Source organism: Pimephales promelas, chromosome 8 (assembly GCF_988280905.1).
Source record: "Pimephales promelas chromosome 8, fPimPro1.hap1.1, whole genome shotgun sequence".
NCBI lineage: Eukaryota > Metazoa > Chordata > Actinopteri > Cypriniformes > Leuciscidae > Pimephales > Pimephales promelas.
The window spans coordinates 26530231-26674409 of NC_142776.1; the positions used below are offsets into that span (position 1 = coordinate 26530231).

Below are 144179 nucleotides of genomic sequence, written 5' to 3' on the forward strand. Positions count from 1 at the left end.
TACATACAGGAGAACAAAGTAACATTTTACAGTACGGGTGGAATATTATGTATTATTCATGCTAATTAACTGTGCACCAGAAGGTTTCATTTTCGATCAACGCGCCAGCAGCTGAGCACTTGCCTAATGTTACGTAACGCAAGCCCCATTCCCCCAAACCGCCCAGACACCACCCCTCATTCACGCAATATATACAGGAGCGTAACAACTGTAATTACTATCCAAACTATACAAATAAACCAACAGACTCTTCAAGTTTTTCAAGAATGTTACGAAACCGTAGCATGGCGGCCTGTCCACAGCCAGCTAGAATCTTTCCGTCTCAACCACAGCCAGTTGCTTCTCAGATAAGTTCTTTACTGTGCCATGCAACTCTTGGCCACTGAATCCGACGTATCTGAGGAACCGGGTTGTACAACACTATCTCACGACCAATTCGTACGAATTCGACGCATGATTAAAAAGTTTCCAATTCGTACTAATTCGTACAACCTCACTCGTACTAATTTGTACGATTTACCCACGTGATGATTACGTTTTAGGGGCGAGGTAAGGGGTAGGTCATTCGTACGAATTCATACGAATTGGCCAATTCGTAAAGTATGTACGATTTAGCAAAATCGTATTAATTTGTACGAGTGAGGTCGTATGAATTGTTACGAATTAGCCACGTTTTAATCATTCGTCTAATTCGTACGACTTGGTCGTGAGATTGGGTTGGGTAGAGTGTGCCACAAATCCTCGACAACCCAGCTTCACTGGATAAACCTGCTCTCCATCCTCGCTGTTCTGCTTCAGTGGCCAGATGAGCATACCGCAGTTTCTTCCTCTCATTTGTCTCATCTAGAGCATTAAACAATCAGTTAAACAATGCGTGCTGATCCAGACCACAAAACAATATCTGGTTGTAGGTTAGTGGAACGATGGTTTCGGGAAACACAGACTTGTTGAACTATGATAATAACTACGTAACTTGCAACCATAGTTGGATAACGATGCTTTCAGGAAATGCACCCCAGTGCTGAAGCACAAAACAATGTTCTTCTTCAAAATTCATGCAGCTTTGTTTTTTAACCGCTAAAGGTTGCATAGTGTACCTTTAAGTGTTAAAAGACTGCATCTAGCATGAAAGGTATTGCAACAGTCCAAACTTAAGTGGACAATGTTCTACGCTTTCTGAAGGACGTCTTTAGGATTGGACATATTTTTGAGACTATGACCTACAATATATTCTGGGTTCTCATACCATTATAATTGATGTTTTGTCAGTGGCTGATTGCCGGGATTTAGTAGGCATCAGACGTTTATTACAGATTGTCACAAGCCTTCAGTTTACTTATGGACTGGTATCCGCATGGCAAAATCAGTAGGTCACAGGAATCTCAGTATATATAAGGGCAAAGGAGTTTGCCAGCCACTGGCTTATTAATGAGAATACTTTCCACTCCTCCACTAGATTTAGTCTTCTCTCAGAGGAAATAACTCATGTGGCTAGGGATTTTTTTCAGTGATTTATATACTGGTGAGAGCCAATTAGCAGAAAACAAAGCATTGCATTATGGTCTACATGACAAAAGGAGGGCAAAGGTGTTCGGCGGCCAGCTTGACTGTTAGTGTAACTGATGGTTCCATCGATCAAGAGTGGATCTTTATGTTTGACTGATTCATTCTGTCATGGTAACTGCCACCAGCTCTGAGGCAGGAACTGGGTCATGAGAACTCTTTAATAGGCAAAGCTGCGGTGGGTCTCATTTAAATTTGCCTTGGGCAGGAACTAATTGAGCATGTTTTTTTTTTTCTTTTTTTTTTCTTACGCATTTCCATTTAAATCTCATCCTTAAATGAGAAAATTTTAACAAATCCACAAACAATGATTAACTCGCAGCGATACTAATGCAACTCATACCCACAACAACCAAAACAAACCCTGGCTTTTGTGTTTCTGCATTAATCAGTTAGATTGAGCGTCCACCATCATTAGACATCAGTGCCATGATGCTGATTATTTTGATTTCACGGTAATTACAAATGTCTGGGGAGGACTGATCACTTGTGAAACTATTTCACCCCCCATCCTATTATCAACATGTTCCAAACCCATATGAATTTTTACATGGAACATTAAAAACTACATTTTAAAGAACATTTTAACATTAGGGTTTTTTTATTTGTTCATTTATTTTATTAGTTTTGTAAACTGTGTCAACCAATTTATCGAAAAAGAAATTGCATATGTCAGAAATTGGACATAGCTTTAAAAGCGGACCTTCGTTCAAAGAAAGAAAGCAAGTTATATTGGCTTGAATCACCACTAGAGTGCATAAATGGAAGGACTTGACCCTTTTTAAAGGGGGGGGGGGGGGGTTGACGTTTTTTTTTCTTTGCATGATTGTGTTTATGGGGTGCAATATAACATGTATTCGTGGTTTTTCTTTTTTAAAAAGTCTTATTTTTCATAAACTTCACCTTTATTGTCAGTCACGCTCTCCTCTGACCTCGAACGAGCAGTCGACTTCCTGATTCTATGAAACCACTCCCTCAGAAACAGGCAGTGGGCTCAGATTGGTTAGTTTGGACCGGTGTGTTGTGATTGGCTAAACTGTTTGCTCGTCGTCCGGATAGTTAACGCCTGTGGTGAGGGGGGCATGTTTCACCGAAGTCTGTGGGACTGTGGGTGCGGAGACGGAGCCAAGCGGTGAATAAGTGGGTCAAGTTCAAATGACAAACACCTGTCTGTGATTTCAGTGGTTGGCGTGAGGAGAGCGCATATAAGCGGGCCGTGCGGACAACAGTTTGAGAGACAGGCAGCTCGTGCACGTATCCTATGGAGTCCTGTTACCGAACGTGTAACATTTGAAAGCTGTATGCAGCGGGAAGAGTTTTCACTGCAACCGTGTTCGGCAAAGCTGTGTTCAGTGGGAAGAGTATTATCACCTATTATTTATTTTTGCCTTTGATATTCTGAGGTAACTTTATTTGAGCACGACCTCGCGCTGTGAAAAGAGTTGTGTAAATAAAAGTGCACGAGTCCCAGTATTCGCCGACCCTGTGTCTCATTTCATCACATAACGAACTTGTTCTTACATCACAAAGTGATGATGAAGTATATATACAGGAAAAATGCATTTATAAAATCAGTACATGTCCAATTTAGCCTACTTACAGGTTGTGACCCAATAACTGCTGGTTTTAAAGTTGGAACTGCTTCATGTTTTAGTAACAGTTTCTTGTTGAATCCGGTGTTGAATTCGTGGAGATTCTGAATGCTGTCTTCCGTAAAATGCGCAGCACAGAGATTACGATCGTCATTTTCAGGAACATAATCAAACATAAATTGTATCCATTGTTGACGAAGTACAGCGTCCGTGCGAAGCCCAAACACAGAAGACCTGACAGCTGCGTGAACGGCGTGAACACAACACACTCGACAAGCTGGAGCTGCAGAAATACGTGCATGCCCTTTTTTGTATTTTCCGAAGTGAGGGTTGATGCAAATCTATGGGTTAGTGACGTCCAAAACCCAGCTGTAGTCCCAATCGAGTCGTTTTTGTAGGCATTCAACATCCTGATTTTTAAAAGACGATATCTCTGCTTAAATTGAACTTACAGCGCTGCAACTTTGCAGATACTGTTCATGCACCATCAACAACATTACACACTATTTAAAATGAAAAAAGTGAAATCGCATTCAACCCCCCCTTTAAACAAATTATTCCTTTAATCAGTCTTAATGTGGATTCCTTTTTATAATTTGTCCTTTGGTGCATATTTAAGGGTCTTTGCTATGCCGCTGACATGGAGATTTGTCTGTTTGGGAGCAATTAATGCTAAAGTGTTGTTTGCAGTTTTCCCCCACTTGCTTGTGTATGATTGCAGAAAGGTCAGCAGAGCCATTTTATGAGCTTGTTTTTCCATTACTCATTTGAATGCTGCAGTTTGACACTGCATGTCCCTCAGAGCCCCTGGGAGCTCCATATACACAGATGGAGGCTTTTGGCGAGACACGATTCTAAGAACATGTGTTGCTGGTAAAAGTGAATTGCTGGCACTTGTAAGTGACTTTTGATTATTTTTCAGTGGATGCAATCATGCGTCATCTGTCTTGAGCAATTTGATCAGATTGTTAAAGATGTTTACGGTTCCATTTCCAAATAGATATGGAAATGGTTTTGAGGAACAATACAAGGCTTGGGAATCTGTTTTTACGCACTCAATGTGAAATTGTAACACAGTCTCATCCCAAGACGTCAAATAACTGATGTCTTGGGACGTCTTTTGACCATACGTCAACATCCGCTGTTTTAGGGTACCCTTTAACGTCAGTTAGATGACAATCCTGGGACGCCATACAACTGACGCTTTACCTTTAACGTCAGTTAGGTGACGGGGTAGGTTTAGGTCTGGGGTAGAGTTAGGATTCGATAATGTCATCTAACCGTCATTAAAGGGTACCCTAAAACGGCGGTTCACGAATTCACACTTACATATAATTTTGAGTGAGTAAGATTCAATGCGTATTTGGCGTGCTGTCCGGAGGGAGGGCTCCGAGCTCGGAATTCTGCCCGAACCCAGAGTACTCCCCCCGTATACAAGTGATTTTTAGAAAGAGGAGTGTGGAGAACTAGGAGTGTGGAGAAGGGGTGGAGGAGGGATGCTGCAAACAGTCAATGGATCGAGGTAAGACTGCTGAGTCTATTTGTACCCTCTTATCATTGACTGCTGATTGCTGATTGCTGTTCACCCGTGTCAATTATCTGAACGTGCTCCTCCCGAACTTAGTTAATAAAACTTCATGTGTTGATGTATGGTCAAAAGACGTCCCAAGACGTCAGTTATATGACGTCTTGAGATGAGACTGTGCTGGAAATTGGAAAAACGGTCGGATGCAGACCCATTACTGTGGTTAGTCTACTGCAAGGGTCTCATTGACTTGTTTTCTAGGGCATTTGAATGAAGGTATGTGTTGATTTTTCCTCATTATCACTTTATCAGTGTAATTTACACATTAACAGCACAACATCTGGAGACAAGCATGCAGTATCAGTTCACATCTAGAATGTTAAGCATTTGTTTTAAATAACTGAATTGTCACATATATGTACAACTGATTATTCTATCATAATTTGTTCCCTTTCAAGGGAACTTCGAGCTGTGTCAAACGCTGTGAGAACGCCCCTGCGTTGTGCGTCATGAAGCACGTATGGAATCAGCCCAATGGAGAGATGGAACGTAATAGTCGGGTGACGTCATCGACCAAGAAACTATAAAGCACCCAAAAAACACAAGCGCATCAGCTTCTACCAACCTGACTTCATCCCGGAGCGCAGACGGTCCCAGCGAGTACTTTCCCGAGGGACAATCGCACCCTCTGAGGAGGGTCTCAGAGCGGTCAAACCAGTTGTTCCCTGCCCGTGCACCGTTACAGGTCACTGTGTTTGCTGCTTAAGTTACACCAGAGGCCAGTCTCGAAAGACTGGTACCCTTAGTAGAATTTCTGACAGAGTGGAAAAGCCTTCCAAAAATATCTCATTGGGTCCTGCAGACAGTAAAAAGAGTTATGCTATCCAATTCAGGTGTCATCCACAAAAATTCAGAGGGGCTCTGCCCATATCAGAAACACTTCCTACAGAACTGAGAGATCATCATGTGTTAGTTCAGTCAGACAACACGTCGGTAATCTCTTATATAAATCATCAGGGGGGCCTGTGGTCATGCCGGCTTTACAAGTCGGCCCATCAGATCCTCCTGTGGTCCCAAGGGAAGTTACTATCACTGAGAGCAATGTATCTTCCTGGGTATTTGAATGTGGTAGCAAACTCCCTGTCGAGGCAGGGGCCAAGGCCGGGGGAATAGAGACTCCACCCCAAGGTTGCGTTTCGGTCATGCCAAGGTAGACCTATTCGCTTCCAAGGAGACTAAGGATTGTCACCTCTGGGTCTCCATCAGTCATCCAGCCCCCCTGGGGTTGAACGCTATGGTGCAGCAGTGGCCGAGGTCACATCTGTATGCCTTTCCCCCGATTGCTCTGTTACCAGGAGTTCTGGAGAGGGTTCGCCGGGACGGAGTCAGCCTACAACTAGTAGCCCCGTTCTGAGTATGGTTGGCGAACCTGATTTCTTTCCTGGACGTTTCTCCTTTGGAGCTCCCGGTCATGAGGGATCTACTCTCTCAGGCAGATGACACGATATTTCACCCTCATCCAGAATTGTGGAAACTGTGGGCTTGGCTTCTGAGGGGGCCCAGCTCATAGATTCCGGTCTCTCAACAAGGTTGTTGAGACCATTTTTCACTCCAGAGCTCCATCCACGAGGAAGCTTTAATTCTGGAATTCTTGCGTTTCTCCACAGGGTTATCCCCCTCTTTCTTTCTTTCTTTTCATGAAAATGCATTTTTTATACCAATCACATACAATTCATTTGAAATTTCCTTTACATTTCCATGATCAGAAAGGAGCAGATGGAAGAATAATATTCTTATATTTATCTGCCCTCTCCACACTAAAGGTGTATATGGAGGCACTGGCTGCTTACCACTTCCCTTTCAGAGGAGTTTCTCTTGGGAGACACACGCTTATAACTCGTTTCCTTGCAGCAGTTTGTACGAGGGTGCCGACCTGGGATCTGACCGTTGTATTAGAAGGTCTTTCCCTAGCTCCTTTCGAACCTATCGATGAAGTTCCTGAGAAGTTTCTCCCTTTCTTCATTCTTGCTATCTCACAGTATTTATTTTTATTTTTATTTTTTATTAATAAGCAGTTATTATGTTAGTCAGTTGTTAGTTCACAGTACATTAACACATTTTAAAAGATACAACTTAATAAATGCTGATTAATAAATGCTGTAGAACTAACGTTTACCTTGATAAGTATAGTTTTGAAGGTGCATATTTTTATTAAGAAAAGTTTGAGTAAGAAAAATAGTCAACTGAACATTTTCTTTAAAGTGGTAAACGATTTTCAAAACCATATGAACAGCCTGGTCTCATTGTTAATACGTAGCTATTTTACGTTTTTGCAAAGATAGAAAACGTACTTTTTAGTACGTTTGGATAGATGCTGAAACGTATAATATAGACGTATCTGCAACATTTAAACGTAACATTATTACGTTTTTACAGCTACAAAACGTAAACTATTTACGTATATTCTATATCATAAAGATATCTGGATAATTTCCCTTTTTACTATTTTATAGATAAATGTAAGATCCCGTAACCCTAATCCCAAACCTAAACATACCCATTTTATACTTAATATAAAAAAGGATAAAACGTAACGGACAGGTGTTGGGAAAGGGCAGTTTTATTAACAATATAGCATTAAAATATATTTTGAGCCACCTACTCCTACCCCTAAACCTACCATAACAATTCCTTAAAACTACGTAAAAAACTACAATTATGAAGAAAAACATAACTAACAGACAAGTATAATCACAATAATTTATTAATTGCGAAAATGTCAAAACCGATACCAAAAGCCGTTCACATGATGAAGCGTTGCAGTCGCAGTCTTCTCTCTGGCAGTATTGTAATAGTTTTGTATGAAGTACAGAGCAGAAATTAAATTACTAATGAAAATGTTAATCCGGCTTCGGTTGGTTCGCGCTTCTCCATTTCAAAATTCAAATGAACTAAACTAACCAACCGTCTACAGTCCTTCATGTCGCAAACTGTGACGGAGCAGGGAAGAGCCAATGAACGTTTGATATCGCTGCCGTAAAAGATGACGTATGGGCGCAATATTTGAATTTGAATTCATCACCAGCGCGGGGTTTGACATGTAACGTTACGGTCGCTGCTGAGAATGGAGATCACGACTGGATAAGAGGCTGAAATCGCTGAATTAGGAGTTGTTTCTTGCAAACAACTATGGATTCTAAAGATTTGGATTACATCAAACTAATAAAATTGATGTCTTTTGTGAATTTTTGTTGTGTTTTATAGGAGAAAACGCTTTATGTGTCTCAAGGTAAATAAACTATTACAAAATGGTTGAACGAGTAATGTTAAAGCATGTATTTTTTAAGGTTTTATAGTGTATTGTTTAACACCATGCAGGCGAAACGAGCAAAATGTTAATATTTATGAGTATTATATCAATAATGCGACTGAAAACTTCATTAATAAGACAGTGGGATGCAATAGTCAAAACATAATGCTACGATATTAATATGCATAAATTGTGATACGTACAATGTGTACGTCGGTGGATTTGTTCATACGTAAATAAATTACGTTTTTGTGCTGTCAATACGTAAATATTTTACGTTTTAGTGCTGTAAATACGTCAGTATTATACGTTTCTGCGCATATAAAACGTAATTATATATACGTATGATAGAACGACACTTTACGTACACATACATACGTATTCTCATGAGATCACGTTGATATGAAACCAACATGAACACATTTAAGATATAACCACCACTTGTCTACTTCCATATATTTTTTTTGTGGTTAGTGCATTCAAATCATTGGTTGTTTGTTTCCCCTCTAAATAGTAGGTTAGAAAAAATGATTTTAGTGTAATAGTGCCCCTCGTGACCTCAGATATACACACATCCATCATTCAACAGCCATGATGAATGCCATCCACAGTTGCATGGCTTGAGAGATGCCCTTAGGCGATTGAGGGCAGTGGAAAGTGAACACAAGGACCATGAAAACAGCTCTTCTTCTCATATCAGTTTGCTTATGAAAGCACTCAGTATATATATATATATATATATATATATATATATATATATATATATATATATATATATATACTGTATAACACCTGCTTATTTTGAGTGATTCTGTTGTATGCAGGGTTTTAAGGTAACAAGTCTGTAAAAAGTAAAAGGAAAAAAAAGCTATTAAACAGGTCTATACATTTTTGTGATACAGTGGGGATAGAGTTCATATCCTTCTCTATAATTTCTCTATGTTCAGTGTTATACTTAACATTATTTTAATTATGACATTTTTGGTAATAGTAAATAAGAAAATAACCAAAGTAATATAATCTCCCAAAAGGTTAAAACAAAATCTACATTCAAATAATATAAAGAAAATAAACTTAAATAAATAATGCAATTTATGATTGAATAATAAATAAATAAATAAATTGTATTGAAAAAGCCTATTTCGCCTGCACAACTACAAGTTCAGCTGATTTATCGGGAGCATATTCAGAGGGAAGTGTCAGTCAGACACCATATGGCTATACTCCTTGACTTTAATTATGATAAACTGTTGGCTAAACAATGTGCTAAACCATGTGTGTTCCATTAGGACCAGGATGTAAACACTCTAGTGTGGAGGGAAAAACAGGACGCATCAGTGATTATCCTCTCAGCCAGAGTCATCACAGACCATCAGGAGGCCAGCTCATTCGCTCTGTCCAAAGCCAACATTATAAAGCCTGTTCAGAACTGCTTCTGCATTATTAAGATTGACATATTTCTAGGTAATGTGAGGATTTCTTAACCTTTTTTTTTTTTTTTTTTGCTGGAGATATTCAGTATTTTGTGATGATAAACTGGAATGTAAATATCCATATTAAACTGGACTTACTGAACTGGTACAATCTCTTCTACAATTGGCTCAATATCATGAGAATATTATGAAAATTAAATCTTGACAAAAATAGAATTTTCTGTGAAAAACTATGTGTATATATATATATGTAAGTGTTGTATATGTATTGAAATTATTCATTCTATTAAAAATACACAACACAACCAAAAAACAAAACCATGCATTTGGCTGAAGAACATTGCTTTGGTTGTCCTTCGACCCTGATGGACTGTGAATGGTTATCCTGGTGTTCATAAAACATTCACTTCTCGGCTTAAGATACATAACCAGTTTTATTTAAAGGATCTCAATCTGATCTGAAGATGTTACTGTAGCTCTACCCAATAATAGACGTGGTGCGTCCTTGAAAATAAATAACAGCTCTGCACTAGCTACAGCAACCCATAATAAAATGACCATTCACAATGAATAATGCTTTACAATGAACTCTGTTAAATATCTACATATGGTGATCTATCTGTTCAATAAAATACCATACTCACCTGTTAAGTATTAAAAACAGCATCTCCACATCGCTTTTACTACATTTGAAATCCCTCAGTTCTCGCCATCTCTGAAAAGCCAAGCCAATGTTGATGACAAGACACGCATGGACAAGTGACATATGTACGCAATTTCCCACGAAAACCATACTGACATGTCTAAAATATAAACAATAGACTTTTCATTGTGAATCTCGGTAATAGGGAGGTTAAGTGTGACTTTTGACTTCTTCAAGTCATGATATAAAGGTCCCCTATGGAAGTACCTTAGGGATATAGAAATAAATGTATCCTAAGACACAAGTGAGATCACATTTTGTATCTTATATAGACATTTTTTATATACATTTTTTTTTTAATGGCCGCCGACCATACTTGACATGCGTGACAGAATCTTTGCTTCTGTTATAGCTGTGACAAATTTGGTATCAATGTTTACATTTTGTGGTCAAGGAGTCCAATAAAATTGACTAAAAGACAATAATGTTGTCCTTACCATGACAATTGGAGATGATGTATGCAATTTTTTTTTTATTAAAAAATGTATGCCTGTTACGTCCTTAAAACGGCTCAGGCCAGGGGATGAAAGGACACAACATAAAGTTTTTTTTTTTTCTTTTAAATAATATGTCCCAGAGTTAGTTTTTTCTATTTAATGAGAAAATCATACGAATCTCAAAGTGTTAACCTGTTACCTCTGACCTTCAACAGCTGTCCCAGCTTCTGGTGCACATGGGATGTGTTGTTGCTGGAACTAATTTGCTACAGGCTACTTCTGACTGTCTCCTGAACGAAAAGATAAGTAAAGTCATTCTGATGACACAATTTTTATGTGAAATGTGCATATTTACCCGCAATTGTCATGGATTGGGGAAAATGGTATTTTTGTAGACTTGAAACCAATTTTATTCGATTCCTTGACCCCAAAATGTACACTTTGACACCAAATGTGTCATTATAGCGAGAACAGAAGCAAAGATATGGGCTCTAGTGTACTTGCGGAAAAGCATGTTTATTCCTGATACAAAGTGTGATCACACTTGTGTCTTTGGATAAATTTAGTTGTATGACCCTAAGGTACTTCCATACCAAAGGTGACCTTTACATCATGACTTGAAGTCAAAGGCCTATTTTTTGGGTTTAACCACCCTACTATAAGGCAAAACACATTTTGGAAGAAGAAGGTTTGTTGATAAATTCATTTATTATTAAAATGTTGTTTATTTTTGAACAAAATAAAGTTAAATAATCACCAAGAAATCAAAATAGTATTTTATTCAAGAAAACACATAAAACACTACTGTGGAAGAAAACTTTCTCTTTTTGGCTCTCAGTCACAATACAATATCAGGAACAGTAAGTTTCTTTTACAGTAAGTAAAAAAATACTTAAAATCAGCATGAAATGGAAGTTACGATAGTCTGTTATTCTGACGCATATCAAAGTGAAACGGTTTCTTAAACAAGAAAAAATGTAGGATGGAACTTGATTTTGTTCAGTGTAAATTGATTAGATCATTGGATGTGGTTTGCGATTGCTGTGATCATATTAGAGTGAGAGGTTGCCCCGCACTCGCGAAGAGAAACACATCAATGGAGAAAAGGAGTAGGGGAATAAGGGAGGGAAATTACTTTGATTACTTTGACAAGGGCACATGAAACAAAGCTGATAAATCATTATAATAAATACTAAAAAAGTCATAAAAAAAAAATAATTCTCAATTCAGTTCTCTCTGCCTGCTGAACTTTTCTGAGCACAACTTTAGTAAGTTTCTGCCTTTGACTTTTTTTTTTTCTCTGACAATTACGCTTTCACTCCAGACAGACAAAAGGTTAGTTGTGACTTCCTTCATGATGGTCACCACTACAGCAATTAGCTGGTGTTCCAGCAGTGGGGCCAGGTTTGCCAGAGCCTGTGAAAATGCCATCTGTCATTGGGACACACTTCATGAAATGCTCTCCTCTGCCTCAGTGTGACTATTTCCTTCAGGGAGTCACAAAGATCGTTCAAGTCGAATGCTGCTCTGAGAAAACAATAAATTGTTTGCTGTGAAAAATAATTTGGCAGTGGCTGTGGGTGCCATGTGCTCTGAAGTGTGGCAGTACGTTTTCTCTCACAGCTACCCTGAATAGCACACTGAATTAGAGCAGTCGTGTGAGTTTGGGTCACTTTGTGTTATGTACAGTATTTTTAGCTCATCAGTACGGTTGCCGAAAGAGCTCAAAGCGCTGCAACTGAGGAAAACACATGCAAATAGAAAATACAGTTATCTATGTGTGTCTCAACTTTACAATTTGCCATCTCATCTTTGGACCCTGCATTACCTAACATTTCTTATGAACCTTATTTAATTAACCATAACTAAATATTTTTTGATCACCTGTTTCCACCTGTGTGTCATTACCCTTGTTAACTCTGCCTATTTTATCCTTGTCTATTCAATCACTCATTGCAAAGTCTTGTATGTTGTTACACTGTCTTTTTGAGTTCTATTTTGGTTTACAGTTTCATGGTTTGTACATTTTGCTTTTATTTTTTATTTATTTTATTTTTTTCTGGATGGGCCTGTTTCCTGGATTACACAGTGTGCTTGAGTTATTTGGCCTGGTGTTTATTTTGGAGGTTATGACTGTGTTTATACCTTTTGTATGAATTACAATTCTGGATTACCCTAAGCTACTGCACTTGGATTCTCAAAATTTGTTTATCCGAGCCATATCCAAACTTTAAATCTTAAAAATGTAGTAGTAAATGTTGAGATTAACATTAAGTTTAATACATTCTGTTAAATTATTGTCCATTCTTAGGTCAAGTTATATGCAAAGGGAGTTAACTGTTAACAAATGAAAGCTTATTGCATAGTGTAACTAATATTTTAAATTCCTGACATCTCTAATTCAAATTCATGCTGCATTTTGAAAATTAAAATTCAGCATATTTATTAAAATATCGAATTTAATCATAAAATATTGAATTTAATCATATTTGTTGCTGTAATGCATTAATGATATTTTAAGCAATATATATAATTCAACAATGTTTGCTGATGTTAACATTTTATATTGGTTACCTAAACTGTTACCATGACTACAAAGTAAGTAAACATAAGTTGTCTAAGCATATTTTGAAGAATTTCTGAAGTACGGCACACACTCGCAGAAAACTGAAGCACCACAGTACAGTGTCAAATAACTTTGATGTTTACCTCAGCAGCACACAGAGACTATTCAAGCTGTCAATCCAGCAATGTTCACTGTGTGTGTCCATGAGCACTGCCACGATTGACTGCTTTAAGCCAATGTGAGTATGTGTCTGTCAATGCATGTTATATAATTAGTGGCATCTCCTGAACCTCACAGCCTGCTCTTAACAAGGTCAGATGGTCTGAGTCAGTGCTGTCAACTCTCCCTCAGTCAGACCAGATGGTGTCTTCAGCATGTGATACTCTCCACTGGTCCCTCACACAAGGTGAGAATACCAACAATGACACTGTGACCCCAATGATATTGGGTTCCGGCACTGCTATTTGTCCACTATACAGAAACACTGGGGTGCCCACAATGGGAGTGGAATAAAAGTCAAGCATAACTAATTGGACGGGCAATTTATGAACCCATTCTTAATTGCCACTTTAATGGTGGAATAAATGGGTCTGTTAACATACACATGAGAACAAAATGACTCAGAAGTGTAGCAATGTTTCTTCCAAAAAGCTTGGACACATGAAGGCTAATTGCTTTTGTATGATGGACTGTTGCAAAAATGATTTTAGTGGAATACAGATAAATCCTCCATTTTGTCTTAAGTGCTTTTCAGCAGTGGAATGTAAATCTCTCTAGTTGTTTATGTTCTTTAATCTACTGTAACAATCTAATGCCAAGATTAAAGATTCACTAAACATCCAAGGATGTCTAAATTGTAACTGACAATTTTCATATCACAGTTATGTGTAACAAGATGTGCGTATGATAATCTTGATAATGGAGTTTGGCATAATATTTTAGTATTTAGTGTATATAATGCATTCAAATTATATATAGCTTTCTCTGACTTTGAAAGTGAAAAGAGTAAAGGTTATATATAACATACTAAAACAAAATCATCAAGAATATTTATTTTGATCCTCATACACAATTGTGAATCATACATAAAAGTGTATGCATATTACCCAGAAAAAGTGAAGGCTGTAGCATTCGCTTATTTTACCATAGTCTTTTTTGTTTTCTTCCACTTCTAATTTTAAATGATACAAAAACAAATGTTTCACTTAAGACATAATTTCTTAAGACTTTTATAAGAATCCGGAAAAGGACACCTTTTATAAATTAACACTTTTTTATACCTCATGTACAATTTATTCAGTTTGACATATTTGTGCATCATCTTATAATTAAAGATACTCTATGTAACTTTTGGTTATATAGTGGTAAAAAACAAAAAAACAACCTTCATGAATTTTGTAGAAGAACATTGTTTTGGTTGTGCTTTCAAACAGCATGTGGATACATTTGGAAAGTAGATTGCTACTTAAAGCATTAAAACATATAATTTGATAAATTATTTGTTGGTTGACAATTTGTCTACATTCTCTCTCTCTCTCTCTCTCTCTCTCTCTCTCTCTCTCTCTCTCTCTCTCTCTCTCTCTATATATATATATATATATATACATTCTGTTTTCTCTAAAAAAAAATATATAGCACAATTCAAAAGCACAACTCACTTCTGCCTATAAATTTCTCTACATTTAATAAGTTCTTGTTGTGTTGATGTTGTTATTCTACATTCTGTCTCGGAGTGTGTTTAACCTGCCACCAATTGTGACATCTAGAAGAGATGCATCCCCTAGCTTGAGTAAAAGACTTCAAAGCAAGCATGAAGACACCATTATGTGAGGTGGCATCCCTGCACCTGCCCCGGTGGAATATGTGATATTCTATCCCATCTACCCTGACTCACACAAACATACACAACACACATGAAGAATGAGTGTGAAGCATCACTGTTTGTTCAGGTAGTAACAAGCAGCAAAACAGCCACAATTTCACTGTGTTTATCTGTATATGAAAGGTAGAAATTTTAGATGGGTATTTACAGCTAGTGGGATATGTGTCTACATCCTTTTGTGTGACAGGCAGCCACTGTAAGCACTGTCATAATAGTTACATATGTATACTTGCCTTAACTTTACCACAACAATTAGTATAATAACCAGACAATATACAAATTACACAAATATTAAGATTTTATGACTATCATAATGTAGAAAAAAAAGGAAAAATATTTGTTGCCGAATGCTGAACACATTTATAATTGATTATTAATTCAGTGCATTTAGAGGTCTATGTTTGGATGAATATTTTGGTGGGGCTATGCCTGCCCCCACTTGCCCATACAGACGAGCCGTGGCTGCCTGCATTTGACCTCTGCTGTGCTTTCTCTGCTTTTTGCACTCATACTCAAACTGAAGATCTCAAGATCTTCCAATCATGAAAAAATAGATGAATTTACCTGATCAACTCTCTTTTGATCTGGCAAATAATAACCAGCAGTCACTTTACATAGTGGTCATTGCTGACCTCAGACTGTCTGAGGAGTTATGAGTCTTTCAAAGAGTCTTTGAAATGTCTATAATTTCAGGCAAATTATCAGTCTCTTTACATTAGGTTATCCTTTGTAAAGTATGACCAAAAGGGTAGAATGGTTAATTAAGCGGAAGGGTTTAACATTTGTAAATGAACAATGCTTTATATTTGACATTGTCCAAATCTAATTGGTTTGGACAAAGACAAAAAGAAGCTGTTAACATATGTAGATACAAGCGTCTCTATTTCGGTCATTATAATTTGCCGATAATAGCTAGACCTTTGGTTGGGCTCTGAAAAGAGAGATACACCGGCTTTCTGGAATTTTGATTCTGAGGGGAAAAATACTGTGCATATGTGCATGGGATAGTGTTTGTGTGTGTCTGTGTGAGTGGTTATAAAAGACCAGTGCAGAGAAAGATAGAAAAGAGAGAGTCTGCCTGCCTGTAAAGTGAGATAAACCGACAGGAGGTGACAAATTCATAACAGCTTTGTGCAACCACAATTCTGAGGGATTCGGATGTTGGCCTCAAATAAGGTGTGACATGTGTGACAGGGATTTCATCTTCTTGAACTTGCCATGCTGCAGCAAAAGAGACTGCTTCTGATAAGACGCTTCCTGGAAAGTCACAACATAAAGGGATGTGTTGTCATCTGTTTGCTGAAACACCCTCAGAAGGGAATTTGGGGAAGGCATTTAAGTTGATTTAAAACAATTACACAGCTTAAAGGGGTGATTAGTGGTTTCATAAACAGACTTATCCACGCTGGCTCCATCTTGTACATGCTAACAAAATCAAATGGATTTTCTTTTTACTGGCAATTAAACATGAAATTAAATTCCTCTTTTGGGGCATGTGAACTTCTCTAGATGTTTAAGAATCAATTCAATCAAAGGGGATTATTAACAGAAATGCACTGCACAAACTACTTTGTGTCTGTGTTGCTTTAGTGTTAGATTCATTAAAGATATTTGTTGGCATAAAATTACGGTATCAGAGCAATTGTGCAAACAAAAGGTGTGCTAAACACAATGCGAATGGCACAATTCTGATCTTATGCATTGGATCTGAGTGCAAGGCTGTGGAGGATACGGTTTTAAACCTTTTGCCAAGAACCCCAAAATATTGTTTGTAAAAATATTCTACAAAATGACATGCACACTTAAAAACGTGGATTAAATTTAATTCACATTTATTTGTATAGCGCTTTTCACAATACATATGGTTTCAAAGCAGCTTAACAGAAAACGCAGGTCTAGATTACAATTTAGAGTGATCTATTATCAGAAGTGTCTGTGTCCAAGTAATGGATTTCATACATTTACATAATGAAGCAGTTATCTAACAATGTATTAATTTAAAGGGATACTTTATTTTAAATGGGTCATTTAGGTAGAACAAATGTGAAATTATTTTTGAATTTGGACCTTTCTAGACTGAGAAAAGCCAGAAAATGTACGTTTGGCTTATGTGGATGAAAGGATGGATGGATGATGAATGCGTCACTATACAAAGTCATATGCGCCGAGTGCAAGATAGGACACAATGTGTCTAAAATGTAAGTTACTGAATATTAACTTGTTCATTTACAAATAGCACTCTTGCTTGTGTGATAGCATATTGCTGAACTATAGTGTTATAAATATAAAAAAAAACAGGAACTCATAATTGGGGCATTTTTTTCCCTATACCTTCATTTTACTGAGTATTTTTGTTAATTTTGGAGGCATTTTTGCCACAAACCCCTGTTGATTTTAGTGTGTGGTGTGTGGCAATCAAGATCCAAGAGGAATGAAATGATAGACTATCACGTTTTGAGAAAGTAAACTATATAAGCTTGAAACAGTTAAACAGGCATCCGGAATCTCTTGGATCTTGATTGCCAATCTGTTCCGGATGCCTCCTGGACGCCTTCCCGGGGAGGTGTTCCGGGCACGTCCCACTGGGCGGAGACCCCGGGGGAAGACCTAGAGAGACTATGTCTCGTGGCTGGCCTGGAAATGCCTCGGTGTCGCCCCGGAAGAGCTGGAGGAAGTGTCTAGTGAGAAGTAAATCTGGGCATCTCTGCTTAGACTGCGGAAGAAAATGGATGGATGGACAGTTAAATAAGAGAAAAGGTTTGTAGCCCACTTACAATTTAGAGTTAAATTCATTATGGAAGGTTTACTGATTTAAAATGTATTGACTTCTTTAAAAAAAATTGTGTTGTGGTTAATAAAAATTGTGTAGCTGTGAAAAAAGGCTGTGCTGCAGCACCTTTTGTATACCATCTTCTTTCTACAGGCGGTAATAATGTTAAATGTGACATGAATTAAAAGCGGTTTTGTGAATAAGGCACAGTCACAATGAGATCAGATAGGACGCATGTTTGCACTGAATAACAATTATAAATAGCTTAAATGAAATATTTGGGGCATAATTAAACTCGAGTGTGGCAATCCGATTTCTAGTGGCTGGTGAATAAAACTGTGAAAAAAAGTGTATACCATACTAAAATTTGCGTAGTGAAATAAAATTTTCTGTAACAACATGACTTTTACCAAATTTTGTTTTCTTTATAAAATCAGAACCTGTGTTTCAAAACAACTCTCTTTGTAGTCAGACCCAATGCATACTAAAAAGGTCATTACTTGGTGTGCTCTCTCTCTCTCATAATTAGTGAATTAGAGATTTTCAATCTGGCACAGCAGGCAACTCCTGGCTGATAAGTATGACAACCACTTTTGTGAGGCTGTTCTAAGCAAAAGATATATATATATATAGAGAGAGAGAGAGAGAGAGAGAGAGAGAGAGAGAGAGAGAGAGAGAGAGAGAGAGAGAGAGAGAGAGAGAGAGAGAGAGAGAGAGAGAGAGAGAGGCTAATCAATTCTCAATTTATGCCATAAAGAACATTGTTCCCAAATTTGCTTCAAATCACTGTTCCTCTCAAGTCTGTGATTGTCACATTTTCCAGAGTTTCTGATTGCGTTCTGAACTGGACTGAACTCAATATTTAATTTTATAAGCAGCTTCAATCTCCCTACACTGAAGCACCCTCACAACTTCAGTGTATTCATGCATAACTAATATTTATCAAAAGTTATTTATCAAGGTAATCCCTGTCTTTTATTTCCTCACATACATACAGAGTGAGATGAAAGCACACTGTCAATGTCAAAGCCACTTAAAGGGTTAGTTCGCCCAAAAATGAAAATTAAGTCATTAATTACTCACCCCCATGCTGTACCAAAGCCATAAGACCTTCGTTCATCTTCGGAACACAAATGAAGATATTTTTGATTAAATTTGAGAGGTGGATCACTGCTACATACTGTAGGCTGCCCGAGGGATCGAAACTTGACGGCCCAGAAAGTCAATAAAGAAAATGTTTAAGGATCCCATGTAATTACAGTGGCTCAAGTATAAGTTTATCAAGCGACAAGAATACTTTCTGTGCGAAAAAACAAACAAAAATAATGACTTTATTCGACTATTCCTTTTCTTCCATGTTTGCCTGAGATGAGAGTTCAAGAGATTTCCACGACGCATTTTACTTAATTTTCATTTTTGGGTGAACTAACCCTTTAAAAGGATACTCCACCGTTATTCTCTTAACTAAGACGAGTTGATACATACCTCTCTCGTCTCAGTGCGTGCACTCAATCGCTCTGGTGCACGAGATACTTTGATAGTATTAGTATTTGATAGTAGAGAAGTGACCATACACCTCCATGTTTTCCCTATTTAAAAACAGTTACACGAGTTTTATACTCAGTTTTGTTTGTTTGTAAGTTTTGTTTGTGTGTTTTTTTACTTAATAAATATTTATAGTTTATATAAATATATTATATAATATAAATATATTATATAGTTTATATAAATATATATAAACTAATAATATAATGTTAACCAATAAACTGTGTAAACATCGAAATGAAACTAGAATATGAATACACTGGGCTAAAAATCCAAAAAGCAGAAGACCACTGAATACCACTGATTCACACATACGTATGATCAAGAAATGAGAACAGGCTAGCTGAACATGTTTTTGAAATCTACAGTAGAGTTTATTAATCCATATGTCATGCTGTATTCAACAACCAGCGAAGAGAACTTCGAAGAGAAGTCATCGTCTGTTCCGACACACATTTTGACTTTGATTATTAGGCACCTCTAAAGGTTGAGCCTTGGAATGGAACTGTCATGGAAAATTTGAGACCAACTGTGATTATTGTTTTGCTGTTGTGGGCAAGATGATGCTTGCTGATCCGTCTGTCATAATGCAAAATATTTTCTCTTCTGTCCCCTTATTATTTCTATCCAAAAAGAAGAAAAGCGATGTTTTTCATCCTGAGGCTATTCATTTGGGAATCCAGGTTACATTATATTTCTTTTTCTTTTTTTCTGAATGAAAAGAGAGCTGCTTGACAGTCTAATGTCTATAGTTGGGATTTGTTGCTAAGTCAAAATGATTTGGCTGCAAATGACAAGAGAGTCAACTTTTAACTATATTGTACGCTTAACAGTCAACATGAAACAACATTCAAAACCAAGGATATCTATATACCTGTTCTATTTCATTCCCATTCATTCTCAATGAGCTCTTCAAAAAATCATATAATTATGATTGTCTGCTCTTTTATTCAAATAGATGAACGACGCTCTGCAAACGTCATCTCCTTCAGCTCTCTGATTGGTTTTAGGTCTATCCCAGGGATATTTGAGCTATGCGGAGCTATGTCCGTTGGTGACGCCCCTTTGGAAATGATTTGTCTATGAAGCTTTGCCAGACCATAACTCAGTTACAAAATGAGAATGGTCTGGTTTTAACCAGGCTAACGTTAGCCAACTATGGTCTCAAGTTCCGTCGTTATCAGCATAGTTCAACGAGTCGGTGTTTCCCGAAACCATCGTTCCAACTAACATTCGCAAACAGCATCGCAAAGTTGTGTGGTTGTAATGACAGCTCTCGACCTGTGGTTAGAAGCATCATTTCTATATTGCATCACATGTGGACATAATAAATCCTTATCTTGAGCAAAATAAGCAAGCTGACATTCAGTACAACCGGTGCCTTTTATTTAGAATACATACACATTTAATTTACATCTTTTAGTTTGTCAAAAGATTTAAAATACTTATTTTGAAGAGTGCGCATGTGCGAATGTGCTCTACTATGTAAGGCCCCGTTTACACGTAGGGAAAACACAGATATTTTCCTGCGGTTTGGCCTCTCGTTTACACGAAATCCCCGTTTTTATCACAGAAAACTATTATTTTTAAAAACTCCGGCCAAATTTAAGTGAAGATTTATGAAAATGCCGGTTATGTGTTGTCGTGTGTCGCGTTTTAGGTTCTCTCTTGTCGATTCTGATTGGCTTGCATGGCTTTATCCTTAACCCCCTACACTGCCGCCAATAGGTTTGGCATATTATGATGACGCTCGACGGCGTATTTATGCGGGTTTGTGAACGATGTTATTCGTTTTGCTAAATACCCGGCTTTGTGTAAACGTGGCCTCAGAACGAGCCAAATATTGAGTCTAGTAATAAAGCAAAATAACTGAGAACGATTTGAAATAGTCCTCAGATGACGTCTGTAATTTATATTAACAAATCTAGCATTAATTGGATCCCAAACAGTTTAATTAAAAGTAGTTATTACTCCACCACATGCGAAACCAACATGATTGAACGATACTTTGCGACAATGGGTTTCGGGAAACAGTGGAGACTACACTCTAAAAAATGCTGGGTTGTTTTAACCCAACTTTGGGTCAAATATGGACTAACCCAGCCGTTGGGTTAAATTTTTACATTACATTTTTAACCCAACATTTCGGGGTTGTCCATATTTGACCCAAAATTGGGTTAAAACAACCCAGCATTTTTTAGAGTGTAGCTAGTTGATTTTTTCAACGATACATCGCACTATGGTAGTGAAGGAGCGAGTTACATCGTTGTACGGGAAACGCACCCCTGTTCGCCACAATCTAATCTCCAAGTCAGTTTAGCAAAAACTCTGCAATGAAGCAAGATGGAAAGCAATCTACTGACATTGACTATATTGCTTTGTTGTTGATTGGCAGGACAAACTGGTCAATATGGATGCACATCCCTCAGTAAATAATAACCATTAAGTATCAATTATTGCTTTTATCATTTAAACACAGTGAGACGCAATGGCAAGCCATTTTAGCTTTTATTAATTCACTCAATAGGCCTAATTACATTTGTACTGTTTAAAATGTGAATTATTGATACTAATCAGGATTTACATTTTCTTTAGTACTAACTAAACGAGGGAGGATTGTGGGAGAACTGGGGTGTCAGGTGTGACTGTGTGGCAGTGGCAAATGGTTTACATGGCTCATGGATCAGGTAGGAGGGCCACTTAACAGATTTTCGCTCAGGGCCCCACGGAGGTCAAATTACGCGCATTCGATCCATACACAATAAGTGCCGGATTGTGTATTAAATAGGGTTTATTTTGATTTCATGTTGACTAAAACTACAACATCAGTTATGATTCAATTTCTACATCTTCAACTATTGCTACTAAAATAAATACTACGAAATAGCAATGTGTCTTTAACCTGCGATATGTTGGTTAACCTCTGTAATGGACATGCTCCTGCTGAATTTTAATGAGATATGTAAATGATAAATGAAAGCTTTTCGTTTTGAGACTGTGAAAAAGGCTCTTGAAACATTGTTCCATTAGCCAGGACTGCCATTATTTAACAATTTATCAAAATGATTGAGCAGTAATTTAACACTGCTGTCTTGTGAGACTTGACCTCTTGATGATATAAGATATTCAGGCAGGGTATCTGCAAAGTGCCACCACTCACAATTACATAGAAGTAACATCAATGCATGTGGTTTGCAGGTTTGAAATTTCAGTTTGGTTGTGTGCTCAATACATATCGAACTGAAAGTTCTTTGATAAAAGCCAAGTGCATTTAGACTCATTGAGAGCCCATATCTGATATTGCTAATCAAATGCAATTACTCTTCATTGTAGGGATGCATCACAACCATAATTTGTTCCAAAGCCTAAAGCACCATTACACACTAGGGTGTCTGCGGGTCTTCAAAGGGTGTTCAGGTGCTCTATTTATGTATTAGAGCGTGCAGTGAATGAGCAAGGCCAAGAACATTACCCTTGCTTTGTTTTGTGACACCCACCTCATCAAGATAACACACTTGGGTGTGTTTCATGCAGTGATAATCTTCATTTTAATTCCCATGACATGTCTCAAGGAGCATGTAGTAGAAGCTGCAAAAAAAAAAAAATATTTGGAGCAAGCATTGAAAATTAGGATAGTTTGCCTCAAAATGTAATATGTAAAGGCACAATGTGATTGCATCTGGTAGATATTAGCATATTTCCTGATGGTTTTCATACTGGATGGATGCTGCTCATGCATGTAATTGTAATAGCATGTGGCACTGATCTCAGTTCTTGACTGTGGTGCTTATTATGACAAATAATAATAATTAAAAAATATATGTATCTTACACACTGATCACCACAGCATGCAAATAAAGTATAATAACTTTTGTATTGTATATTTTTAAAACATATATATCATGGCAATATCCTAATGTTATTTAACATTTCAGCAGTCTGCAGGGAACACACCTTCTAAGTCACCATGGTACATGCATTATCATTTTGCGCATGCATGAATGAGTTCAGGGCTAATGGCGTTTTTTGTAATGTAATGCAAATGAATCTACTCATCTGCAAAATCAGATGGGGATTAAGAAAATTCTGAAATAAATATTTTCCTTTACGAAAGATTAATCACTCACATATTCGTTTTGCACAAAAGCCTACAGACGAAGGCTCTGTGGTATGGGTGCAAGGGAGCAATCGGGGCTGGTAAACATGGCAGGTCGACTGGCGAGATAATGGAAAGGTACGGGCAAAGATGACAGAAGGAAAATTTCTCTTCCGTCATTTGAGAAGGGCTAGATCAAAGCTCCATTAATCAGAGAGCGGCTGTGGGTGCAGGTGATAGAACGAATGTAGTAGAAAAGAGGTTTGCTTTGGGGGCAGAAAACACTGCTGGAGGGAATGGATGGGGTGAGGTGGAGGGCATGGAGTTGGAAGGATCATGGGAAAGGTAGGGAAGGGGAGATCAGGAAGGACTGAGCTCTTGGGAAATGTAATGATGAAAAGAGCTGGATAAAGGTGAAAGATCACAGTGGAGACTGGAGGTTGAGAGGTAGACCTTGCTTACATGTGTTTCCTGAGAGTATTGCGGATCATTACAGGGTCATGGAATGGTAGAGCAGGTGCGGAAAGAGTACGCTAGCCATTCCTTTTCACCTAACAGATTTAGATGTTGATGTCAGAAGAGCATATTGTAAATGATGGAAGGGATATACATACTATCTATCTATCTATCGATGACTAACTAAACTCATGTTAATGTCACAAGCTGGTTGCAGCAGAGATGAAACATGATCTAAGTGCACAAGTTGTATTCAAAAACAAAATAAAAAAAGAATTTTGGGAACAGAACAACCAACTTAACAAAACATAAAACTGCCAAAAAACTGATAGAAACACAAATAGAGGAACTGATGATACTAATTAATTAGACACACCTGAACTCGAGGCTATGTTTACACGGAAACGATCTGAAGAGAAAATGTAAAAGTGGCGTTGCGTTATCACTTTTTATTCTGCGTTTAGACTAGCATTATGGGTGGGAAATCCACATGCAAATGGTGATGCAAAATTATGTGAAATTCAATGTAGTATGCGCTCCAGGCGGCTAGGTGGCAATGTGAAGCAGTGCCACACAACAACACCAAGTTCGCACGCCTGAATACTAGAGGCTGACATTTTTTTCAGGAATCCCGCGGGTCACAGCTAGGAAACAAAATCACTATCACGTGAAAGAAAAAAAAAAAAAGTCAGCGGGAGTGGGCGGGACTGAGAGGTTTAAAAATCCACTCCCTTGTCACCCTCTACTGCGTACAACCTTCCGTCTAGCAGACTTTTGCGTTTTTACCCTTTAGACAGGAACGTGACGGTGGAGCGTTTTTAAAGGGGTGGTTGATTGCGATTTCACTTTTTTTAAATAGTGTGTAATGTTGCTGTTGATGAATGAACAGTATCTGCAAAGTTGAAGCGTGGAAAGTTCCATGTAAGCAGAGATATCTTTTAAAAATCAGGAAGTTTAATGCCTACAAAACTGACTCGATTGGGACTACAACGGGTTTTTAGATGTCACTAACCCATTTATTTGCATCAACTCTCTCTAGAATATGCAAATAAAGAGCATGGCCATATTTCTGCGCCTCGTCGAAACTGTGTTATGTTCACCAGCTGTCAGGTCTTCTGTGTTCGGGCTTCCCACGGACGTCGTAGTTCGTCAAAAATAGATTAAATTTATGTTTGATTATGTTCCTGAAATTGACATAGATCTCTGTGCTGCGCATTTTAAGAAAAACAGCTTCCAAAATCTCCACGAATTTAATGCCAGATTCAACAAGAAACTGTTACTGAAAAATAAAGCAGTTCAAACTTTAAAACCAGAGCCAGCAGTTGTTGGGCCACAACCTGTTAGTAGGTTAAGACTTAATCATTTTAAATGTATTTGCATATAATTTCAGATGTAATGTTTTAGTTTTATCAAATTCCAGCACTGGCTTTATAGCCACTAGGCTACTATGCTATTTTGTGTTCGACAACAAATGCGTACAAACAGTTTGGACCTCAATTTTGTATAAAAGTGCATTTTTTCATGTATATACTGTATACTTTATGGTGTTATTTTTCGATTTGATCAAGAACGTAAACCAGTGCGCTGTTTGTGTATATAGTAGCCAGTTCGTGTGATGCTATTTTGTGTAAGACAAATGTTTATAAAGTAAAAAAAAAAATATAGGCAAATTACCATTCAGAAACATTTGTAAGAGCCGTGTGTGGTGAGGTTCTGCTTGCCTCTCTTCATCGCCGCTTTCTGGGTCTGATTCTATCTCATACTGATACTGCAGTATCGACACCATTATTTACATTTGACATGAACAACACAGATACAGACAGGCAGGGGATTGAGAAATACTAAACTAAACACACTGACATAAAAACTTTGACACGGAAATACAAACATGTACCACAACCAACCCGATCTCACGGGAATTCGTACAAATTTTACGAGGTGGCTAATTTGTAACAATTCATACGACCTCAGTCGTACAAATTAGTACGATTTTTGCTAAATCGTACATATTTTACGAATTGGCCAATTCGTATGAATTCGTACGAATGACCTACCCCTGACCCCGCCCCTAAACATAACCGTCACGTGGGTTTAGACAAATCGTATGAATTCGCACGAGTGAGGTCGTACGAATTAGTACGAATTAGCCACTTTTTAATCACTCGTACGAATTCGTACGAATTGGTCGTGAGATAGGGTAGACCACAACACACAACACGAGACAGTTACCTAATGGTACCTTATTGTTAAGTGTTGCCAAGTTATTGATTTATGTTTAATCACTGCATAACAGAGTCTGTGAAAGGGTCGATTCATTTGTGCCTTTATTTGGTGCAATATTCTGTCTGAAATGTGTCTCTTGAATCTGAATGTTTTATAAGGTTTGGGTTGCATCTCAAATGTTAGCAACAGTTAATACAATTGTTTTCCTTCAAAAAAATATTTTTATCAAGTTTACACAACAAGAAAATGTGCAATAGATGACGCTCTTAACTAAAAAGAATGCTATTTTGGACATTACTTTATCTCTGACCCAAGTCTCCACCTTTTCTTCTTGGTTTGATGAAACAATTCCCCAAAGCAGAAGATTGCCAGACTAATGTTTGCCTGAAGATCACACCCTCTCGCTTCAAAAGGTGCATTTTGTATGTAGACAAATTTCAGATGATTTCCCCAGACAGAACAGCTGAACACTCTAGACTGAGTAAAATGACAGGCGAGAAGGGGCTTTTGTGTCCCCTCTGGATAGCTTAAAAGCGTAATAATGATAAAAGCTAATTTTGCCCAGAGCAGACTTCACTTGGACAAACAGGTGCAATAAATTAGCAAATATTTTAAAAAAAGTCACAGTTGTCGAAAATCTCCAATAAATCTAAGAACTTGGGAGTTGCAACATCCTACAAGGACCCCTGAAAAAATAATTGATGAGATTCTCTGTTTGCCCTATAATAACAATTGCAAATGCCAAGCAAGAAAAATCATAAGCAACATTTAGCCTGTATAGGGATTTTTTAAGTTGAGGGTGACATTGTGAAAACTTATATTTTCTTTATTTTAATGTTTTCTGTTTGCTTTAAATTTAATTTGAACAACATCAAAAATCACAGACTTGGAGCTCCCGGGACTGCAATTAAGTATGGGAATCCTAGATGTAACAATTCCTCCTGATGGTTTTGGTTTGTTAACAGTTCCATTAAAGATTGTTCATTCTTTTGAGGAAGAAATATTTCATGAGGGAAATGTGATTCTTATTGCATTCCTATTGCATTTACTTACTCTAATTGTATTTACTACAGAGATCATTCATTAATTTGCCAGAGATTGATCCGTTGGTTCGTCCGTTACACTGTATAAAATTAAATTGTAAAAAAAAGGTCAAATGACTGGCAAACAAAAATGTAAAAATAAAGTAAAATATCCTAATTTAAATTAAGTGCAAAAAACAATTTTTTTCTTAAACGTTTTACAGAAAAACACTGTTATTTTACAGCTATTATCTGGATCATTACGATCAAACACCCTAACTATAAAAACGATCCAATAAAAAACAGTCAATGACCATCAGCAATGGCTGCTATACAAAAAACACAAAATGAATGTAAAATATCCCAAATGCAAAAGCAGAAATCTTCATTGAGCTTTTTAACAGAAACACAGTTATTTCACATAGGCCTATTTCCTGATTTTAAACGTCGCCATCTACCGACGTTTAAGGGGGCCCTAAAAAGGCGAATATTGACGTATGGTCAAAAGACGTCCCAAAACGTCAGTTATATGACGTCTTGGGATGAGACCGGGTTGAAATGTGATGATAACTTTTATATACATACAATTTTTGCCTGGAATAACAGAATAGTTACCTGTTAGTTTTAAAATAATTACATGATAAATAATTTGCTTGTAAGTCTGCTTGTTACCCCTTTATTACCAAAAACGTAACATATTGTTCCCTTATACCTACACGGAGGTACGCTATAATTATAGAAACGTACCGTAATCTCAGTGTATTTACACAGTTGTTTGCGGGTTGTAAAATAAAGTGTTACCAATATATTTTTAAAATGTTTAAAAAAAAATGTACGTTTTGAACATTCAGAAATAACGTTTTTCATAAGTTAATGGGAACGTTAGAAAAATCTTGTGTGTTTGTTAACTGGGTAGGATTTGTTAGTTTCTGCATCAGACTATCATTTGAACTGTAAATTTAGCAGCATGGCACCTCTAAATAGTAGAACAGAAAACTGTGTCATAATAGTCTATTGTTGAGTACTAGATGTCATAAATGCCATTTTTACTCAAAACATTCTCTATAGTCAATCATTTCTCCTACTTGTAATACAGTTCACACAACAGTGAATGATTATTGGTAAACAGCATTCATAACGAAAAGGATTTTATTGATGAGGTGTGTTACAGTTACGTCATTCGGATAGATTTCAGACTTCAGAGGAGTAATATGTGGAGTCAGAGGGAATTGGAGAAGTCAGAGGTTGGACACTTTTGGAACAGTCCCTCGAAAACTTAGGTCAGCAGGGATTAATTAGCTTTCTGAGACCCACACAGCAGATGTCAAGGTAATCTTGGGTTGCAGACTGCAGAGGTCAATGCAATATCTCAACTCTGGAGATGAAAAGTGATCTCCCAGAATCCACTGGGTGGACAGACGAGGCTTCATCAGTCACAAACACGTCTACATCACTCAATGCAAATGCAGACATACCACTCTGCAATGGCCTCATTACTCAGTTCATGGTACATATTGAGGTCACTTACTGTGGATGGTGTGATTCAAAAATGTCTAAAAATGCCAAAAAGACAAATGTCTTACTAATATACTACAGTGTAAGGAAATTCAAAGATGTCCAAACAACCAAAGTCGATTGCCATGTCTTCTTTAGAGCTGGTCTTTTATTCATCATCTCATATAAAATAAATAAATGTAATATATCGGAAGCTCAACACAGAATTCAATACATATTATACAGAGCCACAATCTCTGTTCTTTTTCAGTTTGTTGGAAAATCCATTGTACCCTTTTCTCGTCTTGACCCTCTCAAGTATATGTGCAGCTCTGCAGTGGTGTGCAACTAATGAGTCCAAAAATGCAGTCAGACACTCTCTCACCACTGGAGGCTTGGATTGACCACCCTCAGCATTCTCTCAACTATGGGTTTAGTGCAATCTTGATGGGACAAATGTTTTTATTTATTTATTTATTTTGAATTCTGAATTACACCAAAACCTAAGTGATGGGGCAGTGGCGTCAATTCACCAACAGCAAGGTATGGCAGACTCCCATGACATCATCCAATCTTACTCCCTCAGCAAAACATTTCCACTTTTAATACTTAAGACAACTTTTTTCCAGCGTTCTGAATCTGCTCGTTCTGAAAACAATCCAGATGAAGTCTTTGACAAAAGTCTTTAAAAAAAAAATGCTGGTAACTTAAATGAATAAATAAATTAAAAAAAAAATATTCTGGCAGGGAAAGAGTTACACCTCAAATGGATTGTTTTTTTAAACAGTAATCCTTATGATTGGCTACAATATTCAATGCTACAAAATCACATTGTAAAAGACACGACACAAATATAACAACCAGGGGTGCGTTTCCCGAAAGCATCGTTAGCCAACTATGGTCGCAAGTTGGTCGCAATTTCCATTGAACTCCATTCTCTACTCTGGGGTGCGTTTCCCGAAAGCATCGCAACTTGCAACTATGGTCGCAAGTTCCATCGTTATCTGCATAGTTTAACGAGTCTGTGTTTCCCGAAACCATCGTTCCAACGAACATTCGCAAACAACATATCAAAGTTGGGTGGTTTGAACGACAGCTCTCAACCTGTGGTTAGAGGCATCGTTTCTATATTGCATAACATTTGGAGGTAATAAATCCTTATCTTGAGCAAAATAAGCAAGCTGACATTCAGTACAACCGGTGCCATTTATTCAGTATACATACAAACGTAATTTACGTCTTTTTTGTTTTTCAAAAGATTTGAAGTAACGTGTTTGAAGAGTGCGCATGTGCGGACGTCCTCTACTATGTAAGAACGAGCCAAATATTGAGTCTGGTAATAAAGCAAAACAACTGAGAACAATTAGAAATAGTCCTCAGATGACATGTCTCTAATTTATATAAAACAAATCTAGCGTTAACTGGATCTCAAACAGTTTCATTAAAAGTAGTAATTACTCCACCACGTGCAAAACCAACGTGGTTGAACGATACTTTGCGACACTGGGTTTCGGGAAACAGTCACGACTAACTAGTTGATTTTTCCAAAGATGCATCGTACTATGGTAGTGAAGCACCGAACTACGTCGTTGTATGGGAAACACACCACTGTACTTTGAACGACGGAACTTGCGACCATAGTTGGCTAACGATGCTTTCGGGAAACACACCCGGCACCCGGATGGCTTATTTAACAATACAAGTTATATGTCACACATAGTTATACAACTAAGTAAATCCTGCGATAACAATATATTGCCCGGCAGCCAAGATGGCAGTAGCCATACCCAACATAATCCCCTGTGATAAGGATTATAGCATAGCTTGCATGTACTTGATAAAACAGGAGAAACGAAAATGTTTTCAAAAGCAGTGCACTGCTGTGCTAAAAGGAAGTCATGTGAATGAATTAATTAATTAATGTATTGCTTCTTTTAATGGGATGTTGTTTTTAGCTCACCTCAGAAATGTCATATCCATTTTCCTCCTGCATATGAGTTTCTAACACCCAAACACTTCCACGGTGAGTTGGCCTGTCAGCCTAAAAGCTTCCTCTCTCATTGTTATAACATAATCGATAAAATAAGAAACAATTCCTCTTCTTCTTCTTAGCCACATTGAACTGCCTTATATAAGATACACTTTAGTAGATATATAGATTGTAGGGAACAGCTATTAACATTTGATGAGGGGGCAAGGTAGTTTATTCTGAAGTGAGTCAGAAAGGTTCATCCAGGTCTGAAAAACAGCTCCAGAACCTTGTTATACAAGAGTTTTGCCACAGCGAGGTGCTGTAATGATAAACCCTGCTGGATCTTGCCCATTGTTTTATAATCACCTGCTGTTAGTTTCATTAAGTAAAATTCAGACTCTGTATGTATTTTTTATTTATTTATTTTATTTTGTGTCAGATATCTGTCAGAAAACAACATGAAGTGACTTGTGGAGTAATTAGATTTGCAACATTAACTCAGACATTCCATTGCGCACAGAATCACAATATCGAAAGCTGAAGATAAATGAGCTGTAAAAAAAAAAGAAAACATGAGGGCTTCTTCAGTCAAATATGCCAAATATGATATGATGAAGAAACTTAATGAATTTCAAGAGTTTCAAAATGTCCATGTATCTAAAACATAAAATTATTTATTTTAATTATATTCTGAGAGCACACCAATTGTATGGCCCTTAAATGTGTTCATTAAAGCAGACACCAAGGACTTTGGCAGTGATAAATGCCTGATAATATCAGGGTCTTTATACCTTTAATCCCTTTGGTCCTTTTTTACCAAAAGGGATCTGTGCATGAAGAAGAACACATCTTAAATACAGAGATCCTTCATTATTCACTTAAAAGCAATGTTAACGCTCTTAAAGGTCAAGCGGCTTACATTTGACTTGCTACAAATCTGGCCTATTCAGAAACTTTAATCAAAGGCGATGTTTGATTAATAGTGACTAAAATGGACTTGTCCTTGAAAAAAATCTATAACTTTAAACCATGACTCTAAAAAGCTCTTCAGAGTGAAGTGTTAAGTATTCAGCATCAAGCTTGACTTGAAAAAGTAAAAAAAAAAAAAAGAAAAAAGAATGTAACAATGCAAAAATGTGTTTTGTAAAAACTGCTTTGCCACACCAATCAAAGGAAGCCTGGAAAAAAAAGCCTGCCTTAATTTCACATTCAAAACAACCTTGTTCATGCTTAGAGCTGAGTTAATTATGGACAAAGTAATGCCTGGGCCTAAGCCAAAAGTTTGCCCTGCTGAAATAAAAAAATAATAATAATTGGCTGTTTGAAAAGGCATTTGTGCACTTTTTGAATGTGTCACACAAAATCCCAATTCTAAATTGCATCAGGGGCAATGGTACAAAATGAAAATAATTCTTATTGCATCATTCACATTTAGCTTTTAATTGGCTCTAGCAATAAATCTAAGCAAAAGCAGATGAAAGTGATGTGATTATGCAGACTTGACATGAAGATTTCACTCCTTCAGGTGATCTTCATTTAAAAAAAAATGCATACTGCATGCTGATTATTCAATCCCACGTTTCAAATGCAAACTGTTTGATTATCTGATTTTTTCCCCCCTTTAATGGACCTGTAATTAATGCTTGCAGGTTGCTCATGGCTCAGAACGTACACAAAGGACAACCGCCAAATAATTCTAGATCATTTTGAATCCGAGTAGAGGTTAAAGTATAATGATGATTAGGGGTCTGCTCTATTCTTGTGCTCAGCTGAGAGCATCATTTGTCTTGAATGACACGAGGACTTGACATTAAAGACAATTGTGCATGCATCACTGTGTTTGGAGCCAAAGAAAAACAGCCAACCCCTTCTCACTGGTTATTCCCTTTCAGTCCTTTCGAGTCAGAATACATTTAAAGTTCCCTTTAGATGACTTTGTAAAACCTGACTCTGAACCCAGAGCATGCACACAGGAAGTATCTATCCTCCAGTGATGAAAGTAAAGCAATTTCTTATAGCACATTGATCACCCAGATGGGTAGGCCTATATCAAAGAAGTTTTTTTTTTTTTTTTTTTTTTTTTTCTTTTGGGCAGCAAGTCTGATTCATTCCACTTGCCAATCAGTCATCATACTGGATAATTTAGCTGGGTCTTGCTTTGTTGCCATATACCTGCATCTTCACTGTTTTGTTAAGATACATTCCTTTTCATTGAGATTAAAGTTGATGTTTGTATTTTGTCAGTGTACTTTCTTCAGTTCCAGCTTAATTTGCAGAGACAACTACGTATAAGTAAGCCATTTGTAGGCTGAGTGTAACCAGTGAAGGTGTTTTTCTTTGCTTTGTGACTGAATGAACACTTCAACAAATCAACACTCACATAGTGATTTTTTTTCATTAATAATATTGTATATACTGTATATATATATATATATAGTGCTGTCAAACGATTAAAATATGTAATCTTGATTAATCGCATTAATGTCAACAGATTAATCACAGTTAATCGCATATTTTTATCTATACTAAATGTCTCATGTCCCATTATTTTTTCTCATTTTAATACTCTCATCAACATGGAAAAGTGGATCGGCTTGCTTTGTACAAATGTTTTTAATTGAAAACAACATTGGCATACTGTGTTCAATTTCACACTAACATTCTCACTTGCAGCAAATAATCTCTCACACAATGTAACACAGTCCATCAATAAAAGTGTGAAAGGAATACTGACGAGGTCCTGATATTGACAAGGGGGCGGAGAATTCGCATTTACTGTGTGTGTGTGTGTGTGTGTGCTTGGCCATCATCAAGTGGTATTTCAGACTGGACGTGCTGCGATGATGATAGCTCAGTTCACAATGACAAAACACACAGATCACTTTGGTCTTGTCAATGGAACCATTTGGCAACTTTTTAAAAGTAAATTTTCCATTCAGGATCTTTTTGTCATCCATTTCAGCGTCTCGCGCTCGTCGTGCACTCAAAACGTAACATTAACCGACTATTTGGCCGGCTTGCAAGCCCAAACAAGTGTGTGCGGCGTGCCTGTTGTTTTGTTTCCGGTCTTGTTAGATCTGTTTGCGCTTTGTTTGACGAAACAAAAAAATGTCCTTGTGCGGCACAAGCCATTGAAATGAATGGGTTTCATAGCGCAGCACCGCGCACGCCGCGTCCTGATGCAAAAGCATGTGAAAAAAAAAAACTCCAAAGTTTGCTAGGCCAAAAAGATTGTTAATCGCGTGCTAAAAAAAAATAAAAATGAAAGTTTCACAAAGCATTTTTTCCAACTTTGAAGCGACTCTGGCTGACTGTTACGTCCAGTTTGTTCTGTGCTCTCAGTGTTTGTGCTCTCTGCTCAGTCAGTCACAGCCCAAGCGAACCCCCCACTCATGTCAGTTTCGAGTCAGTGTGCTGCATACTGATATAGTAAATGATAACCAGCCATTTAAATGTTGAGCAGCAAGCTCATTGGCTATGTCCCAATTCAAAGGCTTCATCCTTCGAAGGACTTAGACTTTAAAGGCCATGCCTTTGAAGGCCGTGAAGGTCGGACTGGGCGTTTGTTAAATTGAATGGTCTAGTCTATGGAGGACTTTTTTTTGTCGCCTATAGCAACTGTGACAGCTGTCGTTTTTATTTTTACATTTGTATTGTTAGATATCTGAGTATGTTGAAATTGAATACTTGCGTTTAAAAGTGGAATTTGGCAATTTATCTCTCTCTCTCTCTCTCTCTCTCTCTCAAAAAAAAAATAAATAAAAAATTTCACTGGCACGCAATGATTTCTGGAGTAGGCAAGGCCTCCAAGGATTCATCTGTTGTATCGTTCATTTCATAGGAAACAAAGGACAACTTTGAATTGGTTGTACGCATTAATCAGGTCAATGGTATAGAGCAAACAGTAGAACCATTTAAAGCAGAGAGTAGTTCATCCATGTGTGGCAATGGAAAATAGTCAAATCACTGCTTTATTTTCATCTGTTGTATCGTTCATTTCATGGGAAACAAAAGACACATTTGGAGGCCGCATTTGAAGGAGTCTTTGAATTGGGACAGCCTTCGTCCCTCAGTTCTCACCATCTCCAGAAAGCCAAGTAGTATCTATCAGGAGTTATTAAACTATGAAGCACATGAGACAAGAGTAGTGAACTTCATTCATCTTGTTTACTCTTCACTTCCATTTTTACGCACACATTAAAATAGACCTCTTTTTCAAAATAGTAGTCACAATACAATTCACTCATGAACACAATATTTTTGTTGCGTAAACCAGGGGTTCTCAACTCCAGTCCTCGCGACCCACTGCTCTGCATATTGTGTATGTCTCCCTTATTTAACACACCTGATTCAGATCCTCAGCTCGTTAAGATAGACTCTATCCTAACGAGCTGAGGATCTGAATCAGGTGTGTTAAATAAGGGAGACATACACAATATGCAGAGCAGTGGGTCACGAGGACTGGAGTTGAGAACCCCTGGTGTAAACCATTAAAAAAAAAAAAAAAAGTCTGACTAGATTATCAGAGTTGCCTCATTCAGATCGACACATCAGATCCAGAACATGCAGCACATAAGATATATGTGACATAGTCCTTCAACTTCAACTGGCAATCATCAAAATTATAACAAATAAAGGCTTGTAACATGCTCACTTTGCATGTAATGAGCCTTTATAATATATTAGTTTCACCTTTTAAGCTGAATTACTGAAATGAAATTTTGCCCAATATTCTAATTTTTCAAGTTTCACCTGTATGTACAAATCTTTTGGCAATCGCAAGTTTTCTTCACAATTTTTGTACCATTTGTACATTTAGTGGTGAATCACAGTCCGCTGTAAGCAACAATATAGACATGACTAAAATAGATTTGTGATTCAGATCAAATTATGATTGTCAAAACATAACCAACACCATCTGATCAACTTTTTTCATTGTTCATCTGGCAGTTGCAACTCAGATACAACAACTAAACAAAATCTAATGTTAATAGTTTAAGAGTCAAGATCCCAACTAAAGCAAACACTGGTCACCATAATGGTGTCTTAAAAATTTAGATTTTCGCCTTCAGTGATTCTGCTTGTTAAAATCAGGTGTAGAGTTGTTCCGATACGTGTATCAGAAGTGCTGCCGATACCAGTAAAAATTCTGACATCGGTTTCGGCGAGTACTTCTACCCATGTACCGATCCGATACAATTTTCTTAAACAATATCGGAGATCAATTCTTCAATTCTACAGGAAGCCGTATTGTCGCCACAAGCAACCACTAGCCATTTTTCCATCCACTTGTCAATCGAATTATCTGAAGTTCGGTTAAACTCATGCGGATAAAGCTGGTGAAAGTGTGTTTCCATCCAACGGCTTTAAAGCGAATAAAAAAACCTGTACGTAATGACGTCACATGCTGTTTTGCGATCAAATTGGTATTTCGAATTGATTTGAGACATTTTAAGGTGTTTCCATTCATTTTCGCACTGAATCGAACAACATTCAAGCAAACTTTTGCGAACAAAGTTTTTTTGTTAGACAAAACGGATCGTGCCATCTACCAACAAATGATCAATATTTCACAAGTTGAAGCCTAATAATGCTTATGTGCCCAGCTGATAGCGACATAATGTAACTGTTATGCGAGGCGGTTGTTGAAGGGGTTGTATTTGCTATAACAACCGCCTCGATATATATATTATTCTGCTTATTGCATATAAATTAACCAAATAAATAAATAAATCAATAATTTGACACAAAATATTGACTTAAAAACGAGTGTATTGATTTAAAAACGAGTATTGCTTCTGCTAAAGAAAATAGTCTGTTCCGTCTCTGAACTGCGTCCATGGCAACGGTGTGTTATAGCAGCGCCGCAATCTGCCACGTAAAAACAAGCAAAACTAACCTAAGAAAACAACGACGCTATAAACATTGCTATGATGATGCCTGTTTATGCCCGACGACAGCGGAGGTGACTGTGGTGTGGGAACGAAAGCGGTCCATCAGTTTAGGTAGATCGTGGTTCACGGAAACCCTATGGTTGAAGGTTCTTTTTGCTTTTTCCACTTACATCTGTCTTTGTTGACATCCGCCATGTGTGCGCAAACAGACTGGCCGGAAATGAACTCGTCTTCTGGGGTGTTGCAACCATAAAAGGGCCTAAAACTTAATTGCAATTTATTATTTATTCAGCAAATAACGTTTCCATCAGCTTTTATCGCATTAGCCGTATATCGATCAAGATAAAATCCGATGAGACCAAACGTATTTCATTTGAGTCGATTTTCATGAAATTTCAATGATGCATTGCACTAAGCATCGAGTTATGTTGTTTTACGGGAAACCCACACAGAGGTGTCAATGCTTTCTATTAACCCAGCTGCTTGCAAGCGATTTATTGTTCTGACACAGCACTTCGAACAGAAAGTGGCAGACAGAAACGTTTTTGGCACACAGGTGTGAAGTTTTTTTAATCCAGCTTTAAGCGGTGAATAAAGTTTTTAGTATGTAGTGAAATGTTCGCTGACAAACATCCAACCATGGGAATTCAGGCTTATGAGTGTCATCAGTGGGTTTATGACTGTGGGTTTCCCGCAAAAATCATCCCGCCCTGTCTAAAATATAAACACTTAGCTTACCGTAATGAATCAGGGTAAGACAAAAACGTGTTTTGGAAGAAAGATTGATAATGTACTAACTCATTTAAAGCTGTAGACTTTAGGGGACTTTAGCTTTTTTAGGGGGGTAAAATGATCCAAAATACATATTTGAGAAAATACATAACCTGCCAGTGTTCAAAACTATCTGCTTGCCTTAGCTCGATTTAAAGCGGTAAGCTTGTAATAATGTTTGTAATTCCAGTGGTACTGGTGGATTTCGGCGGGAGATTCAAGCATCTCTTTGCGTAATTACGTCTCATCTGTACACATAAAGAAGGAGTCTCGGCTAGTAGATTATATTGCGTGTGAGGATGCTGGGGGTGGAGATTTATAGTCTTTTTTTCACTGCACTTGATATAATTAAACATCAATTTGATGGCAGATCCAGAAAGGTTCAAACGACAATCACCAGTGACAACTAGATATTTACCCGCTGTAAAATGCAAAAGACATTTTTCAGACTTTGGATTGTCTACAGAAAAAAAGAGACTGCAACCGGACCCATGCAAAAACAAGGATACATATTGTTAACATTAACAATTTGAGAACAAAGTAGCCTATACTTTGCAGGGTTTTGCGTGATATGATAACTTATAAGCGAATGTTAGATTTAATCAGTGTGATTTATGTCAGAACCACAACAAAATGTGGATATTTCTTACTAGTTCAGATGACATTTTCCGGTGAAAATGATTATGTTGGTCATACTTGCAAAAAGAATAATCTGTGATTCTAAATGCCATTATTCACATCGACGCGGTGACTGACAGCCTCACACTCTCCTCAAACATTGTGTTCATCCGTGTTGTGCAGTGTCATTTTCTTGTTAATGTACTATAATGTCAGACTTACACTGTAAAAAATTTACTGTAAAATTTACAGTAACTTACTGGCAACGATTAGCCAGTAAGTTACTGTGAATACTCTTTACAGTAAGGGTACTGTACTTCCATTTACAGTATTTTATGTTTATACTGTGAATTCAAAAACAATTAAATACTGTGATTTTAGTTGTATTTACAGTAACTTACTGGCTAATCGTTGCCAGTAAGTTACTGTGAATACGTTTTACAGTAAGGGTAGTGTACTTTTCACAGTATTTTATGTAAACACTGCGAAATCAAAAACATTGAAATATTGTGATTTTAGTTGTATTTACAGCATTGATTGTTTTACTGTAGAAGAAAATTTCAATTTAATTTACATACAAAAACGTTAAGCACTGTTTTTTATGTATTGTATGCAACACAGTACTATAAACAGTAGATAACGGTTAAGCACTGTAAATTCAGTTTCTCACTGTACAATTTAAATACTACATCACTATCATTTAATATTAGCCATCATTAAAAGAAACACCCATTTTTCTAAAACATTGCAATCAACTGCAGACAATAAGAAAATTGTTAACAGTTATTTATTTAAAAAGATTTGGTGAACAGAAATGACAAAACAGGTACAACAAAGGGATAATGGACATTGGACAACATGCCATTATACCATCCAAAGTTAATGCACGTTCTATGCAAGTAATGTGGCCACAACACCCAGCGGAGTGTTAACTTTAGATAGTCTAATGGCGTGGAGTCTATTATCATGCTTATTCTACTGTTGCTATATTCAAAGGAACACTCTGACTTTTTGGGACTTTAGCTTTTTCACCGTATCCCCCAGAGTTAGATAAATCCTTACATACCTTTTTCATCTCCATGCGTGCTGTAACTCTGTCTGACACACCCACCGCTAGCCTATAGCTTAGCACAAAGACTGGATGTAAATGGCTCCAGCTAGCATACTAATCCCAATAAGTAACAAAATAACGCAAACATTTTCCTATTTATGTTGTGATTTGTATAAATCAGAGTGTACAAATAACAAGGTCATATGAGACACAGCCATCATTTAACCGCATATTGGGAACTATATTCTCAGAAGGCGAACCACTGCTAGTGATAACCGCATGATGCCATAATGCCATGATGTTTCAAAGAATTCCAAACAAAAATGCATCCTGACTAATAAATATCACAGGTCAGCATTTTTGTTTGGAATTCTATGAAACATCATGGCATTACCTGGTCTCCCATTTATTGTCGCAGCTCTTTACAATACAGCGAACACCCATGATTGTAAACTATGCTTTCACTATCTAGTAATTGCTGACTCTATTATTCCAACTCTGAACGAACTCTCTGCTCCTCTCCATGGCGCGTCTCGGGTGCTGCGGTTATCACTCCGCCCAAGTAGCAGTGCTTCGCCTTCTGAGAATATATAGTTCCCAATATTTATACGGTAAAGATGGCTGTGTCACATATGACCTTGTTTTTTGTACACTCTGTGACTATACAAATCACAACATGTAAATAGGAAAATGTTTGCATTATTTTGTCACTTATTGGGATTAGTATGCTAGTTGGAGCCATTTAGACCCAGTCTTTGTGCTAAGCTAGGCTAGCGGTGGGTGTGTCAGACAGAGTTACAGCATGCACGATATATATCTAACTCTGGGGGATACAGTGAATATGCTAAAGTCCCAACAAGTTGTCGTGTTCCTTTAATTTACGACTGAAGAAAATTTTACAAAACGTTTTTTTAAAGTTACAGAGCAAATTGTTATTAGTTCATTCAATAGTTCTGTATGACAGGTTGCTATGACGAAACAATAGGCTAATACAAATTGATACAACGAGCCTATTTCATTACAAGATTTGTAAAGTTACAGAGCAAACTGTTACTAGTTCATTCACTAGTTCCGTATGACTAGTTGCTATAATGGAACAATAATGCAAATTGATACAATACAGTCAAAAAATTTAACTACTTTGAAGTTGTGCAAATAACTGATTACCCCATTCTAAAGAGCAATAAATAACATTATGGCAATATTGAAATAAAATAAAACATTGAACATTAAAAAAATATATATTTAACATTTGCATGAACATTTAAAACAGAAAGGAAAATAAACTTCCCCTGCCACTTGGCAAAGGTCTGTGGCCTCTTGCATGCCTTGACCTTGGAGACAGAGAATCCTATTTGGAGCCCTGAAATTAAAGAAGAAAACACATTAAATCGACTGAATGGTTTCGAAAACGGTAAAACTCAACTGTTTAACTCTGGGAGAGTTGTAGAGCCAATAAAAAACAAAAGTGGAGTGTTCCTTTAACAAATACAACTTATTTAAATAATTTAGGCTACTAGTAAATGGTGAAATTAACATTTAGAAAGGTTAATAAATGCTGTAGAAGTGCAGTTTATTAATAGTTAATGTTAACTAATGTAGTTAACTAGAGTTTAATAAATGGAACCATATTGTAAAGTGTTACCAATTTGTTATACACCGATTCAGACGTCTCGTGAAAGATCAGTTATTTTAACTAGAGCCCGACTGATAAAGGATTTTGAAGGCCGATACCGATACAAATATTTGTTGGTTTTAAAATCCGATATTCCTATATATCGGCCGATATATATATATATATATATATATATTTTAAGAAACACGCAACAAAACATAACAGATTACCCTAACATTAGTTATTTGTAGTTATTTATGAGTTTTAACTAGTATAGATGGTATAGCATGGTAAACGTGCGTGCCAGTGATGCAGAATTGACCACGCATGGTCAAGATCAACCTTTTGAAAGCAGATGGACTCTGACACAGTGGGCATCGCAATTCAACAGCCATACTGACACCTGTTAGCATTGCAAACCCGCTCTTCGCCCCAAACCACCACTGGCTGTTCTACATAGCAACGTAACTTACATGGTGTTGACGAGACGGGAATATGATGGCAGACATCGTGAACAATGTTTGAACACGTGAACACAGTGCAGATTGTCAACATAACATTAGACATTGTCTTTTTGTCTAATAACTGTACCTAACATTAGTCGTCCGTGGTTAAAACACTGTGGCGTAAACAGTTTGATGTTGGGATATTCACTGCCCAAAGCCTATTAACTAAAGCCAACCAACCCCGTTACGTCACATGTTAGAATACTGCGCAATGGCGGCACCCTGGCGGCGAAAGATATAAAGTTTTTTCTTTTTTTCTTTTATATGTTTACATTTGTCATGTGTCTTGTATAATTGTTGATTATAGTGGAAATCCATCTAGTAAATCATGTAAACTTGATTGACTGCTTAATTTCGTTCTTAAAGGAGAAATTAGTTCTTAAAGGAGAACTCCAGTGCAAAATGAACCTTTGGTCTAATAACATATTGGTACCTAGTCGACCATTCTCTGAGATTTGTTTTTATGATAATCGAATGTAAAGTGTTTTATCTCTAAAAACTGTTTAGTGTATAACGCTAGTATATGGGGGCATTGACTAAGTAAAAAGAAATCGCTAGTTAATACCACTAACAAGGCTCAAAATAGCCCCACACTAACATAGTAACATAATGAGGGTCCCTACATCCAAAACGAAGCATTGAGAACTTTGTAAGTGTACAGACAGTATAATAAGAAGATATTTTATCAAGACAGTCCACTTCGCGTATACAGGCAGGAGCCATCTTGGGAAAACAGTCTCGACAAGTCGAACCACGAATGCCGTTTGGTGTTAGTGTGGGGCTATTTTGAGCCTTGTTAGTGGTATTAACTAGCGATAGATCTAACTTATTATATGTCCCCATATACTAGCGTTATAATCTAAACAGTTTTTAGAGATAAAACTCTTTACATTCGATTATCATGAAAACAAATATCAGAGAACGGCTGACTAGGTAAAAATGTGTTATTAGACCAACGGTTCATTTTACGCCGGAGTTCCCCTTTAAATTCTTTTCCACTGAAGAAAGAAAGAGATGGATATCTTGGATGCCATTGGGGTGAGTTGTAACTTTACAATTGGCCAATTAACGCTGAATCTAGTGTTAACGCGGAATTTCGTGGATTTTTACATATTTGGTTTGAAATTCTGTTTTTGTGTGGGAGAAGAACGTATGTCTGGTGAAAATACAGACCGGGGGAAGCAAATCTGGGCGACTCAACCCCCCAACCCGTCATTTCAGCTCCAATGACGAAATCAAAACAATGAAAGCATGGCGAAGCGGCTCTCCATTCGTCGACTAAAAGTTAAGAAACTCAACGCTATAAGCCGTCTGTGCCGAGCAGTTCGCACGTGATTTATGCAGTGTTTCCCACACTTAATTCGCCGCCACATACTGCGTTTCGGTTTTTAACACTATTTAAAACACGCAGCGTATTCATTCAGTTGTATTTCCCCGCTCTCCCTCCGTCTCTCTCTCACTCACGCGTCTCTCACACATACACACACACACACACACACGACGTGCACACCACGTCTGTCTGAGGCGCCGGACTGGACAAAGGCGAAGCGAACTCCATGAGAGACCGAGTGTGACTTTATTTAAACTTATAACCTAATATAATTTATATTACTGGACAGTTTAAAGCTCATAACCATATTTTGTTGTTACTTGAAGAGTGCAGTGTTATGTTGCATCATGCAGTATTTGTCCTGAAAAGGCTACTGAGTAATTGTCTGTATTACCTCAATAAATTTAAGGTCATTCCTAATTTATTTTTATTTTTTTAATACATTTTTATCATTAACTTTAAAAGCATACTATTTTTTACAACTAAATTAACAGTCAAGGGTAAAAAAAAAACCTAATTCCCTAAAATTAAAACGGAAAAAACGAAATTTGGGAAAAAATAAAACGGAATTTGGGAAAAAATAAAATGGATTTCATAGGGCCCTACCTATTACATAACATTTTAAAGGGAGAAGATGATTTTGAACAGCTTTTCAATTGTCAATGTGCTTTTACATTGCAGTCAAATTATTTAATATAAAAATACCTCTGATTAAACTCCAGTGTTGTGCTGGCTTCCACCTAATACTGTAGGTTGAATACGTAACAGGCGAAGAGAGCGGCCAAGGCAGTGGTGAAGTCCACCATGTGAGCACCAGGTGGGGTTACGACCCTCCCCTTGATCGACAGCATCCATTTTTTTGCAGTCTCTCCTTAGTAAAGACAAGAGTCATCACAAAAATTATATTTCATAGCGATACATTCAATAAAAGATTTTTTCCACATAAATTATTGTAAAAACAGGGCAGGGAGCATACATATCTTTGAAGCAGTGGATTAAAGGATTGATTAGTTCACCTCAAAATGAAAATCTCCTAATAATTTACTTACCCTAATGCCATCCAAGATATCCATGTCTTTCTTTCCTCAGTGGAAGAGAAATTAAGTTTAGAAATTAAGGCTTCAATTGTAAACAACGTTTTAAAGTCCAAATGAATGCAGTTTCAAAGGTCTTTGAAGTACTTCAACGCACTATACAGGTTCCCAGCTGAGGATTATTGTCTTATCTAGCGAAATGATCAGTCATTTTCTGAAAAAAAAATTATAATTTATATACTTTTTATCTATAATTGTTGGACTACTGGAGCCCATTATTCAAAGAAAAATCTAGAAATGTTTTCCTACAAAAATGTAATTTCTCTTTCATTGAGGAAGGAAAGAAAAACATGGATATCTTGTAAATTATTCGGAAACTTTCATTTTGAGGTGAACTAATCCTTTAAATAGCAGTTACTGGTTTGGTGATAGAAAAACAATGAGTGATACAGGCATAGCAAGCAATCTGAAATAGTAATCACGACATTATAGGTGGCTACTAAAAATAAGAGAGTAACTTACTCCACATAACTTTAGTTTTTGAAGTGATTGCTGACTAGTGCAGAGAATGGCACGACACAAACTCATTGCATTCACGAGTGTTTTCCAGAAATGTTGCTTTGCTTGTGCATAAAGTTATACATTAAGGATTTGTTAACAGTGAACGTGAAACTTACCAAGCATGATAATCCTTGGAGTGATAGGGAGGAGACAGCTGGGCCTCTACATCTGAGGGAGTGGTACCGTTAGTCTCCTATGCCAGCAAAGATAAAGAGTCACTCGAAAGAAGGTAACTAACTAGGATAGAAAAAGCTTTATAAAAATTGTTGATAAGAAAGCAATGAGCCTTTTTTTTCTCTTTAGGTTTGTGCCTGTTTACTCATAAAAAAACTAAGTAACTTACCACAATAACTTTATCAATTACCACTCTAAGTTACATCAATTTTCTCTTAATTAAAATATTGTTCACACACTGGACACCAGTGACTTTAACTGTTAAGTTACCCAGCATTGAATAATTGAGATAGACGTTAGCACCATGTTAGTTAACTTAACGTTATTATTTATTGTGAGGTGAGGTCTATTAAAGAAAAAAATGCTCAACCACCAATAACATAAACCTGACAGAAACAAGCCTGTATTTACTTGAACAATTGGAGGCTTGTCAACCTGCATTATGTTGGGGGGTGTAAAATGGTACGTAAAGTTAACGTTAGCACTTAACTTACTGATTTTCTGGAAGTCCCGAATCCCCATTAGCAGTTGGTGAAGGATCCGCGATCCCAAGATGGAAACTCCGGCTGAGGCAACGGGTGGGGGAAAAATATTCTCCTGGCTAGCTAGCTACCGATAACTAGGTAAACTGTTGGCTAACTAATACTAATAACGTTTAAAGGCTGTAAAAACGTCTCCGTTTGCGCTCTCACGGAAACGTTTTCGCTGAATTCCTCTCAGGCAAAAAGTGAAAGAAATCAACACAAAGACGAAAACAAAATAAATAACGTTACAACCACAAGACAAAGCCGTGTATAAAGAAACGCACATTTGAATAATACTATACTTATTAACGGAGCTTAACGTTAAAGGCTGTTACAAAAACGTAAATTCGACTATTAACTTATAGCTTTTCTGTCACTGACGACGAAACAGAAATTCAAATGCTTCTTTCGCGCTTTTTTCTAACAGACTCTAGCTTTGACTGCCTAAACCCCGCCCACTCTGACGGCGTTTTGATTTCGCCTTGCAGCTCAGAAACAGCTCTGGAAACTTGCACATTTATCTCTCCTGCTTTCGAAAAAAAAAAATATATATATATATAACACTGATTTTTGTAAAATAAAAATCCCATGTTACGTACTTATGAGTTAACCAGGCAGCCCCAATTTTGGAAAGTAATGCACATGACATAACCTACACATAATAAAAAGGTTTCTTCATTCTGAATAGATACATTAATCAAAACATACTTAGAAAGCTTGAGAGTTTTGGCTCAAATTCAAAACTCATGATTAATCAAATGTTATTAATATTGAAGTATATAACGTTAAGCTAAAAGATAAAAACAACCAACATTAAGAATATATTTATTAAATGTATATGTTAATATTAATAGAAAAGTGTGAATACTATTGCAACTTATAACCAATGGTCGTGCTTCATTTCAAATCAGAGGATGATATGATATCTCAAAAAATTATGCATTTATGAAGCCTATATTGTTAGGGGAGACTTTGGAGAAGTTTAAGATAAGGATTAAATATGTTTATGCCCTGTTAACACCCATTTACAGTCACAAATACAAACAAACAAAAGATATTTAAATTCTTTATATATATATATATATATATATATATATATATATATATATATAATGGAATAGAAAGCTCATGCAGCAGGTGCATCAGAGTACAAGTTACAACACAAGGGTTACAAAGAAAGATATGATAAAAAAGGGAAAATTACAGTAGTTTACTTTACTATTTACAGTACTTTAGTGGCTGTATTGTGATTTTTTACAGTAATGCTTTGACTACTGTGATTTCCACTGTAATGCTTGAACTACTGTGATTTTTAAGGTCGTACTGTAAACTTTACAATATTCTACTGTAAAAATCTTTTACAGTATTGTTACTGTGACATCTACAGTAAATAACTGTAGATTTCACAGGCATTTTTTACAGTGTAGCATGTATTACTGGGCTGCACAGCTTTAATTTATTTCTTGTAAATTCCTCAGTATTTTCTTCTGAACATTGAGATGTCATAGTGCTGCACATACTAGGGCTATCATGCCATCTCCTCCATTTGGACTCAACATAGCAGCTATTGCAGTGCTCTCAAGAGAGACTAAATATGTCACACACACAGAGAGACATAGAAACAGAATGTAAAATCAGAACCCCGCTGATGAATGTTTGTGCATTGCATTCAAGGAAAAACTGAATCATAGTCTTTCTTTTTTTAAAAAAACAAACAAAACCCCCCCCCAAAAAAACAAAACTCAATTTCCATATTCAGCACAAGGCTGTAGAACATCAACAGGAAATGTCGCCTGTGACAGCAAGAACAAAAACAAAGCCATTAAAATTGACATTTTATAAAAGATTAAAAGACAAAAGTAATATAATTGTACATGAAGACATGCTAATTGTTTCACTTCCATTTAAAAAAAACAACAACAACAACAACAGTCAAAATAGCCTTTTTATTCTCTAAATGAAAAAAGGCATTTTTCTCATAGAATCAATGCAATGCACAGATACTCAGTTTAAATCATCAGTGTGTGAGCCAACGTGTAAGATCATACTGTATTGGGTTTTAGTATTTTGAAACACTGAAAACAAAGAAATGTTATGAATATATATTTTTTTTTTATTCTGAACTATTTCTAGGTCACTAATCAAATAAGCACATTTGTGGCACTGAGCTTATTTACAGCTTTTGTACAGACAGTGAAATGTTATTGTTTCCATTGAAGCATAAGATGCTCTGTAGATTGATTTTCAAATCATGCTAGATAACATGAGTCCAACAAACATAACATAGATAACATGATAACAAACTTGAGTCCTATAGACTCGAGAAGAATAATAGTATTACTCTCAGTACGTGCTCTCCTCGCCTATGTAGACAAAACACAATGTTTCATGACCTCAGACCAGCTCTTTGTCTGTTATGGTGGGAAGCTGAAGGAAAAGGCTCTCTTCAAGCAAGGCTGTCCCACTGGATAGTGGACGCCATTGCTTTTAGTCTGGTAGGATTCATCTGCACCCGAAAGGTATATTTTTTTTTAACCTAGTTTTTTTGTAATCCTTAAGGTGCCTAGAAAATGAATTTTGATGTTCCCCACACAAATTATTGTCCCATATGTGATTTTTTTGTATCATCTTTTGCTGTGGAAAATGAAAACTTTAAATCTACATAGAATCTCAACAATACATCCTACAGACATTTTCTTTTCGTCTTTGCATGATAAATTGATAGATATGAGGATTGTCATAATTGGATGATGTATAGTGCAAAAAAACTCAAACACGCACACACAAAAAAAAAATGGTGACATTGGATCACTGGAACTCCTCCCCAATGGACCCTATTGATTATGTTTTCTAACTTTTGTATTTTTACAGTCTTTAGGATGTCTAAGAAGCAAATGTTGATGATCCCCACCTGAAATATTGTCACATGTACCTGTATGTCTTTTCTGGCTATGTTTTTTGCCAGCCTGGATATCCCAAAAAGCTAAAAAGAACATTTACATAATTATGCAGTCTGTTATTCTCCTTTAGTTTTCGATTTGATAGATCTCCTCCATTTTTCAAAACTGGCTATATAAATTATTGTTGAGCACATTAGTGCTTGTTTCCAACATCAATTGTCGCACATTAAAAATATAACGGATATATATATATATATATATATATATATATATATATATATATATATATATATATATATATATATATATATTAAATAAATAATACATTTTATGATACAATGGTCCAAAAATATACATTAATTAAAAATCACATTGTGTAATTAGGATTTACTGGTAATGAGAGGTTTATTTAACATACATTTTTTAAATTAACTACACATACATAGCCTAAATGATGCACCAACACACAATTAGAAAGATCTTTCTTGGTGAAGAGCATGTAGCATTATGGAAGCCCACATTAACTGGCAAATATTGGTCTCTCCAGGTTTCTGTTAAGTTAAATGTTGATATGGCTTTTTCAGCTGTTAAACTCTCAGCAGTGTTGAGGTTAACCCATTTCTGGGCACACTGAACAAATGATGCCCAACTTGCTAAATAAAATATATTAAGCCTATTTTAATAGCAGGATTTCGTTATCAAGAGCGTAGTGTTACAGTATCAACTATGTTGGTTGTCAGGGAGATGTGACAGGTTGTCAAGGAGATGGGTGATTTGTTTACGTTTTCTGACTCTATGATTTAGTAGTCCTACAAATGTGCATGCTAATCATCCTCAAAAAAAAAAAGAGAAGGGTGATATATCGATAGTGAGTCTGAAAAATATACTCCTCTACCAAGTTTGAACCTGCCTTGAAGACATTGTGGAAAAAGAAAGTCAAAACTGTTATAGAGTACTATAATAGTTAATTAGCTTGTTGATGATCATTGCAAATCATGCCCACGTCAAAGTCTACGTCAAAGAAACCCAAGGAAGAAAATGATTGTGAGTCTGAAGAGTTCAATCTTGCTACAAAGAAATCCAAGAGAGATGATGGTGTCAAATCAAAAGACCACATGGCCCTGAAAATTGTAACGTTATTTTACATGTACATGGCTTTGCGACAAAAAAAAAGCCATGGAGTAGGCCCTGCTTCAACTGATGTGGGTTTGGGTCATAAATGGACTGAATCACCATTAGCTGGCATAGGCATGTTTGGCATGCTCGTAGTAAAGGATGTCTGGCAATTAGATGACCAAAAACAGGAAGCAAATTTTTTTATTCATATCTTTCACAACTACTGCAGTCAGATTTACCATGGTCACTCTTAATAACACCACTCACATGGCTTTGCACTCGTAATGACAAATCAAGGATGTTAAGAGGCTAAAAAGCAGGTTTAGAACATGCCCCATTGAAGTCAACAGGGTGCGAATTTTAAAAGACAATAACACTGTGTAGGCAACACCGATTTTTGTGCGTGCACTTTCCGCGTATTTATTCCGGACGCTGTGTTTTGTATGCATGCTTTTAACAGCTGTTCTGATGTTGTATGCACCAGCACTTCTTGCTTCATTATGTTGTATGCAGTTCTTTAAGAGTACCCAAATTAAATATTTTACTCTGTGACTTCAATTATTGCAATGTGTGATATTTTTGAGTGTCTATTAACAGAAATGCAATATGACATCCATAACTATGTTTTTAGTGGTGTAACTGAGAAATGGAGATGAAGATCACGACTGGATAAAAGGCTGAATTAGGAGTTGTTTCTTGCAAACAACATAGGCTAAAGATTTGGATTACATTAGACTAATAAAATTGATATCCTTTGTGAATTTATGTTGTGTTTTATAGGAGAAAACGCTCTCTGTGTCTCACGGTAAATAAACTATATTACAAAATGGTTAAACGAGTAAAGAATTTATTTTTAAGGTTTTATAGTGTATTGTTTAACACCATGCAGACGAAACGAGCAGCGAGTATTATATTAATAATACGATTTTAATATGCATAAATATAGTAATACGTACAAATGTGTATGTCGGTAGATTTGTTCATACGTTAAAAAAATACGTTTTTGTGCTGTCAATACAAATATTTTACATTTTATTACTGTAAATACGTCAGTATTATACATTTCTGCGCGTATAAAACGTAATTAAATGTGCGTATGATAGAACTACACTTTGCGTACAAATACATACGTATTCTCAGATCATGTTGGGAATAATGAGGAGCTAAGTTTGTAGTCTCTAAACCTTAAAATGAAATGTGACTTCCTGCTTATTGTGACGCAAAATTACGATTTTTACATCACAATAAGCAGGACGTAAAACACTTAAATCCTTATTTTTCTCATCTCAGGGGAAAATAAGTGAATAAACCGTGACCATTCAAAGATATGACTGGGTTTCTAAAGATACAAAGCCTAATGCAAATGGGTGAAGTGTCCCTTTAACACTGTAAACAACTCTGACACACCATACTTGGTGGCATCTTGAAATAACATCAGTAATTTCAGTAATATGAACAGCATTTTCTTTCTCTTTCAAGTCTGTCTGTTCATAATTTTCTTTTACAATTTAATTTCATTACAGCATTATCTTTTCAAAATTCATTAACTTGATTTTAAATGCATGTGAAGCACCTCGTGAAAATCTGAATCTAAAAAAAATGATTCTTGGATCCTGTAATGAACAAATGTATTTTTGAAATGTCATTTAACCTAGCCTGAATATTACTGAAAAAAAAAAAAATCTACTTTTTGTGCCAATGCGCTTGAGGTGTCATCATCAAATGATGTTACATTTTGGAACACAATAAATTATAAATTTAGCTGAGTATAAGTCACAGAAATTCAAGAAGAATGTTTTGTTCTGTAATAGTATTTACTTGTCTAGTTGCTTGAGTATTCTCACAGACTCAGCAGATATTCCACTGAATTTATAAAGCCATCAACATATTGTATTTATGCATCATTTGTTGTTCCAACCTACCAAATTAAAATTAAAATATGCACAGATACAATATGCTTGGTGAGGCAAATAGTTTGCATTTTAAAGTCGATATTCTTTCACAGTTCAACCAAAGTGCTTCATTGAATTGAATTTGCATATACTAATGCACATGCACAATCACACAAGAAGTCTCAAACAGGCTCTCTGATAAAAAAAAAAAAAAAAAAAAAAAACATTCCTCGAATGTGCCTTAGTCCTGTCATAAATGGCTCCTGCTCTGACCACTAAAAATCCCAGATGAGTATTTGGTGTACAAGGGGATTATCTAATAAGAGATGCATTTAGGACCCAGCTAAGGGATCCCCAAAAGCAATTTGTTGGCAATTTGAAATCCAGCATAGATTGGTTCTTGTGAGTTGGGACTGATTGGGTCCTATTTGTTTCTGTCAGGCTGAACTTGTCTTTAGGATCACCTCCTCAGCTACCAGAATCAGATGTTTGGCTCACCAGCAACTCACTGAGTCAGACCTCATGCTCACCAAAATAACCCTAAATCGTCTAATTTTAGTAGGTTATCATAACCATAGTGCCAGGAGAACTTAAATGAAAATGCGATTCATTTAAACGTTTCTATGATCATGCTTGTTGGAATGATGAGAATGCATAAATCCATAAAGTGTATTGTTGTTAAGTGCATATAGTATTGAAGTATAAGTAATCTGCCTTACTCTTTATTTCTAACTTAATTCATTTCTGATGCAGTTGCATTCTGGGAACTGTATGCTAATTTTCTAATTCCTCTGGCTCTTCATTATAGCAAAGCTCATCAAACAGTTCAGTTTGAAGCAGGTGCAGTCTCTCATAAGGGAATGCTTCCACTTGTTGTGATCAAGGGGGGTAATGTGAGACTCCATAATCCTTCAGGAGTGGAACATTTTAGTTTTCTGTAGAGAAACTACAGAGGATGTAGTTTCTAAAGATAATATTGCATGTGAGGAATGTTGTCAAAGTACTTTTTCTCAAGTCCAACCATCCACAACTTTTAGCACAGTGGTGTCCTCTTAGTTGTTTTTTTTTTTTTTTTCTTACTTGTTTATGCCAGCCAGCGGGGTTCCTAAAATGGCTTTTCTGGAGGCAATCCATTTCTTCAGTGCATATCTAAGATTAGTGACCTCTATAATTTATATTCTTAACTTTATGTGTTTAAGGATAATACTTGTAATAATGCAGATGTTTAACTTGATTCTATTGTGACTTGTTTGGAACTATTCATTGGAGGAGCAACAGGACTTTAAAATGTTTCTCAATGTTAATTGCCTTGATGCTTTGTTATGAGAAAATCCTTTATTATAATCTATTATAGAGCGTGCATATAAAGTTCCAGCCCGTTCTCATCCTTTAACGTCATATAGAACGCTATATGCAAAAACGGCGCTATACTACGCACATGGCACCCTTTATCGTTAATATAACACGCGAACCCAAGACGTTATAAATCCTTTAGCGTGAATATGACACGCACACCCTACCCCACACCTAAACTTAGCCCTCACAGCACGTGTTATATTAATGATAACGGGTGCCATGTGCGTAGTATAGCGCCGTTTTGTCATATAGCGTTCTATATGACGTTAAAGGATGAGAATGCGTTGAAAGTTCTGCCACAATGACAGCAAAGTGAATGTATGACGCGATTGAACGGTAAATTTTAATTTGATGTAAAATTGTGGTTGATCATGTTCATAAAAAAACACATCAAGTGAAATGGCAGTGTGAGAAATAAATTGCTGTAGATGTGGTTCTTGCCCTGGACAACAAAATGCCACTGGTTTGTGAGTCTGTGGTTCTTGGTGGCATTGATCTCCCTGCAGATCCTTTTGTTCTTTCAGGTAATAAAGCTGCACATTGATTTATTGGCAGAGGACAGCTACCTATTGCCTGCCTCCAGTTCACTGCAGTATCTGGCCCTCTAGAAACCTATAGTGAGACCCAAGATAAAGTTTGTGTCAAGTTAGCAATGCATCTTCATCGTGAATCACAAGAACTTAACAATGTTTACATTGAAGAGATCAAGGAGGCAACCCGGCCACTATTGATCAAGCTTTGGGGCTCTGCCTCAGAGTGCTTAGTGAATAAAGAGCTAACCTACTAAGTTGATGTATGCTCTTTCTTTAATCTCTGTCTGTGTTGGAGAGTTTTCCATCTTCATCAGAGGAGCTGCACAGTAAATATAATGCAATCCTCAGTCTTTTCTTTTCCACAGCTTTTTCACTACAAATACAGCAGCATGATAAATTGTTTGTCAGGCTGCGAGAAAGATCGACTGTCCATGTAATGTTTTGCCATTTCTTATTGTCATATTTGTCATTACAAGAACGTGTCAACTCATTGCAGCACAACTGACAAGCTCTCATTTTACAGGCTCTCGGTGCAGCAAGCAGGTGATTTGTGTATGCATTCTGGCAGTAACTGCTCCCTTGGTCATTTGTGTTCGCAGAGTAATTGCAACAGCATGGGGTGTTTCACATGTAAAAACGTTGCAGTAGCTGCATTGCGGTTTGATGCTCGAGGAAGACAAAATTAGTTCTTCTCTCTAAGAAGATTCTTTTTTTCTGGAAGCACAACTGTAGATCATTTACTCTTTTGGATTTTACAGAGTGCCGATATGAGGTGCCACGTAGGGTTTAAAACAAACTTCGCTTATCAATACATGCATAACACACGTGCATATACGCCTTTAAATTACTCGCATATGCATACATACTATCTGATTTTCAGAATTTCAAACTCACATGCACACTAATACAAAAATCCATAGCAATACATATTATGTTAGTAATGAATGCATACACTTGTGAATAACTTGCATATACATATAAACTTAAAGCACGCATACACCTATAAAAACTCGCATATAGACTTCCATGCATACACCTATAAACACTCGACGCACATACACATACACTCGCTGCAAGCAGACACACGTATAAACACTCACTTTAAAGGTGACCAAAAGGTCACTTAAGGTTTGTAGGAATAGAATAGGCACTGAATAATAAATCACTAAGACAGTCAAAAAAAATAATAAATGTATATATATATATATATATATATATATATATATATATATATACATACAAGAAGTCCATTTGCAAATAACTTGTTCATTTTTAATGAATAGTATCCGGAAATGACAATGTCAACAACGTAAAATTAAAGTAATATGAAATATTACTTCCTACAGTTAACTATGCCCACAAAGTTTGAAAGTAAAAGCATTCACACAAAGTAAAACATTGTAATAAAACTATTTGTGATGATCACATTTTTATTCATCTTCCACACAAAACAAATGAAGTGTATGATGCCCAAAAAGTTTGGTATATTAAGAGAACTCTAAACTGACAGAACTTTTATCTAAACAAAATTGAATGCTGCCATTGTAATAACTTGAACTGCATTGGATGATCTTCCGTTTAGAAGATGATCATCTCAATTTTTCCAGCACCTCACTCAGACCCCAGAGAAACATAAGTTTGCTGGAGAACCCTGCAGTCTTGCAGAAAAAGCATGCATCATTGCCATTGAGATACATGTAGGTCTGCACACACTCCCCACACCATTCCAATTGGCCAAAGCATGCAGCAACTACAATGGTCATACTAAGAATGCTGGTACACATTCTGCAGCAGAGAGCTTCTTTCAGAGAAGACATGATCTGAAATGAGTTAGATAAACCAGTGACTTTCTGACTCACTGCATCTAGAATATCAAACACGTGTGCAACACTGCCCTTAACCTGGTTGACAACAATGTTCAGTTAACTGCATTGTTCATCAACTTTTTCTATTATGCATGCTGCAGCATTCATGACCTCCAACTCAACTTCTTGAAGGTTTTCCAGCACTTCACTTCCCTCTGTGTAACACCTGCTGTACAAGATGTGTGTAATTACCTTTACAGTCGGGGTTTGCTCAAAGCTGCTGATTCACTATCACTCAAACGTGTGTTCAACAAGATCAACGGACCATTCAGAAGACAAGAATCGAAGGAGGCAAAGGTACACATAAACTTTTCCAACCACACCTATATCTATTTAGGAAATGTAGTAAATGATAAATGGAATTTAGTAAATAAATAAAAAAGATGTGAACACCTTTCTCCCTCGGTGGGGACCACCCTCGGTGCTTACAGCCAGCCCCCTCGAGAGCTGACTGGTCATGCTGCACTCCCAAACAAACAACACAAAGAACATGTGTATCCCCGCCCATTAGATAGCGTGAGACACGCGCGTGTAGGTCTCCCACACGTTTAACTGATGACAAGGCTGTCAGAAAAAACGGTTTTGAGTGAAAGGTACTTCAGATCCACGGATTGAAGTGGTTCAAAAGGGGGAGCTTTCAGGGCCTCGAGGACAATAGAAAGATCCCATAGGAACAAACGTTTTGACAGTGTTTCAATGTGTATCGCAAGTGTTGCAATGTGTATTGCAATATTTGTATATGTAAAACTTTCCTTTGTCTGAAATGTATCTGTTGTTGTTCATGAAACATTTTCTTTATTATTCAGCACAATAATATGTAAACATTGAAAAAATGATGTAGCTAAGGGAGTTAGGTAAGGCTCTTTTTATTCATTGTGCTAATTCTAGGTAAAAGGTGCAAATTGCACAGATTATGAAGAGGTCGTTTGACACTTTTTTTGTTGGCATTAAGGTAATCTGTCATCATGTGTTGATTCTAACTAATTAGCATTCACACTGTCTGAATTAATGAACTGTAATACGAGAAAAAGTAAGAAATAGCTGAACCGAAGGGGGGGGAAACAACATTAATTTCCATTTCTGACAAGCGTGAACGGCAAAATAATATGCATTGTACTGAGGTGGCCAAAAAAAAGTAAAGCAAGACTGTGTGTATTCACAAAGGCACACTGGATTCTACAATCTTTGCCCGATTTTGGCATCACTGTTACATTACATTCTAATGTAAGGCTCATTTATATATATATATATATATGGTATAAGATAAACTGTTTTGATAAAAGTTCTGATGTAACAAAGTATGGTAAATAAAAGCCAGTTTTCAACTATGAAAGACATGAATTAAAAATAATAAAAACAGACTTAGACAAATACAAACCCTGAATTCCAAATTGTGAAAAAAAAGGTTCAGTTAGAATGTAAATAAAAACATACAGCCCCAAACACTGCATATATGTGGTTCCATTCAAGTTTGACCAATACTATATTCACAGACCCATTTACATTTTTGATCCATCCTCCATGCCTTTAAACATCCCTAACTAAAAAAAAAAAAAAAACAAAAAAAAAAAAAACATCTATACCTTCACTGGGTCCGAAATCGCATACTGTCAGGTACTACATTTGAATTTGCTTTTTGACTGTTACAATGTATGTTCTATAGGCCTAGTATGCATATGGGTAACTATGAATGAATTTCAGACATACTACATCTGGCATGTTGCTGTCACATGACCTACAAGCATCAATTGCTTTAATTTGCTAAAATTCATAAATCCTCTCCCATAGCCTCATATCCATCGAATGTGCACTGCAGAATAATAGTGGAAGGAGGGTTTTTGTGTACTTCCCCCTACCGTTTTTCGAATACTTTCCCCCTACCTTTTTTCGAATACTATGTACATACACTTTTGTCATATTGTTTTTTGCACACTATATAGTAGGAGAGTATGCGATTTCGGACACAGCACCTTGTCTTTTATTGAACTTTTTGAAAAAAAAAAAGTTCTAAGCCAACTTGTAAACGAGTTACATGCCAATGTGGTTTAAATGGGACATGTAATATAGGGGAAAAAATTATATTAATAAAATAATATCTAATAAAATCAAGATAAACTCCTCTATACCACTAATGTACAGGACATTGTTTCTATAGTGAATTAAAAAAAAAAAAACAACACGCTGTAACGCTTAGAGTAGGCTAAAATAAAACTACATTCTCTCTTCCAATGAGAGACGAGACATGAATCTAACAAGCATAATTATATTAATAAATCTGTTTCATTATTATTTTATCAAAGTAGTATATCATGTTCAATGTATTTAATTCCTCATTAAGTGCACTCATTGCAAATATAAAATGTGTTTCATATTCCAATAAACTAAACTGTCACATAGCAATAAAAATATGCTGATAAATAATGCAGCCATTACTCCATTACAACCATGATGTTTTAATAACAATTTATCTACAAAAAATGACTGACATCACTGTATTCTTTCCAAGGAAAGTGCACTGTCACTGAAGCAAAAAAAAAAAAAACCATATAAAAAATTACAAACAAACACTCCATATATTTTTCAAACCGCCTCTTTGATCTCAGTGTACTATACAATAAAAATAAGTCTGTTCTTCTGAGCAAGATGATCTACTAGTGAACATTAAGTCACAAAAAAACGTTTTCAGTGCCCACTAAAAGTCATTGCAGCTTTGACTTTAACAGTCTACTCTGCATTTTTACAGTTGTTCTATTGCTTTCTGCTGTGCTGCTTTAGCCATTAGCTACAAAGTTTAGTGGTCTCATAATCCAGAGAATTGGGGAGACGGGAATTAAAGGACTGGAGTGAGGCGTGAATCCGGACCACTTCATTAGCTGTCAGTTTGAGACGGTGGCGTAATAAGCAGGCGAACAGGTCCAGAGGTTGCTGGCCTGGTGGGGATAGTCGGTTGACCCGGTCTCGGATCTCCAGCAGCTGGAGCAAGGCCGAGTCCTGCGAGCCCTGCGTGTACGGGTAGTCCAGCTGCAGGATCAAATCCCGGATTGCTTCAGGGTCGAAATGCATGCTGTAACCGAACACTTGAATGCTGTTGATCTTCATATACCCCAGATTTCTTGTAGGGTCGTCCATTTCTAAATGCTCCAGGTAAACGCTCTCATTGATCCCAGCGCCGGGAGTTTTGATACGGCTCCTCAGGTAAATGTGGATCGTCTCAAAGAAGGTCTTCCACTTGTTGCCCAAAGTCAAGGTCCAGTTAAAGCACTCCAGCGGAAGGTCCAGCTTAGCAGACTTCCAGTCTGGAAAATTGTTCTCGTTTACAGGAATTAACCAGCTCTCTGAGTGGCTCCCTCCGAAGGGATTGATAAAAAGAGTGAGCGCAGGTTCCAGAGTGCTGTTTTTAGTAAGGCAAATTTGCATGGAGATGCCTAAGAGCATATGGACTAGGTTGGATTTGTATTTGTTGCTCTTTAGCGTGAGCAGCATTCTCTTCCTCCACGAAGGATCGAACCAGCTATTCAGACGCATGTCATTGCTGATGAAGATAGCATGGACCTCCAAGCGTCGATCGGCTCTCTGTAGGAGATAGCGTAGCTCCAGATCTTGAAGATCAGTCTCAAAGCCCAGGTAGTTTTCTGTGGAATCCGCCACCATTGGTCGACAGGACCCTTGACTTAACGTGTAGCCGACATTGCAACTGCCGCAGCGTGTATGGTTGTCGCTAGCACAAGCAGCGCAAGCGGGACCTTCACCCACAGAGCATGGTGTAGGTACCTGGCAGGAACTGTGGTCATATGCACAAATGCAGGTGTGCAACTCTTCTGAGAAGGAGCCTAGCTGGTTGTTCTCAGAGCAGTATAGTAAAGACTGGAAGTGGTTCAGCCAATACGACAGCGGCCTATATTTTAGGAAAAATAAACATCAGTTATAGTCTGCCTAAACGCTGATTGTTGAGATTAAATTGTCATGTATCCGAAACTGGTACAGCAGCAGATGGCAAGATTAAAACTAGCACAAACAATTCTGTTCCACAAAAGATACTTTTTTTTTTTTTCACAAAGAAAGACAAGTACATATTGTTTCTTTGAATAAATGTGCCAATTAGGCAAAACAAAATGTTATTCAGCATGTCACAATTGCTTCGTGTTTTATGTTAACCTATAAATGTTCTGATACCAAAGGATTTGAAAAAGTCAAAAAATAAAATGAAGACTGCATTAAATCGCAGGTTCTCAAATGGTGGGTTCAAAAATGGCAATGGCAATGATACAATAATGATGAAATAATTTTAAGATATAGATTAAATGATAAATTAATTTCTCTAATTGATTTGTGAATTAAATATGTAAATAGTACCTTTAAGATTTATTTATGAATTATGAATTATGATTAATCACAGAAAAACTCTGATTTAATTAGTTAAAGGTGTAGTTGACCCTAAAATTAAAATTAAGTCATCATTTACTCACCCTGGTGTTGTTCTAATGTATGTCCTCATTTATTTCATGGACCATAAAAGTCAATACAATGACAGAGAATAGCAAGAAGCATTACACTTAAAAAAAAAAAAAATACATGCAAAAGGATCACAGAATACGACACATGCCGTGTATTCCAATTATTCTGGGGATATGTGATAGGGTTTTATGAAAAACAAACTGAAATGGTATGTATTATTTAACTTTTGACCTTTTCTCTGCATGGCTGCAAGACGTGCAAATTTGTGAGACTCTATTAGTGCCACAGTTTACTCCATGTCGCCCAGATGTCGCCATACGACATTAGAACAACACCAGGGTGAATAAATTAATAATTAATTTTGATTTTAAGGTGGAATACCCCTTTCACATTTTTCTTATTAACCATATAACTGTGTATAGTTACAAAAGAGACCTGTACAAAAGAGACAGGAACGCTCGTGCTTCTTTTCACTCTGAGGCACGCTGACAAAAATTATTTTCCGCAACCCATGGAGTCTGAAATGTGGGCCACTCATGAACACAAGTAATCATGATAAACACTATGTGAAGACTTGATGCAGTAAATGAGGACATTATTCCATTTCAGAATTAAGTATCAGTGTATTTATCATCACAACAATGAGGAGATAATGAGCCTGTTGTGTTCACCTTTCCCGTGGTAAGTTGATGTGGGGCTGCTTTTGGCACCTCTTACTGAGGCTGAAGAGCTTGTAAACCACTCGTTGGGCTCGCTTGAAGATACTTTTCATGCTGCTTTCCAGCTGCTCATAACGCCGCTGAAACACACCATCCAGCGACCACAAATGCTGGATCATTGAAGAGTTAAGGAAGAAATTCTGTGGCAGCCTCATCAGAAATGTTTTGAATTCATCTGTAGGAGAAATGAAAAGTTATTTCAGATATAGGAGTGTTGTCATGTAAACTTGACTGAACACTGGCTAAATGCCTGGATGCGCTGCCTTTATACTTCACTCTGCTTGACAATAAGAAGGAATCGTTTCACTGAAGAGACATTTTTCAAGGAGCCCCTTCAAAGCATTTCATTTTAGCTGATGGGGCAGAATGCTGAATGTCTTTGATTTCCATAACAGAAGGACACATCTATGATACTTGAGAAAGTATGTATATCTGGCTCTTCCTGTTAGCTTTAATACATAAACTTCGAAAGTAATTGAACTCAGGGATATTTTGGGAAGTCGGAAAAAAGATGAGAGTGTGAAATAAAAAAAATAAAAATCCAATCGTTTAAATTTTGCTCAAGCATTAATGGTTGACCTCGACAGGCAGTAATACAGTACCTAAACATTATGCTAAGTGCTCTCATTCATACGCTTGATGAAAGATGCTGGATGGGCAATAAAGCATTTTATGGGTGATTAATCCTCCTCAACATACTGTAAGGCAATATGTTGAGCAGGATCTTTTTTCTAATCCAACATGGTCTCTGAAGGGCACTGTTTGGCGAATGTCAGGATTCACTAAAAGTTGTTCATGTTTCATCAGTCTGGCCTATTAGAGCAAATTATTTAGAAATAGACTTTATTCAAAGTACTAGTTAAGTTAGTTAAATAGTTGATCATCAGCAATGATTGGACTGGAGTAAATTACATAGTTATATAAAATACTATAACTTACTAACTATAATTATATAATAACATTTCAAAATATGGCATAATATGCTACAAATAATAAAAATGTATTGCTTTGGGTCAAAGACTGTGCAGTCCATGCAGCTATCAGGGAATGTTCTCAGAAATTTGACAAATATTTTGGCATGGTTGTCTCAGTTATGAACAAAATATTCTTGTGTCGCTTTATAAATGTCTTTACTGTCATTTTGTGATCAATGTATTACATGTTTCAATGTATTGCCTCCTTGCTGAATAACGTTAATATGAATGTTCCCTCATCTGGTTTATAATAAAAATGTTCTCAAAACGTAAGCACATAAACAATGTTTATCTTTTATTTATTTATTTATTTTTTTAAACATTTTTAAAAATGGGCGTTATGAAAGTTCAGAGAACATTTAGAAATGACGCTTTCATAACTTAATGGGAACGTTTGCAAAACATTTTTTTTTTCATAGCTGGGCTGGTGATTGAGATATTTCTTTATGAAAAACTGAATAAAAAGTTCAAGTATTCAAATGAAATATGATTGAATTGAATCTCTTACCTGAATCTTCAAACTCTTTGTAGGTAAGAGCCCATGATTCAGAGATTCGCAAAAGGCTTTCCTCCATGGCCTGAATATCCATGTAGGGGCAGTTGCACTCTGGAAACTTGGGGTCACACTTGCACCAGCAGTCATTGTCTCGGCAGACAAATGTTCCCTCTCCATTGCAGGCAATGTAACTAAGAGCTGCTTGGACAAAAGTGTCTCTGAGATAATCTGGCAAAATGACCTGCAAACCTTCAGATACAAAAAAAAAAAAAAGAAAGATTGTTATAAGAACACTGGGTCACCAGAGTTAAGCGGTTTTAAGAGGGTCATGTGGTCACCCAACCCGATCTCACGAGAATTCGTACGAATTTTACGAGGTGGCTAATTCGTAACAATTTAGTAACGTTAATTCGTAACGTTTTTGCTAAATCGTACATATTTTTTGTATGAATTCGTACGAATGACCTACCCCTGACCCCGCCCCTAAACCTAGTAACCTACCCATCACGTGGGTTTGGACGAATCGTACAAATTCGTACGAGTGAGGTCGTATGAATTAGTACGAATTAGCCACTTTTTAATCACTCGTACCAATTGGTCGTGAGATAGCGTAGGGTCACCTAGTGCACACATACTGTACGTACACTACCTTTTTTAAAGTTTTAAATCTATACGATGTTTACGTTTTTTTTTTTAAAAGAAGTCTCTTCGGCTCACTAAGGCTGGATTTATTTGATCCAAAATACAGCAAAAACAGTAATATTGTGAAATATTTGCCAGCCTTGGTGAGCAGAAGATACTTCTTTAAAGACCTAAAAAAAAAAAACAAAAAAAAAAACGGAATTGTGCATGATAAACTTGGATGTCTGCCGCGGTACCTGAAATGTGCCACATGCCAACACTTCTTAACAATACTTTTTTTTAAAGTACAAGTACAAAGATTTTGACTCTGTTCCAAACCTAGTGAGCTGCCTCTCAGCCTGACAAATGCATACATTATACACAATGTCAAAATGGACTTAAGAGCAAAATCAGGTACCTTTGATTTGTCCTGTCAAGAGCAATAATTTGAAAGGAGCCCACTAGCTTTTGGAAAGAGCCATAAAGAAACATAAACAAAATGTTTCTCACAGTATTAAAACTTAAAATACTTGATTTGAACAAATTATTTTATACCTTGCAAATGGACTTTGTTCTCAGGACTCTGAACCAGCACAGAACTGACAGAATCAAGGTTGTCATAGTTACTGCATCCGAGAGGGCCAGTTCTTGTTTCAGTTACCTGGGAAACAAAATTTACACCACAGAATTATTCGTTTCATCACATGGTTACTGTACCGTGGTATTTTACATGAAAAATAAACTCCTTTCCCCTGTGTTCCTTGTTAAAAGGAATATAAAGCAGCCTGGCTGTGAACAGATGCATTATACGAACTTCCTGTGCTTGCTGACTCAGACATGGTGATAATGCACATGCAGTGGTGGTCCTCTCACAGATAATCACTTACAGTTCTTCTCATCTTATTGAGAGAGCCAAGCAAGCTGTTCTGCAATGTTTCTTTCCCCCCTTTTCCGTTATGAAATGTTTAATTGATTAGCTTCCCTATTCAGAGATTCTTTCACACCCACACAGAAAACAGAAGCCCATTTCTCTCTACAATGCAAAACATTATCTAACCTTAGCTGAGGGTACTTAATAATGGTCAGACTCTGTGTAGCCCTATTGACTCCGGCATCTCAATTGACCTTTTCTGCAAGCTAGCCCCACTATTGTCCGCATTTGCAATAAGAGATCACACTCAATTTTTTTCCTTCTCTTTTCTAGTCATCCTTCTCTCTTCATGACACTCAGAAGCACGCATAATTGATTCACACTTTTCTCTCTCATAGTGCCAGTGAACCTTCATCAATTCAGTGATCTCTTTCGATTCAGCCTGTCAGACGATATCTTTTCCAGGCTGACAGTTAGACAAGGTAAGACAAGGTTGTCTTCTGCCACTCCATCACAAACCCACTGAAGAGTCCAATGTTGGTAACAGGGAACTCTGCAGCAAGTAGATTTGCACTATATGGATGTTCGATTTTTAGGGTAAGGTGTTTTTTTTTTTTTTTTTTTTTTTGACGCAACTTGACCTTTAATGTTGCACAGGGTTATACAATCTTATATACTCTTTCAATGCTGTTCAAAAGTCTGGGGTCAGTATGATTTATTTTGGAAAGAAATGAATAAAATATGTTTACAAAGTAGGGATACATTAAATTGATTAATAGTGACAGTACAGGCTCTTTATTCTTTACTCTCTGAAATGTTATCAAAAATGCATTTCTTTAAGAATCAGTCACAGTTTCCAAACAATAAATAAAAAAAATAAAATAAGCAGAGAACTGTTTTCAACTGTGATAATAATAATACATGTTTCTTGAACAGCAAATCAACATGAATGATTTCTTAAGGATTGCGTGTCACTGAAGACGCAAGAGTAATGTATTAATATTTCACAAAAATATGGTTGTTACTGTATTTTTGATCAAATACTGTATATGTTGTTTTTTAAGAATTTGAAGAAATTAATTAATTAACAATAAATAAAAATCCATATATATATATATATATATATACATACAAGTACTGCACTCTACTATCCTCTAACTTTACTGCACTCTAATATATGGCTTGAATCCATTGCTTAAATAAAAGCTTGAACTGCAATAAAGCACTAAGCTTAGCTCAGCAGCAATTTATTTATTTTTTTTATTTTTTTACAATGACCATATCTGACAATCAGATGATACATCTATATGCTTTATTATTTAATGCACCATATGAACTGCAGCATGATATTAGATTTCCTTTACAGATAACAGCTGTTATTCAAAGCAAATATTTTGCATGTCACAAAATACCTTGTAATGGCAAATTATAGGCCACCTGGATTTGTGTGATCCTCTGCTGTTCTGGCTTACTCTGAAATATCAACAGTCTGCTGTTGATTCTCAGGCGGCATAGCGAACAGCTATTAATGATCATTCAAATATTGCAGTAGACCTCAAATAATATTCTGACAGGAGGTATAAGCTACCAAGTTTTGCTTATAGGCTGTTATTTTTTACTCCAATTTCACAGATGGACAAATACCACAGCTTCAGCACTTCTTTTTGAAAACAACACTAGACAAGAATCCATATCCAGATTTTCAATGCATGTTCTCGCACAGCTAGGACTTTGACTTGTTGCAAAAGTTGGTCCCCATGCAGTTTACTTTGGTTACGAACTGCTCACTGAGACAGGAGGCCATCTGACTGAATATGCTGTTCAAACACAAAAACAGACTGGACAGAATGGAGGGATGTCAGCTGAGAGTAGCCCAGCTAACAAAATATGCGCTTAGAACATTTTGCAAACATTCACATTAAGTTATGAAGATGTCATTTCTGAAAAAGTTCTCTGAACTTTCAAAACATTCAATTTTTTTTAAATAAAACATTTTTTCTTGGTTATGAAGACGTAGAGTTCGATGTCCAAAACACGTTCCATGAAGGTTGTAAAAATTAAGTTTTTATGTTACGTTTTGAGAATATTATTAAAGGCCAAACAACTTTGAACGAACACAGTATATTTCTGTTTATGGAAGAATGTTTGTTCAATACATTGAGAGCACCTTGCCAGAACATTAGCCAAAATTGCTGTTTCATGGAATGGATGGTTTTGCTTCAAAAAATGTTACTTATAACAGAACACAACAGATAATTCTCTGCAAAAGAGTTTGTGTCTCCCTGCGGTTACAAATCTGATGCGGTGTGTGTTTCAGAAGCTATTGCTGCTAGAAATTCAATTCTGGCTTGGCTGATCTGGTATGAAGAAATTGTCAAATCATGAGCAAAATGATCCCCGCCGATTGCAGAATGGCTCGCGATTTCACAAATTAGACAAACAACCTGGGCAGGACCACAAAGGTGGGATAAAGCCTAACTTTGTAGAGTGGTTTGCTCCTGTGTTTCCCTCTCACAGTGCCAGATACCGACCCACACTAATAGGCTTTTCCAATGAAAGGAAACGGTGCCCAGTGGGGGGAGCTAGAAACCTCATTCTGTACTCTAGCTCTGTTTAATCTGGAATTCATATGGAGAAATGTTCGCCTCTGTCTGTCCCGTGAAATTTAGACATGGGTCAACGCCCTGCGGAAATGATGCGTGTGGCAGAGGCCCCTGCTGCTTCTGTGATTCATTCTCTTGCCCGGTTGGAGCTTCACCGTCCTGCCTGGCAGGCTGCTTCCGTCACTCACAGAGCTCTTTTGCTTTTCTCACCAGCAATAGACAAACATAGCTTTGACACCTGAGATCTGCCATCCCAACTGTAATAAAACCGTCTAAGCATTGCAGCAGTTCTGTGCCGAGGGAAAGCGCTGTTGTATATACAGTAATGGGATGGGGGGGGGGGGGGGTCATCAAAGTGTGGTCTGGAATATATGTGTCAAACAGTGTGCTGCTGTGATAGAGCAAATGTCTGTTTGGGGGATTTGTACAGCTTTGTGTGACCAATTTTAATGGCTGTCAGCAAAAGTGTAACAGCAACTGCGAGAAGTGCTTTGAATGAATCATTATAGAGTATATGACAAATATGAAGCATAAAGCTTTCTTTGGGTATTAAAATGAGTTTGTGCTGACATGTGAGAATTTTTATTATCTTTTTATAAATATTAAGAAAGTAAGGCATGACATATGGCAAACATGATTTCGAGACGTAATAAAGAAAATTATGTTAAAAATGGGCAAATTATTAAAGTTATTTTGTTTTATGTTCACTTATTGATGATGAGCCCTTTCATGTAATACTTTAGGGGAAAAAAAATATGTCCAAGTGTTATTTTCTTTATTTTTCTTTATCTTTTCATTTGGTACTTTTTCAGTACACTTACCCCTGGTTTCACAGACAAGTCCCAAAATAAAATGCATGTTTGAGCTGTTTTAAAATACCTTAAAATATGTCCGTGCCATTGTTTTTTCTCAAGATGCACACTAATAATGCTTTCTTCTATAAGGCGCATTTAAAAAAGCTTAATAATTTGATTATTATGTATGCAGTTCAATAAAAGCAAGCAATATATAGATATACTAAAGTACTAAAGCAAAATAGCAAACTTTTATTATCTTCTATAACCAGCTCTAGATGGTCAGTCACTTAAGTATATCTGTAATTCTGATTGAAACTATTGAAACTTCCATCTAGAGCTGGTTATAGAAGATACAAATCCATCATTGTTTCAGTACCATAATTCTATGTCATCTTGTTTCAATCACAGAATATATATATATATATATATATATATATATATATATATATATATATATATATATATACATAACTCACAATTGCGAGTTTATGTCTCACAACTCTGAGAAAAGATGCCAGAATTGCACGATATAAATTTGCTATTTCGCAATATAAAGTCAGAATTGCGAGATGTCAACTCGCTATTTTAAGATAAAAAGTTGCAATTATCTTTTAAAATGTTTTATTCTGTGGCGGAAACAAGCTTCCATATAATACAGAAAAATTAGGCTAAATACTGCTATGCAAAGGCAAAATGCAGTAACCAGACATTTTGTCAAATCTGAGGACCAAAATCTCTTAAACTCTCATCAGCCTTGTTATAGAGAATAACAGAGTCAGTAAAAACTCTTTGACAATGTGATAATTGGGCAATCCAGTAAGTTGACTGGAAAATTTACTAAAAACTAAAGCCCTTTTAAATTTCAGTGTTGCAATATTTACTGCAACACTGAAACAACACCATACTCATCATCGTAGGCCATCTATAAATCTCATTCTTGAATAACATGTACAACCCAAGCTAGTTTTCCTTTCTCACTTCGCAGAACATATACAGCAGTGAATGGACATTTCTAGATACCCACTCATAGCATATGACACATTCCATAGCAGGATCATGGCAACAGGGATAGTGAAATAAAATGCCCTTTGCTACACTGTACATTATTATTCTTGAGGAGTTGAAAGAACGAAGCTGTGGGCTCTGACTTGACTAATGACATACCTTGATGGCAGTGGAAGCAATCTGGATGTGATGCAGTTTTCGCAGAGTACTCTCTCTGTCTATGAAATAGGAGGCAGCCAGCTGGTGCAGGGCCTCCAGAGTCACAGCCGTGCTGTTACTTGTGTAGTCACTCGCCTCTGCTTTCTTACTCAACTTCCTCTTGTCCACAAATATAGTCAGAGCCTCCTCTCCTAGACAAAATGAAAGAGAATGATATAAAATTGTTTACAGTAAGAAATTATCTATTTTGTGCACCTGCAGAATCAATTATGGATTCTGATGTAAGCTGTTCCTCTAAGCTGATTGATGACAGGGCTAAGCAAAAATCATGATTTTCTAATTAACCATGATCTTCATTTGAACAATCCTTCATTATTTTATTACGTTGATTATTAAAATCCCAAGATCATTCATTACAATTATTTTCAGTGGATTTGTATCAAGTATCAGTGTTTCCAGCACTACTTTTCAGCATTGAAGACTCCAGTTGAATCTTCAGCACCATGGCATAGGAAATCATAATATATCTTGGGTTGAGTTTTTGGAATGTGAGTTGACAGTTTGTATTGACTATAAAGCAATTTAAAAAATATCTTGTACTACAAATAAATGGCTAGAAATGTTATTTTGTTGATTCAGAAACAAATATGAACTGGCTCTTTTGAGTGAATCATAAACCTTTGCACGACAAGTGTCGCCTGATTCCCAAAACACATGACTCGTATGAGCTTTTAATGAACAGTTAAAAAAAGACGAGTTACCGGTTTAAATAAGCCTAAAACACTGTGTTTTATTATTTACAGCACTAGCAGATAATGTCAGCATAATGGACATTTTAACTATAAATAGATCGAAATCGAACTGAATGCTTATAAAGCAGAATTAACTCAGGAAATTTGTGTCAGTTCCCAGCCCTATAATATAAAGCATATCAGTGTGATTGTATCTTTATACAGTATATGCTCTGTGATTATCTCTTCAGTTTGTATTCCTGGCAAATCTCAGCAGCAAAGCCATGACTTGCATCTCCATTTTCATGCTCTAACCTTACACAATATTGCTTGTTTTCCAGAGCAGTGAAAGTCACATCAGTTGTGTACAGCCAATACTGTTGCATTACGTGAAGTAACTTGTAAGCGTAGGTTTTTCCGAGTTTGAGAACTGAGCAAAATAATGTGTGCAGATTTCAGAAAGATAACCTATTGTGGACAAAGATGCCTTCTGTTTACACCTGCACCCCCCTTCAAAACACACAGTGGAAGAAGTAATACATTATAAAGCAGTAGGAGGCAAAACATGTCAGAAGTGATTTTCCGTGTGGAAATTGAGAGTAAATATGCATGAGATCTATCAGTGTTTCTTTTGAAAAACGAGTTGGTTTTCAAGCTCAGTTAAAGTAGATATAATGACCTTTGTGATAAACCACCAGAAGGATGTGTCACAAAGCAAATAAATAAATAAATAAATAAATTCTACCTCCTAGTGTAGCTGACAGTAGAAAATGGGTCCCATATTTCTTGATCAGGTTGTCAGTAATTAACTGGGCAGTGGGTCTGCGTCCCAGGAGTCGAATGTTCCTTATAAACTCTGAGGTGAGAGGCAAGGGGGAGTTCAGAAAATCCCGTCGCTCTACAGCCAAGTTATTCACTTTCCATCGGCCAAATTCCCTGCATGAGAAAAACAGAGACAGTAAACAGGCTTGTCCCTAATGATCTGTTTACATTAACATTTCTCTACTGTTTTGGGCATGATAGAAGGAGGCCTGCAGGGCAACCAGTGCCACTGCCAAGCTGCATCTCTAGCCTCAGGTTCTCAGAGCATGTTTCATTTTGGGGGTGAATAATACCATGCGTCGGGAGCTGCCTCCGAATGTGCAGCTGACAGGTGCTACGCTCAATAAGCACTTCGTGACAGAAATCTGCCCCGACAGAAAGCCTGCCCTGTGGTTAAAACCAATACCTTTTATAAGAAAAGAGGAGGAGAAAAAAAAAGTTAAATGAAAAAAGAAAATACTGCCACAAAGCTCTGAAATCATTCAAGGCAAAAGACAGACAAAAAATACCCCAGGCTTTGGTGACTCATGCATTTTTGTATTTTTTGCCACTCCTATGTTTCCTCCAGAGCACCACATGACATGTAATTGAATAAATATATCTATGTTTTATGATATATATGATTAAAATGTATTTCAATGGGCAGTATGAAAGGATACTTGTTCTGTGCACCAATGTTATATGTCAAATTAGTTCTTAGCACAGTTTTATTTGAGCCGACTGACGCTATCCAACTGCTCACAATGAAAACAAACAGGCCTTTTAATTCAACTGTAGCTATATATCATTTTGTGAGACATTAATGCAAAGACATACATGAGTGCCAAGTCACCTTTTAAAGTAGACATAAATTGTTGTTTGAAAAATGGTGTGAGCTAATAAACTGGAACCGGTAGTTGACGTAAACACAGCCTAGCAGACCAATGGATCTTCCTTAGAGCAAAATACTAAAATCATTTGTGCCATTTATTGCAAGATGAGTAGCTGATGAAGCAATTAAAAAACTTGTTTATAATTAGCCCAGACAGAAACTATTTCGTTTCTTAAGCGACAGGTCAAGACTAATGCTCTTCTTTGTCTCACCAGCAGTAACTCACAGTGCACAAAAATAACAAATTTAATTCATGCAGTTACAGGCAATTAAGTATTCAAGCCTTTTTTTCTCTATAATTCTTTCAACCCCCGGCCCTTATTTTAAAGCACTGCGTTATGTAATTATGCACACACTAAAATAGGCAGTTGCCTCAAAAGGCATTGGCACAATCTCACACTCAATGTATTTCAAAACACCCTCCATTCACTATGCGCCTTTCTTCTATAAGAGCCTGTCCTCTCAGTTAGCTGAGAAATAGTGAGTAACCTCATGCACAGGTGATGGATGGAGCTGGGGTGGCCTTCTGAAAGGGGATCTATCACATTAAATCAGGAGTAATGACAGAGGCCTCCCGACCCAGATGTTTGATTGATTCATTCCGGCAAACGCCCTTAATTCCATCTGCTGTTTTGCAATTCATAAGGGGCAAAAGTAATACAATTATGTCAAAATTATGTCACAAAAAACACACATTATTAATGTATGGCTGAAGCTGTTGTTGAATTTATGTCAGAATATAATTGTCGGTAATTTTATAAGCTACGCCCTCAGCTGCTGTAAAACATGGTAATATTGCATTTGGCATGTTGTGCTATACCAGCAATTGGGATGATGTTTGCTTGCTTGAATTTCGAATGATCTCTCTCAATTTCACATGGTGCCATGATAAACCACTTTATAAACTGGACAGCTCTTTGGGAACTGTGATGAGCAAGCCATCGGGAGTTCAAAGGTGTCCACAAAGAGGAAAGTAAAGACGGAAAATCCTCCCTGTCATTCTCTTTCCCGTCACCGCTGAGCAAGATAAGCTTGGATTGTCTTATCAGGTAAGGCTTTGTGAGAGAGCAGTTTATAGTCTTCTCTAGGAAGCACTCTTTGGGACTTCTGCTGTGCTGTATGAAATACTCATTACAACCGTAGTCATCATCAGTCTTCTTCTTCACACCGGCACTGAATCTGACCCTGCATTCTGTGCTTTGTTTCTCAGCTTTTTGTTCCGATCAAAAAGTACTTAAGGTTAATATCATAGGCTTTTATCTCTGCCTTTAGAATGAGTATTAAAAATATGATTTGAATTTCATACAGAAAGGAAGTGGACCAAAAAAAAGAGAAAAAATTAAATAAGGGCAGCTGTCATCATGAAAAGAAATAGCATTTTATGAAATGACCTTTTACAAGCAATTTCAAAATGATTTTCCCACTTACATTATTAAGACTGTGTGAGAGAATAGCCTTAGTCTGTGTGCACATCAGCATCTCTGGAAATTATCCCATGGAAATGGTTCAGTAAAGCAGGTGGTATACTTGGACCCCGTCTTTGAATGTTATGACATGGCATTTCCCCAATATTCTACAAAATTGAAATCTCCTAAATAAAAAAGAGCTATTTCCAACAAAGAACTCATTAAAATTCTTTCAAATTCAATCAAGAAGAACGTGGAAAATTGAAGGAGGGATGAGATGGTGCTCTTTCATTACCCGGACGACAGTGTTACACACCACTGTAAGTAGGAGAAGAAGCACTTCTGGTAATTCATCTTCTACATGTCATTACGGATTATTTGAATCGAGCAACGCAACAAAGCTGTGCTTGAAGGAGGAAAAGCTATCCCCAATATAATATTGCCACTTTTAATCTCTCTAGGTCTGCTACATGCATGTGTTGTTATCGGAAAGAAAATGCACTGAAAAATAGATTGTTTGAATAAAATGCTCTAGGCTCTTCAACATATTACAGAGAATCTGCACTCCCATTAAAAGATGCGATCTGATCTACGGATGTCACAAACGTAATTGGAGATTTAATAGACACTAAGCTATGCAGGTTTTACTTTTCCGTGCATTATCTGTTTACAATTCTCGCACTTCAAAGAACAAGCAATTGATATCCTAATCATCAACAACTATGGATAAGCTTATGAATTACTTTTAAAAACATGTGGTAGATCTATGTGAAAGTGATGTTAATTAAACTGCGTGCCCTAGCTTAATTCAATTACTTAACAATTAATATAAATAGATGTATTCACTGTACTGAAAATGTCATCAACCATTGAGATTAAGATTTCACGATTTTTTCTTTTATTTACATTCTGTTAATCTCATATTTTGTTTTGTTTTGTTTTAAGCAATGTGCAGTACATTTACTGTATAGCAAAGTAAGTGCTTTTTCTTATGCCAGGTTCAGACTACACAATATCTGCCAGATTATGGCACAATCTGTTTGATGTAGAGTGTCGTGGAAATGTGTAAATGACAATGGCTGTCAGGCTGCAAGAATCGATCGTTTTTTCTTGTATAGTGTATCATAGTAGATGACAACTGACCCTGTGTCTGTGACACTTAGAAAGACTAGCATGTTTATTTATTTATTTATTTTTCCGGTTCTCCACGAAGGGTTCCATCACATTTGTGACACTGACCAATAGGAGCTCAGAACAGAAGCTCTTCCGTACAGCTTTTAAAGGTGCCTTGTGTAAAAAAAAAAAAAAAAAAAAAAAAAAAATCATACTCCATATTCCATACCAGATGGGGGCAATATACCTCCAGAAACTGATTTGTCTCATAGACAGGCCTTTATAAAATATTGTCTCAAATACAAGCCGGTGCATTTCGACGTAATGGAAAAATAAAAGCCCGGGCTATTATTTGAAGTGTTACGGTATTCGATTTGTTCATATTACATTTTTATTGTTAGTTTGGAATTAATTTGACAGACAGCATTCGCTGATGTTGACCATTCAGAGCTGCCAACTCTCACAAATTCACCTTGAGACACGCGCAATTGACACTTTTCACACACCTCACGCCACACATCAATTGTCACGCACAGAAAAGGACACAGAAACCGACAGACTAGACAGAGCAGGTTATTTATGATATATAAAAAAATCTCAGCTCTCAGATTCTGTCAATTTTATTAAATATCGCTTTGGTGCTTGTAAATGTTGCACGACAGATCCCTAGTGCACGTGAACCGATCATCTCCACTAGCTAATGGTAAAAGAACACGAACACTGTTGAAAGATGCAGTATGCTACAACTTACCAAAATGTATTCCTCATGCATAATATTGACCAATCATTTTTTGACCAATCATTTTTTGAATCATTTTCCCTGAATTGAAATGTAGTGGTCTGTACTTTCCACACCATTGATATCAGGTTCAAGTACTCCCTCAAGCCGTGCGAGTTATTCGCATCATAGATTCGCATAGGGTTATTTGTGTATTGCAGTTTGGCTGGTGGTTATGTTCAAGGGGGTAATCCATCGACTGGAAGTTGAAGCCTCGCGGGAGCTGCCATCTTGTAGCAGAACTTCACTTGCATTAGTAATCCCATTGACTCCCATTCATTTTGGCGTCACTTTGACAGCGAAAAACTTTACATCTGAGGCGTTTGAAGACCCCATTTGTCCTTTATTTATTTCTAAAGAAACACGAAAATGTATAAAATGCTTCATTACCTTGTAGCTTATGTTATGGCCCCGTAGAAACAGTTTTAGTGAAAGTAGGCTAACGATTGCGTCATACCCACGCGACTCTCTGTCGCACAGTAGAGAGAGAAGAAGCTCGCGCGCAATCGGGGAAACGTGGAGGCAAAATGACAAAATAATTAATCAGAATACCTAGCAGAATACCTAGCTCATCCAATGAGATTGCTCTGTCCATTTCTTTTACTGTGTATGGTTATGTTGCCCGCCCGCATACCGCCTCCCATGGCCAAAACTGGTATTATGACACCTGCCGGGCCGGGGCTAGTAATTTAGCATGCTAATTCAGGTTGATATCTCTGCAGCACTATAACTTGTCATTTGTTAATGACATCATCAACCTTTTTTCTTCTCATTCTTTTGATGCGTGTAGCTCATTTTGTGGATATTTTAACCCCAATTCTTACACATGGCACCTTTAAACATTCTAAAACAAAAGAGAGACAATGGTATTGGTGATGCTAGGTGGAATTAAGCAATGGAGGACAGGTTCATGGAGCTATGGCAACAAAACACCTGCCTTTATGATATTTTAGCGTGGAACTACCATGGCAAAGTGAATAAAAAAAGAAGATAGCAGAGGTGCTTAAGCATCCTAGTGAATAATGGAATTAGCATTAAGCTAATATGCTGCTGCGGTAGCCATTGTTTGTTTACACTCTTGTTTCCGGAAGCCAGTTACTAATTCCACCTTTTCGATGACATCACACACGTCATTAAAGATGGCAAGATATGATTGTTATAGGGAGGAAATGTGTTGTCTGATATGATTCTTGTCCACGACACTGTCAGTGACAGTGACTTTCGTATAAGACAAAAATATTGTGTACTCTGAATTTGGCATTATGCTAAATCACAAGATAACATCAAATGAAACATGAAACTCTCATAAAACACTTGGTACATGAAGCATGACTAGAGTAATTAGAAACAAAACAATCTTTTTGAGTGAAGGAACAAACTCATCTTGACATCACAAGACAACAAATAACTAAACATGACAACAAGATCAACAACAACTGTGTGAATAAAAGTGGCAACTTGTCAAACAGTACAACTGTAATTATTCATAGCCCAGTGCATGGGGAGGATGTGAATGGGACTGAAATGGAAAATAATTTTCAGGCTAGGCCGACTTCAACAAAATACAAGTATACAGTATATAGAAACGGTGCTTTTAGATGCATCACTTATGGTCCTAAGTTGAAATGCATTTTGCAGTAATAAAAAATAATAATATAATATAATGATTGAAACATTGGCATATTTGTACTTAAATAGTCTGTCTTTTTAATGAGAAATTACTTTATTTAAGCATTTTACTTAAACTCTGGCATGCATGTGAAAGCTGCACCTTTTCAATTAGTATTTTGTTGTAACACACTTATTTAATCAAGGAGTGGTTGTAATCATCCCCTAACACAGCTTTGCTGCCTACAGTAGTCATCTCAAGGGAACAGGTGATAATGCCGAGTAATAAGAATTAAGAGCGCACTAATCAGTTGGCCACATGATAAGACTATTAATCTTGCAGCGGGTGCGCTTGAGCCTCTGATGCACCAGGTTTAGCCAACAGGAAAAAAAAAAAAAAAAAACTCCAAAGTTTTGATGAAGGGCCATTCAGAGCAGCCATGAAGTAGCTCCCACAAATTAGAAGATGTCAACTGTGGTTTCTGAGAACTGATGAAAATTCGATAACTGTCCCTGCAATGATGGGAATGATGTATGAGAAGTCATCAGTAATTTAAGAGCTGGAATGTCTACTCACCTGCTAATGGACCAGAAATGCAATTCAACCTACAGAGTATTTTATATAATGTTACTGCTAATAAGTTCACTTCATCAAATCTAAGGCTTTTAGAATACACTACCATTCAAAGGTTTGGGGTTGGTTAGATTTTGAAGTACAGTATAAAAGCAGTAATAATATTACAAAAATATTACAATTAAAAATAACTGTTTTCTATTTCAATATGATATGAAAAATATAAAATGTAATTTATTCCTGTGATGACAAAATATAATTTTTTAGCATCATTACAGTAATCAGTGTCGCATGATCCTTCAGAAATCATTCTAAAATATTGATTTGATGCTTAAGTAACATTTCTTATTGTTATCAATGTTGAAAATAGCTGTCCTGCTTAATATTTTTGTGGAAACCGTGATATATATTTTCAGGATTATTTCATAAGTAAAAAAAAAATAAAAAATGAAATGAATTGTGTTTATTTGAAACACTTTTTTCAGCTGGATGCAAAAAAAAATCTATTAATTTCTATAAAAATTAAAATAAAATAAATAAATAAATACTGAGCCCGAACGTGCTTTTGATGTGTTATTTTTTCGTTGCCAGATTATTCTTGACAAATTATTTTTTATTTTTATTGCAAGTCTGTTCATTTATTGTTCAGACTCAGGGAATCAAAATAAATAATAATAATCAGTCTGTTGACTGAACAATTATATGGCAATTGAAAATACACAGAGCTTCATATATATTAAAACTTCTATCAAATTGCACGACAAAATATGCAACCCGATCTCACGACCAAATCGTACGAATTCGACGAATGATTAAAAAGTCGCTAATTCGTAACAATTCATACAACCTCTCTCGTACGAATTAGTGCGATTATGCTAAATCGTGCATATCGTACGAATGACCTACCCCTTACCCCGCCCCTAAACCTACCCATCACGTGGGTTTAGACAAATCGTACGAATTCGTACGAGTGAGGTCGAATTCGAACGAATTGGTCGTGAGATAGCGTAGAAATATATTGTTAATAAGTATTTTTATCTAAAATTATACTGTACGTCTAGTCTAGTTACTCTACAGATAATGCCGTGCTGTAAATAAAATTTCCAATTCCTATCAGTTAAACGGTTTTAAGTTCTTTACATGTTCTGATTTCTTTACTGATTATAACAGAATTGTTTGTTTTATAAAAACAACAAACCAGAATAACAGAGTTGGGTAAAATTAAAAATAAAATAAAATGTGGCTAGACTAATAAATTCACAATGTTTAAATTAATATAAAGTACACATAGTGTTACTGTATATCAGAAAGTGGGTCATGATCAAAACGTAAGTAAAACCTATCATACAGGCCTCAATTCAAATACAACTAACCTGTAGATCTTGTATCTCGTGGAAAATCCCTGCCGATTCCTCTCCACAAATTCAGTGTACTCTTGTGAGTGGTGAAAGGGGCCCTTATCAGAGAGAAGCCAGTCCAGGGGGCCTGCAGGGCCTTCTTCAGCTAAACTGACAGAGCTTGTCAGCCAGCAGCGGAGGCTGAAAGTCAGCAGCAACAGCTCCCATAGAGCCATGGGGGAGCAGCACAAAGCTTCAGCTCTGGTGCAAGACCACACTCCACCACCCGGCACTGAAGATCAGCATGGCTTCGGCCCCACAAACACTGACCTAAACACACACAGCAGGCAGATTTACACACAAAGGACAAAGATACATTAGTAAACAATTAGTCACTTTCACCTCCACACACCCACCAAAACAACTGTTCATGTAAGTGAAAGTGCACAGAGAGAGAAAGAGAGAAGGGAGACAAAAAAAAAAAAAGCAATTAACAGGAAATTCGGTTTCCTTGAGGCCAAAAAAAAAAAAAACCCCGAAAGATCTTGTCAACACAGACAGTGGAGAAAAGTACAATGATTCTTTGTGGGAATAATCTAGAAATTGTCTGTAAGTGAGAAGTGTAATGAATTCACATTAAAAAAAAATGTTCTCTGACTGTTAATGAGTGTTTTAGTACTTCAGAGGGACACATTCTCACCAAATTAACAATAAAAGTGTGTAAAAGTAAAATAATAAGATCATCATGTGCACATGCTTCCAATTTTAGCATCCCTGTGCAACTGCGGTGGTATATGAAATGAAGAAGTTCTCCCATAAAAAAAAAATAAAAAAAATGTACTGCTGCCTTGCATTAATCCACATTTGCATCTCTACGAGCTTTTTGCTTCAAATGCAACTGTATAAAAAGGCAAGAGCACCAGTTACAGTTTAAATGCAAGCACTGAAATTCAGTGCCATGGTAAACAGATGCCATGAGAACATTTTCGACATCTCTTTCAGTAGTTCTCAGCGTCTCCCTCAGTCCCGCCCCTTGTTCTAACCCTGTTATTATTTCCATGTTTCCACCAAGTGCTGTCAATCATTCTTCATGTCCGTGACCAAACCAGATGTTGGAGAAGAGTCTCGTTACTGTTTTCTGATGACAGCCTGTCAAGTCATGCGTGTCATGTGACCATATGTGTGGGCAACGTTTAAAAATACTCATATCGAATAGTGTGAAATGCAATGCAAATGAAGATGAAAATACAGACCCAACATGAAATATAAATGCACCACACTGACTTGTGCGTCAGTGCTTAGTATAGCCTAACCTCTAATTACTGTGATGTGCATATCAAAACAGAAGCGGTATTATTGCCTACATTTATTCCAGTGCAGATAGTGATGTGATGGGATAAGCTGATGGTTAGCATATCAGCTCATTAAATATTTTCAAGCTTAACATTTCAAGTCATGATCATAAGATGTCCACCGTTGGCATTTATTCCTATGGGAGGCCTTTCTTGGATGATGCATCTACACCCAATCTCCCACAGAATATATGTTACATGCTGTCACACATTCATAGCGGTGTGAATACAGCTCCGATCCGGGCTACAATGCGTTCTGCTGTGATTACAGCAGATTTAAAAGCAAGGCTTGTGCTGCATGACATCTAATTCTTCAACGCAGACATCCGTACTTCTCCATGCATATTGATGAGGAAGTCTCTGTGGAACACAGTAACCACTCAGTAGGGATCCTACAATGTGCTGCACTTCAGCACCACAGTGCACCACAAAAAAAGGGCCTTTCAAATGCCAGAATCTCCCCGTTTCCATCAGCAATTCTTTTGACTTGCTATTTTTCTGCCTTGAGTAACACGCGCTTTGCTTTTGTGTAAAATCACTGTTTACATTTCTCCCAAGAGCAAACCATTGTTATATGTGTTCTAGTTCTTTTTTTCATCTTTTTTTGTTTTGTTATGAATGGTAGCTCTGGTTGGAAAGTGGCAACATAAAAAAAAAAAAGTGACGATTAAAATGTAATGTACTGTAAGTCACAAGGGCAGAGCGAAGCTTTGAGATAGATGGTGCTTCTGGCTTATGTTCTCCTCAAACTGTTGAGCTATTTTAGCTTAGTTCTTTATGAAAAAGCAAAATACACTCATTTTAATGCATTTATTGTAGTTAAGTAGCCTACTTTATTCAAAAGCAAGGTTGTGATCTCTTTAACAATCCAGTTCTTTGAGATCTAACCTGCAACCTTGAATCCACAGCTCAGATCTTTATCTGAATGCTATCTTCAAACACCAAAAACATGTAAACATCTATTCATTGAGAGCACTGTTCATTTTCAAAGCAATCTGCTGCTAATATCACATTATCTCCCCCACCCAGTGCAGTAACAGGATTTCGGTTATTATCTGCGGGAATAAAATCAGGTATGTGTCATTCCATTTTTACAGGGGCATCATCAGACACTATATGTGCTTACAAAAACAATACACTTCATCAAATGCTGTTAAACTGATCCAACCTGAAAGAGGAACCGAGGTATACTTTTATACCACAAATAAAACATCTAGCTGAGAGATTTTTTTTTATCATCAACTGCGGACGCATGAAAAGCACCAATGGTGCTACTTAAATATAATTGAACACCAAACTGTCTTGAAATATCCTCAGGCTGGTATAAAATGTCATAAAAGTGACAATTCTGTTGGTTCCTACACAACTTTATGTTGATTAAACCACAGCTTGGAACAATATGTAGGAAAAGCGCTTTTACAAGTACAACTGATTCGACTTGACTTGACAAGTGTGACGTGTGGAGGGGATGAAAGAAAATTGATGTATAAAATGTGTGGGATGAATAAATGATGGAGGAGAAAGTGTAAACACATAAATGAGGATAATTAAGAAATGAAATAAGTATCTGCATGAGTCAAATTAAGCAAAGGTCTGGTGGGAGAGAACATCAAAACATTAGCTAGTTTTTTTTTTCCGGGAACGAAGAGAAAACAATTATTTAGAGGTATGCTGGATTAAGATGTGTATTACCACTGTAGAACTACAAAAAAAAGGTATTTTAAGCCCTTTATAGAGAGAAAATTATGTATACAGTTCTAGACGATCATCGTAGCCTTGCTACATGACATGGCAATTTTTCATTTAAACTAGATGCTGCAAGAGTATTTGTATCATAACCTGCAGGGCTTGCAATAGCAATACAAGCACTGGTATTGTAATTTGTCATGTAAATGGTGAATATGACAAGGTCCTGAGTATTCACCTAGAGGGACGAATCATTTTAAAACTACAGCCATGCCTAGTAATAGGAGAGAAACAGACTGGACAAAATAGCTGTCTGAATGACAAAAAGCCAATCTGTTTTAAACGGTATACCATTTTGCTCAAGCACATTGAGTCATATTCATTAAGCAGTGGTGCAACTCATTTTAGATTATACTCATAATGTGATTGAGAACGGATTATAAATAAATAACTGACTAACCAAACAGATAATACAAATAATATCCATTTAGCAACAAACAGATTTTTTTTTTAGATATCAAAAATGCTTTATCCTTCCCTTTGTTGTCTAAAATGAAGATGAACATACCTGATAGGTTTCTGAAATGAGAATATTTAGAATGATCTAATATTCTCGAACGATTTTTTAGAACATGCATTTAAAAGAAGAATTGTATCAATTTCTACAGGTGCACATTCCTGACCTATATGATCATGTTACCATGTGTTTTGCAGTGGAGATGGCAATTAATACATGCAAAATTAATTTGAATGTTGAATTGTAAATTCAACAACAAACTTAGTTTGAAGCCAACACAAGGGCTAATTTAGCTTGTTCAAAACAATTGCATGCTTATCAAACTGATATTAAAGTAATATGCCTGGTTCTTTACACTTAAAGCTAGGGTAGGCAGTGTTTTTCAATCAACAGTTTGTGTTAAACTGGTTGGAACTATTCACACCCTGATAGCAATCAATAAAAGAATTGGCCTGAATATTCAAATATACTTGTTGAAGTCTCGGTACCAACATTCTTTGTCCAATCCTTGGATTTGGTCAAGCATGTTCCATGAGGCAATGAAGAGTAGAAGACAGACAGTCACCCAATGCCACAAACAAAAAGCCTTTTACCTTTTACTGTTCCTCCAGAACCAAAACAACAAGCGAATGCTTCTTGTAATGTTGTAATTACAGTAATTAAGAGATGACAACCCGTGACGATCTACCAGGAGCTAGCTGTTCACTTCTCGGACTCAGAATTATGTGTTTCTATGGCAACACTATCAATGCTGAAAAGATGTGCTACAAGTCAGAGCTCTGTAAGTTGTTTGTTTATTATTGTTGTAATGTTATTTTCTTTGAGACTTGAGGTCATTTAAAGCCGTATCTCATGATGCTTTGCAGACTCTGCTCTGGCTGTGCTTTTTAGTGTTTTGGAGGAGCTGTGGCTTTGGAGATGCTCTAAATATGGGGGGTGGGGGATCTTATTCTTACACAGTTATCTTGCTACTGCTGCTAGCCTCTCCGAAATTGTCTACACTAAATTTAAGCAAAAAAAAGGCTTTTATACCACACAACATAAACCCCAAAATTACTTGAAATTATTAAAACAGCTTCACAGTTCAAACAAACACTTTTAACAGAAAAGTTAATAAACATCATTAGCTTCACACTTCCTCAAAAAAAAAGAAAAAAGTGGCTTGATTTTTCCTTTTTTTTTCAGTGAAATTTATTATTATTAGTATTTATTTAATTCTGTCTTTCTAGTTGTTGTTGGTATTGTTGTTGAAATCATGCCACAGAGGCTGTTGCCTGAACTTTTGAACCTGTATTGAACCCAGAATATAATTTTAATATTAAAATATTTTTTTTTTCTTTAGAAAACCATCACTCCTCCATTGCCATCTACAACTCCATTTAGCCAACCATCTCCAGGCACATAAACTTAAATAACAACTAAAAGCAAAACCGAGCTCAAAAGTGAAGTGTTATTGAAGTTGTTTTGAAAGGTTAAGATGATGAGATCTGGGATCTCTCAAACTTGATATCTCAATGGCATTTGATTCAACCATGTTCAGAGGATAGCTTCAAGTGTGCACTTTGGACTCAGGGCATCTGTTTAGTTATTTCATTTACAACCTGTGCAATTGGAATGAGCTTTGGCTGTCTCAGCTGGAAGCATGCAAATGAAGGTACATTCTCTGAGACATTTCCTGCTCTTCATCTGTGTCCGCAGGGTGGATGGAAAGTTGTCTGACTGTTTGCAAAAGTGTGTATCTTGTGTGAGAGTTGATTACAGGGTTGTATGACACTTTTTACAGTAGGATCCCACTATTTGTAATTCTAGTTCTTTCAGGCTTGACTTCAAGTCATCCCTGAAACCACATTCAAAGTCTGCAACAGGAACCGATAAGCCTCACATCCTCCTCTCTCCGCTGACTAATGAGCTTTTACTCTTAATTAGCTATGTTATTCTCCAACCCATGACAATCAACGGTGTCTTTCATTGTGTGCCAGAGGGTAAAAGGTTTCTTAGCGAAAATATGTGACTGGAAGTCATAATTATTTATCCGTGTTTCGTTTGAGAACAAAAGGATGTGTACAAGGAGATTTGTGATGTGTAATGTATCAAAGAGAATATCCCAGGCGATTAAAGAAATATGAAATATAGCTCATATCAGTTCATGGGACCAGAAGGGGGAAATGGAATGACAGCCATTGTGTTGAGTGTTAAATGCAAATCAAATATTCCCTCTTATCTTGCTGTCACAGTGAAAAATGGACCTCTGGGAACAGACAAGCCATGAAACTAAAATAATTGTCAGATTCTAGATGAAACACTGAACATCATAATAAATGGTATCAATTTGTTGTGAATGTTCAGATACATTAAAGCGCACTGACGATAGCAAACAACTGGTCTTGTTGGTTCATATGCACAAAAAAAAAAAAAAAAAAAAAGATAATCCTCTTGTTGCATCCTTTAGGTCCATATAAATGATAATCTTATAAATATGCATGTATTTGCACATTACTCAAAGAAAGCACTATTTAAAAGCACAATAGAGGACCTAAAGTATTGTGAAAAAAGCAAACAAAGAGAATGAAAAATAAAGAATAATGTAGCATTGTTTGCTCACCAACACTCTGGCAGACACATTAAATACTAAATATCTCTGAGAGTCTCTATGGACATGGTACACATTTTAATATGAAGGTTTGAAAACACTCAAATCATGTCTCTCGGGTGCAATAACTTGTCTTTTTTTATATGAGAGGACTAATTGTTAAACAAATCTATATTAATAAAGCCTTTGACTTTTTATGAAGCATGAACAACAAGGTAGACATTCTTTTGATCATGCATGTCCTCATTTGTTTGAATGATCCATGTAAAAGGCTATAACAACTTGTTTTTTTTTTTTTTTACGAGTTGTCCAGTTTAAATAGCTACTGCTAATCAGGTTAGGACATGTATGCAAAGTGTAAAGCTTTATAGTAAATCAGTTAACCATAATAGACATTAAACAGAGGGGTGCATTCCATTAAATGTCCGTAAATGCCAATAAAGGATTGATTACAGGTTAGAAATAAACCTCACAGTAATAGTGCACCAAGCAAGTAAGGCTTACAATTCTTCAGTATAATTGCTCCTTTCATTATTGTCTTTTTGATCGTAAACTTCTTAATTTTACATTTTTATTTGGCCACATATCAGAGAAAGGCTCATACAGGGGGAAAAAAGCTGCAATTTATCTCAGACAAACAACCCATGGTCCCCTTTTCTCAGTTCGGCCAGACACAGAGTCTCCTCTTCAAACAAAGGCCATTACGAAAACATAAACCTTAAACTTAAAGCCATAAACACTCAAAGTCTGTAGGATTTAAATGATCTGAATGATGCTGCATACATAAAGTTGTTACCAGCTACAGAGTTATGAAAAATCCATTTTGCACATCTGACACCATGTACAACAATGTCTGTCCATGTTGAAAGTAAAAATGATATGTAATGCAACATAATGCCAGCCAATTAGAATGAAAGATTTCAGGATTTTGACCTTTCGCTTGACGCTTACCACTTGATAGGACAAAAACACACATTTCAATGGAAGTGAATGCTTGTGGCTTTATCGTGTCACTTTTTGTTAATACCCAATGTGACACTGAGGTAAAGACACAAAGTTTTGTAAAAATCAAACAAATTTTATACGTCAAGAAATTCCCGATGACGGCTGAAACATTTTAGCAGCATTGCTTTCTTGCATTTCTCTTATTGCTTGTCATTTCGTACACGCATCAATGTTTTTGTTTGCCTAGTTGAAAGGTGTCATGTCACATCTTTACCTTCTTTTCAACAGCATACTCCCAAGGCTCTCTTTGTTTTCAAGCTCTAATCAGAGAGCCAATGTTCCTACGCCTGTCTTTTCACACGTTTGTCTCATTGAAATCTCAGCATCAGGATGGATTCGGTGATCCTGCTCATTATCATAAAATAATGGGCTATGGCTCACCATCATAAAGCTTCGCTCCTGTTCAGGCATGTCTGCTTGCTGCATGTTCAACCAATCAGTCGTTGCTGTGAAATTTCTGATGTGCTGGAATTGCTGCAGAAGGGCCTTCATGCTTGAGTCATTCATTAATTTGAGGACTTGTTAGGGAGCCACTTTACCTGCAGACAGCCATTTGAAGAAAAAAAAAAGGCCCCATTGAGGCATATTTACAAGACTAGGAAAGGTTTCACCAGCTCTCTTGGGCTATCATCCATGGCTATATCGCACATCAGTATAGGATGAATGAGCCATTGAGCTAGCACACAACTGGATGCTGATGTTTGCGCGTATTTGTGTAATTGTCCGTGTGCACGCTAAAAGGTCCTTTTTTTGTCTTTTATGTAGCCGCCAAAAGCTCTAAATGGTGTTTTTGGAAAATGGCAAAAAGTGTGCCAGTGGATAGCAATGATGAGAGACAGCTGGGATACAAAGGGACACACACACTTAGTTAGACTCATCACAAAGGGAAATGTGAATGCAGCATTTAGATTGTCAATGTTGTGGTGTCAGTGACTGTTTTGCAAAGACATCCAAGTGCAGGGGTAACAGCATTCTGCAGTTATTGATACATGAGGTGTGTGTGCCTCTATGAACAACAGTAAGAAATTTCCAAATGTGTAGTTAAAAGATCTATTGTCTGATACAAATAATTAAAAAAAAAAAAACTGAAGAACGCAATTCCCTTTAGTGCCACTAGTGGCACTGCAAGAAAACAGTTAAGTTAGGTTAACAAAGACAAAATAATTATAAAAATAATGATTAAAAATGTTCATTAATTTTGTGTGCAGTAATTGCCCCAACCTATCCAAAAAAAAAAAAAAAAAAAATCATTATGTTCAGCCTCATGTCATTCTATCACTTCCTTTTGTCTGTGGAACATAAATAAACTACATTGTTTTTAATTATCTTGTTTTGTGTTCTGCAGAGGAAAGAAATTATGTGGAAATACAGTAAGTGTGAGTAAATGATGACATAATTTAAATTTTTGGTTGAACTGTCGACTTAAGAGCAGAGACTGTCAGGAAGATGCTTTATAGCATGTCTGTTGTGGATAATGAAGAGTCATGAAACACTATTGTGCCCAAATCACTGGCTTTTGCTGTGCTCTCTCCATTGCTCAGAGACAGGGATAATGGCACAGTGGTTTCAAATGTTGTGCACTATATACACATATTTCTTCATCAGAACCCTCACTACCCGACAGCTCATGTAAGGAACGTTTTCTTCTTCTTTTTCTTTGCATTATGCTACTGGATTTTGCTATAATTAAATGTAATAATTTGTTTTTAAATAACTTATTTTAATAACAGGTGGAGTTGATAATGTCACAAATTTTAGCAATATATTAGCTGTTTTACCTGAAGGCAAACATTTATGTCTTATGATTTTCTGTAAGCATACAACTTTGTAGGGTATAGTAAATCAGTAAAAAAGTTTGCTTGATTCTCACACATTGGCATTATCCCTCACTGTAATTATAAACTGTTTGAAAAAAAAAATGGTTCATGGGTATTTTATGCAGTATACGGACAGTTACAGAATCAGCTAAACACTCATTAGTGTGTAAAATATTAATTAGACGAAGTAGCCTGTAACCCTAATAACCTGTAACCTGCATCAAAGGTGCAAAAAAATAAGTAATACAATAAAAGTAATCAGTATTTTTGTCTTCTTTCCTGGAAAATATGTGGACACCTCCCCTCTCCCATATTTACTTTATCTTGCTTCAAACATACATGTGGGAAAATATTTGTGCTTAAACATGACGAAAAAGTTTAAATAGATACATAAATTAACTACATTTATCTTGTTTGAGAAAGTTTTAGGACGTTTTCAAAAAAAAAAAAATATTTTGGCAGTATTGCAGAAATACCAGCATGCATTTAGAGAGAGAGAGAGAGATAAAGAAAAGGACCATGGTATAAATACATGAATGGTCATGAGGGATAACAGTTGTTACTCGTGTAAGGAGTCGTGGATTTGATGGGCTGCTGTAGCCTATTCTCATCATTCATGAGAACGATGTGACGATCATGTTGCATTTCTTCAAAGTTGCCCCGCTGCAGTATGAGGCAACGATTATATTTGCATTGCATAGTCAACTGGCAACAATTTATACCATATCCACACGACCAGCCCAGCATTAAAAAAAAAAAAAAAAAAAAAATACAAATAAAAAACAACTCACCACAACTAGATCAGTGTTGAAACTTCATCCGAACAGGTCCCGTTCTTCGCTGAATGTGTTTTTTTTTTTATTATTATTATTAGTATTATTAGAATTAATATGTCTTCGATATATGAATATTTAACGGGCATCAGAGTAATACGGAAGTAATGAAAGTGTTTGGCGAAAATAGAGGAAAGGTCGCTTGGGCAGCACCTATTTTGAATTGGTGCTACACTATAGTCCAACTTCGGTAACAAATCATCCCCATTATAAAGCGATGGTAAGGTTATCCGTGTAGTGCTCTGAATTGTTCCTTGAAGAAGAAATAACCGTATTTACCTAATACAATGCCGAATATAAATCCACTAGCAGCACAGACAGTTAGAAACAGACCGCAGCTATCAGTTAAACGCGTGGCTCAGTTTAAAATCCGCCAACGGACTGCGACACGGAGGCTTCCTAGTCTCTTTTTGAAGTGCCTGTATATATTCCTCTATAAAGTCGGTCCCATCACATAGCTCTGCTTGACCCTCCTACTCTCTGCATCGTTGTCCGGGAGTGAGAGAGACAGAGCCAAATTTCAATGGATAGACGCTGGCAGACGCGAGCGCGCGCCCTCTCTCACCAAAGTCACATGCTTAAAACACAAGTAGCCCTCTGTAATGGCTTTTCGGAGGACATGCATAAAACTCGAGACGAGGGTGGAATGATAAACAGGCTGTTACCAAATCTACAGATCCCTGTAAGTAAGTGTTTAAAGAAAACGAATTCCTATTTTATTCTCTCTTCTTCTTTAAAATAATTTGTCCGCATAAGTTTAAAATGCTTATAAGCTATCCTAAATAAAGCTTTCTGTTCATGTCCACTGGGTCAGCATATTAGAAACCCATGTCACTTATTTATGCAGGCAGTGTTGGGGAGTTTTCCTTTTCTAAATTAATAATATAATATTTTTTATAAGAATTGTTATTTGTATAAATTATAATGCACTGTAAAATAATGTTGTAAATTATACAGCTAAAAAGTGCCACCCATGTTTGCCATTGCCATAAACATGCTGTGACAATGTTACAAGAATTATATGACATTTTTGTTACTGTATATTTTATAGTCATTAGTCATTAAATAATATAACTTAATGTTAATTTGAGCTGTACAAATCCATTTGTTATTGTAAAATGTAGTTTTATAACACAACTGTCCAATAGAAAGCCAGAAAGTTTATCAAAATTAGCCTCTCCATCAAATTTAGTTTATCAGAGCAGTGTTATGTCAAAAGGTAAACATGAACTAAATAAAATAACATGCAGCATAAAACATTCCAATTTATATAGTTGATATAGTTTTTACTTAAACAAATAGAAAAATATTTTTTTTGTAATATGTATTGCATTGCATTGATTTTACAGTAAAAAATATACTTGTTTAAAATATATGGTAAATGGACTGCATTTATATAGCACTTTCACAGACCTAATGGCCACCAAAACACTTATTGTCTCACATTCACCCATTCATACACCAACGGTGGTGTCAGCCATGCAAGGTGCAATCCAGCTCGTTGGGAGCAGCTGGGGTTAGATGTCTTGCTCATGGACACCTCAACACTCAGTCAGGTGGAACCGGGGATTGAACCACACTAACCATCCAGTTTGTAGACAACCTACTGTACATGAACCACTGAACCACTGCTGCCCCATCCATCCTTCTTTAGACATGCTACTGACTTTAAGTAACACATGTCAACTAATTGTCATTAGCAAATTAGTATACTTTTGTAGGCTGTTAGTGTCACGGATGGAACAGGAGTCAGACAGGTGGTAAGTGAAATGAAATGTGTTTATTTGCAGGTTTCAGATCCAGACAGAGATATGGTATGCAAGCTGACTCTATTCAGGATGTAACTTAGCGGAAGAATAACCAGAGTCTTTGTTTACAGATGCAGATGGAGAGTCACTGGGAACAGGCTAATGACTGGAGACTAAACTTCCATGTGAAGGTTAGCAGGGGATGGACGGAAGGAACTCAGGAAGATAGCAGGTAAGTGATTGTCTGCAGTGTCATGAAGAGACGTGCCCAGACAATGAGTGTGTGAAGAGGAGTTGAATATATAGGGAGGTGAACTGATGAGGTGATGGTGTTTAAAACTCAGGGGATTGTGAAGAAGTGGGAGGAGTGAGTGAAGCAGGTGGAATCCTGACAGTTTGGTTATGGTTAGGTGTTAGGGTTCAGGTTAGTAGAATAAGCTGATTTGTATTTGCCAAATTACTTCTAGTCAGAAGAATTTCAGTTGGGGTACCATCAAAATAAAGTGCTAGCAGATATTAAACAAACAGTCTACTAATCCTCTAATGAGAGTTAGTTAACATGTAGTTACTTAAAGCAGAATGTCAGTAGAATGTCTAAAGTGGACTATCGAAATAAATATATTATTTACTCTTTGCGGTAAGGTAAAAGTCAGCTAATTATATATATATATATATATATATATATATATATATTTTTTTTTTTTTTTTTTCAGAGTGGCATATGCATTTATCGCCTGATTCAATGTTAGGTTATTCTGAAATGTTAGCTGCGCAGTAAGAGTGATTCAGACTGAAGTGGTAACTAATAATCATACTTCTGATTCAGTCTGTTGCAACAATGTCCGTATTTTACTATCAGTATAAATAAGAAAAAAAAAAAGAAAAGAGACATTTAAGCAGCAGGAGTTCACTACGGTCATGCTTTGATGTAGAGCCAATAGGATTTCAGACTAGGGATAACTTATTTTTTTATTGGTGTTAAAGTATTGGTTAAACCCAATGCTGACTCCAATAAAATGTCTCACTAACCATGGACAAATGCAGCACAAATCCATTACAGAGGTTGGCAAAGTGAGATTGTTTGTCTTCTGGCAATCTGCTGGAACACGCATCAGTTCTGTGTGTGTTATCAGGGAGCTGATTGTGATGGATTAGATACATGGGCAATGTCCAGAGTGGACATTCTCTGAATGCAATGCGGTACTGGAACTGTCCGTGTTGCTGAACTGCCACAGAGCCATTGGATTACATACAGAAACTTTTGCCATAGTTATTCATTGTATTGTATATTGGTGTATTAGCCTAATCAACCAAAATAAATATTTCTACTGATTCAATAATTGATTATGCATGGCCAGTACATAAAGACATCTGTGGACTTCAAAGATTAGAGTCATAGCTCTTGGGAAGGCATCTACCAGATGGAATGTTGTATTTCTGCCAATCCATCAAAGGCCCCTTAATGGTGTTTCTTACATTTTCCTGATGGAGGGAACATCATGGAGATGTTGTCTTGATGTACTGAAGCTATGGGTGGCACCTCCGACACATCAGAAAAGGCTAATGAGAATTGGCAAGTGGAATTTGCATGCCACTCCTTCGTAATATGGGTATAAAAGGAGCAGGCATGCATCCACTCATTCAGGTTTGTACTGAGGAGTAGAGAGTATGCCCCATCCATTTCAGTGGGTAGCGCGTTTCTGTAGCAGGAGGGAAACAATGTCTCGTTCTCTCCATCAGAGAACAGAGATCACATCAGTAACCAAGATGTTCCCTAATTGTCAATCACTTTGACGCTGTCTTAGTGTTGTCACGATACCAAAATTATTGTTTTGATACCGATACCAAGTCAAGAATTGCGAATTCAATACTTTCGATAAAAGTATTACTTACAATGCGTTTCACATGCATCTCATTTGGGTAGGTCTGTGCTCTTTAAATGCTGTAATGCTTTAAATGCTGTAATATAATAAGTAACACCAGGTAACGTTTGCTCTCGGGGTCCCCCTACAGTTGGGAAACAGTATTGTCCTCTACTACTGTCGTAAACTCTGTCATCCTACATGCCCGTAGCCTGGGTTTCCTCATTCTGCCTTGCTGCATGCGTGATTTTATTCGCGCTGCTAGGCAGTCTGGACACCGTGAACCAAATTTTCCCCTGAAATAGGGAACCAATCACAGAACGGGGAGGGAGCACAGGCGCATTTGATAAACGTACAGGCCCATTTGATAGATATTCGTAGCACCCAATAATACGGCTCTGGGCATTCGTAAACCAAGCCTCAAATACGAGAAAATGAACATGTGGGTTCCAGACCACGTTTCATTCTCAATGATACGTGGTCTGGCGTTAGCCAGGCTAACGTGCACGTGCATTTGTTGACAACCATGATAGCCCTGAACACTGTAGGAGGAGGTCACGTGCAGGTGTTCTGCTTGCGTTGCGTGCGAAATGTCTTCATCCCAGGTACAGTGGCATATATTTCAGCATGTCATATGAATATAATTTCATGGTTTTTTATTTTTTTCTAAAAACAAATGATCGCGACGCTAAATAATTGAAAAACATGTACATGCTCTGATTATAATCATATTATAATCATATAGCCTATAGATCATTTTAGCTGATGTTTTGTATGCTTAATTTTGTCACCTTGCAAATTAATGTTATCAATGATTGGTGATTTTTTTTTTTTTACAATTTTTTTTGTAATTGTATTTGCACTTGATTTTTTATTGTTCAAATCTGCTTTCTCCATGACGTTATTGGTGCTGGCGGCCCGGCGCAACAACAGGTTTAAGAGCTTTTCAGTTCTTCAGGAAACATTCAGACAGTGTTTCGCTTCAGTTTGAAACCAGACAAACTTCACATGCTTGTCTTCCTGGACCCAGGGAGTGCGGAATCTGTTCTTTCTTTGAAAATGTGGGTACCACTGTCCTTTGGGACAGCAGAAAAACAAAAACATAAGGGAACCAAATATTCTCTGCCCGGCCCTGCACCGGGGGAAGGAGCAGTGTGTTGAACAATGTGAGCAACTCATGCATCCCTGGGTCGCCCGTCTCAGGGACACTTTTAATAAGGCTTATTGGAGTTCTCATGCATCTGATGGGCCTGTCTGATGCTCTCGGTGGCCCGGGCAAGCATGGCCACAAACTTGGAATCACACATACTCTGGGCCACCTCACCCAAAGGTGGGCGCCCAGCCAAGTCTTGTGATTAAGAAGCATTAGCCCACCCTCTGATGCTGCTTTCATCAACTCGGCCAAAACACTCGTGTTGTTGCCCCTGAGTGCTAGCTAATGAGGTCTCGGACATTGCAACAGGACCAGCACAGGAAGCGGATGAGTTGACTCTCTCTTTAGTAAGAAAACAGAGTCGTGATCGCAACGTTGCAATGGTTGCAATGTTCTTGCAGTAAGAACATGAGCCATCCACAAAAGCTTTCTCCACATGGAAATGACCCAAACACGTGAGGCCGTCTGATGAAAAGAGATATCGACTGCACCCAGAAACACACAATCGAAAAGGCATCTTTAAAGATGTACAGTACTATTGGTCTGTGTTTTGCTCTTTTAGAGGAAAGCTGCTATTTTATGTTGTTGAAGCACCCAGGGGAACTCTCTCAGCACTTATCCATGCACTGCCTGGAGACAGACCGCTTAAATGTGCCGCAACACCAGCAACTCGCTTCTTCCGTAGGTAAATGAAATGAGCTTGGCTCCGAAGAACAAATCTGAACGCCACTCCTTTTATACTAATATGATGGGGAAGTGGCATGCAAATTCCACTCACTGATTCTCATTGGCCTTTTCTGAAGTATCAGAGGAATTTGGACTGTTACTGACAGATAGGGAACAAACTTTGTGTACTGCTGAAGAAAGAAATGCATAAATGTTTGAAATGGCATAAGGGTGAGAAAATTATGACAGAATACTCATTTTGGGTGATCTATCCTTTTAAGAGTATGAAACGTTAGTATTGCATCAGTCTTGTCACTTTACACACTGAAAATTATTTCTCAGTAAACCAAACAACGTCCTGAAGGACCTAAAGGTCCTCGTGTGGTAACATCTAAATTAACTGATTTTATTCAAGTCAACATATAATTTATTTTGACTGAATCATTTAGAGAAAAAAAACACGTTCACTTTATAGTGTGCTTATGGTAGACCCTAAACATTACAGACAGCCATGACATCACATCTTAAAAGCAAATTATTTGAGAATCTCACTGCATTTCTCCTGTTAATCAAACCATCTGTTTTCTTGCCTAAAGCACCATTTTTACGTGGTCTGAGGATCCTATCAGTTTCTTAAGCTTTTTAGTTCCTGCTGAGCACAGTTGGAGATTGAGATTATCTCTGACTGAGTTGGAAAACTTTCTCTTGCAATGGAGTCTAATGCTCTCAGATTTTGTTGTAATTTGACCTTGGCCTTCCTCAATATCCTGTGGTGAATATAGAAGAGCGTTGATTCAGATAACTCCATTTCGTGAGCTTGCAAAATGAATTTAGCTCTGTTGGACTAAGCACTGTTTCACCCCAGGTTTATTCATCCTGGTTTATCACTTTCAAGAATAGAACCATCCAGAGCTGTTATCTGCTTTACATTTAAACAGGCAGAATTATTCCGTACCATCTGAGCTGGTGAGAAACACACAATACCTCCCACAGTTTAACACATGCTATTTATTTTATGATAGACTCAACTACTCAACTGGGTGGAGTATTGAAATGAAAAGCAAATTCTGGTCATTGTAATATCATAGGGTGAATTACAGCAATATCTTACTGTATCTGTTCCTATCACTTCAGAATGCTTTTATTATTTATTTAGGATTATAAGTCTCCCTATTTTTATGTACTCATACTGTTTTTAATATTACCTCATAGGAGATGTCTCTATTGATTTTGGCATTGAGTTTCTCTTGCTGAGAAAAATCTGCAGACACTTTGATTGTAACTCATATTTCCCTATTCTTTCGCATTATAAAATGTTGTCTCTTTGTACAGTGACTTACTGCTAGACCCCTGCTTGTGACTGTAAATGGATGTGTGTTATGGATGTGTGTTGAATATACTAAAGATGTAATGAAATTTATTTCAACTCAAGTAAAATCATCAGTATATTAATTTCATTGCTCAGTGTGGCAGCTGATTTTTTTAAATCTCTAATTTTCTGTTCTCTTATGATGGTTTATTTAATAATAAAAGGTATTAGTCCTTATTTATTTTAATACTGCATGTTTTGGATTTTTTTAAAAAGTAACAAATTAGTTATTTTATTTTTCTATATTTTGTTATTTACGGCTTACATCACGCTGGGCACGTTCTGGCGGGGCACGTCAGTCAAGCTCGCATGAGCTGACTCTCAGCTGATCCATGTCTACCTACTGTATAGGAAAACGACGCCTATCACATAAGGTCCATTCAATATTATCAGCAGCTTTATCGGGTTGCTCAGGATATAATTACCCTCCTCCGTCCTCAGATCCTCTTCTCATCCAGTCAGGACTTGGCCATCTGATATTCCTCTTTGAGACTAATTTCTTGGATTCTGATCTCTTATGGGAGGTTCTCTCGTACTGCGTAATATCTTCCGATGTGTAGAGGAAATTAAACCTCTTTTCCACAAGATATTGAAGCCAAAAAATATCCTTAATTTTGAATGAATGTAAAACTCGTTGCGGCAGCATACAGACATAGGCAAGACGGCTCGCGTGCCTATTGGCTGTCCAATAGGCAACTGCAGCAGCCTATTGAGAGAGGCTCTGTGTGACGACAGATCCAATGGGGGTGCTTCGCGCCCACTACGTCACATCACGCTGAAATGGGCGTGGCCTGGGTCTATAAATATAGCTTTATGGGCTGAAATAAGCTGATTTTTCATCTCTTCAGTGAAGCTCACGGATCTGAGGTCACAGCCCTGTGGATCTCCCTCCCTCTGCCCGTGAGTCGTCAGGGAAGCGGGGCAGCATCAAATCAGAGCTGATAAGTCTGCTCTCACAGGCGTGGTGAACCTCGGCCTTGAGCACCATTGCTGAGAGACACCTATGGCTGACGCTATCGGAGAAGCCGGACTCTGAGTGCTCCATGTTCCTCAACGCACTCAGCTGGCCTCTTCAAATCATCCGTCAAAGATTTTGCTGTTCAGAAGACGTCACAGGTTATGAAGCACTTCTTACCAAAGTGCTCTAGCTCTGCAGCAGGTCACCCAAAACAGCCATCTGCTCGAAGTTTCCAGCCGCAGCGGGGTCAACCCTGGGACCAGAGATGTTCGTTCATTGTGCAGTAAACAAGCCGGTACCACTGCCTGTACCTGCACACAAATGCCGTTTTTTTAAGCCGACCCAGGTAAATCACATAAAGAGTTTCATTTCTGGTATTACGGCCACAACCGATGGTGTTATGAGTGTAATAAAACTGCCCACGACCCAGTGTTCATTCCTACACACAAGCACAGCCCGTCACAGTACAGGGCTCGCACAAATAAAACCGACTTATGTCGGTTGTGCATTAAATGTAGTGAGTGACCCACAACCCAGTCCCCACAAACACTACACAATGCATGCCCCACAGTTTCTGTAAAAACAAAACCAATACACATTCAGTCAGCTCAGGCCGACAGTGTTTTCAGTGCAGTACGTGCTTACTGGGGGTCTCAGACCCATTCTAGATCTAAGACAGCAAAACAAGTGCTTGTGAAATGCCAGTTCAAAATGCTCACATCCAGGAAAATCCTCGCACAGATTTGTCAAGAGGACTGGTTTAAGTGTATAGATCTGAAGGACGCATATTTCCATATACAAATAGCGTCACGTCACAGGCGATTCATGAGATTTGCCTTCGAGGGCCAGGTGTATCAATACACAGTCCTGCTGGTCAGCCTGTCCCTAGCACCTCGCACATTTACGATGTGCATGGATGTGGCTCTTGCACCCCTGAAACTTTTTGAACTATTTGAACAATTGGCTGATTCTAGCTCGATCACACTTCGAGGACCAACACAGGACCATGTTACTCGAACATCTCGAGAAAGTCAATTGGGTGAAAAGTTCCCTGTCTCCCAGTCAGAGAATATATTTTCTGGGCACAGAACTGGATTCGCTGTCTATGACAGTGCGACTGTCGATAAAAGGATAGCAGGCAACAACGCGCTGAGGCATTTTTGTCCCCAAATAAAAGGTCACCAACATCTTGGTCCGCTCGGACAACATGTCAGTGGTGGCCTATATAAATTTCTAGGGTGGCGTCAGGTCCCAAAACCTTTACAGGCTGATGAAACAAATCCTGGTCTAGGCTCAGCACAATCTGCGCACATTGAGAGCAGCGTATGTGCCTGGTCACCTGAATTTGAGACTAGACAGACTGTCCAGAAACAATTTTCCACCAGGAGAATCATCTCTGCACCCGCAGATGGTCCTACTGACATTCGACAGAGCGCAAGTAGACCTGTCTGCGTCCCAAGAAAAAATGCTCACTGTCCAAAGTTTTTCTCCAAAAGCAGGGATGTGCTGGCCCATGTCTGGCCCCGCTGCCCACTCTATGGTTTCCCCCCGCCTCGGGTACTGGAACGAATCAGGGAAAAGGGATGCTCAGTGCTACTTGTGGCTTCGCTCTGCAAAAACCAGGCTTGGTTCCCAGTTCTGATGCAGCTGACACGCACTGCCCCATGGCCAATATAGATGAGGAAAGACCTCTTCTCTCAGGCCAAGGGCTCGATTTGGCACCCTCGCCTGGAGCTGTGGTCCCTGCACGCATGGGCCATTAACGGGTACCCGCTAACCTCCTGGAGGGAGTGTTAAAGACGATCAAGCAGACTAGAGCCCCGTCTACAAGACGACTCTATTCATCAAAATGGTCTGTGTTTTCTGGCTGGTACAAAGCTTACCCCTTTTCACCCCTAGAATACAGGGTTACGGAAGTCCTCTCCTTCCTTCGAGAGCTACTGGATAAGGGCGGAACCCCATCCACGCTCAAGGTTTGTGGTGGCCATAGCAGCATTTACCAAACCCGCGACTGGCCAGTCACTGCGGAAGAAAGATCTAGTCATCTGCTTCCTTAAGGGAGCTAAGAGGCTGAATCCTCCCAGACCCCAACTCAATTCCGATGTGGGACCTTTTTACGGTTTTGGATGCCATGAAAGGTGCCCCATTCGAGCCAATCCTTTTGTCAGACATGAAACATTTGTCGTTCAAGACAATGTTTCTTATTGCTCTCGCTTCAGTGAAGCACATCGTTATGTGTATGGAATTTGGGCCAAATGACTCAAAGGTCATACTCAAACCAAGATTCGGGTACGTGCCTAAATCCCTCAACACACCATTCAGGGCTCAGGTTATTTCCCTGTCTGCCCTGTCGGTTTACAACGAGGAAAATGACGCAAGCTTCCTTTGCCCAGTTAGGGCATTAAGAGCACGTGTGTCTCGCTTGTCTGTTTTAAGACAGACTGAGCAGCTCTCCGTTTAGTTCAGCGAAGGTGCTAAGGGACTAGCCACATCGAAACAGAGCTTATACAGGCGGATAGTTGTTGCCATAGCACTGGCCTACACTTCTAAAGGCATACAGTGTCCTTTGGGTATCAGAGCACACTCCACAAGAGGCATGGCCTCGTCGTGGGCTTGGTCTAGCGGGATTACCTTGCTGCTTTCCCTGCATTTTTCCATGCTTGGCTGCATGGATGGTATGATCAAAACAGAACCATCCTGCCAATCCAAACATTATACATTATACAGTGTATCCACTATACAGTGGATAACACATAAGCACAAGTTACTGTCGTAAAGAAGAAGCAACAAAAAAATGAGGTCTGCCTGAAAGAGAGATGCTTGATGATATGAAATATGATATGATAGGGGAGTGATGCACCATACTTCTGTTAGAAAAGTTTTTCTGTTCAATTTTGAAACCCGGCAGGCAACAGTGTTCCTAATCTGGAGGCGAATAGTCTTGAGACAGAAAGAAAAAAAAAAAAAAAAAAACATTACACAGTTCACTGCCTTCTCTCAAACAACCACACGATCAATAGTCTGAGTGGTTGCCTGACAACTGAACAAACAAATGTTATTCTAGATTTATACAGTTAAAACATACCCCGACTAATGGTTCTGAAAATGCACTGGTTTTAACAAACATAAAATTATTAGGCATTGCTAAATTAAATCTCAACTGCACGTATTGCACATGGAAATCGAGTGTTGTGTGCTTCAGAGGTTGTTTGGATAAATCTTGGAAGTCTGCAATGACGGAAATAATTCAGGGTCATAAGAATGACTGCTTTCTGACAACGTTGGGAAGAGAGCTGGCAAAAAAGTGCATGGCTCAGCATATTATATGGTGCCATTAAAATTCAATTTATAACCAGTTTCAGGCATTGCCTGTTCTTTCAAGTAATATGAAGGCAGCTCACCTTCCAAGTCGAAGATGTGGCAGACATAGCAAATTGACATGGCATTTCAGTGCCATGGAGCTATTTATTAACCTTATCACTGCTTGAACTTTCTTAACAATACCCTTCTAGTGTAGAGACCTGGTCAGCATTGTCAGCCGCTGAAATGAAAGTGAAATTCATCGAAAATAGGTTGGCTGCATCTTCAAATTCAAAAGTATGAAAACCTGCCAGAACTAGTGAAGTGCATCTTTACAGCAATAACAGGTCTGGAAATGCTGCAGGCTGAAAAGATTAAATACACTTGTTAATCACTTTGACCTGAATGTTCAAGATGTACTTGACTGTTTAGGGATTTTAGGGCTTTTCACACTCAAAATTGTTAAGCCCGGGATAGGTCATTCTAAACTCTGGATTAACAGAATCCTGGGTTATCTTTCTCCGTGTTCACACAGTTCAATCTTTACCCAGGGTCATTTACATAAACATGCATGTGTCCTTATTTGCATATATACACTGCGGATCATTGACTGGACAAATACAACACACTGGGTGGGTTAAGTGCTTCTTGCTTGTGCTCATTATTTGGGCTTGTAAATTCCTTTTGTAGTCTTTCAGAATTTTATTTTGAATGATAAACATCTTTCGGTCTCTTCTTAAAGTCAGCATGAAATGAAAGTTGCATAAGTCTTTTGTGATGCATTGCATATCTGAGTGAAATTGGGCAAGCTCATTGGGCAAGAAAAAATGTAGGACGGGAATTGATTTCGTCCATCAGGAATTGATTAGATATTTGGATCATTGTGGTTTGCTATTACTGTGATTTCATGCGAGTGACAGGTTGTCCAAGTGCTGTATCGGGAATAAGTCATGGCTTCGCATCGTGACTAACAACGCCCTTCATAAGTGACTTATTCACGATACAGCACAGCCAGTTGTACCTTCTTCCTTACACATAGAACTGTTGGGTGAAGCGGCCACAGCCGTGTTTTATTGTGAATAAAACACAGCTATTAACCAATCAGAATCAAGGACTGGAATGAACCGTTTTATAAGACTGTATAAAGCACATGAATATTTATCAAGGCAAGTTGAGTTTATTTGGTCGTTTGGTGCTAAACAACTGCCCTTTACTTGATGTACTCTGCAGTGTTTCACACTCTTGAAACATTTACTATTGTATATTTTAACATACACTGTTAAAAAAATAAATAAATAAAAGTCAGCTACGGCTGCCAAACAGAAAACGTTAAAAAAGTAAAATATCCTAATTTAAATTAAGTGCAAGATACTTTTACAGAAATTGCCATCAAATATTTTACAGAAAAAACACTGTTATTTTACAGCTATTATCTGAATAATTATGATCAAACACCTGTAAAAAAATATATAATATAAAAACAGTCAATGTCTGTCAGCAATGGCTGCTATACAAAAAAAAAAAAAACATAATTGATGTAAAATATCCTAATTTAAATAAGTGCAAAAGATTTTACAAAAATCTTCATTAAGCATTTTAACAGAAACAGCTATTTCCCATATATTTCCAGATTTTTTTATTTTTACTAAAAAACATGGAGTTAACTACATGCATGATTTACTGTATTCTATACATCACTGCATTAGTAACTACACAGTAACTGTCTGTTAAATAAAGCAAGACACAGTATTCCGTCAGTGTTTCTCTGCTCAACCTAGACTGAAACACAATTACTGTCTGTTATATAAAGCAACACACAGAATTTCGTCAGTGTTTCTCTGCTCATCCTGGATGGAAGCATAGGCTCTACTCAACACAATGGTGACACACAAAACAGACAATACAGAAACACTTTACACCCCAACAGAACATTAAACACTAACAGATCTCTCAAGATCTCTGCATCCTCACTTATCTCACAATCCGTACTTTATTTATTTCATACTAACATTCTTATTAAGAATTAACAAAGGTTTAGAAGTTGACGTTTTATTGAAAATAATAAAGTTTGATGTCACCATGATGGAGATCAGCGTTTGGGTTGGGCTCTTGAGCCTTTAGTTTTAACATTACGTTTTCTCTGGCTGCTTTAGCTGTGTGTCTTTGATACATATTTGTTATGGCGGGAAACCTGGAAAAGCTCAGATCAGATGATGCTGGCCATTTTTAATGATAATAGTCATAATAGTTACCTGTTTTATTGATACAACATGAAGTGTAATATCTGATTAAGTTGTCAAAAGTTAGTTACATTTGCATATCAATTCTGCTATCACTTTAATAATCAACATATTTGGCATTTCTGGAGTTTTCAAATATGTTGGTGTTTAAAATACCACATCATGACAGACCTGCATCTCATCGAATTCCATATTAAGTTGTTGGCATTAGGAGGAAGACACCTGTTCTGCTATTGGGAAATGTGAGCAATGACCATTGTTTCCTTTTCCCCATCTCTGTTATTCTCTTTTCCTGTTACTGCAGAGACATAGAGGGACATTGAGCAAACCGTGATTGACAGCACAGTTAAATTACTGTGAAATTCCAGGAGAGCCTAAGCCACTTGGGAGGACTGACTGCATTCTCCACAAATCAGGCTCGGGCATCCCCATGTTCCTCAGGCCTAAATTAACAGTTCTAAAACAGACCCATGAGCCTGGTGCTAAACAAAATGAACGTGGATAATGCCAAGTTAATTAACACAGACCCAGATGCTCAGCCTTATGAATACTTGGTCTGCCAAAGAGGGAATATTCAGCACTAGATATGTTTATTTTGACGTCAGTGCCTCTGTGTCAATGGGACAGGCTGTGTTAGCCTCTCTCACTGCTTTGCTAATTTAGTTTTACTCAATTGTTTTTTCGTGAGTTGTGTGATTAATTCCTGCATCCTGGCATGTGAGGACACTGATGGAGGCTTGAAGCTTTTAATGGAAGAGCTGTTGTCAGGGGTGAAATTAAAGCCGCAACTTTGGCTGATGTTAGTGGGAATGGAATTGGAGTCATCTTTTTAAAGTTATGACTGTGATAAACGATCTAGTGGGTGAAAGCATATTATATCTATTGATTTTATTATAGCATTTGTACTTATTAGTCAGATGCAACCTGCCAGACTCTGCAACAACAGGGTCAATGCATCTGAGATCATTAAAAATCGCATGCAAAAATTAAATCGCACAGCATGATTCACCTTCAAAGATCCACTCACTAATGAGGGATTCGTATGCATAGTCATTACTTTGTAATCTAAAAACCAAGCACTCTTATTTCAATAAAATTTGCAGCTTATGAATCAGAATAGAATACCTTATATAAACTTACTATATAATATGTTGGCAGCCACTGGAAGCATTTTTGATAATTTTCCCAAAACTTTAACGGATTTTGTTGTATTAATATCTGAACATCATGCAATATGTCGAAAGAAAGAACAGAAGTGCTGCTTTTAAACAAAAACAAACCAAAAAGAGAAATTCCTTTTTGTCATTATCTGTGTTCGAAATCTGCAATTGCAGTTATTGACGGAATTATCAACTTTACGTGGGTTGTGCCTCGGTTGAATCCTATGTTTTGAGGAGAGTGTCACCGCGCCAGTGTGGATACTGTCATTCGGAATCACAGATAGTACTTTTTGGAAGTATGACCAACATAAGAATTAACATCCAATTTTGTTCTGACCAACTAAGGGGAAAAAAGCGCTGATTAAATCTAACGATCACTTGTCAAATCACATCAAACTGTGCAAATTATTCTTTATTCTCAAATTGTTACTGTTAACAATATCAGCATTGCGTTTACCACATTTAATGCCCTTCCGATATTTATTTTTGTTTTCGAATGGGCCTGGTTGCAGTCGCTTTTTTTTTTTTTTCTGTAGCCACTCCTCAGTACGAGTCTTTTGCATTTTACAACGGGTGAATCTCAAGTTGTCACTGGGGATTGTTGTTTGAACCTTTCTGGATCCACCATCAAATTGATCATTTTAACTATATCAAGTGCTGTGAGAAAAGGCTCTAAATCTCCACCTCCTGCATCCTCACTCGCAATATAGCCTACTAGCGGAGACTGCTTGTTTATGTGTACAAAAGTGACGTAATGATGCAAACACATGCTCGAATTTCCCGTGGAAATCCACCAGTTCCACTGGAATTAAAAAATATTAGGCCTATTACAAGTTTACTGTTTTTAATCGAGCTAAGGCAAACAGATAGTTATGAACACTGACTGGTTATGTACTTGCTCAAAAATTTATTTTGGATCATTTTTAATCCCAAAAAGTTACGGACTGCAGCTTTAAGTACAGTTTTTGTACTAAGTCAAGTCAATGGAGTCAGACAAAAAACGACGATAAAACCTGTTGGAAAGCATCTTTTGCAGCGATTTTTGTGTGAGCATATCAGTAAACAACCCAGACCATTCTGTGAGTTTCACGTCTTTGTAAACTAAAGTTTAATGCGTTTTACGAATTATTTTTACAGAGCACAACCATTGGGGAGATGGGGGGGATGCGACCACAGAAACTTCTTTGGGACAGCAACATTTGGACAGAAAATTCTCAGGACAGCAGAATTTGTCCTAATTTCAATCTTAACCGTTCTATTTCATCAGAAACTATTTTAAAACGGGGCTTCAAGTGTAAAATACCGAACTAACCCTTTAATAGGTGTGGAACTTATTGTATTGTTCATACCTACCCTAGAATACAAATGAAGTTTTATAACTAAGTTCGGGAGGAGCACGTTCAGATAATTAACACGAGTGGACAGCAATCAGCAATCAATGATAAGAGGGTACATATAGACTCAGCAGTCTTATTGTACCTCGATCCATTGACAGTTTGCAGCATCCCTCCTCCACACTCTTAGTTCACACTCCTCTTTCTAAAAATCACTTACATACGGGGGGAGTACTCTGGGTTCGGGCAGAATTTTGGCCAAAACGACATGTATCCAAATAGCTGGGTTTCAGTCACGAGATTATGATGATGAGTGAAATTCAGATGGAGGGCAGGGAGTGAAGAGCGGAATGGATGAGATGGAGGAAAGTCCTTACTGAGCAAGAGAAAGATATAAACAAAAAACAAACATATGTTGGACGTGATCCTTACGTTATCATGTTATCACCTACGTAAACTAATTGGCTTTGTGTTTTCTTTCTAACTTGTGAGAGGCTGTAGTTACATTTGGTTGTGCTAAGCAGCAAAACTCCTCTAGAGATGCGGTAAGCAATGGGGAAGTCATCAGTTTTGAAACCAGTCCTTTTATACTTTTACTTGAGTAAAAAGCTTGAGTTGATATACTTCAACTTCTACAGAAGTATTTTTAAACCCTAGTATTTATACTTTTACTTAAGTAATGAATGTGAATACTTTTGACAGCTCTGAAAACAAGTAGCATGTTGATCTGCTGTTTGTTCATATCCAACATGAATGCTTGAATGAAAAAAAAAACAACAACATAATTTACCAGTCTATTTACAAAATATTAATCTCCAATACACGCAACAACATCAGCTCTTGCCTTAGCACACCACATGTGTTGTGGTGGTCTCATGAACAGGCTCACATTTGTTTTAAACAGTGATTCTTGCTATGTATTGCTAAATTATACAGCCATGTCAGTATCTGGTTCTCATTTATATTGTATGGTATAACAACAACATCTGTTTCTTAAAATTGATTGTAAGAACAAAACAGATAAGTAATGACATTTTCTTTAAAAAGAATAGGAAAAAAGGGGCCCTTATCAATACTCTCTTTGCCCCTCATCAAATTATCAGGGTAATTGAAAGGAGATATATCAGCGTGTGTTTATTGGTCGGTGCCTTTATCAGTGCTGGTTTTAAGAAAAGATAATTAGAGGACAAACGAGTGAATAAAATCAACAGGGATAGAAGGATACAGGGATATTTTAGGAATTCTACCTGTCTGACTGATAACCACCCCCTTCAACCAATCATTTAATTGACTTGACTTAGCATGCCATATCTCCTAAATTACAATGGAGAACAAGAAACACACACAGTGAAGGTCATCAATCATTCAATAACTCAAAAACACCTTTTAAGTTGTTTTAGAAAACCTGGTTAGATGTTTATTCCTCCAAAATGTTTTTTCCCCCCAACGTGAAATACAGTAGATGCTAGCTGTTGGTAATCGTCTATGTTGAACATTCTTGAAATAAGAAAGTCATCAGAGATATGTACTGATACATTGTCAAGATGAATTTGTTCTTCATGCCATTGCACACATGGCAGGCCTGTGCAATATTTTGTGGAGACTTTGTAGAACATAAAACATTTTCTCCACTATGTCTGGTTATATGTCAGTACCTTTGGCTACGTAATAAAACTGAAAAATGTCCACATTTTCTCTTACTGTGGACTGCAGAATATTGATTTCTTTGAGGCATAATCAATCATGCCGTAAGCTTGTAAATCACATATGTCATTGAGAGTCATCCTTCAGACATTACATAGAGCATATTCAATATGGACAGAAATATGTGCATGTTAACTGCTTGTGTTTGCCTTCAGTATTTCTTTTTATAAACCAAACAAATTAGTTGGATTAGCTTTTAAAGAGGACTGTTATCACTCAGGCTAAAACAAGCACCTAAAAAAAATAAAATGTTATTTTATTGAAAAATATGACAAACAGTGAAAAAAAAAGAAAAACAAGTGGTATATTGTGTTGTATTTTGTCAAAATAAGAGCAGAAATGAAAAGAAAAGCCTTCGCTGCATGCCATTGTAAGCCATATGCTATTTGGACTCACTTAGGAGCAGAAGCGTTTATGCACGCACCATTAAATAATTATAAAGGGTGCTTTGAAGGATACCTAAACATCAACATGTGTCCTGTGGGACTCCACTGATAGATTAAGAACTAGACTGGCAATCATTGCAGGGTAAAGCAGACCTATTATCATTTCAGGACACATAGTTACATCCAGCTGAGACAATGTTCTTCCTGAAGTTTAATGGTTGGAATATGTATTATGAAAGCTAGAACCAGACTTTGAATGTGATCCTGTAAACATGGGGCAGTATGCAATAACATATTTTTAGAAATGTGGTGATATTATAGCCTACTGACCTTGTCAGTTTTGGTTTTGTTCCAGGTTTCATGTCTGCCATGTGATCCCATGTTCTAGTATATATATATATCTTGGACTTGCAGTCCTAATGTATGTGTGTGTGTGTGTGTGTAAATAAATAAATTCTCAATCATACTTTAAAGAAGAGAAAACAGCATGTCCACCCTCTTCCTACTCTCCTCGCCTCTGCAGTCCCATGCCTTCTCTAATCAAGTCCAAAAACTTGTCCTCTCTGTCTCGCCTTCTTTGTGATGCTGGTGCTGGTGTTGATGGCTCGTCGTCTTCTTGGTGGTCGCACACTGTTGAACTCGGGGATGGAGGCAATGAGGCCAATGGGCGGTTGGTGATGCATCACGCCGCTGTGATGCAATCGGCCTTCAAATATGGCCAACTGGCCTTCAAATACAGCCTTTGGAGGATGCAGCCTTCACATTGGGACACAGCTATAGTCGCCACAGCTATTTTGAGTGTTGGCTGACACCAAGCCACCATCCTGTCCCAAAATGGCCGCCGTGTTCATGAGACCTGTACCAAGATGGCTTCCGCCATTTCAGAGTCTCATTCCAAGATGGCTGCCGCCGTTCCAGGATATGTCATGTTTTGTTTCGTGTTCTTGTTTCATGTCTGTTATTTGATCCTGCCATGTGTTCTGTGCTGTCATCTTGTCATTGGTAGAAAGTTTCATTGTTCTCAGGTGCCCCTTAGTCACTAGCCTTGTGTATTTAAGCCCTCATGTTTGCCATGTGTCTTTGTCAAGTATTGTTTCCTGTAAGTGTCATGTTATTGAGTTCACTTGTGGTCCCCTTTGTTTGGATAGGTAAATAGAAAAGGAAAAGTGTTGTGTTTCAAGAAGGAGCTTGGAAAGATATGGTTTCATCTCCAGTTGCTTCCACTTAAAGTAAACAAACATCTATTAAACTGGTGCACCTGTCTTTTTCATTAATGTCACTGAAATACTCGGCTGGCGTCATGAAAAATTCATGGAGTCCTTCAAGACCACAGCCAAAGATATATTGTGCGCAACATGACTGTATTGTACAGAGTAAGTATTTATATAACAATGATAACTTTAAGTGTCATGACTCTACTTTAAATTATGGAAAATATTTAATATGGCATGGAAAAACAAATGCTATACGGCTGCTATATTTTACTTCCCAGCATTCAACAGCCTTTAAAAAAAAAATCAATGTACAGTGTCATCATGGAGTGTTAAGGAGAACGCTTAACCTTTTTACACTCTTTGTGAAATGTTAATTGGTTCCTTTTGTGGTACACTCAGTTCTTGCTGGGGGTAATAGGGTTTAATGGAATTCATTTCTTTAGCGTAAACAAATTGTTTAGTGACATGGGTATTTGCCATTTCACTGGTTACAACAAAGTTGGATAGACATGGGCATCTAAAAGCATGCAACCATTTAATTCAAAGAGTCCCTACAGCTCCCTCATTTATCACTCAAGCAGAAGTAAAACAAATTAAGATGTGAATTTAAAATACACTCTGATGGGAAATGCTCTAACCTTGACAGTGGGGCTAAACTCATGTTAACAGGTGTTTTGAATTGGATGGAAATGCGATGGGAACCTACTGACCTTGATTATGTGCAGATTAAAGAAAAAATACTTATACAGCAATTGAACTGTTTGGAGAAATTAATTTATGTCTGAGAGGGTTGGCTCTTTGGTTTTCCTCTAGAAGGCTGCCAGTTCTGAGCTGTCATCTGTTATCAGGTGATAGGCTGCTGTAAAGTTGTTTGGTTGGCACTGGCTGGAATGGAGAGGTGCCTCTGACACTGAATCTGTGAAAAGCAGACAGTGATGTCTCACTGCGGCGGCCAAAGAGACAGACTTGCCAAGATTACGCAATCATCCTCATCATCGGGATTGAGGCATGCGATTCTCTTCTCCTAGAATTTGTCAAGATATTCAGTCACTTCTATCGTGACAGATAGTTAGACAGTATTGTCTAAACTTAGATTAGTTTGACTAAATCTGAGATGACCATCAATGCATAATGAGCTGTGCAGAGTTGAATTTCCAACAATATTTATGTCTAAATAAAACGAAGCAGAGGAATCAAGCAACATTGAAATGCAAATATAGCATTAAATCCCATTACTAGACACATCTTGCAAGAAGGCACAATGTTTAAAAGGCTGCATAACTTATAACTCAAATAATCAAATAAAAAAAATGAAAATGTTGTAAACAACTGAACAGTAAGATGCTGCAAATTGTTTGAGTAAATTCAAGACAGTGGACAAAGATAGAAAGATGCAGATTTTATTCAATTCTGAATAGAAAGATATCTAAATTATTTATTTAAAGGTCCCTAGACATGGGGTTATTTTATTATTTTCCTGGGTTGCCCTTACATTGTTAGTATTGTTTTTTAGAATTAAAAATAGTCATAATTTAGTAATTCAAGGCATTTTTCCTATCCCGATTTTAGCCTCTTATTTGAACGCTCTGTTTGAAAGGGCGTGTCTGCTGTGGGATTCAGTGTAGCCCACTGCTGTGATTGGCTGACATGCTTGCATATAAAACAGCTACATATTACATGTGAGACTCTCTCGAATACTTTTACTACAGCTATTTTTTATGTTTTACAGCTATTGAGCTTACCGAATCATGAGAAGTTTTTGAAGTATTTAGATCTATTCCCATCACATAAAATGTTGCTGTGATGAGCATTGAGCAAGAAGATGACAGTCTGTTGATTGTGAAAATAAAGATCTTATCATTGTAACGCGGTTTGTGCACTCGCTCTAATGCTTTCACCAATGCAAACACGATGATGTACATAGAGTAAGAGCTTCGTTGTGCAAGGTAATGTGCGTCATTGATTTCATAACAAGTTGTCGAGATAAACTTGCGCTGTGTGGAAAGATTGTTCTTTGATCGCTTTCTGTATAATTTGATCACAATTTAAAAAATATTTTTATCCTACTAAAAGAAATGATGTGAAGTTGATATTTTAGTCACTGGCTTGACTTATGCATAAACCGTATTAAACGATTTTGAGAGAAAGATTACCTGTCTGAACTTGAACAATTAGGCTACACATCAGAAATTGTTGCTTGGTAGCTCGATCGAGTCCAGCTCTGTAGTGGCCCAAGTTGAGGAAATAGTCGTGGGTGAAATTTTTGGGTGAAACCATACAAAATTTTGGGAAGTTGTGTTAGCACATTTCCAGAGAAAATAAAATTAACCCATTGTTTCTTCAGAGGCTCGGATGCAGGAACTAAAAAATATGTTTGTGTTCATTTGTACACTAACATACGAACACTAATCAACTGCCATGCTTCGCTCGTTTGCAAGACATGATATCTCGAGGAAAAAACTAAAACCACACCTGCGGGTTTGTAATTTTTGTCCCTAGCTCGTTTTCTTATAAGTGGGCCAAATTCTCTGTGCAGGCAAAGCAGAGAAATCCTTTCCACCTTATGACTTCATAAAGAGGAGATTCAAGATCAACTCGTCTGAGCTGCAGAGAAGAGAAAGTTAGCCAAAGCTTGGTTTACACCGATTGAAAATTCTAGACACGATGGGACCAAATACAGGCTAGGGGAATTAATATTAATGTTAAAAAAACCTCAGAGAGTGAAAATTTGATGTCAGGGGAACTTTAAGTCTTGGTGTATTGCACAGTTAGCTTAGCATAAGCTAATACATCATACTCTATTGATATCATTGTTTGTGTGAGATTCAAGATCAACTCGTCTGAGCTGCAGAGAAGAGAAAGTTAGCCAAAGCTTGGTTTACACCGATTGAAAATTCTAGACACGATGGGACTAAATACAGGCTAGGGGAACTAATATTAATGTTAAAAAAAACCTCAGAAAGTGAAAATTTGATGTCAGGGGAACTTTAAGTCTTGGTGTTTTGCACAGTTAGCTTAGCATAAGCTAATACATCATACTCTATTGATATCATTGTTTGTGTGCAGAGTTGCGCATGAAACACATTCCAATACTGACAATTATAAAGTTTCATGGTAGTTTGGAGGCATGCATGAGAATGCAACTGCATGTGTATTGTTGGCAACAGGGAACAAGGTAGCCTAGTTGACAATGTTTTGGAAGAAAGCTACTGATCAATACTGTCTCTACAAAACAACCATTAACATGTGGCAACTGCAGGAGTTCAAGGCATGAGTCAAACCAGATGTTCCGGTCCCTGTTCTTTCTAAAACTGTTTCAGGTCATAGATATTTTTGGACTCTCGTATCAACTTCTGACTTCAGGTCATGGCATACAATTTCAGATGTGTTTAGGTCTGGACTATCCCTTCCAAAATAGTGGTGAAAATCCATCTGCTTCTTCAGCTGCTACTTGTCTGTTTAGAATCATTTCCAAACTTTGACCCAAATTTTGGCTCTAACTGACAATTAATTCTAAGCTTCAGCTCAGAATGAATTTTTCCCTCAAAGGTTTCAAGCTGCCTTGGTCCTGAGATCTGTGTCAGTGTTCTCCCTTGTTACATCCTTCTGTGTATACTTCTCTTCTGTTTTCCTCCTGGTGGTTTAATGAACATTTTAAGGTACGCCACAGAGGATTCCTCATTATTATTATTTTTATTTATTTATTTATTTTTGTTAGAAATGAATTATTGAGCCAGTACATAAATTCCATATTCAAAGTGGAGTATTTGGCCTCAACAGTGCTACAGTAAATCTGCCATCCAAAAACACAAGTGTGCAGAAACCACATAATCTTACCTTTTTAGTTTTACTTGGTTTTATTTTTTTATATTTAATTAGAAAATTAAACAATAGTGATTTTTGGCTTAATCAAATGCACTGGAGATAGAGGATTCGCAGCTGTTAAATAAGAGATAAGAAACACGCCTGTGCTATTTATTGCCTTTTGACATGTTTTGAGAATGGCACGATTTGCTTACAGTAACTTGAAATTCATGCTGTGCACGCTCTTGGATGAGAGAGCGTGAGCAAGCAGATGAGAAAGGGCCAGATTTACTAACAGTTTGCCCCAGCGCAAGCCTCTTTTGTTGTTAAACTGCTGTCGGCATTTACTAGACACACAGTGAAGAATTAGTAATGAAGGCATATGCTTATTGTAGGAATGTGGACATGGTGAGAATTGCTGCTTGCAGTCTGGAAAGGAGTTGAAAACAAAACCCGTCAACTCTGACAATTTCTGCTTTCTGTAGTGATGCAGTGTTTGCACGTACTTTATCATCGATGAATATGATTAATATTTGTCAAATATGTTTCTTCATGTAGCAACAGAAACACTTTTCATTCAGTACTTGTACTACGTCTATATTTGTATTAGTTTTATTTCGATAAACATATAACATTAAGATTAAATGTGGGAAGATGGCGTATCCATCCGCCTAACTACATTTGTAGACACAGTCATCTTCCTTTAGAATGTTTACGGGCTGGCTTTGACCTTTCCAATATGGTTATGGTTGACCGTTCTAATATATAATCTATGACATGCTCTCTAATCGCTCTTGCAATACTTTCATGTCATACACCAATGACTCTGTGCAGCTCCACTTTAAATTAAGCAAATTAATGTACATGCGCACACGATTCCTTTAGATGTTTTGACCAAGAACTTTTTCTGTACAATATTATTAGTTAATGATGCCCGAAAAGACTTCCAGTTTCATGATTCGACTACATACTGATAGAATTTCATGAAATGTCAGAAATCCTCCTGAAGCTTTGTACAACTTTTCTTTGTAGTGATTTTAACTGGACGTTGATCCGAATAGGAATGAAAAATTTGTCATACGTTTGACAGAAGATTAATGAATGTCTTAGTCTTTTTACTAGCAATTGTTTTGTAACCCTTTCCAGCCTCATTAGTGGTGACAACCATTTTCCCTAGCTTTTCAGAAATATCTTTTGATCATGGAAAGATTCATTCATAAGCCATGCCATTAGAAGTCACATAACATATACCACATCCACAACAAAGAAAGTCGATGTCAGATCAGCGTGTTTAATACATTTATCAAAAAAGTATTTTTTTTATTTAGCAAGATTTTCAGAACATTGCACATTCTAATTAATAAGTCACTACATTGCATTCTAAATACTTGTTCTACATATAATATGTATTTTTGAGTGTTAGAACTTGATATGTTGTAAATGAACACAAATTCCAAGTGCTTTTTTTTTCTCAACAACCTGTAATGAAAGTGATTATATATATATATATATATATATATATATATATATATTAAAAAGGCACTATTACACAACCAAATGATAATTTGTCATGCACTTTGCATTCTCATACATTTAATTTCTGCAGAGATATGAAAATAATTCTGACAAGGCATGATGACAAAAACAAAGTTCAGTGTGCACACTGGGTATGTCTGGATCACAAGACTGCATTTTCAATGTCTACATAAACTCTGAGTCAAGCTATGATTTCAGAGCCCCCGGTCTTTGTCACTCTTCAAGGGAAAAAAAAAATCAACAAATGTCAATCAAAGATTTCTGGCTATGCTATTGAAGATAGGAGAAGAGGGTAGTAAGGCATCCCACCTGGCCCTCCCCCACCTTTCAGTCCATACCCTTCACTTTCATCCTCCACCGAGACCCAAGTCCTTGCCCAAGGCTTCTCTCTCACTGGGGTAGCAAACTCTTTCAGGATAAAAAGAATAAAGATATTTTGGATCGTTTGGCTGGTGTTAATTAGCTCCCTCTGACTGCATCAATCAGCAGGGCTTTGAACTGGAATATCTCATGTCATTTCATGGGAGTACGTATGCCACTAATATACTTAATAATGTGAGGAATATATGAAAGGTCGAAGTCAGTGGATGATAGTAAATGCTACAGTAAACATATGGCTTTCCATGCTTTATCATATTAATTACAGTATCATTATTCTCCGTTATGTCCATTGGCATGCCTGCCTTCAAATGTTGTAGCGTCTGCCATTGTTGGCCAACTATCCTGCTGCCGAATATGTCCAGGTTAGGCTTAGGCTATCTGAAGAGAAAACGCAAAAGTGGCGTTGCATTTTCACTTTTTTATTGTGCGTTTAGATGAGCGTAATGGTTGCAAAATCTGCGTGTATATGGTGGCACAAAAGTGTGTAAATTTCGATGTAGTGTGCACTCCAGGCGGCTAGGTGACGATGTGGAGCACTGCCACACAACAACATCAAGTCCACGCGCCTGCATACAACCTTCAATGCGCCTTCTCTAATCAGTAATGTGAGAATATTTCGTACAACTGCAGAAAAGGCTCTAGTACATTAATCAGAGCTGCTAGGGCAACTTGAAGGTCCGATATGGAAATAATCCGACATAGTTGGTCGTTATTTCGCTGTACTGGCGCATGCCTGTGACCTAAATGCGTATGCAACGAGAGCCACCGTGAGCAGATTTGCGTTTTTTTGCCATTTAGACGGGAACGCGACGGTGGAGCTTTTTTAAGATTTCCATTCTAGAGGGTGGTTTCATTTTTTTTTTTTTTTTTGCGTTTTTAAGCCCCCAAAACGCCGTCGCCATGCAAGCGAAAGGCACATCCGATAAAATATTTTTACGTTTTCACGAATGAATCGGAAAACAGGGCTTTAAATAATAGATTTTCTCCAATCTGCAAAAAAAAAAAAAAAAAAAAAAAATGAGAGCGATCAGTGATACCTCAAGTCATTAGGGAAAAATAATTAGAGTATAAAATGAAGAGTGTTGAACAAAAGACCTCTTGTACTTTGTACTTTGAAGACTGAATAATATCCCGCAGAAGCAATACAAGTATATTCATTATTTATTTTTATTTGACACATTTTAGAAAAAAAAGTATAAAGCCAACAAATCATTAGAACACTGTACAAAATATTGTTGGTTTAACTTAAAGTAAGTAACCTGGTTGCCTTAAAATTTTAAGTTGATTTAACTGGAAAAAGTGAGTTAATACAATGAAGGAGATTAATTTAATCATCAGAAACTCAAAATAATAAGTTATATCAACTAAATAAATTATTTAAGTTGATTTGACAAAATAAAAAAAATGTTGTGATAACAAATCTTGAAAATATATATATATATATATATATATATATATATATATTTTACAGTGAGATTCTTCCATCTGAAATCATGCAAAAGATGAAAACTGCTTTTAAAATAAAATGAAATTAAATGTATTCATAAATAGGGAACAATGTACAGTAGGTCTACAAGACTAATTTGAAGCATTTCAGCATAATCTTTCAGACCAAAGGCTTATTATATGTACTGCTCAGTAACATGGGGTCGGGAGGGGGTTTGCAGATCCCCTCCTTGAGCTGTTCTCCTGGAGATGATGTCACCTGCCAGAAAGAAGAAAACAGAACAAAGGGAAGAAGAAAGTTTATTTAACAAAAATAGGCAAGGACTTTGATTGATGTTTAGACTTGTGCTTTTAGTTGAAAGGAGACATATGCCACGTCAAACGTGAACGTGTTAGCACACAACGCTGTCTATACAATTTATTCATGGTTTTTGTGACAATGAAAGACAAAACTTTGTCTTTGAATTCATTACCCTACACACCATCTTCTCAAGGGCTGTCTAATTCGCTCACAAAAAGTAGACAAGCAAAAAAAATAAAAATAAAAAATACATACATTCATTCAAGGACACGTATTCTGGCACTTTTTTTGTAATTGAACATGAAAAAGCATCTCTGCAGTGGTACAGATTTCTAGTTTGTGCATGGAGACAGTCATGTAGTACAAATGTGCTTGACATGTCTAGTTGGGGACTTGTTTTGGACTGACTTCCATGTATAGAGTTGAGTGAACTATCAGCATGTTGGACATTTATTGATATAATAGCATGTGCAGTTTCAGAGAAGTTAAGGCACTCTTTGTTTCACAAAGCACGGCTGCTCTTGAGTGAGCACAGTCAAGCTGCAAACTCATTAATGCTGAATTCACAAGTCCTTCTGGCACTGACTGATTACTTATTCAACCTCTCCTGAGTCATTCGTGGAGGGAACATTTTTACCCTGAAATTTCTAACTATGTAGCTCATATGCAGGTGGTGAATGTATTATTGCAGTTTTTTTAGTTATTCTGGTTACGGCGAGCCATGTGGAAGTGCACTGGCTTTAGAGGCGTGTTTTGCTATCAGCAGCAGCATCTTCTCATTAATGCACGTGTTGAAAGTATCTTTACACTGAAACAAAAAAATAAAAAATACTATGTTTGCCTTGTTTTCATTTTTAAACAAGATCAGTGTTCCTGAAAAGAAAAATAAGCAGTTTTAAACATAGAATCTTAAACAAATCTGCATTCCAAGTTAGTACACAAGTTTTGTGACTTTAGGGGATGTTGTAGTACTAATTTGTTTTACTTGCAATCACTTGTTCTATCCAGACTGGACTGATTGTAATGCTCTCCTAGCAGGTCTTCCAGCTTGCACTGTCAAACCTCTGCAAATGATCCAGAATTCTGCAGCCAGAGTGGTCTTTAAAAAGCCGAAGGGAGCACACATCACTCCTCTCCTCACAAAATTGCACTGGTTGCCAGTTCCCGCTCGCATCAAATTCAAGTTACTGACTTTTGCCTACAGAACAACCATGGCTCTGCCTCCTCCTACCTAAATTCATTACTTCAGACTTACGTGCCACCCAGAAACAGTGAACGCTGTCTTGTGGTGCAATTTCAAATGGGTACAAAATCTCTTTCTCTGACCTTTTTCTGATCTGTTTCATGCTGGTTGAATGACCTGCCCAACTCAACCAGAGCTGCTGAGTCTGTGACCCTTTTCAAAAAACAGCTGAAGACACATCTTTTCAGCAACACTTGATCCATTAATACTAAAACTTTAACTTCTATTCTATATCTATTATCTTTATAAAAATAAAAATCACATATAATATGACGCGTACTACTACTGTGTTACTTTAAACTGGGTAGGGTCATATACAGTAGCACTTGCACATCGTTTTCCTATTGTTAGTTTAACTGCTTCTATTGTTCTCATTTGTAAGCCTCTTTGGATAAATGCGTCTGCTAAATGAATAAATGTAACTGTAAATTATTTTTATTAAATTGTTGAGATACATTTATTGCCTGTTTTTGAGCATAGACCTAAACATTTTACCTCTTGGAATCATGTTTGATGATTTGTGTGTGTGTGTGTGTGTGTTCACATAGCACGTACTGTATCGAAACCTTTACCATGTTTCATACCATTCCAATGAAGTAAAGAAAATCTTTGTTTTAGATTAAAATAATATTACAATATTAGTTTTTACTGTATTTTACTATATTTAGATGATTAAATAAATTAAATATATTCAGCCTTGATTAGCATGAGACACTTTAATCAAAAACATTAAAAAGAAATCTTATACCAACCTCAAGCGTATGAATGCTAGTATAAAGTATTAAATATAAAGTGAAGTTAGAACAATTGTTCATTATTTTTGAGCACTGCCAGCACCAACAGCTATAAAAGTTTCAAGTTGTTATAGCTCATCCACTGACAGGTGCAACTCACTATTACAAACTTTGGCACCGCTTGTTTCTCAAAATATCCCACTGTCATCAGTTTTGTCCACCTGCAATGGACTTGTTTGCCTTTGGTTACACAAAAAGAGAATGGACATCGAGCATGGCTCATATTCCGAAGGGACTAACAGATAGATTGGCTGTCCTGTTTGGTTTGACTAAAACTATTCCATACAATATTTAGTAAATAAGGCAGGAACCTTTTCCATATGATGTCCGTAAGTTTTAATGTATTTAAAAATGTACATTTAAAAATGTATTCCTGACACTTCGTCTCTTTTAAAACCTGATTTTAAAAGTGAGCTGAAACTTAACAGTAAATTCCACAAATTCTTTTATTATTATCGGTGAATTAAAATCAGTGAGATAACCTTGAGTAAGGTACTAACAGTAAAAAGGAGAGAAAGAGAATCATTAGAGGAGAATGATATTCTCTAGAGTAGCAGATAATTGCCTTGCTCACAGTATCTCAGACATGTTAGCCAGCGATCTGGATAAGGCTACACCACAGATACCGTTGGGATATTTGCACCACGACTCACCAGAGGACAGCTTAGTTTGGCAAGATTTATATATATATATATATATATATATATATTACTTCTCAACTCATTACAGCTTGCCTCTCTTGAGGATGGCTCCCATTGAGGGTGGCTTGCTTGTGAGGGATTGACATTCTCTGTATGTCAAGCTGCTTCATGCCAGTCTAATTGGCAGCACTGGCTGGGATTTGGCCATCACATTTTTTTCTTCTTTTTTTAAGTTTGGAAATTCTTAGCTGATATTTCAGTCAAGGTCCTAGGAGTCATGTGTCAGGAAATTTATCTGAGCAAATAATATAGTGTTGACGTAAATTGAATTAATTTGCTTGTTTTCTGGCAAATTCTAATATGCAAACACGTAGTGCTCATAATTTCGCTAAACTTTTCCTGTATAATAAAACGAAAAAAAAAATGTTAGTAATAAAATTCTTGGTATGTTTTCCTCAAAATGCAAATATAGCCAAGAAAGGAAGCACATAATTAGCATACAAATTACTTTAGTCTCATGCCAGTTGTCAAACATTTAATCAAGCTCTGCATTATGTTCTGCAGTATCAGAAATGGGAATATCTGCAAGTTGTGTAAACAGAGTTGTTGCGATAAAAAAAAGCGATAAAAGTCATCTCTTCTTGTTAATCTGAGTTTAGCCCCATTCACACAGCAAAACAAGTTGCCAGCGAGTAGTTGATTTGTCATTTAATAGATAATTTGTCATTGAGTATTTTTTTTTCCCCCCTTGGAACCATTTTTTTTTCCAAGGCTCCTTGCCTAATTATGCTATAAACTCAAAACACTTTTTACCATAGTGCATGATTTGTAAATGAATACACTTTTGGACTTCTCATTACTTTACCAGCTCCATATGTTCGGTTTTACTGACATAAGCTTGCTCGATAGCTCAGTTGGCACTTGTACTTGTGATGCAGAGAGCTCGGGTATGAATCCTGTCGAGTCACAATAAAATAATTCAAAAAGAAGCTATATGGCATGGTTACGATTACGTTTCTATGTCACATTCGCTTTTGTTAAGACTATCGTGTAGTTCTAGGGTTCAGTCTAGGTGTACGCTATTTTAAAATGGAGCATTAAACGTTTAGCACCACTCACCGGACATTTCAATTCAGAACTGCAGTGATACATACAAACTACAAAGTAATAAAACATTGCCATATTCATGATCATCTGTTCTAGAAAATAAACTAAACATGCTTTTAACGCCACTCATTGGACATTTCACATTGAAACTTTCGCGAAACGTGCATGACGCAACATATTTTGCATTTTTGCTAAAATGTTGGCATTCTAATGAGCCTGGGCTGATTTTTCCCTGCTTTTGACTTTGTTACACTCTTAAAAAATAAAGGTTCTTAATTGGCATCAATGGTTGAAGAACCTTTTAACATCCATGGAACTTTTTCTTTCCTCAAAAGGTTCTGTATGGTTAAAGAAGGTTGTTAAAGTAAAGAACATTTTAAAACAAAGTAAATGGTTCATTTAACTCTATCCCTAGCATTGACACGATTTACCATCATGTATGTCAAAAACACTTCCCTGCCATTGATGTGTTATTCTTGCAATCTGTGTTTTCATTGTTATGCGATAGGGGGCGCTGTCCAAAAACAAATGAAAAAAATAAAATTGCGTAAACCAGGGCTGTGTTCAAACTCGCCATACCCATTCTGTCTTTTTACCAGTAAGATAGCATTCACACATCAGTACCAAAATACCGGTAAACTCCCTATACCTTCATTCACTATTCCCTACATTGCTACAATAGTCCACTTGAAGGAGTGAAAGAAAAACGAGTGTGTGAATTGAGACTATAGCTGTGTCCCAATGTGAAGGCTGCATCCTCCGAAGTCCGTATTTGAAGGACGGTTGGCCGTATTTGAAGACCGATTGCGTCACAGCCGCGCGACGAAGTACGTCCCAATTCAAAGGCTGCATCCGCGAAGACCGCATTTAAAGGCCGATTGCGTCATCGCGGTGGGATGAAGGCTGTCCCAATTTAGTTATGCATCCTCCGAAGGCCGTATTCGAAGGCCGGTTGCGTCATTGCAGCGCGACGAAGGCTTACCTAATTCAAAAGCGACGCCAAATGCACACTTCATTTCCCCGTGAAAGGAAGGATACATAAATGGACACTTCGCGGACTATCCTACCCGATCCTACCCCATAAATCATTGCGCGGGTGACGACAGCATTTTTATTTAAAAAAAGGGTGGCCGAGAGTTCAGTGGTGGACGGCAAATTCACATTTAAATGTAAAAGTATTATGTTTTTATTTACTCAAATAGCCAGAGAAACCAGTGTTAAGAGCCAAAAGTTTTTTTTTTTTCGTTTTTGTCCTTATTATTCATCTTAACTCATTCGTCAGCATTGCATGGTTTTGTCAAGTGGAAATGCGAAAACGGCTTTTATAGCCTTGTATTGCATTTCTTGTACATTGTATTTCTTTATTATTCATTATTTCATTATTTTATGCAACTTTAAATGTGTACACAAAAGAGAATTCATGGCTCTGGATATTTGTTTATTTTTGTAAGGGTCTGTGAGTGTTTGCAAGGTTGATACATTTAAACTATAATATAGGCTACTTTTGTTTTGTGTCGTTTAATGTAAAATGTGTAGTGTTGTGGTCCTGTGAGGGAAAAAGTAGGCTACTTCACATTTGTACATGAATACTATCGCAGTATGAAGTTCCTTACATTCTCCCACTGGTTATTTTAAAAATTAAAGTAACAAATTGTTGGTCCATTGTCACAATATTAACAAATTGTTGCTAACTTTAACTTCGTCCCATATCAAAGTGCGCACCTGAAGCGCTCGGACCGGTCTAGCCTGCGGAGGATTGTTCTTGTCGCCTAGCAACTGTGACTGACAGCTGACGACGACGAGCGGGAGTACGTTTGCACTGGACTTTTTATATTTGGTTTAAAATATTCAAATAGGATTGACAGCCTGTATAAATATATTCACCATGGTCCATTTAGACAATAAAAAGAAAACCCTACAAAATCGTATGGTACGATTAACATTTGAATAGGCTATTGGCTATATATGTGCCTATGTTTTATCATTATTATTTTTTAGGCTATTTTCATTACAATATTTACGTAGGTTAACACCCAATATTTGAACAGTTTACAGTGTAATCTGGCTATTCAGGACGCAGCCTCTAGCATTAAACCAGCTCTGGCCAACTCTTGAGCCGAAAATACATGACTCGAAATATTTTTTTAGTGGTTATGTGAATTGAAATTATGTGATTTTATATATATTGCCCCTCATTTAAAGACAGGACAATATAAAACATAAAATTTCCAGTAAAATATAAAACAACAAAATGACAATAGCCTTTCTCCATAGCTGTTTACTCAGTTTCATTAAATGAATGATCAGGGTGGCAGCTGTACTCTCGCTCCGTTGTTTGGCGCCAGGAGCAGTAATAGGGAACACCTGGTTGCGCAATTAGGAAATCCCACGAAGGCTACATGAAGCGTCCTTCGAAGGCCAAATAGACTGCATCCTTCGAAGTCTACAGCCTTCGAAGTACGCAGCCTTCACATTGGGACACAGCATATGCCAGGAAGGGTTGTCGGTTTTGCATAGTTTGTGTTTGCTGTTTAATAATCTTTGGAAACTTGGCAAACTTTCTGCTCCAGTAGTAATGAAAAGATCTATCTTGAAGTCTGTCATGGAAGCTATGCTTAACTTTAGTTAAACAGTTTAATAATCGATTAAAAATAAATGTATACCTGTATGATTTTATGCTGTAGCCACATTGGACCAGTGGTTTGGAAAATGGTTCAGCTGTGGGCACCATCTTCTGGCGAGACGCAGGAATTCATTTGACATGACCCTCAGAGTGCATTATGGGTATTCTGTGGCATCTTTTAACATTGTTTATTGTGGTTCATTTTGGGATTGAATGAGTGCACTCAATAACATCCACGACGGTTTCGGACACCACTACAAATGGCTATCCCCGGGTATATGGGACGCCAAAGTCACACACAGCCCAAAAGGTTATTTACACAAGTCAGCAAACATAATCCCCAAACATGCAACAGGAAAACATTTCAGAGAAGAAATTCTAAACCGTCAAAGAGGTACAGTATATGACTATGCAAGCAATGATCGACTCGATTGATTTGATCATCATTCTGATCTGGTCTGGTCTTTCTCATCTTAAAAAAAAAATATATAATACTCTGGCTCAGAAAGAGTTAAGAATTGGTCACTGAAAGGTTATTTGGGGAACCACAAATGGTTATTCGATGGCATTGCTGAAAAATGCCCCTTTGGAACCTTTATTTTTAAGAGTGTAGGGAGAATATTTCATAATGGTGATATATGTAACTTTGCCATGCCTATCAAATGCTGGGAAACCAGCAACCAGCAGCAGTTTCTAATTGAAAAAGTCTGTGCCCCCAGCTTCCCTAGGAACCATTTTGGCAATGACATGAGAATTGACTGGAGAAATGTGGGTCCCAGGAAGCACTCTCAAACAGATGCAATTTCATGCTGGTTTAACACTGAGGAAATCATCTTTAATTCAAGAGCACAAAGCTACCATCCTCTCATCTGAGAAGAATGCCAACATGAAATAAACTCATGTAACAGAAAATATTTACACTCATGGACTCATGAGCTTAATAGGTACCAGCTGCTATGACCTACCACTGAAAATTGTGTTTTCAGCTTCATATTGTATTTCTTAACAATCCAATATCCCTTCAGAAAATCCAAATCCCAGGGATGAATCAAATTTGCATTTGGTCAGGTCTGTATTTAATAAGAACACAGTTTCAGTCAAACTGTGAGAAATTGAGCTGAACCAAAGATCATCATTAAGAAACATATCTCATAAAAGGGCAAAGAAATAGGAGCTTTATTGCACAGGCATGAATGCCAGATTTACAGCTTCCATGTAAAGTGCTAGGTTTCTCCATTAAGTTTTGTTTTTGGTGTGTAATTTGAAAGAAGCAAAGGAGCAGAGAGATTTAAAGGGGAACTGGCTAAGACTGTGCCATGTCTGATACCCTGAGAATTTTACTTTGAACTCAAATGTGTAACTAATGTAATATTCTGAGGCAAACTTCTGGTATTATTTTCATGTTTGAAAAGTACTGAGGCTTGAAACAATTTTTACAAGGAGATGAAATATAGCCATGTGAGAATGGAGTATGTCGGAAAGCACATTGGTTGTGTAATGTTCTAGATCATATTTGTTGGCAAAATAATTGCTCAATCATCTCCGCCTAAATTCCTCCAGTGATTAATTAGAAGAGCCACATGTTTGTTGCTTCAACACATTTTCAGGGACGTCTTTTTGCCAGACTCTAAAACAAACATTGCATTTGGGTGTTCACATCACAAAAAGCACACACCACCAAAAGACTCCCTGTGGTGCAATAATTAATAAGGAATAATCATTTTATAATATACTTTTCTCGTTTGGCCGTTTTGATTTTTTTTTTTCTATTATAGTTAGAATTATTCATACTATATCTGCATGACACCCACATCAAATTATAACAAATATTTCATACTGTATCTGCATGACACCCACATCAAATCGTCACTAACACGCTATCTGGGGGTTCATCAAAGCTAATCAAAATCGTCTTAGATTAAAAATGATTGATGGATTTGTCACTGAATAAAATAATGTGTTCTAATAAATGTGCATAATTTCTCAATAAAACTACAAATTGAAAATCGAATATTATCATTCAACAATTTCTTGTGCCTGCTGATAATATAACCAGTATTGACATTGAAGTGTGAAATTAATATAGATTAAATTAAAACATTTCACAGATTTAATTTTCAGCCAAGATTTAATCTGTGTATTTAATGAAAGACAGAGATAAGGCAGGCACAAACCTGAATTACATTTAATATGAAATCAGAAATGAACTCAAGTCAACAAATGAGATAATATAGATATATAATATCTATAATATTCTTAACAAAAATACAATTTGAAGTAATACAATTATGTGTGTGTGGGTTTGAGAGAGAGAGAGAGAGAGATAGAGAGAGAGTTTACATTCACATTACATTACAAAAGTATCGTTTCTTAAAATAAATTACCTTTTTAATAGTTATATAAATCTATGGTATAGTTATATAAAAATAAATAAATACATGCAAAGATACTGAACATAGCAAAGATACTCTCCAGTTTTTGAGAAGTCCCAAGTCCTCTTTCTTTGGAAGCAGAGACTAGACTGCTCAATGACAATTTATGGGAAGAGTTTTGCTTCCAATGCAGTCTAACAACACTTCATAAAAATCTTGTCCTATTATATTCAAGAATTTTTTATAAAAGTTTGCAGGTAATCCATCAATTCCTGAACAATCAATATGTAACTGACACATTGCTTCTGTAAGTTCTTTAAAAGTAATTGAAGTGTCCAGTGCCTCCAACTGTTCATCCCCAAGCTATGGTAATTCCTCAAGCAAATCATCAACACTTACAGCATCACAGTTCTTAGCACTGTGCAATTGTTTATAGATGTCTCTTGTTAGCTTTCTTATTTCAACTGGATTCAAAGTTACTGATCCATGGCGAGATTAAAAAAGAATGCACTTGAATCATCCATGTTTTTAATAGAGCAAAGCCTTGCCCTTATCAATGCTCCTTTTTGCCTGCTCTTGCAAAAAACTTTAACACTTCATAATGTAAACCTATATTATTAGTAACACAATATTTTTTCCCAAAAACTTTTGCCCCTTTGTAATGTTTTTACTGTTGATTTAACCATAGTTAATGTTTGAAAAGCCCAGGCTTTTTCAACTTCCAGTTACAAACCTTAACAGAAAAAAAAGCATCATGTAATAATTTAACATTCAAATGTAATAATTAGATCTTAGTGTCTTTTTAACATTTAAAACCAAAGTGATCACTTTGTGGTCTTTTGCCACATGTCTTTCATATAAAACCAATCCAATCAACCCACTTTCAACCATGTTGTCTCACACCTAGGGGAGAGCGAGGCACAACCTAACACATTTTGGTTTTGGCTCAATTAATTAAAAAATAATTAGGTTAGATTAATATTTTTTACACAAGCAACATACACATCTCTGCTACAAACGAACACTTCAATTTTTTTTTTTCTAGGACCAACCATTTTCGTACAGTTGCTCTGAAAGTGACAGAAGTGCAAATGTTACAACATACCCCATGCGGGGTAAATTGTAACAAATAGAGGGGTTAGTTGTAAAACTTGTGTGTACACACATAGTTCAGTACCATTTTATTTGAATAGTTTGATATTGTTCGTGCATCTGTAGACAGATATCCATACATCCATCCCTCATCCAATCATCCTTCTATTGTGGATCAATATCATGGATGGAGACATGGAAAAGGGCTGCACAGTTTTGCGATAAATAATAATAAATAAAATTATAAAATATTGTAATTTCAATTAAATTAGATTTGTGTGTGGCAGCTGCATGTACAATTATTATTATTAATAATAATAACAGTCATAATAATACAAATGAGCTTAAAATAAAAATTTAAAGGGTTTATTGCATTAAAAAAACAGGCCATATTTTTAATAAATAAACAATTTATCATTCATATTACACTAAATTTTAAACATTTTAAATTCCAACATTGTTTTTGAACATCCAACAAAGTTAAATGTATACTCAAACCTGAAAACTTGTGTGGCTCCGTTGTCATTTGATTATCGTTGTACACTTGGAGGCTTAGTTGTAACACTGTGTTAGAACTAGCCCTGCTGTGTATTACATATTTTAAGCCTAGCTAACAGTCGCTAGGAATTGCTGACATGTTTCAAAACGGTGATATGTTTGAGCCAACAAGACAGTGATTAAGGATTAATTTGTAAATGTATACACCCAACTCAGAAACCGAAAAAAAAATCTATGATGAAAAAAAAATTACTTTCATGGTGTCAAAACACTCTTTTCCAGTATCTTCACGAAATATTATCAAAACTTTCCACAAATTTGCGCAAGACTGTCGCCTGACAGCGAGAGAAAAAGAGAAAGACAGCTTGATCCTGATGAACTATGTAAAACGTCCGTGTTACATTTAACCCTGCGTTAGGTTGTGCCCCGCGCTCCCCATATTGTTCTCTGCACAATTATGCATAACAAACTGCATAGCTTTTAACACTGTGATACCCGATACCCTAATTTCTTAATTTCATTAAAAAAAAATCCTGCTGCTCTGGACCACTATTCAGGGATAGATAACAAACACAAACATAGTTCCCTCATACTGTCACCAGCTAATCTCCTCCTCACTACAATTCCCATCATCCTCCCTGGCCCTCATCTGCATGCACTTCCCAATCACCCGCACGTCATCAGCTCATCATTTCATTCACCTGTGTCCTGTTAAAGGACACGTTTGGTATTTTACATTTAAAGCCCTGTTTTAAGATCGTTTTTGATTAAATAGAACGGTTAAGATTGAAATTTGGACACATGCTGCTGGCCCGAGAATTTTTCGATTCTGTGGTTGCAAAAACAAGGAAGTCATTTATCTCGTGTGAAGTATATATCCACTATCTGTGAACCTATATCAGAAATCTCAGAAAGCGTTTTATCGTCTTTCTTGTCTGTATCACACCTTTCTTTACCCTTTTGATGTAGCCTATAGTACTGCCACTTCACCATATAGACCTATCTGGTCACTCACATCGTTCAGTACACCATTTTCACTTCTGTTTCAGCAACAACTTTTCTCTTTAGACCTTTATCAGTAATGCTTTCAGCCTGTTTGAACTACAATTTTTATGATCCCATTCCTCCACAACTCCAAAATAAATTTGATCATCTGTCTTCTGAAAGACACGTTTTAACAGTTAATTTTTGCAACACTTTGAAAGCTCTTTCATCACGTTAATAAACTTTCCGTAACATGAAAGTCCTTGCAATTCATTCTTCGCAGGGAACATATTTGGCCATTTTGAGTCTGACAAAGCAGTCAGGAGAGTTAGTAGATTAACGTTGGTGGATTTGCACAATTGACTTTGAAATGTATTTATAGGTTTAATTTTTTTTAAAAAGTTAAACGTTTAATTTATTTATTTATTTATTTTATTTTTTTGTAATTGCATTTTAAGATCTGACATCCAGAAAATACCAGTTCTTCAAAGTGTCATTCAAAATATAAAAGACTGATTAAACGTAGTGTTTAGATAGTTAAAAGCTGTTAAATTGTTTTTTGTCTGACACTTCATCTATACGCCCTCATCTCATCTGCTGATTAGGAGCATTCAAAACACCTCATGATGTTGATTCATCTCTGTCCCAGTGCTAATTAGGGTCATTCTCAACATGCTTTCAATAAAATGACAAGATAGACACTCTCTCTCCCTGTAAAAACGTTATATTCTATCCCCTTACACAAACCCTAACCATCAAATGAATTTCAGTAAACATATATATATATAATGAGTTATATTTCAGTGCATGGTGCCATATATCTGAACTCATCGCACTATAAGAGCATTGGCATTATACTTAACTATTCTTTTACAGTTTTAAAGTGTTGACTTGTGCACCAAAGGAAGTGTTATTTTTTCATCACATATGCACAATGAATGTGATTCATACTTAGAGGCATTTTTAAAAAGCCCAGTAAAATGTACATTATTACAAGCAGAATATTAATGCTATAAAATGAGTCAGATGTTGTTGATAAAAAGTATAAGAACAAGCCATCAAAAAGAACCCTGACATATTACCATTAATGCACTGCTGTTAAATGAGATGTCCTGTTACATCTGATAAACAATAACATTACTGAAATGGCCATGCATTATAAATCTCTTTTGGCATCCTCAGAGCATATGCTTCATGAAATGATCAGACACGTGTTTCCATTGTGCGTATTTTCAATTCGCAATTTCAATTTGCGCAATTTAAAGGGTAATGGAAACGCGGTTAATGATGTAGAGCTGCTCTTATATTAATCAACCTTCTCTGCTGGGTGAATCTGGAACACACAGAGAGATCAGATCTAAATCGTTGTAATCTTAACATTAGATAACAGAAGGCATTCCCACTGATGTTCCTGTGATTCTGTCATCTCTGCAATAATTCCCAGATAATGAGAGGGCTTTTGGGATTCGCCATTCAGTGTCTAATCTCTTAATCACTTCTCAACAGCAAGACTTTGATAAACTTTACTCTAACCACCTAATAGGTTTGTCTTTAAGTTAAGTTAGCAGTTTATTTTCTAATAAAATCATAATTTTAGAAGCTTTCTCCTGTGTTATGCCCCCTAGAAACCTTCTGTCGCTGTGGCCTCTGAGAGGCTTGAGGTTGCCTTCTTTATTATAGTGTCATGGAATGAATGATAACCTCAATGCAGCACTAGACTTAATTGCTTGCCCTCTCTGAAACCTGGATGTGTGAATGAGGGTTTCACTTTTACGACAAGCGCCATTATAACTTGAACTTAAAATACAATCATAGGCCTTGCTGGAGAATGAAGCCAGAGCATGAATTGTTTTTTAATGTCAAAATGTTAAAATAAAAGTATTGGTGGTGCACCTCTTTTCCAGTTTAACAAAATAAGATTTTGTATAATAAAAATGATTATTAAAATGATTCATTTTAGTACAAATCTGATCATTTGTAGTGTTTCAGAAATGTAGCCTTCAGAAATGGTCTTCTGAACATCTGAGAACCAGGGAACATCATTTTTCGATCCTTGAAGGAACTCCCACAGTGAAGAGCTCATTAAACACTGCCTGTTTTAATATGACATGATATCCTGTGGTATACAGCATCAACAAATATTGGTCTGGACACAAATTAATCTAATTTTCTATTATCTCTTACATGACAGATAGTGTCAAGTTGGGTAATTGCATTTATAGAAATGGAGAAAATACTTTTTCCTAGTAATTTGCAGGAGTGGCACTCTCATTCACCATGAGGGGGAAAACAGCTATATGGCTAAAAAGTGTACACAGTACTCGGTCCATAACATTAGATGTGATTACAAAAGATGATTTATAGCCAGCTTTTGTGTGTTTAGGTCCTATCCATCAAGGAAAGTGATCTCCTATTATTTTTTCTATGATGTGAAGTAAAGTGCTGCATTTGAGCTTTATTTTGCATTTGTTTTTTGATCACAGTTTCCACAAAAAAATGCTAAACAGTACTGTTTTCCACATTTTCTTCATTTCTGAAGGATCGAGTGCACACACCCGCATAAATACGCCGTCGAGCGCCATCATAACTAAGCCAAACATATGGGCAGCAGTGTAGGAAGAAGGAAAAAGCCATGCAAGCCAATCATAATCTTCAGAACCGACAAGAGAGAACCTAAAACCCATTTTCTCCCAGTTGACGTGACAACACATAACTGGCGTTTTCAGAAATCTTCTCTGTGGCTGGTGTTTTTAGAAATAATCGTTTTCTGTGATAAAAAAATGGGGTTTTCGTGTAAATGAGAGGCCAAACCGCAGGGAAATATCTGCGTTTTCCCTTCATGTGAACGTGGCAGTGTGAAAATGGAATTAATGTTTATGGTGATGTGAAAACTTCTGAAAACACTGTAGCAGGTCAATATATTGTGATTCTAATGCGTTGCTTCTGAAAAGCCTTCTGAAAAGCCTTTATTGACATGTTATTTTCTTTAATGGAATGTGCTGTGTTACGGAGAAACAAATAATTGTTGTTCTGTAATGTGTTGATGTTGTGATTACATTGAGAGCTAAGAAAAGAGTCAGAGTTTATTAAACTTTGCCAGAGCTTGCAGCCATTAGGATACTCCTGTGTCACAGTGTTTATTTTATCATTCTACAGAGCTGGCAAAAGTGGTTCATTCAACTAACCCATTCAGACGTCTCAGCCCTGATGCAGGGTACAAGTATATATTTTTGAATACATTTTAAATATGTATATTTCAGAAAATATTTATTTCTTGAATAGTAATCTGCCATACAAAGCAAAAAGGCAGTAACTGCATTTTTGGTCAAACATTTACGTATGTAACCCTGGTTCCCTGAGAGGGAACGAGAGCTGCGTTGTCAAACGCGATGGGAACGCTCTGCGTGATTGCGTCGTGAAGCGTCTGTACAATCAGTCCAATGAGAGAGTAGGACGTCAGGTGACAGCTTCTGTGAAAGGCCTGAAGCAAGTCGATCAGGGCATGCAGGAAGTATGGCAGGCGAACGCAGCTCTCGTTCCCTCTCAGGGAACCAGGGTTACATACGTAACCTGAGACGTTCCCTTTCAAGGGAACTTCGAGCTGCGTTGTCAAACGCGATGGGAACCCCATACCCACTACGCCATGCTGAGAAATGCCCGTTCTGTGTGAAGTCCTTGCGCACACTAAGAAGCAAGCGACCTAGCCCCAGGAGTGGAGAGGCCAAGGTCATAAAATCTGAGAAATGTATGCAGAGAGGACATCCTGCCGCATTACAAAAATCGAGAAGGGAAACACTCGGAATAAAGGCCATAGAGGCCGCCATACTTCTAGTAGAATGGGCCCGAACAGCCATAGGTGAAAGCTGTTCAACCGCTTCATAAGCTAATGATATAGCCTCGACTATCCATTTGCTCTTAACAGGATCTTGGTGATGTTCGCCACACCAGATGGAGAATAATTTCCATTTCAATGCATATAGTTTCTCTCGTGGAAGGAGCTCTGGATTGGAGAATGGTCTCAACGACCTCAGTCGAGAGACGGGATTCTATGAGCCGGGCCCCCTCAGAGGCCAAGTCACAGTATCCAAACTCCAAATGAGGGTGAACTCCCAGGAGCAAAGATATCGGGAAATGCGTACCGGTGTAGTGTTAACCACACCTAATACATCACATCCAGTCCAAGCAGAACCAAATAGAGCAATGCGTTGTACCAACGATGTGAAATGTCGACTGACTTTAGTTTGACTTTAGTTCTCCCTAAGAAACTCCACCACCTCGGGGTATTTAAAATAAATTTAATCTAAAAACTCTTATTTATTTTTCAATCTCATAATGTTCAGCTAGCCAGTAAAATTTTAACTGGCAAAAGCATAAATAAAACCTCCTTTTAAAAGCTCCTCTTTATTCAGCAGATGAGCTGACTTATTTATTCATTCATTTAAAAGTCAGACATCTGCCTTTCTCTTAACATTTTTATTTGTTTGTACTGTTTCTTTTTAAAACAAAACAATAACGATACCAATTCCTCGGAACTGGAAATCGCAGTCCAGATCTGGCATGTGAAAGCTGAGATAGAGCTGAGCTCGTCCCAACCCCCGCTGTCAGATCCGTTTGCGAACTCCGAAATGCGAGTCGTCTCCGTGCCTCGGCAACAGAGAGACCCGCGCGGGGAACGCGAACCGAACCGTCCGCGTCCTCCTCGGAGAACGCCCGGCGGGAGCGGAGCGTCCTCGCGGACAGCTTCTCGCAATGCCCACAATCAGCTCCCTCGAGAACTGACTGCTGGCATGCACTCCCAAACAAATAGCTGATGTGTGTCCCCACCCGTGATGTAAAGAGGGCAGGGAACCACGCAGCGTATAATCTTGCTTGCCATAATATAGATAGTGATATATATTTCTTTTCTTGGCTTTGACAAACAACAATAAATAGACAAGGACAGAGAACAGAGATCGCTTGCTGTAGGCTACAGAAGCTGTCGCGGTCTGATCTCAAGGGTGCTTTATAGTTTCATGGTCGATGACGTCACCCGACGTCCTACTCTCTCATTGGACTGATTGTACAGACGCTTCACGACGCAATCACGCAGAGCGTTCCCATCGCGTTTGACAATGCAGCTCGAAGTTCCCTTGAAAGGGAACATCTTTTCTCAAATGTTTTGTCGGTTTGGAGAAAAATGGTATTCATTTGTACAGTAACTGAAAAAAGCTGAGTAATTTTTCTCAGTAGGCCTACTGCACTTCGCGTAGTTACTGCCTTTTTGCTTTGTAGGGCAGTAACATCATTTCACAAAATTAGGCTACTGTTTTACTGTATGTTAATATGGGTGTGCAGCAGTGCCAATATTTGTATCTCAAAATTATTTGGAAGTGGGCTCTTACACAGAAGTTTGTCCAATCACTTGAGAAGACCTTACAGCCTATATGTTTTCTTCGTAGTTATCACTAAACAAACATACCTTGCATAACTAATAAAACATATACATTTTGTTTTATTATAATCATAACATTTATTTAAATACAGGGGTTGGACAATGAAACTGAAACACTGGCCAATGTTGGAGGTTTCACATCTATATGCCTGGCGGCCAATCTTCAGAGTGAAGCACGGGTGGATCAGTTATGGTTTGAGCTCCAATATCATGACAATCCTGATTGTATTTGATGGACATGACACTGCCGAGGACTACCAAACCCTTCTGGAGGATCATGAGCACCTGATGCTCAAACCGTGTATCAGCATGATCATGCACCAACACACACAGCAAGACTTGTGACAGAAGGGTTTGATGAAGATGAAAGTGATGTTGAACATGAACAGTCACCAGATCTAAATATTATTGAGGTGTTTTGGAGGAGCGAGTCCACCAGCATCATATAGTGACCTGGACACTGTTCTGGAAGAGGAACGGCTCATAATCCCTCTGGTCACTGTGAAGGACGTCTATCTGTCATTCCCAAGATTAATTGGTGCTGTATTTGGATGCAAAATGAGGCCCTCACCATACTAACAAATTATTGTGTTGTAAAAGCAGGTGTTTCAGTTTCATTGTCCAACCCCTGTACATCTAAATGCCAAAGCCAATGCCTTGAGGTGTATAATGTGATTGTGATACCTCACTCTCTCACATATTCCATCACTCTCGGATGGTATGTGTGTGTATATATATATATATATATATATATATATATATTGTGCGTAAATTGTCAGACAACCACAACCTCAAATAAGAGGTGTCTGACTCTATAAAATAGCTATAGAGAACATGGATGTTGAAAGTCTGAACAAATTATAATATAAAGAACAAATAACATAGGCTACCTGTATTAAATACCATCCAGAGTGATGGAATACGTGAGAGAGTGAGACTGAGATATATGTAGCCTATCATATCATACAAAGTTTAAAACATTTAAATAGACAAAAATATGTATCTTGATTATTAAGCTACTCTTGACAGAGAGCTGGTTAGGTTTTCAAGAGACATGTGGAGATGGAAAGCGATTGTTTGATTTGCGACCTTGCTGTGCTTCTATTCATTCGTCTATCATATTGTAGAAATCACACATGGTTTAATAATTTCAACATATCAAATAGAACGTGTATGATGTAGTATTTTATTTAATTCACTCTTGCCAAACTTTGATTTCTGTGAGATACACAGAGAGGCAACAGCAGGCATTTGATTTGCGCTAATTTTACAGTGTTTACACATTCACTTTACACACTCATTGTTGCGCAGTGATCTCAGAGGTTTATTTATAATACCGTGCTTTCCCCTGGCTCACCAGTTATCCATTAAACACGAGGAGTGACTCTTTTCCACCAACTCTCGGCCCCGTCCTGCTTCTCGACACAGTGTGCTAAGAGACTTCTTTTTAAAACATTTAAAAACCTTACCGACCCCAAACTTTTGAACAGTAGTGCATACATACTCTGTCTCTTTGACTGACATTACAAGGATGGAATAACACACATGATGTTTGCAATGTGCACTCTGACTAACACTTAGCATTTCAGAGGGACAGCAGATTAAAATGTAAAGCAAACAAGTCCGCCACAGCGATCTCATCTATCCCACTCTTTTTTTTCCCCTTCATGCTCACACCTTCAACAATAAGGGGCAAATTGCTTCAGTACAGTACAACTGCCTTGCCTGACAGGTTGGATGTTGTTCTTTTTACGTTTTAAGTCCCAACTCAAGCTAAGCAAAAATTTCAGGCTATGTACCATGGATTTATGATATAATTCAAGAATATAAAGGGGAGGCGAGGTGTAGGACACCAATCACTGTGAAGCATGCATTTCGTTTGCTTCACAGGGGTAGAAATTACATTTAAAATTCAAATGATTTATTTGACTTTGGCATAGTACTTAACCCATACAGATTTGACACAAAATCCATGGCTAAAATTGGCAACATCCACAAAAGCTATTTTGGCTGGTGATGGTTAAGTTATCACTCTGTTTAAATACTATCTGAGATTTTGTTGGCTGCATAATCTGCATACTTGATTCCAACAGAATGCATACTAAATTGTAAGCAAGATTTGGATTATTGTGTCCTATACATTCCAAAAGTGTCTGGATGCTGTACTATATCCAATGGATTTTCAGAGTGAGAATCTGTGTATGCCTTTGAGTTTATAATGCCCACAACCCCTTGTACTATGGATGAGGAGAGATTCTCTCTTGACCTTTTCAGTTGTAGAAAAATGTGAGGAATGTGAGGCTGAAACTGCCACGCATTTATTTAAATGTATGAACCTAAAAGTTAAGTGTAGGAATAGTTCACTCGAAAATGAAAATCATTTTTTCACTCTCATGTCATTCCCAACCTGTATGACATTCTCTCTCTTTTTTTTTTTTACCCTTGAAGCAGAAAAGGAAAAATACTGAATAATGTGCTGGCCATATTTCTACATGAAAATAAAAGGGACTCTGGGTGAATTCTAAATTTAAAAAGAGTACCACCGAATTATTATCAAAGTAGTCTATGTGAATTGTGTGCAAAGTCTTTTGAGGTTGTGAGATACTTTGTATGAGAAACAGACCCAAGTCATTAATCTTTCCCTTTACAGAGCTCTCAAATTGCATACTGGTTATGTCTCATTGATGTCAAATATTCTGAATTGCTTTTCATTTAGTGCAGATGTTGTATGAAGATACTTTTATTACAGCCCATTCTCACCCCCAAGGCGTCACTTAACTGACGCCTTGGGAAGCATTTGGACATGCTTCAATATCTGACGCTTTAGGCGCCCTTTAGCGTCAGTTAGATGACGCCCTAGGATCGCGTGTACCCTACCCCCACCCCACACCTAAACCTAACCGCGTCCTCTAACTGACGCTTTCCTTTAGCGTCAGTTAGATGACGCCGTAGGATCGCGTCATGTAAGTGACGCTAAAGGGCGCCGAAAACGTCAAATATTGAAGCATGGTCAAAGGTGACGCCTTGGGGTGAGAATGCGTTGTTTATTATACTTTGTTTGTATTTTAGATCATGATGGCATTTTCTTTTTTGAATGAACTGTTCTTTTTAGTAATAATGAATTTTAGAGCACTGAATTTAGCAAAATTTAGTTAAATTTAGTGATAAAAATGAAACCGTTGTGATGTCAAATTGACCCCATTGTCAAAATGAGCACAATTTTAAGAAACGTTCACAAATATTATCAAATTGATCAGGCAATTTATCATTCACATTCATCTTTTTATCCACTCACATGCTAATAATGTGCACACTGAAGCTGGAAAGAACTGTTCTTTGTAAAACTCAAGTTTACTGACCTTAATTATTTGCACATTGACAGGCGTGACATCCAGTGCTCTTTCTATTGGGAAAATTTTGACACGTCATTACCTAGACTATAAATGAGCAACTAAATGCAATATGGTAAGGAAGTGGGAAGGTGATAGCTGTGGGACGTAAAAGAAAAGGACACTATCCTCCTTCCTTGTGCAGTGAAAAATGAGCAGAGATTGCTAATGACTGTTTTTATCACATACCTTCATTTATCCTAGTCTGGCACATTGTACGAATGTTTAGATTAATTGGTCTCTCTGACAATAGGTTTAATGAACATCAGGGTTCGACCATGAGGCATATTCATTTGATCTTCATCTGCAAGACGCGACTAATGGAATCTTTGTGAGATACTTCAATTGGAACATATAGGCTTCCATTATCAATGTGTAGATTTCAACAAGGCCATTTGAGACTACTTCTGATTTTGCCTAAGAATACTAAGACAGAATTTTTGCAAAATGATACAGGTGATGACAGGATGAAAGAACATGACATTTTTTAACAGTTTAATCATTAGTAATATTCTATTTGTTTCCATTATATGTGAGTCAGTTCCATAAATTATATGACACTCTGTCTTTTCAGTTTGTTTCACAGATTACATATTTAAGCCAATGGTGACCACTGATCTATATAAAATGGCATTATATAGATCAGTGGTGGTGACATGTTAATGTCTTTGTGTCGTGGATTCATTCAGTCACTGATTAAAGGCATAGTTCACCCATAAATGAAAATTAGCCCATAATTTACTAACCCTCAAGTCATTTTAGGTGTGTATATTAAGTCAAGTCAAGTCAAGTCACATTTATTTATATAGCGCTTTTCACAATACAGATTGTATCAAAGCAGCTTCACAGTGATAACATGTAAGTAGCACAACACAGATCAACAACATTGCTAAACACTAAATAACCCCAACTGAGCAAGCTCAAAGCAAGCCAAAAGCAAGGCGATATTACATTCTTATTTCAGTCAAATGCAGTCAGAGTTTTATATATATATAAAATAAATAAATAAATAAATAATTTAAAAAATGTCCTGGCTCTTTCAAGCTTTATAATACCAATGAATGGCTTTAATTTTTTTATGGTGATGGTGCAGTGGATAAGACACATGCCATTGGTGTGAGAGACATGGGTTCAAATCCACTGTAAGACACCAATGTTTCACTGAGCAAGACACTTAACCCAGTTGCTCCACAGGCGTGCAACCTTCTGATATGTATAGCAATTGTAAGTCGCTTTGGATAAAAGTGTCAGCTAAATGAATAAATGTAAAGGCCCTCTGAAGTGAAGCGATGCATTCGTGTAAGAAAAATATCCATATTTAAAACTTTATGTTATATTTGTGATTTTTGCGATCAAAATGACTGATTTTGTGGTGGTAATTTCCAAAAATTTGTGAAAAAATTTGCGATTTATATATAGGCTATTTACCATAATAGTATTCAGTCCATCCAGAAAAACGCGGAGTTTTTTTTGTGATTGTTGCGGGCAAAAATTGATGGATTACGCGGTAAACTACTGGCAGCTGTGGTTGCCAGCATCATACCGTAAATTTATACAATTTTATGCGATGAAATTGCAGGAATTTGCAAAAATTGAGGGAAAGAGAAAAAAAAAGTGATTCCCCCAACACCCTGTTCTCACTAGGCTAATGTAAGAGTCATTTCTTATTACGTCCTTTGATAAGCAAGCATACTACATCATAGAAAGTGCTGGGAATATTTAATTTATCATCTTGTTTTATTTCAGACTGTAACGAGTGTAAATAAGGTGTGGCCCCTTTAAGAGCTGCGCGCTCCTGTTGAACTCTCTGCAGTGTTATATGTGCGCATCGAACGCCCCATGTGTGCGGGTAATTTCTGTTTGATGCTACTTCTTATATCTTATGTTGTTTATTAAGTAACGATGTGACGGTAGAACATGTGACAGACAGTTATACGAGTTAGATTTGTGAGATGTCAATCGCCTCCGTGAGTCTGTCTGGCGTCGCGTAATTGCGTCACTTCATAACGTTCCCATGGAAACAGGGGGAAATGCCTGCTCTTGTGTGAAGCAAACGCAACATTTTTCAACTTTCTGCTAAGATACATGTGACTTGCAACGAAAATGCGAGGATTATGAAATTATGCAAACCCCGCATATTTTGCACGGAAATCGCCAATTTATGCGGCGAAAGTGCGGCGTATTTGAAAAAATGCGGCCCCCGCATAAATATGCGGACTTTGGCTGATTTTGCATTGAATTCAGCGATCGCATAATCGCGTTTTTCTGGAGGGACTGTTTATCGGCTAAAATAACTAGCTACACATAAATTTACGTTGGAAGACACCCCTTAACCTAGACGCACCATGTAATGACGAACGCGGAAGCACGGAGGCTAGAGCAAAACAAAACACCATTTACAGAAGTCTAAAATGACCATTTTTAAAGAAAATGTCGGAGGAGTTTGTTGTTTGTTTGAACCGCAAGAGGCACCAAAGCTTACTCTACTCCTACATTCTAGTCGTACATCATCAAGTAACTCTTTTGGTGTAAGTCGACTTGCGTAGACCGTCTGCCTGAAGCTAGATATTTTAGTCAATAAAGTTTTAAATATAGATATTTGTCTTACACGAATGTATCGATTCGCTTCAGAAGGCCTTTATTAACTTCCCAGAGCCATGTGGAGCACTTTTATCATGGATGGATGCACTTTGATGATACTTGAAAAAGCCAGGACATTTTATTTTATATAACTTCGAATGTATTCGTCTTAAAGAAGAATGTCATATACACCTAGTGTGGTGAAATGGCGCTTCAAGCATGACTCCGCCCCATGTATATTTACAGAGCCTTATCTAGAGTCTATAAGGGGCATCCCCAGAGTAACAGTATATTGCATCATCATTGTGTCATCTGGGCATCATGGTTTCCGGTGCTCAACAGCTCTGTGTGTGAGGTGGGTGTTTGTCTGCCATAGCTATGGTGACTAGATTGTGTTTACTGACTTTTCTGGTCACCTGGTGTCTGTTCGCAGGTACTATTGTATCGCTCGTACCGCTCTGCATCACTGCTCCAGTTCCAGTTTACAATCAACCGCACGTAGAACGCATTTGCGTAGAATGCATTTGTGTCCTTATTGGACTTAGTTGCTCATATACAAGTCAGCTCAAATATAAATCAGTGGCCTTGTCTTCCATATCAACAGTTTAAAATACCACTAGGGTCATTAAAACAATTTATGATCATTGAATAAAGAGATTTTTTTTTTTTTTTTTTCTGTTTGTATTCATGCCTCAGTGTTTTGTAATTGTGGGAAGGAGAACAAACTTGTGTGCCCTTTTATGGCTATTTCCCCTGCTGGTTAAATGCTGGGGTGGCATAGTCATTATTTATTAGAGCTCTGTATTGGAGAGTGCAGCCCCTCTATATCGCCACACTAGGAATATTTAAGGATGCGTAAATCAAGGGCTGATTTTCATTTTTGGGTGAAGTATCCCTTTAATTCAAAACACTAATTCATTTAGGAATAAATAGCAGACTCATTTCAGAAGCTGCACCCTCTCATTTCAATTGACTTGTAGCAGCCTCGAGAACATGTGGCCGACAAAAACTGTATGTTCTTAGGTGGGCAGATCCTTCTAAATGAGACACAGCTACTGTCTAACCAATCTGATCAAAAACATTGATTCATTCAGGACCAAAACCAACTGCAAAAAAGTGCAAACATTTTTTTTTACACTTTTTACACAAAGTGTAATCCTCCTCCACCTCAACTCCTCACCCTTGTTTATTCCTAACTTCAGCCAGGGTTGGGGGGTTTCTGGGTTCGGGACAAATTTCAAGCTCGGAGCCCTTTCCTCGGACAGCAAGCCAAATATGCTAATTTTATACTATATCTGATTATATGTAAGTGTAAACTTGTGAATGCATTTTGAAGAAAACGTTGGGAATTTTTTTTTTACTGTGGCATCATTTATTTTAATTGCAATTTCAAATGTTTATATTAAATGATCTTAATTGACTTGCAGTCACATACTATGCACTCATGGAGGTCTTACAATAATGCCTGACCCCAGTGCCGATGAAAAGGATGAAGAATCTCCCTTTCAATTCAGTTTCCCCCTGAGACCAGCTGTCTTAGAAGACATAATGCTTTGAGAAAAGTTAGTCTCTGTCACTGCCTGAGAACAAAGCCACAGGATATGCCAAACATCACATATGTTCACATAAGGCTCCCATTCCCTGTACAGCTTTACAAAGGTGAATACATATTTGTTTCTCTCAAAAAAAAAGAAAGAAAAAAAAAGTCACTGCTACTACCCAAACTGCCACTACTTCAAGCCACTAAACCAAACTAATCACCTGAGTTGGCTGGAGAGCTATGGCCCATATGTCTACACCCATCCCAGGCAATCCCAGGACAGGTAATCTAATCCAGAAAGCTCCCTAGGGACTTTCCTGCTGTGTTTGATCTGACAATGTCAAGGACACTGGCCAAGCATGGCTACATCCACTAGGCCATACAAGGTCATCTCATTCCTTTCCTCTGCTTACTGTGTGAAAGCTCCCTAATGCCTGTTAGATTGTAACAGATCCAGCGAAAGAGGTTATTTTCCGAGAAACGCCGATGCAGCAGGTCATCTCAGCACCAATGTACTCCTTAGTGATTAGGTACCTAGAGCAATGTATCAGACCATGTCGGTCGACAAACTTATCATTGGGTAAATTTTCTCTATAATGTACTGTTAGCATTGCGAGAACTGTTCTTGTCGCCTTTTATGATGATCAGTCTTTTGTATATGTTTACTAGATACATATTACATTATGCTTCAGTAAAAATGTCAAGTTGAGCTCCTGACCTGGGATCAGTAAAACGCTGCCCAGCATAATAGTGGAAAATTGATGATGAGAGATGGGGTCCATGCTAATCTCTGTCAGTTTTATAAACAAAGCTGACATAGGTAAGTTCCCTTAAAGGGTTAGTTCACCCAAAAATGAAAATTCTGTCAGTATTTACTCACCCTCATGTTGTTTCAACCCCGTAAGACCTTCATTCATCTTCGGAACACAAATTAAGATATTTAAGATATTAAGATCGCTCCTGCATACAGTCCATAGGCTTCTTGAGGTACTGGCTCTTGCTGTCCCCGAAAAGTCATTAAAGACATCGTTAAAATAGTCCAAGTGACTACAGGGGCTCAATCTTAAGTTTATCAAACGACGAGAACACTTTTGTGCGAAAAAACAACAACAAAAATAACGACTTTATTTCAACTATTCACTTCCTTCTCCATGAGCCTGTAAGTCAGTTAACGTAGTGTGATTGCGTAGAGCTACGTCACACGTAGGCTCACTATTGGCCGACGCTGGTCATGTGTGTGTGATGCGTGTGACGTACAATAACAGAAGCTTACGCTATTAAACTAGTAACCTGACTCGCGCAGAGGGAGAAATAAACGAATAGTTGAAATAAAGTCGTTATTTTTGTTGTTTTTTTGCGCACAAAAGTGTTCTCGTCGTTTGATAAACTTAAGATTGAGCCCCTGTAGTCACTTGGACTATTTTAACGATGTCTTTAATGACTTTTCGAGGACAGCAAGAGCCAGTCCCTCAAGAAGTCTATGGACTGTATGCAGGAGCGATTTTAATATCTTAAATATCTTAATTTGTGTTCCGAAGATGAACGAAGGTCTTACGGGGTTGGAACAACATGAGGGTGAGTAAATACTGACAGAATTTTCATTTTTGGGTGAACTAACCCTTTAACATTTGTATGTTTTATTTTCATGTCAAGCATTTTTAAATATCACTGTTTTACATAAGCAACTTATTTTAAGCAGTCAAATATTGCTAATGTAAATGCCTGAACACCCTACACACATCTAGATGAAATTAGAGCATATGTGATTGACATGAACCTGAAAAAATAATGGCAGCTAGGTAATAGCAGCAGGAGTATGAGCTCTGCATTTGTGGTGGAACAGCAATCTTCTAATAATAATCAAATTCTGTACCCAAGAGAGTTTTCCTTGTACAATACAGGAAAACACCCTCTCTCATTTTCGTCCCCTTTTCTGAGTCATTACCTGTTGAAAATGGATCTTATTAGGGACTTTTTTTCTGGCTTTTTCAGACTTTGCTCATCATTTACATTGATAGGGACTCGATCCCAAATTCATGGGTGTTATTAGGAATGAATGAATTATTATAGTACAGCTTAATCATGTGTGCAGTGGAGGAATTGTAAGGTATTGGGGGTGCCGATGTCTGGACTCGTTTTCAAAGTATTGTTCACATCCATACTTTTAAATAGTGCAAATTGATGATAAAAATCATGGTCTAGTAGTTTGTGCTTGTTTGTTTGTTCATTCATTAATTTATTTAAAACAATACAAGACAATTCTATATATATATACATAAAGTTACCGTTAATATAACTAAATTTACCTTTATTAACTGTTTTTTGGTATTGGTTTGGACTAGGTTTAAGCAATCTCACAATTTGTGATATTTCCTGTCACATGACTATTTCCAACATACAAATAAAGGCTTTATACTCATGGAGCATTTCTCAAACATCAACAATATCTGTGGAGTTTGGATTATTAAGGGAGTTTATATGGAACCTTGGGGTATCTATCACTATACAATTTTGATTACCGCTGTGTACAACTTGGATCATCAATATGGACAAAAATAACACTGGTGAGAACTATTTTTGGGATTGTGCATTTGAATATACTTTATTCTATATATTATAATATATAGAATATAATATATTATAATTTTATATTCCAGGTTAATGTGAATGTGCAAACGTTTGCTGGTAAGGGGTACAATTTGTTAGGAGTCTCTGGATTAATTAATGTACAGTGATACTGTTAGTGTTATACATAAACCACAGATTTGATGTGCCAGCACTGGTACATTGTCACGGATGGTTAATGTGTGTGTCGTTTGCCTGTTTTGGACTGGGTCGGGTGTAAACTTCTTCATGTTTTATTTTAGATGGAATCCAAATTCTAAAAGCGACAAGCACTTTCAACAGGCAGTCCAGCTTGCTGTGGCAAAACTGTTTATCTATGATGCATCTACTTAGCTGTAAATAAAAACAATAGTAGCCTGTGGTATGCTCCCATTTCCAGTAGAAACAATAAATGTGTTAGAGAGTATGTGTTTGAGAGATAGTGTTTTTCCCCCACACAAATAAAAGAACGTTGTTCCATATTTACAAAGTGAGCACTGCCATTTACTGTGCAACTTTTGACGTTGTTTAGAATCTGCTCGTTTATTGATAGGGTCCCAAGCGTCTCTCTAGCTCTGTATTTTAATTCATGTTGGCACATTTGAGAAACATATGGAATGACTACAAGCTACAGTCTCTATGTAAAATTCTGGCAATGCAAGCATTATAAACACTGCACTGAACTAGAGGCACTGAAGAAGAATTGAGAACAATGCTGCCACCGGCACATTCAGACATATTCATGTTTCTCACAGTCTGCATCAATATTCAGTGAAAAGCTTGTGTGGTATGTTTACAGATGATCTGAAAGGACAGCATTGTAAACCCAGTTAGCTTAGACACTTTTAGTATTCAGTACTGTAACTTTTTACTTATTATGCAATGTACTGCAATTATTATAATAATTAAATATTATAATTTATATTAGATTTAATTTAGTGATGTGCTTGTCACTTGACATGTTTAGTCACGTAATATGCAGATTAATTAATCAAATATTTTTGACATTTTATTATTTATTATTTTGCATCAGCCTTTTCTAAAACCACAACAATACATTTTGCCAGTCTGGTATCCATCTGTGATTTAAAAAAAAAAAAAATGACTAGACAGATGTCTTAACCCAATGTCTCTCACTTTTACCCCAAAGTTTCATGCATGTTGTTCAGTAAATTAACTTGTTAAATTTATAATGTAATACTAATTTCTTAATGTAAGCCTATAACTATAAGTAAAGGTTTTACTATTAACTGCTATTCATACTTTGTGTGGCTCTCCTTGTCATAATGAAAGCTCTGGGTGTTATAAAATCACTGATTCAGATTTTATTTAGATAAAAGGTGAGAGGACAAGTTGGTTGGTTTAATATGACTCTCAGGGCTGTTGTGGAATATTAAATCAATATTGAGATAAAACAAATCATTTTTATCTGCTGTCTCCAATAATTCATATTAAATGCATATCGGTATACCCTACTATCTAAATATCACCATACAATATAAACAGTAATAGTTTAATATAATTATGTGATTGTATTGTCCCAAAACAGCCATTCTCAGTTACAGTTTACAACTTTATTCAAAGCTTTAGTTTCCATGTAAATAACATTGAGAAATATCATGTAAATATCAATTTTTCAATAAAAAATGATTTAAAAATGTTTTTTCTTTTCTTTTCCCAAACAAGAATAGCGTTCTGCTTGTGTTTCATTAACCAGGACCAATAGTTATACAGTACCATATTATTAGGAGATAAAAACAAAAACCCAGATGCACACAAATTTGCATAGGTACCGACAACATACACACAAGTTAACTAATTTGGCCATTCAATATATTACACCTGTGAGAGAGGGATAGACAGATAGAAAGGCAGACAGTGAAAAATTACACTAAAGTCTTTGTGTCCATGTTTAATGCTGTCAGCGTTTTCTGCAAAGTATAATGATCAGCAGGAACCTGGCTTAAACGGCATGATTTGAATTCTGCCAAGTCAGTAATTACCATTCCCCTTTTGTCGAGAGTTTATGTTAGTGGAGGGATTGGACCTTGACAAGTGTACAATGCTTAACATTACCTTCAGAGATAAAGGTTCAATCGATGCGGCTAGTTCTGGCCCTTTAGGAGATGCAGATATGTTAAAAATCAATTTCTTCTTGTCATCAACTTTTTTATTCAGTTATGGGGTTCAGATATGATGGAATGGACTCGTGCACGGGATGGCTTCATGTGTGCTTTGTGTATATTAGCCCAATGGTGCTATTTCTCTAGCTGTTGGACATAATTACACTTGGCCATTGAGCTGAAGCCATTAATGAAAGGTCAATGAAAGGTTCAGAGCCTTTAGTTTCATCAAGCCTTCTTTGAGTCTTTAGGCTGTGAAAGCACTATTCTGAAACATGAATACACTTACTTTAAGAAAGTATGTATTATTTATATATTAGCTCATTTACTTTTTATTCCTAAAGACATGAATATGAATTTTGAGAAATACCATTAAAATTATGTAAAAATAATGACACCATTTCAGTGTCGTGTAGGGAGACCTGGACTGTTTTAGATAGAGCAGGTCGCCTCCACTTATTTGAGTAGCAAAAATAAAGCAAAGTGGATCAGATATTCTTCGGGTAAAATATAACCACCTTGTGTGTGTTTTTTGCCAAAGAAGACAATAGGATTTTTTTTTTTTTTTTTTGCTTGAAGGCATGTATTTTTTTTTTATCAGAACAAACAGCTTATGACCCATTTCTCATGGGTTGCATTGATTGTTAAAGTACTCTATTCTGTATACCAGTAAAATACATTTCAAGCTTGACATTGGATGGCTTTTGTGGTCCAATAGTCAAATAGTTGTTTTACATGCAATAGGCAGTGGGTGTCATTTGAATATTTAACACTTTTTGTTTGTCTTTCAGACTGGATAGGCAGAAATCTGTGCCTCTTTTTGTATTTTTATTTAATATAACATGTAGTTTCCATTGCTAATTAAAAACAATTCTGTTTGTAGACTTGCTTTTGAAGTCTGTCCTTTAAACCGTAGATAATGGAAAGGTGTGGGGTGTTTATAGGCTATTTCTGACTACCTATCAAGAAGACCATTACAAAAAAATACTCAGCTAAACTATGAGGGATTTCTATGACAAGTTTTGTCCAGGATAAAATATCTGAGAACAATCCTGGACTGTAATGTAACTTGTGACTTGTGATCCTTGCTACATTTTGCCATCAAAAAGCATGTCAGCAAAGTGCACATAAATGTCCACATTCCACTTTTATATTATGCCTAAATCAAACCATACGTTCATTCTTTTTTTTTTTTTTTTTTTTTTTTAACTAATGTCAGTGCTCTCATCCAATAAATTCTATCTTAGGAACTCGTCTTTCATTTTATTGACTAAAAAAAACACTTAGAAACAAAGCTGTGTCAGAGTGAAAAAGTAGCAAGCGTCAAACACTGTTTCTCAATGATAGATGGATTTAGCTGCTGGCTGCTAGTTTGGGAATTTAGAGAAATTGGTCTGTTAAAGTTCCAAAACCTTTCTCTAGATGGTACTTTTCTGTCCAGCCAAGCCACTATCGTAGAGTACCCGATGCATTTTATTTACAAGCTTTACTTGGCAACTGCCAGAGGGGAACTAATGTTGACCCTCAATCCTCTATAGTAGATTATGTAAACAGAGACAAGAAAAAGAAAAAAAAAAACCTCCTTAGAAGTCCTATAAACTGTTGTGGCTAAAATCTGGTAGATAAGCATCTGTAAACACTAGCAATTAACATAATGATTTCCAAATGTGTGGAAGCTTTTGTTATAATCACGCACTGATGTTGCAATTTAAGGATAAAAAAAATAAAGGCACGGATAAATATAAATAATTCAGAGCAACTATACGGGTCCACTTTACATTGATCTGTTAAGTCAGTGATTCACAGCATTATACCAATCACAATAAATCCCAAGTTTCTCCTTTTTTTGGATCCTGGACCATGAGTAATAAATTCTGTGCATAAAAGCATTAACAAGGAGCTGTGATTTAATGGGGTCTTACTGACAGCCATGAAATGAATTTCACCCTGGGTGAATATGCTGACCTTTTTGTTGGGCACATTGATTGTTATTTCCAAAGTACATCTTTTTAAAACGAGTCTTAAATATGAATCTTGCGATATAGTATGCATCATCATTGAGCTGTGTTTAAAGATCAGTCATTTTTGCTTGGCTGGAGATGCAATGCATCAGCATGTTGAGCAATTATGTACGCTTTCAATAATGTTTCAGTCAAAGCAGAGATTTGTTTTCTTGTGAGCTCTTATGTTGCATAACCGTGAAGAAACCCTTGAGTTACAGTTTTGTTTGCAAAAACCATTATCTGTTCTGAAATTTTCCAAACCCATTAAGTAACTTTTATAAGACCTATGTTCATCTTTGTCTTGGCAGCAAATAAGCTGTGAGAAATTAAAATAAATTTGGCAACGTAATTAATTAATGCACGTTCCAGAAATATTGTAAGTGGCATCTCTGTTTGGATTTTACTTTTGAGCTCAATAGGCCACTCTTGAGTGCGGCTTCACGTTGTGTAGTTAAACAGTCACCTGTACTGTTGGACTCTGTTAGGTATGACTTTATTGAAAAGTACCATTATTAACCATAAAA

At 37.1% G+C, this 144179-nt stretch overlaps 1 protein-coding gene and 1 long non-coding RNA gene across 2 annotated transcripts; both read right to left on the reverse strand.

Annotated features, from left to right (window-relative positions):
• Window positions 1-39721: 39721 nt before the first annotated feature.
• On the reverse strand, window positions 39722-44994 carry LOC148978104 (uncharacterized). The gene is made up of 4 exons (XR_016169502.1): window positions 44638-44994; window positions 44086-44162; window positions 43080-43245; window positions 39722-40286 (listed from the first exon to the last, which is right to left on the reverse strand). It is a non-coding gene; the product is annotated as an uncharacterized LOC148978104 (long non-coding RNA).
• An 8882-nt stretch (window positions 44995-53876) lies between these two features.
• brinp3a.2 (BMP/retinoic acid inducible neural specific 3a, tandem duplicate 2) lies at window positions 53877-86568 on the reverse strand. Its single transcript, XM_039647770.2, has 8 exons — window positions 86028-86568; window positions 76306-76599; window positions 68506-68696; window positions 67030-67220; window positions 62150-62255; window positions 60986-61222; window positions 59456-59678; window positions 53877-58224 (listed from the first exon to the last, which is right to left on the reverse strand). The coding sequence occupies exons 2-8, from the start codon at window positions 76503-76505 to the stop codon at window positions 57108-57110; spliced, it is 2265 nt and encodes a 754-aa protein (XP_039503704.1). The 5' UTR covers window positions 76506-76599; window positions 86028-86568; the 3' UTR covers window positions 53877-57107.
• Between the last annotated feature and the right edge of the window lie 57611 nt (window positions 86569-144179).

Excerpts from the sequence above, each read along its gene's own strand:
- brinp3a.2 (XM_039647770.2), bottom strand. The coding sequence starts at position 76,505 with ATGGCTCTATGGGAGCTGTTGCTGCTGACTTTCAGCCTCCGCTGCTGG. Across the intron at positions 61,223-62,149 it reads GAACAAAGTCCATTTGCAAG|GTTTGCAGGTCATTTTGCCA; the intron begins GTATAAAATAAT and ends TTGTATCTGAAG. Across the intron at positions 59,679-60,985 it reads CAAAGAGTTTGAAGATTCAG|ATGAATTCAAAACATTTCTG; the intron begins GTAAGAGATTCA and ends TTTCTCCTACAG.